At 35.7% G+C, this 138512-nt stretch overlaps 1 protein-coding gene across 2 annotated transcripts; it reads right to left on the bottom strand.

Annotated features, from left to right (window-relative positions):
- Positions 1-18753: 18753 nt before the first annotated feature.
- SCN7A (sodium voltage-gated channel alpha subunit 7) lies at positions 18754-105388 on the bottom strand. Of its 2 annotated transcripts, none has more exons than XM_035007845.1 (25): positions 105060-105388; positions 86265-86500; positions 83369-83481; positions 82927-83016; positions 81495-81623; positions 79774-79865; positions 73699-73905; positions 70520-70589; positions 68657-68798; positions 58011-58217; positions 51321-51411; positions 50356-50594; positions 49088-49261; positions 47270-47626; positions 41740-42177; positions 38616-38721; positions 36467-36621; positions 33993-34166; positions 31636-31743; positions 28952-29230; positions 27914-27967; positions 26991-27128; positions 25331-25435; positions 24512-24782; positions 18754-21811 (listed from the first exon to the last, which is right to left on the bottom strand). In XM_035007845.1, the coding sequence occupies exons 1-25, from the start codon at positions 105067-105069 to the stop codon at positions 20745-20747; spliced, it is 5052 nt and encodes a 1683-aa protein (XP_034863736.1). In that variant the 5' UTR covers positions 105070-105388; the 3' UTR covers positions 18754-20744. The 2 variants fall into 2 exon arrangements, with proteins under 2 accessions (XP_034863736.1, XP_034863737.1); XM_035007846.1 differs by lacking the exon at positions 105060-105388 and adding an exon at positions 104830-104938.
- Positions 105389-138512: the final 33124 nt, after the last annotated feature.

Below are 138512 nucleotides of genomic sequence, written 5' to 3'. Positions count from 1 at the left end.
AGGAAGGAAGGAAGGAAGGAAGGAAGGAAGGAAGGAAGGAAGGAAGGAAGGAAGGAGAGAGGGAAGGAAGGAGGAAGAAAGGAAGCAAGGAAGAAAATTGTGCTATTTTTTATATCTGGAAATGTAATTGTCCCTTTTATTTGTTTGTTTATTATTCATAATTGTCTTTGTTATGTTTGGACAATTCCTCTTCCATGTGAATTTTAGGATCATCAGCTTGCCTGGTTCCAACAACAGCAACAATATTAAAAAGAACATTATTTGGAATTAATTTCAGGAGAATTTATATCTTTTTGATTTTGAGGCTTTTCATCAGCACACCTATCCATTTATTACTTTTTTAAAAAAATAACTTATTAGCTCTTAAATTTTTCTCCAAGATGATCTTGTTCATTTTTAAAAGTGACTATTTTAATTTTGTAAAAGTTCCTGTGCTCCTGGAAAAATTGTATATTCTTTATTTGTGGGGTGCAGGTTAAACCAAACTCAATAGTGTCCTTCATATATTCTAAATCTTACTAATATTTCTTTGCATAATGTTTATCAAAAAATATATGAAAATATTTTTCTATGAATATATTAAAATATTTCTTTATATGAATATATAACTTCTCATTACAATTCCATTGTTTTTTGTATCACCTATTTTAATGCTACCTTATTAGGTTATGTTTTTTCCTTTAATCGCTAGGTAGTGTCCTTCTTCACCTCTTTTTTTTTAAAATATTTTATTTATTTATTTATTTATTTATTTATTTATTTGAGAGAGAGTGTGTGTGTGAGCAGGCAGAGGGGCAGAGAGGCAGAGAGGCAGGGAGAGGGAGAGAATCTCAAGCAGACTCCCCACTGAATGTGGAGCCTAACATGGATCTCACTACCCTGAGATCATGACCTGAACTGAAACCTAGAGTGGACGCCTAACAGACTAAGCCACTTAGTCACCTCCCTTCTTCACCTCTTTTAATGCTTTTTATTATATATTTTATATTGTGTGAAGTTAATATTGCTTCACCCCATTTTTTAAATTACATTTATGTTTCTTTTTCTCTTCTTTCAATCTTACTCTATGATTTCCTTTTTTGTGTATATCTCTTGAGGAATATATATCGGGTACTTGTTTCTTTTATTTATATAGTCTTAAAGCTGCATTTTTTTAAGAACAAATTTTATGGAGTTATTTTTGTTCTTGTGTGTATTTTTGTGATTTTTATTATTTATTTTTAAAAAAGATTGTTTTTTTAAAGATTTTATTTATTTATTTGACAGAGAGAGACACAGTGAGAGAGGAACACAAGCAGGGGGAGTGGGAGAGGGAGAAGCAGGCTTCCCGCTGAGCAGGGAGCCTGATTTGGGACTCGATCCCAGGATCCTGGGATCATGACCTGGGCCAAAGGCAGACTCTTAACAACTGAGCCACCCAGGCGCCCCAAAAGAGATTTGTTTTTGTTTTGTTATTTAATTTTTGCCTTTTGAGTTAAATACAAAACATATTAATTTGTCACATAGACTCATAGAAGTACATATACAGATTTACAATACATTTTGAATTAGAAATTTTCTAAACAGTTTTAGATTTACAGAAAATGTAAGGTAGTACAGAGTTCCCCTATATCTCACACCTAATTTCCCTGATTATTAACATCTTAATTTAATATAGTACATTTGTTACAATTAAAATGAACTAATATTGATAATTATTATTATTATTATTTTAAAGATTTTATTTATTTATTTGAGAGAGAGAGAATGAGAGAGAGAGCGCATGAGAGTGGGGAGGGTCAGAGGGAGAAGCAGACTCCCTGCCGAACAGGGAGCGCGATGCGGCACTTGATCCAGGGACTCCAGGATCATGACCTGAGCCGAAGGCAGTCACTTAACCAACTGAGCCACCCAGGCGCCCTGATAGATAATTATTAACTAAATCCATAGTTTATTCAGATTTCCTTAGTTTTTACCTAATGTTCTGTTTCTGTTCCAAAATTCCATACAGGGTAGCACACAACATTTCCTTGTCCTGTCTCGTTAGGCTCCTCTTGACTGTGACAGTTTTTCAGGCTTTCCTTGTTTTGGATGACCTTGACAATTTTGAAGAGTACTAATCAGGGATTCTGCAGAATGCTACTCTTTTGGAATTTGTCTGATCTCTTCCCCATGATTAGACTGGGGTTATAGAATTTTTGGAAGAAAATCTCAGAGATAAAGTACTTTTTTGTAACATCAAATCAGGGCTATATACTATCGGCATGATTAATGACTGTTGATCATGACCATTATCCGGCTGAAGTAGTGCTTGTCTTGTTCTCCACTGTGGAGTCATCCTTTCTTCCCCTTCCCATACTGTATTCTGATAGCTGTATCTATTTTATTTACTGTAATTACTTATGTATTTGAATTTATTTCTGGCATCTTATTTTTTTCCTGGTTATTTTACTCTTGAATTTCTTCTTTTTATTCTCTTATTGCCTTCTACTTATTGATATGTTTTATTTCCTTTAATTTCTTATGATAGTTATTCTTAAATGTTGATAGCATTTTCTTACCCATGTATACATTTTTCTAAGAAAATATTTTATTCATTATATTTAACTTCTTGCCAGAAAAATAGGCTACCTGCAGATTACCATAATTAAAGCCTTAAGGTCTCTTTTCCCAGAATTTTCTTTGCATACATGTATGTCTATATAATTTAGCATAACAAATTATACATTTTTCAAATCAAGTTTATTGATACATAATTTATATCCAATTCTCTATCTTATATGTACAGTTCAATGAGTTTTGCTAAATGTATCGTTAGTTGTGTAACCACAACTGCAAGATACTGAATTGAATATTTCCATTGCCCAAAAGCTTCTCTTTGGTCCCTTCACCCCATATCCAGGCCCAGGCAACCACTGATGTGCTTTCTATCACTGTAGTTTTGCCTTTTCCAGAATTCGTTTTAAATGGAATCATAGAATATGTAATTTTTTATATCTTCTTTCTTTCACTTAGCACAATCATTTTGATTATCAGTAGTTCATCTCTCTTTTTTTCTTTTTCTGAATAATATTCCTTGTATGGATATATCACAGTTTATCCATTCACTAATCAATGGAGATTTAGATTGTTCTAGTTTGAGATTATCATGAAGATACCTGCTATGAACACCCAATAAGATTTTATACGGACATTTGTATTCATTTCACTTTGATACATACCCAGGAGTGGTTTTTCCGGGTAACAAATCTGTGTTTTAAGAAGTAGTCAAACTATTTCCCAAAGTGCTTATATCATTTTGCATTCTTACCTGTAATATATGACAGCACCAGCACCTGCCATTGTCATTCTTTAAAACTTTATCCATTCTAGTGGGTACACACTGGTGTCTCATTGTGGTTTTTATTTGCATTTTCCAATGTCCAACTATGTTGGGCTTATTTGTTACTTGTATCTCTTCTATGTGTCACTTACATCTTCCTTTTGTGAAGATGTGTATCCAAATTTTTTGCCATTTTTTAAATCTCGTTGTTTGTTTTCTTCATATCGATATGTAAGATTTCTTTATATATTATGAATAAAATTTCCTTGTCAAGTATATGTATTAAAGTATTTTTCCCAGACTATAATGGACTTATATTTTCTTTGCAGTGTTTTCAATTAGCAAATGGTTTTAAATTTTATGCAGTCCTACTAATACATTTTTTTCTGTAATAGTATTGTTTTTATTCTTGTTTAAGAAATCCTTCATTTACCAAATATTAGAATGATTTTCTCCTACCTTTTCCTATAGAATTTTAACAGATTTAGCCCTTATGTGTAGATCTAAGATTTATTTCAAGGTAATTTTTATTTAAATGGTGGGAAGTATAGCCAATAATTAATTAATTAAATTTTTTTAAAGATTTTATCTATTTATTTGACAGAGAGAGACACAGCTAGAGAGGGAACACAAGCAGGGGGAGTGGGAGAGGGAGAAGCAGGCTCCCCGTCGAGCAGGGAGCCTGATGCGGGGCTCGATCCCAGGACCCTGGGATCATGACCTGAGCCGAAGGCAGACGCTTAACGACTGAGCCACCCAGGCGCCCCTAATTATTTTTATGTGAATGTGATATCTTATTGCTTTAGCACAGTTGTTGAAAACATTTTCTTTCTCCATTTTGTTATCCTGGTAACTTTGTTGAAAATTAATTGATTGGATAGTTGTAGATTTATTTCTGGGCTTTATTCTGTTCCAAAGATATATGTATATGCTATACTTACCTTAATACACTATCTTGATATAGTAGCTTTTCAAATCAGAGGAGGCAACTCATCAAATTTTGTATTCTTTTTCAAAGTTGTTTTGGTTTTTCTATGATCTTTGCATTTGCATATAAATTTGATAATTGACTTGATGATTTCTACTGTGATGTTGATTGGGATTGTGTTGACTCTACAGATTGAGGAAAAATTGACATCTTAACAATACTAAATTTTCCAACTCATTAACAGAGTGTTTTTTCCATTCTCAGAAATGTTTTACAATATTCAGAGTATAGATTTTGCACATAGTTTGTTAAACTTATTCTTAAATACTTTACATTTTTATGATCTTGTATATAGTACAAGTATTGACTATTTAACATCAATATCTCAGTAATTAATTCATATTATAAACATTCTTTAATTTTGTTTAATGACCTTTCATCTTTCTAAATTCTTTGTATGTAATAGCTTTTAAAATTTTTATTAAAAAATCTGTGGGACTGGGCACAGTGTTCTTTGGATCAGTGTTTGCATGGTATATTTTATCCCATCTTTGACCTTGATCTATTTGTGTCTTCCCATTTAAAGAAGGTTTGGTATTTTTTAAATCTTATTTGACATCTTTGTCATTTAAGTAGAGTGTTGAGACTATTTATAATTTGCCTAATTACTGATATAGTTGAGCTGAAATTTACCATCTTGCTATCTTACTATTTGTTTTCTAATTGTCTTATCTTTCTTTTTTGTTTTTTGTTTTTAAGTTTTCTTCCTTTTTAAAAATTATTTTAGTTCTTTTTTTAAGATTTATGTATTTGTTTTTGAGAGAGAGAGTGTGCGAGCAGGGGGAGGGGTAGAGAGAGGAGGGGAGCAGACTCCCCGCTGAGTGTGGAGCATGAGACATGGGGTTGGATCACAGGACCCCAAGATCATGACCTGAGCCAAAACCAAGAGTCAGATGCTCAACTGACTGAGCCACCCAGGCGCCCCTATTTTAATGATTTTTAAGATGTCATTATCTCCCCTATATTAGCTTATTAACCTTCTCTTTGTGAGATATAATGTGCATTTATGTGCATATATCTGTGTGAGATATATATATATATATATATATAAATATTTTTAATTGCAATATAGTTAAATACAATCTTATATTAATTCCAGGTGTATTGTGTAATGATTTGACATTTATATCCATTACAAAATGCTCACCATGATAAATGTGGTTACCCTCTGTCACTATACAAAGTTGCCACAGTATTGTTAACTATTTCCCTATGCTACACTTTACATACCTGTGACTTATTTATTTTATAACTAGAAGTTTGTACCTCTTGATCCCCATTACCTATTTTGCTCATCCCTCCAGCCCTTTCCGCTCTGGCAACCACCAGTCTGTTCTCTGTATTTATGAGTCTCTTTCTGTTTTGTTTTGCTTTGTTTGTTTGCTTTGGTTTTTTAGCTTCCACATATAAGTGAAATCATATGTTATTTGTCTATGTCTGCTTATTTCACTTAGCATAATACCCTCTAGGTCTATCCATGTTGTCACAAATGACAAGATTTCATTTTTTATGGCCAAATAATATTCCCCATTGCATATCTTGTTCATGGGAATATAAATTAGTGCAGCCATGATGGAAAAAAGCATGGAGGTTCCTCAAAAAATTAAAAATAGAACTACCCTATGATCCAGTAATTGTACTTCTCCGTATTTGCCCAAAGAAAATAAACAAACAAACAAACAAAACTAATTTGAAAAGATATTTGCATCCCTATATTTATTGCAGCATTATTTACAGTAGCCAAAATATACAGGCAACCTATGTGTCCATTGATAAGTGTTTTATATTTTTAATGGTTATTCTACAATTTAGAATGTGCTTTTTTAGTATATCACAGTCTAACTTCAAATATTACACCATTTCATGAACACTGTACGAAACCTTATTTCAATAGACTTCCATTTCTTCAATATTTCCCTTCGTGTTGTAGTCTTATGAATTTTTCATATAATATGTAAACACATTATAAACAATATACATTGCTAGCTATTATCTTTGCATTATACAGTTAAATTTTGTAAAAGATATTAAAATGAGAAAACATGTATTTTATATTTATCCACGTTTACCATTTCCAGTGTTCATTATTCCATGGCTTAAATCCACATTTCAATTTGGTATCATTTGCCTTCTACTCAAAGAACTTCCTTTGACTTTTCTTGTAGTGCAACTTCTACTCAAAGAACTTCCTTTGACTTTTCTTGTACTGCAACACTACTGTTGATATATTTTCTATCCTAATTTTGGAAAGATTACTCACATGTAAAATTGGTAGACATTGGTCCACAGGTCACTGAGGCTCTCGTTTTTGTTTTTTGTGGTTTTTTTTCTCTGTTAAATTTGCAGTTTTTCATTCCTACGTATTCAAGTTCACAGATCTCTTCTGCAGTTTCTTATCTATAGTTAAACCCATCCGGTTTTTTTCTTCATTTTGGATGATTTTATTTTAATCTCTAGAACTCTACTTCCATTTGAATTTCTTTTATATTTCCAATTTTTCTCCTTATCAACTCATTTGTTCCTTTACATTCTTGTCCATAGTTATACTATTTGGAATAGCTATTTTAACATTATAGTCTGCTTATTTCATATTTTATATTATAACAATCTTTTTCTTATTTCTGCTTAAGAGTCATATTTGCCTGCCTCTTTCCTTGTCTGACAATGTTGACTGGATGCTGAAAATTGTGAATTTTACATTACTGAGTGCTGCATTTTCTTATATTCCTTAAAAAATGGCACATGTTTAAGTTACTTTCAGATTAGCTTAGAAATCTGAGGCTTGTATTGAAATGTATTTAAATCAGATCTGAAGGAGGCTTTAATACAGGGCAGGGATCCTGGAACTTCGTCGTCTCAGGACCCCTGCTGTCAGATTTCACAGTCCTGGGCTGCCTATTGCCCACTGTCTAAAAATATTTCGCTCATAGATTTTGTCAAGTTTTCTTGTGGTTTACAGTGAGATGACAATTCCCACAGCAGTTAATCTTTCATAAATGGAAGCATAAGATCTTGACTTTAAGTCATCTTAAGTAAATCCCTCTTTCCCAATGTTTGCACCTCACACTAATGACAGCTTAAAATTTTATTTTTTCTCTTCCATATCAACATATTTAATTTTCATGCATTAAACCAACAAAGATAAGCAGGAATAACTAAGATATGGAGAACATAGCTATAACAGAGCAATGATGTAAATAAAGCTTCCTATAGACAATCAGGAACATAGAATCTCCAGAAGACCTAAATAAATAGCTCTACTTTATAATCTCAGAGAGAAGTTATTCAGATACAGTTAATATTTTATAGGACTTATTGATAACATCATAGCCACTGAGCTGAAACAATATAAAATGAAACACAACATACAGAAATCATTGTAATGCTGTCTTACAAATGCCCATAAACGCTTACGATCATAATAATTCACCATACAGTTAGGAGAGTGTACCACATTTCAATCTTCTTGTGAAAGAAGATTTGTATAAGTCGAGAGGCTTATATCTGTCATCTGTAACTTGGCCATGGGGGCCATCCACCCGCTCCCCACCCACAACAGCAGCAATTCACTTTAGCCAATTGTGTTGATAATTCTGGCTGAGGTGGAATGCCCCCAAACTGCTATATTGTAGGTTTAACACGTAGTCTGTGACGGGGGGTGGGGGGGAAGGATGTGCCACCATTTTTTTTTTTTCATCTAAAATAATAAAACGGTGATGTGGTCATATTGGAGATTAATGGTGGCTGTTCCAGGAAGGTGTTTGGAGTCTCCTGACATTTCTTGTCACTGGTGGCAAGAAAATGGACGAGAGTGGATTCATGCTTTATCAGCTGTTCCTTGGGTAGCACATCAGCACTTGATGCTGCCTCACAGGCACTTAACCTAATTATAAGGTGGCCTCCTGATAAACTGCCTCTGCCTCTTACCTACTCTGCAGTGGAAGAACGGCTCTGTACTTTCATACTTGTGGCTTTAGAATATTTTATATTTCTCTTTAGCATTACGATTCTGGTTATCGCTACAATTTACGTGGGTTTTCAGTAGAAATAAATGCAAGTCAATGCAAGCTAATGCACATGCAGTCGATGCCTTGCAAAGCTTTTAATCACACTTTCTTCCTGTACAGATCAATTGCTAATGAAGGTATCCAATTACTTTCCTCAGAGTGTGTTTGGGAATAGCATCGAGTGAAGAGATCTTGATATGGTCACCTGTTTATAACTATGCATTATTCATGAGACCTTTCCCATGTGCCTCAAATGCTGTAGCAGCAGAGATGCCCAACAACCCGCGGCTGGTTTGGCTTGGGTCACACTGCAGTAGAGAATCTTTGTGTCCAACGGAAGAATACAGTGTCTTCTGCAAAAAGCAATGTGAGGACATAGCAATATATTTAATAATATAAGGTCCAGGAGAAAAGCAGACATTTAGAGATAATTCTTAGTAACTTTCTGTGATCTGAAAGAAAATATATCAACACGTCTACTTTAATCAAACTGATTACACCATTGCCGAGTCTCACTTGACCTAAATGTGTCCGTGCTTCACCTTGATCTAAGAAATTTCATTTAGTTGAGAGAACAGATACTTTTCTTCACCAGAACTATTAAGCATGATTGATGGAGCAATTAAACAGAAATACGTATTTAGCCAACAAAGATAGCTCTTTCACAAGCTGAAACAGCATGACGCACCCAATGATCAAAAAGGCACTCCTACTTCACTGTGCACTATTTTATGAATTTATAATAGTTTCCTTCCAATTCAGTTGTTGTTTAAGATCTTGGAGAGATTTGTACTGAGCACAAGTGAAAGTCAATGCAGAGTTGGAAACTACTGGTCACGATACCCATACAACTAACAAAGGCCAATCATAATGGGATGTCATATTAGAGTGCTCTTTTCTCGACTGCACTGCAGCCTAACTATTTTTCTAGGTCTAAATGCTAGAGAATGTGATCTTGCTATAATGATGTGGATTTTTTTTTTTTTTTTTTTTAAGATTTGGACCTTTGCCTAGAAATGTAAGGAAGAAGTTTGGGACATCACTTCAGTGTGACACATAGGTTCTTTTTTTTTTTTCATAAAGGAAACAAAATGTGATCTAACTGCTACTACTTTATGCTTATCTGAACCAGGCACTTCTATCTTGTTGCTTATCATTCATTGATTATTGGCCTTACTTGTTTCGTTACAGATGGCCCATATCTTCACCCAGATTCCAATCGGTGGAAAGAAATTTAAAAGAATAGAATTTAGGGGCGCCTGGGTGGCTCAGTCATTAAGCGTCTGCCTTCGGCTAGTTCGTGATCCCAGGGTCCTGGGATCGAGTCTGGCATCAGGCTCCCTGCTTGGCGGGAAGCCTGCTTCTCCCTCTCCCACTCCCCCTGCTTGTGTTCCCTCTCTCGCTGTGTCTCTCTCTGTCAAGTAAATAAATAAAATCTTAAAAAAAAAAAAAAGAATAGAATTTAGTTACATGGCCAGCTTTCACTGGAAAAAGAGGTTGTAAAAGGTAGTATTTATTCCAGAAGGCTGTGTTTAGCTAATAATTAAGGATGCTATTACCATAGAAGAAGGTGAGAGTAAATTTGGAGGGACTGTCATTTTTTTACATACTTACAGTCCTCTTAACAGTGAGAAAAGAAACCTTTATCTCATCTAAAGCTTACACTTAGAAGTGGTTTATTGAACAGTTTTAATTGTGATGCCTTGAGCTGTCTGCAGTTTGGGGAGGTCACTATCTCTTTTTCGGCTGGATAGACTGGAAGCTTTGAGAGCAGTAAGATTCAAAATTCTTGGTGATGGATTTCCAAGTGCTCAGGCTGGGTTGTGGCAGCAAAAAGTGATTTTCTGAGCAGGGGATTCAAACAATTGGGACTTGAAGCAAGAGAGGAAGAACTGGGCTGCAACTAGTGAAAGTGTTTGTTCTAATAATGCACAGACCATTAGTGTGTGGTGAAAGGCTAGACCAAGTCTCGTGATCGTATCACATTAGTATCTGTGGTACCTTTACCTACTAATAATTTGAGTTGTAGCATATAATACTTTTAATTATTTTATGTCTTTTTTCAGGTCTCTTGGGCTAGATTATAACTTTTAGAGGCAAGAGAGTCTATTTTATTTTGTTTTTCTACCTAAGCACACAACCTGGTAACCTGGCTTTTGGCATATATAAGACAGGCTATGATATAAGAATTTTAACACAAAAAGAAAATGAGACTCTATTTTGCATATTTTAAGATATTATTTGATATTAATTCAGATTTTTTACCCTGTATTTCACCCTTTTCCTGAAACTAATAAAACACTGTATGTTAATTATACTTGAACATAAATAAATAAATAATAATAAAACACAAGTATAGCATGTAATAAGATTTCTTTCTCTTCCTTCCTTCCTTCTTTCTTTCCTTCCTTCCTTCCTTCCTTCTTTCTTTCCTTCCTTCCTTCCTCCCTCCCTCCTTCCTTCCTTCTCTCGCTCTCTTTTCTCTTTTTCTCTTGGCTTAATGAAGAGAAATGAGATGTAAGCTTTCTCTGGCAGAAATTATTATAGGAGATAGGATTTGAATTCTTTTGGTCTCAAAAACTACAAAAGGCCAAAAGTTTGGTTGGTATATGGATCAGGGATAAGCTCTTATTATGGAAAAAAGTCATAGTACAAGGAAATAATTTGTGGAGAGTTCAGCAAATGGGCTTATAAAAGGTGTGGGCAAGGTGTAAGGAGAAATCAAGGAATTCTGCTTCTAGGCCTGAAAGGGGCGGTACAGGCATCATAGTTACTGGAAATCTCTAGATAATAGATATCAACTGTAAGGAAGGGTCCTTCACAGAAGGTGTGGTCACAGGCAAAGAATGGAAACAAACCTAGTAATCTGGGAAGGAGAAAGCACTTTTTTCTGGTGCTTTTTATTGGCCAAACCCAACCAGAAGCCAGAGGGCAAGAGAACCCACTGAAGCAGCTGTTGTGAGTGAGTCTTTAAGAGGAGAGCAAGGAGAGAGAAGGAGAATGGTTTTGGTGGAACACAGGGTAGATATCCAGGACAGCTGATGGTTCATGGTTACAAATACATGACTTTTTTAAAAGATATATTTATTTGTTTGAGCAGGGGAGGGGCAGAGGGAGAGACAGAGAGAGAGAGAGAGAATCTTAAGCAGGCTCCACGCCTAGTGTGAGCTCCATCTCACAAACCCAAGATCATGACCTGAGCCTAAATCAAGAGTCAGACGCTTAACTGACTGAGCCACCCAGGCACCTCCGAGGAACACATTTTGAGAACCACTGTTCTAAATGAAGATTTATCCATGCAAAAATTGATCATAATTTTTGATGGCCTAATTACATTTTTATTACTATTATTCTTTGTGTTAAATAGTGATGCTTGTTAATAATGATAATTCTAAGCAGCCCGATTACTGGCAGTATAATTTTACACTACTTCTAATAGTTAGTATTTAGTACTTTCATAGTATTTTAGTTATTTTTAGTATTTAGACTAATACTATATTTATATAATTGTCCAATTAAAGTGATGCCTCATTTATGTGATATTGGAAAATGAAATATTCTACATTAATTAACTTTTCCTTTAACAGTTTTGTTGTTTTTTTTTTTTTGACAGAGAGAGACACAGCGAGAGAGGGAACACAAGCAGGGGGAGTGGGAGAGGGAGAAGCAGGCTTCCCGCTGAGCAGAGAGCCTGATGCGGGGCTCGATCCCAGGACCCTGGGATCATGACCTGAGCCGAAGGCAGAGGCTTAATGACTGAGTCACCCAGGCGCCCCTCCTTTAACAGTTTTAACAGACCTTTAAAAAATATGTTATGAGACTTTTGGTTGAGACAAGATGTCATATACCATATTTTCTCTGGTCTTTTCTGCTAAATACAACAGTGCACAAAACACCACCAAAGAAGGACCCTGAAGGTGGTAAAAAGAAGGCAAGCTGATTTGAGACCCCACAAGTGGAGACATAGCGCAGTGAAAGGCATCTTGCATCCCAACACCCAACAGCAGAAGTCCACCCACCCTTGATCTAAAAACAGAAGGTAGTCCAAGTAGGCTTATTCTTCCCCCGAATCTAAAGAGAGTCCCTCTGGCAACTTTAGACAAGCCTACACTACTGACAAGAATTTCTTGAGGGCCCTACCAAAAATAAGGTGACTGGGGAAGAATTCTCCTTTTCGGCTGTGCCTGAGATGTCCCTTTTCTAGCGAAGCAGGTGGATGGAACTGGCCAAAAGAGACCAATCTGCAAAAGGTGGTCTGATCCAGAAAGGCTTTTTGATCCAGAAAGTCTCTCTTTGATCCAGGGGCCTGCATAAGACTCTCCTTCCTTGTCCAGAGACACTATAATGGGTGGGTGAGCCAGCAAGGAGGATGTAGCCACAAGTAGCTTACTTCAGAGAGCTTCCTTTTCTCATGAGCTACAAGTAGAGGGATTCTCCTCTTTTCCCCCACCATCACTGAGAAAAACCAGATTGCCTGACCTTTGGAAACTTCTTCCAGTCCCTTAGGCAGCACCAACAGAAACCAGTGGGAGTCCAAGCTGCACCAGATAAACCAAGAAGACCAAAATAGCACCACAAAGCCTCTGAAAAATTAAGCCACCAGAGAACCACAGCTCACAAAAACAGATCAAGACCTATGTGCTAAGCCTAAATAGTGTGACTACCTGCTAAAATGAAAGACTTAAATAGGATCCAGTATTTCCCACCATGGTAGAAAAATTCCCTGAGTATGATGGAAAAAAAAAAAATCATTCAGCATACTAAAAACTAAGAAAATCACACCTTGAAGGAGAAAAGACAATTAGCTGACACAATACTGAGATGAATCAGATGTCAGACTTACCTGAAAAGTATTTTAAGGCATCCATTATAACAATGCTTCAACAATCAATTATAAATTCTCTTGAAACAAATTAAAAAAACAGAAAATCTCTGAAGAAATAGATTTTAGAAGAGAAAAACAAATGGATTACTGAACTGGAAATACAATAACAAATAAAAAACTGAATAGATGGCTTAATAGAATAGACCGAAGATGACAAGAGAAAATCAGTGAACTTGAATATAGAACAATAGAATTCACCCAATCTGAACAATAGAGAGGGAAAAAAAATTGACTGGAAAAAAAATGAACAGAGCCTCAGGGACCTATGAGACAATAACAAAAGAGCCATCATTCATGCAACACAATCCCAGAAGGAAAGTAGAAAAGAATAGAAAAGTTGTTTGAAGAAGTATTGGCTGAAAAATATCCTAAATTTGGTAAAAGACACAAGCTTGTAATTCCAAGAAGCTGAGTAAGTACTAAGCAAGATAAACACAAAGAAATCCATGCCAAAGATACACCGCAGTTAAAATTTTGAAAAGTAAACACAAAAAAAAAGTCTTGAACGCAACTAGAGAGAAATGAGTATTACCTGCAGGGGAATACCAATTCAAATGATAATGGATTTCAAATCTGAAGTCATAGAAACCAGAAGAAAATGGTACCATATTTTTCAAGTGCTGAAATAAAAGAACTGTCAGCCACATATTCTCTATTCTGTGAATCCATACTTGAGGAATGAAAGAGATTTAAAAATATGTTCAGAAAAAGAAAAGCTAAAAGAATGTATTACTAGCAGACATATTCTTTTTTAAAGTTTAGTAATATATTTTGTTTAACCCAAAAATGTATATCAAAAATGTTATCATTTCAACACATAAGTACAAAAATATTAAAGAGGAATAAAATATCTTATTCTTAAAGATTGGCTAAACAAAATTCTTCAAACAGAAAGGAGTTGATAAAAGAAAGAATGCTGGAGCATCAGGAAGGAAGAAGGAATAGGCAAAGAGCAGAAATACGGGTAGATTCAAAGAACCATTCATTTACTCATGAGTTTTAAAACCATATTTGATGATTGGAACAAAAATTATAGCATCATGGTCATCTAGGTGGTTAAGCATCCGACTCTTGATTTCAGCTCAGGTCGTGATCTAAGGGTCATGAGATCGATCGAGCCCCATGACAGGCTCCATGCTCAGCATGGAGTCTGCTTGAGATTCTCTCTCTCTCCTTCCGCCACTCCCTCAACTAGTGCATGCTCTCTCTAAATAAATAAATAAATAAATAAATAAATAAATAAATAAATAAATAAATAAAATCTTTATAAAAAAATTATAGCATCATCTGATTCCCATGACAATGATACTTAAAAATAAGGAAGACAAAGGGATATAAATAAGAATGAGGTTTCCACACTTCACTCAAAGTGGTAAAATGTTGACGTTAGTGAACGGTATAATTCATACATAGATAGAGGGACAGATTAGTAATACTCAGAATGACTACTATATATATACATATATATATGTATATATATATGTATATATACATATATATACACATACATATATATACCAAAGATATACAAGAGATACATTCAAAAACAAAATCAAGATGGAATCCTAAAACATATTTAAGCTTTGTGTGGGCAGGCCAGAAAAGAGAAACAGAGAAATCATAAATAGAGAAATGAGACCAGAAGAAACAAATAGAAAACAAAAAATAAACAGAAACCTTAAGTGCTAACATATTAATAATTACCTTGAATGTGAATGGTCTAAATACATCAATAAAACATGGATTAAAAAATGTGACCCAGCTATATATTGCTTACAAGAAACTAATTTCAACTCCAATGACATCTGTCTGTTAAAAGTAAGAGGATGAAAAAAAAAGAAGACTGCCCTTACCAATGTGGGCAAGCATCATCCGATTCACTGGGGGCCTGAATGGAACAAAAAGATGGAGGGAAAGGTAAGTTCTCTCTCTCTGTACTTGAGCTAGGACATTCATCTTCTCCTGCCCTTGGACATTGGAGTTCCTGGTTCTTGGGTCTTAAGATTAATTCCAGGTCTTGTGCCCCTCCCCACATTCTTTGGTCTCTGCCTTGGACTAAGAACTATACCATGACTCCCTTGTTCTCAGGCCTTAGGATCTGGGTTGAATTATACCACCGACTTTCCTGATTCTCCAGCTTGCACATTGTATATTGCCACATATCTCAGCTTCTTTAATCCTGTGAAACATTTCCCATAATAATAAAGATCCTCTTATAAATCTATATACAGGTATCCCTCGCTTTTCGAAAACTTGAGTCGCACCACTTTGCTTTTACAAAAGAGCTACATTAGTACCCGTTATCGCTAACCAAAAGAAATCCAAAGAAGATTTTCACTTTTATGAAAAGAAAAAAAGAAAAGAAAAAATTAAAGGAAAAGTGAAAATAGCATTGTTGTTTTTTGTTTTGTTGTTTTTTGCCATAAGCTGTTATCCAGGCAGTGAGAGCGGCCCCACCAAGCTCCTTGCCTGGACCTACACTCAGCATCTCAGCATCAAACTGCCACACCTTTTTTTTTTTTAATTTTATTATGTTATGTTAATCACCATACATTACCTTATTAGTTTTTGATGTAGTGTTCCATGATTCATTGTTTGCATATAACACCCAGTGCTCCATTCAATACATGCCCTCTTTAATGCCCATCACCAGGCTAACCCATCCCCTCACTCTCTTCCCGTCTAGAACCCTCAGTTTGTTTCTCAGAGTCCATAGTCTCTCATGGTTCGTCTCCCCTTCCAATTCCCACCCCCCTTCATTTTCCCCTTCCTACTATCTTCTTCTTTTATTTTTTTAACATAAAATGTATTATTTGTTTTGGAGGTACAGGTCTGTGATTCAACAGTCTTACACAATTCACAGTGCTCACCATAGCACATACCCTCCCCAATGTCTATCACCCAGCCACCCCATGCCTCCCACCCCCCACCACTCCAGCAACCCTCTCTTTGTTTCCTGAGATTAAGAATTCCTCATATCAGTGAGGTCATATGATACATGTCTTTCTCTGATTGACTCATTTCGCTCAGCATAATACTCTCCAGTTCCATCCATGTTGTTGCAAATGGCAAGATTTCATTTCTTTTGATGGCTGCATAATATTCCATTGTGTATATATATATATACACCACATCTTCTTTATCCATTCATCTGTCGATGGACATCTTGGCTCTTTCCGCAGTTTGGCTATTGTGGACATTGCTGCTATAAACATCAGGGTGCACGTATCTCTTCAGATCCCAACATTTGTATCTTTGGGGTAAATACCCAGTAGTTTTACAAATGACATATCAGATAAAGGACTAGTATCCAAAATCTATAAAGAACTTATCAAACTCAACTCCCAAAGAACAAATAATCCAATCAAGAAATGGGCAGAAGACATGAACAGACATTTTTCCAAAAAAGACATCTGAATGGCCAATAGACACATGAAAAAGTGCTCAAACTGCCACAGCTTTGAACTGTGTTTGTGAGCATCCATACTTCATCTTGATATATTTTGTGTATTTATTAGCAAGTTGTGTCCTAAGGTATCAGAAAAGCCTAAGAGGTTTTTTTGGGTTTAGGAATGATAAAATTTTTTTTCACATAATTAGTGGTAATTACTTCTTTACTTTACGTCATTTCAGCTTATAAAAGGTTTTATAGGAACACTCTACTATTGGATAGTGGGGGAAACCTGTGTGTTCTATTAGTTTTGTTTCTCTGGAAAATCCTGACTACTACCTTTTTAAGGATAAAGACAACCTTATTTATCTCTAAATTGTTGTGTCTAATAGGTAGGAGGTGTTGAACAGAATCTTATGAAAACAAAAATGGGAGAGAGAAAGGGAAGATTGATGATGAGATTTTATATGATTGGGAACTCTGAACTTATGGATCATTTTAAGAAGTTACTCTTATGTGATGTAGTCACAGAATCTAGGACTAGGGGTGTTGTGCCTTCTGGATGGTTCATAAACTAACTAGCTGGAATTGAGAGAAAAATCCTTTGAGCTCACATGTGTTTTTGAAGTCAAAGAAGATAAGAGGTTCACTTACAGATGAGGAGATGAGTAAGTGTCTGACCCTGACAGTGTTAGGTTCTCTAACATAAAAGATGAAAGTCCCCACCTGGAGAGTGAAGACCCCATCACTCACTGGAGTTCTATATTGACTGTTAGAATTGAGAATGTGGACCTGGAATCTCTGGAAAGAACAATTAAAGAAGGAGAGGGTTCAAGAACAAAAGGACAAAATAAAGCATATCTGGGAAGGGATCAGGGTGCTCAGAGTAATTCTGCTCTAATTTTCCATCCAATCTCTGGAGTACACGTTTTTATCTTGTCTTTAATTCCCCTTTCTCTTTATAGTCTAGCCGGAAGAACCAAAAGCTCAGAACCTTAGGTATCATCTCTGTATGGACTCCTTTTCTTAAAAATGTCTCTGTGTTGATTACAGTTACCTTCTTCTCTAATTGATAAAATCTTTCTTTTTCTTCTAGGGTCCACTTTACTAACTTTACCTATAATTTTCAATGTAGAACCCATCATTCTTTCCTGAATACATATTGGGATTTACACCAATAGTATAAAAATTACCATATATTATAATTAGCTGTTTTCCCTCAGTAGTCAGCAAGTTCTCTAGTCTCAGATTTATCTTTGTATTTATGTATTATGTATGAGTATCTATACAGGCTCTGGGTTTATATCTAGTACCTAGCATACAATGAATATTGAATGAAAAAACTTCTACAGTTTTATTCCTTGTGTCTTTCCTTTTTCCAGGGGTTGTCTCTACTTTTAAAATTCCCTCCACCAAAGGAGAGATTGAGAAAGAGAAAGGGGGAGGGAGAGAGAGAGAGAAAGAGAGGGAACTTATCTCTCTTCAACAACTTAATTCATCTTAAACTTCTGCCTCTAGCTAGGTCATTTATTACTAGACAGTTATCGTAGATAGGGGTTAGATATTAAGTCTCTAAAACTAGACCTGGTTTGAGGTTCTGGCCTTGTTGTTTACAAGTTCTGTGCCATATAGAAGCTCTTATAACCCTTCTATTTTGTTCATCTATAAAATGAAAATTATCATTGTTTCATGAGTTGTTGTGAATGCCTTGTTCATGCATGACAAATACTTAGAACAAGGCTGGGCATAATAGTCTGTTCAATAAACGGTAGCTATTTCCAGTATCTTTAAAATGATTTTAAAGTATATTCATTATATTTATTAAAGGAGCAGACAGAAAATTTTTAAAGAAGCAGACTGACAAATCATAGCACACCAATCAGTTTAATTTTAGCATTATCCTCCATAAAGCAAATTCTAATTAATACTGAGATATACATAATAAACTTATGACTTTGATAGGAGGAGTACTTTGTAAATTTTGTCAATGTGTAAGCGTCTCTGTTAAGCTTACTAAAATTTATTTTACAATTTTTTTTAACCCAAAGGAAGCACAGTTTTGCCAGTTTTGAATTTTGAGCCTGAATGAATAAGCTTTAATGTAATTAGGCTCATTTGAAAAAATTTTTATCATACAAAGTAGGCGACCTTACTTATCAAAGAAAAAAACCCAAAGCTTACTGTGGTTAACAGGTTGTATTTATTATTTTCTATAGTTTCTAAAAAGTAGAATATATTGTACGACTTTGTTAAAAATAATTCTTTACACAGTTTTTGGAAGGTTAGTGGCAAACATGGTTTACAAGTAAAAGATATAATTTTCAAACTAAAATCAGTTAATGGTCTTGATTTTACAGAAGCAAGTTAAGGTTAAGTTTAAATATCTGAAGCGGTTTCTACATTAAAGCATTTCCAAGAAATAGAAAACCAAGAAATTTAGATAAAGCACCAGCTGTCACCATGTCACCAAGTTAACACTAGTTCCTCACTGGTCCCCATCACATGATGACAAATGGGAGGAGAAAGGGAAGGAACACTTATAGAAAGAAACAGAATCCTGAAATTACATTTACTTAAGGGTTTCCCCCAAAGGCATCTTGGTCAAGTTAATACATTTCTGAGGAGCAGAAATAGGTTATAATAGTTAAGGCTCAAGATCATGCATTCATAATAAAATATAATTACTGACATTTTAGTGATATTGAATGTCATACAACATATTTAAAGTTTGCCATTTAAGTCAACAGTATACATATTTTCTTTCTGAATCCTTTAGGATTTTGTAGGCACATTGAAATCAATCTTCATACAAAGGGAACAAATATCAGAATCTTGTATTACATGGATGCAAGTGGCTGCATTTATGATTATGTCAAAAAACAACTATTTGTACCTATCAAAGATAGGTACCTTTTAAAGATAATTTTAATAGTGAAAATTAATGTTTAGGATTTTCAAGTTTTCCAAACACAAAAAATTTTACAGAGTGTGTGTGTGATTAGAATAAAAACAGCAAAAACAAATTTAGAAAGATAAATAAGTGAAAACTAATTTGTATACACTAATATTACATAACATTACCAACAACAAACTTGTATTTTGATCTCCTACTCGGTGTCCTCACAGTTTCAGTGGTCATTTTCTTCCTCTAAGTTACAGAGAATCGTAAAGAATAGTGAAAAGTATTTCAAAGTGGACCCAGTTTCCCAAGTAAGGATCAAGACTCTGAAAATGCCTGGACATAATGGCAACCCTTGACTCTTCTAATTCATATTATGACTTTCATTTGCCAGACCTCAGATGTTCCATTATGGATAAATGGTATAATATATATCAGTCTTATGATAAGATAATACATGAGTCTACTAACAGTTTCTATATCATTTTAGTAAACGTATACTTTAAAAAAGTATAAATGAGGAAAATATAGGCCATAATTCTAGGTCTCTTTGTGCTTCTTATTCTCTGAATCCATTCTGTTGAAGAGCTAGAGCTTAGGTAGAACTAGCCAAAGAGATGAAAAACCAGGAATCCAAAACCAATCAAATAATATTAATCCTCTGTAAAAAAATAAAAGAAAACCAAAACCAAAACCAAGGCTCCAGTCAAACAAACATGGTTTGGATCAGCCCAAGAGGATCTGTGGTTGATCTCAAAGGAACTTTCTAAGAACTGCCTTTTTTTTCTTCCCCCAGTTGGCATCTGTCTAGGCAAGTTAATGATTTAATGGCCTGTAGCACTGTATTTTTTAACACTATCCCACCTTAAGAAAGTACTTATTGTACTTGCTTATTTGTAACTAAGTCCTTGAATCCCATAAAGTAGACATAAAATATACGAGGAAGCCCCTTTTGCTACTAGTCTCTACTATCACCTCCCCGATCCTCTAGGAGAAGCACACCCCATAAAAGCCAGATAGAGAAAACAAGCCATTTGGATTATCAAATGGCAATTTTAAGGCATTTTAACTCACGAAAGTGATTTTAAGGGGTTGTCTTGGTTAGACTGAATATACAACGGTAAAAAGTAAACTTGACATGGAGTCTTGTGAACACAAGCTTAACTTCCATGGATTGTAGACAACTGGTAAGTAAAATCTTTACTTCTTTGATCTTTTTGTTTCTGATTCAAACTTCTAACATTTTTAGAAGGTGAAAAGGTGGTAAGTGGGATTAGATTTGGCCTTGAATAATTAACTTTTCCTCAGCTTTGTCAAAATAGGCATTTCCTGCAGTAGCTTGAACTTCCTTGTCATCATCTATCATACGAATATCTGATGCATTTTTGTCGTTTTGCCTCAAGCGGTAACTTTTATAAGCACGTTGAATTATGGTTGCTGAGATTGCCTCTTGTTTTCGTTTCAGGGTAGTTGTAATTGGCTCATATGTGATCCTAAAAGGGTTGGCTGATACAAACCCTGATTCCATCTCTGAAATCATTTTCTCCATCCTCAAATCTTTACCCATAACTCTCTTTGTTAAAGCAAGTAAGATGTCAAGGCAATGAATTCTGTCTCCAGCAGCCATGGGAAGATCCATGGCAATGAGCTGGCCCTTGTTTGGTTTTGCCATAAACAGAGGAGGGTCAAGAGCAGCTGCAAAATCTGAAAGCTTGCTAGAGTCTATATACTGTGTCCTATCAGGATCAAACCGCTTCCATACCTGAAAAAATCTCCTAAAATCATCTTCACTTAATGTCTTGCCATTTTTTTTAGAAGCAATATTTAAAAATTCCATGACAACAACAATGTACATGTTTACTATGATCAGCCATGATATGAGTATGTAACTGACAAAATAAATAATCCCAACAACGGGGTTACCACAATCTCCTCTAACCTGAGTCCCAGGGTTAATTTTATCAGGATCACAGTCAGACCATTTACTGTTGAAAATTGCATTGAGCATCCCATCCCAGCCAGCAAATATTGTAACTTGGAAAAGACAGAGCATACTGCTGCCAAAGGTTTCAAAGTTGGACACATCATTAATTCCAGCTTCCTTTTTAACATAGGCAAAATTGTACATTCCAAAGATGGCATAGACAAACATGACCAGGAAGATGAGAAGACTGATGTTCAATAATGCTGGGAGAGACAACATCAAAGGGAGCAGTAGATCACGGAATACCTTTGGTCCTTTCCCAGGACGCAGGATGTGGATAATCCGTGAGAGTCGTATCAGTTCCATAATGGAAGGAGGCACAAGGTAGTATCCTATCGTCATAGGTAGAAATAGTTCTTGGTGTGGGAGAAGATAAAACAGGCAATAAAATCATTTAAATATGATTGTATTTAGAGGAATATAAATTATTTTATTTCATTTATTATTTCAATTACTTATTTATTTCAACTATTTATTTATTGTTTCAAGTATTATTATATCATTTTTTCTATATGTTAAGATCATTTTATTAATCCTTCCCATACAACAGAACATATTGAAAGTGGGAATTAGCCAAATATTAATTGTGGCAATTTTCAGGGTCTCTAGCAAAATTTGGGAGAGAATTACATGTATCATCATCTTAAGAGTACTATTGGTCAAGTACTTGTGGAATCACAGATGGTATAGTTGTATAAAGAAATTTAGTTCAATCCAGTCTTTATTGGATATCTAATAAAGGTGTCATGCAAATATGCAAAAGTGAATGACCTGACTTTTGTTCCCAAAGACCTTATAATCTAGAGAGTAAAGGTAGATATTTAAAGTAATTATAATGCAAGGTAGGAAGACCTAGTTGATAAATATAATTACAAAAATGTCTGACATTCAGTGATTCACAGATTATAATTTAATTTATTTATTTCATAAATAGTATTTGGGCCCTTAGCAGCTTTAAATCGAATTAAGTAAATGAGCCTTGGCCTAGAACTTTTTTTTTGTGGCAGTTGTGGGTAGATGAGGGGACTATGGGAGTGAGAGACATAACAATAAAACAAGGTAAAATTACAGTTACCCTAAAAGTATAGGGGATGTTCTCTGGAAATACTGGAGAGAGTGAGGTTCATTTTGAGTTGAGAAGGTGGGGAGGAAAGAATCCCATGAAGCTTCTAAATGAGATGGTATATTTGTTGAATCGGGAAGGATCATGTCTCATATTTCCATTCAATTTGGTCATTGTCGGTGATGACATTCTCTCTGACATTCTATCTTACCTATATCTTCATCTCCACATTGTTTTAGTGAATCTTCTGCTCTGACTCAAATTTTCATTTGTCCTCACAATCTTCCAAATTCTTCCATTATGCCAGAGGTATACCTATTTAATTGTAGACAATTTTTTCTACATCCTCTTCACTACATTTTCTTCACCTCCTTTCTTAAGTAAAATCTGACTTTATCTTGAGGACACTATCTCCCTTGGGACATTGTCAAACGCAGACAGCTCTTTCTTCCTGCTCCATATTTCTCGGGGTAGAAAAATGGAACAATCAAGCATCTTTCATTCTTTACAATGTGATTTCCAGACACTTTAAGTCAATTTTAGAAAGAAAAAAAAGAATTTTCTGTCCTGACACATTGTGGATCATGCCACTGAACTGTACTATCGCCTACCATTTCTTGGCTCTATGATCTATTTATTCCTCCTCATTTACACTCATTGGAGACTTAGTACTTGGCTCACTGTGGCTCTTTCCACCCCAATACCTACCATCAACAGCTCATTGAAAGGCCAGTCTTTTTTTCTTTGACTTTCTTAACTGTAATAATTTCCATCATCTAACTTTAGTCATATGCAGCTATGGCCACATTCTGGACCCAGGATTCTTCACCTTCTGAGATTTCAAATTCAAACAGCTTTCTGTCTGACCGTGATTTGCTCTCCTTCAAGATCTCTGATTCAGTAACTCTCACTTTCATCCCAAAGGGCTTTTTAATTCCATATTCCTCTATTTTCTTCCTATCAGCCCCTTCCTGCCTTTATGTACTTTTCTTTCAAGCTTCTTGTGCTTGTCTATCAATAGTTGGACTGCTTCTACTACCAAATGAATAGGTTGAATTTTCTGGAAGCACAAGTGGGCAGATAGTTTGTCCACATTTTCACTACTAACTATATAAAATAGTGTCTGACACAATAAACATTTAAATATTGTCTCTCATGGAGCTTACATTCTAGTATGTGTCTTATGTGGAGGCAGTCAATAAACAAACTTTTCCCTGCCTAAAACATTTTTATTCTAGATTCTTTACTTGGTTATCCCCTTATCTCTATTTAGATTTTCCCCTTGTCTCTATTTAGATTTTCTTCATCCATGCAGTTTCCTCTGACCTCTACTTACTGTTAGGTTCCCCTCACTCTTTTGTGCCACTGTAATACCCTGTGCTTCTTCCCTTATCACAATGTTAATAGCACATTAAATATGTACTATTTAATCATCTGTATCCCTTACTAGATTGTAAACTATGTGCATACAGGGATTATGCCTACCTTGTTTACTATTGGATTCTTTGCATATAGCATAATGTCTATTCACAAAGGGGATAATCAAATATATTTGTTAAATAAAAGATGGAGATTCCCGGGTAAGAGAAAACTGGTGATAAATTTATTAAAGCCTAACACTCTAGTGTTGTGAAAGTTGTAAACAGTTTTAGAGATTAGAGAAAAAAGAATAATAGGGACCGTGAAAGGTTATATCATGCTAAGACATAAAAAGCTCCTTCTAGGGCCATCCTAGAAAATACTGTATGTGATACACTGAAGGGGTGACCTCTGAAGTAAAGTGTATGTATTAATTCAACAAGTATTTTTGAATACCTATAGCTGCCAGGTAAGTGTACATGTATGAATGCAAAAATATAAGCCATTCCAATTGGAATAAGAAGGATCCCTTCTCTGTTTTGCCTTTTAAGAGACTATATCTCAGGACACTTTTAGTATAAGAACTTGCCTGAATTAGTATTACTATAAAAGAAAATCTGACTAAAAATCTTACCTGTAGCAGAGAAAATGACCACCATAAAATCAAAAATGTTCCATCCGATGGTGAAATAGTTGCAATGGAAAGCGATGAGCTTCAGTACACATTCTCCAGTGTATAGTATAATAAGAATTAAGTTAATCCAGCAGAGAGCAATGTCCATATTTTGACTCTGTTCATCACTTTGTATCATAATGGTTATTGCTTGAAAACAGATAAGAGCTATAATGATGGCATTAAAAACTTTATTTGTTACCAAGTCAAAGATGAATCCTTGGAATTTATTCTGTGGATGAAAAAAGGAAAGGTATAACAGCCTTATTAATAGGTTATATACACACACATATTGTCTGTATGTTTATAATTTCCCTCCTAGCATAAACAGGAAAATACATGAGGGCCTAAGTTTTTACCAAACTATAATTATATTGCATATAGTCAAAAAAACAAAAGACCATCCAAACTTTGTTAAGGAACATATTTTTAAATTTTGTCAAAAGCATTTGTGAAGAATTTCAAAAACACATTTCATTTTTATTTTTATTTTATTTTTTATTTTTTTTAAAGATTTTATTTATTTATTTGACAGAGAGGGACACAGCGAGAGAGGGAACACAAGCAGGGGGAGTGGGAGAAGGAGAAGCAGGCTTCCCGCCGAGCAGAAAGCCCGATGTGGGGCTTGATCCCAGGACCCCGGGATCGTGACCTGAGCCAAAGGCAGATGCTTAACGACTGAGCCACCCTGGTGCCCCAACACATTTTCATTTTTAAAAGAGAATATACAAAAGAATTTTTTTCCTGAAGCTTAAAAAACAAATCTAGAGGTTTTCTTACTCCTGGGCGACGGATTGTTTTTTGATAGTCCTCACACAACAGCCTCCTCAGTGCACGGGATTGTTTCTTCTGTTTGACTGTTATAAAGATATTTGAGCCTCCCTGGTAAAGAAATGAAAGAAAAAGATTTAAAATCACATTGAATCTAAATTTTACCTTACCATTAATAGACATTTTGGAAAGCTTGGTAATTACTGATTTGATATTTTACAAAGGGCATAAAGGCAATGATCTAAATCACATTTAACCACGTCTGACTTTCTGCACACAAATCCACACTAAACACACGTAGAATATATGGTAATGACTGATATCAATTATCTTTTGGTTCACTTTCTTGTGGGTAGTCAACTTTTTTATCTTTTCAGGCTCTTGAGGCCTACCTCATGTTAAACAGAGATAAAGGAGAAACAGTGGGGGATAAATGGAAAGGTTTACTAAGAAAAATTGAATTCAAAAGCCAAAGGTAAAATTGGTTTGTACCTTCTAATAAGCAGGAAAAAATAGAATTGGTCATTTATGTGTTTTTATAAGTTCATATATTACTTAATTTTCCAAATAATACTTACCAGAAGATATTTTTATACTATTACACTAAAGCACCTTGTGCTTACATCTTCATAGCACCTTCTAGAGCTTATGTATCTTTGTGTTCCTAGTGCTAATTTCAATATCTTATACAAAATATATAAAGTGAATAAGAGGTAAACAGTTAATGTTTTGTTAATCTAGAGATTAGGAATTATTACTGCCCCAAGTCAGAACTTAGTCACTTAAATTTGACAAGTCACCAATTTGAAGTCCAGAAGCAGATCCTAGGATGTTATCCCATTGGGTTGAAGTCCCAAGAAGCTGAAGCATCCAATCAAATGCATATTTGAACACTGTTCTCCTAATCCCATTTGATTAGCAGAGACTGAGAGCGGTTTGTTTACCAGATTCTGTACATGGCTGAACTTTGATGACATGGCTGAAGATAGAATTTCAAAACAGACTATTTTTTTCTTTGATTTTTTAGAAGGCTTTCCTACACCTCTAGAAAATAGGTCTCTGTGGTTAAAATAAGCAGGCTTAAAGGACTTTTGAGGCCTTTGCATTTGCAGAAGCCCTGAAGGAAATCTTTGGGTGGATATGGCGCCAAATGGGCTGTTTGGTCCTGTCCCTGAATTGTCTCCTACTTGTTTCAAGCACTCCTATTTAGGCCATATATTTAGGATTTAGGGTTCTCTCTACTTCTAGCTGGAAAAGCTACTGTGCTGACAAAGATGTCTATGTTGGTTATGACTCTAAAGCTTTGAACATACCAGAGAGTAAAAATGTGTAGCTTATTTTTCTTGAACTTCTTCACATATTTGTGCAGATGTACCACAATATTATTTGTTTGTCAGCATGTCATTTTTTACAAACATATATATAGAAACACTTGTGACTTTTAACCTTTAAACTTGCCCATTTACATTTGAATATAGAAAACAATGTAAAGATGAACATTTTATCAATATTTCCCAATATGTAGGAATATCAACCTGTTTTTTTCTAGCTAAGTACTAAATAAAAATGACATTAAGCTGAATCCCAAACCAATTATTTGAAGCAGGACATTTTTATAAATGTGCTTGATTTTCTCAGGCATTAGTGAACAAAGAATATTTGTACTTATCTTTATTTTGTACTTGTTGAAATTAGCAATAATAACACCGATCAGCATACTCAAAGGAAGAAATAATCCGATAATAATAAAGTTGATAAAGTAACAATACATGTAGATGTTGTCTTCGAAATTAGGTTGCCTATTTACCTAAAAGTTAAATTAAAAAATAAGCAAAATAAGATAGGGCATAGCAGATTTTCAGGGCAGTGAAAATATTCTGTATGATATTGTATTGATAGTTATATGTCATTACACATTTGTCCAAACCCATATAATGTACAACACCAAGTGAACCCTAAGGTAAACTATGGACTTTGGGTGATTATGATGTGTCAATGTAGGTTCATCCTTGGTAAAAATGTGCCCCATTCTAGTGAGTGGTGCTGATAATAGGCCATGGAGTGGGAACAGTAGGTATATGGGAAATCTCTATACCTCCCTCCCAATTTTGTTGTAAACCAAAACTGCTCTAAAAAGCAAAATCTTTAAAAATAAAAATAAATTAAAAAGTGAAAAAATAAGCAAAATATTGATACACCAACTTTTTAAAATATAAGATTTGTGAAACAATTTACAACAGGAAAAACTAACAGTTCTACGTGAGGTAATGTTTCCTCTTTGTTTTTGGTGAAGTGATATCATTGCTTTATGTGGATTTTAAAGTTTACTGCATTGGTTTAAACACTGTTATGAAGTCTGATAATCCTTCAAATGGGCCTACTGGGCTTCAACCACTGTACCTAATCCTGGAAGGATTTCATTTTCATTTCATTTGCGAAATATGCAATCTGAAATGTATTTAATTTCTGTCTAGCATAAGCATTTACTTTTATCATGTTATTTATCCTGTTATTGTTGGTACCCTGTTCTTGAATTGCGAAAATAACTTTGCTTGAACCTTAGCAATGGCTCTAAGATGATATTGTACTTACACCAATAGAATCAACTGCTGAATTCATAATAGTGATCCATCCATTAAATGTTGCCTGTAAAAATGGCATGTATTTAATTCTTATGGAAATCTTAAGCTTCATGGCAAATAAAATGTAAAACTCAATTTGTGATTAATATAGTAAAACATGATTAGTAAGGCTGACCACATTTCAATATGCCATGTAATTGAGATCTTTATCATTTTCATTACTGCATTTATATTGTCCATTAACAAGTATTGAAAACCACTTAGCTTCATTGTAGTAGCTTAATTGTAGTTGATAACAAAATATTGTAAGATAGTATAAATAGAAAGAGAGAGAGAGGTAGATAGATAAATGGTAAATAAATACATGCTGCCGAAATGTTATTTTTACTTTTAACTGCTATATATGTGCTTTTCTTTGGGGGAGGTAAGACGAGGATGAATGATTTATCTCCTCATTTCTTTCTTTTTTTTTTTAAAGATTTTATTTATTTATTTGAGAGAGAGAGAATGAGAGAGAGCACATGAGAGGGGGGAGGGTCAGAGGGAGAAGCAGACTCCCTGCTGAGCAGGGAGCCCGATGCGGGACTTGATCCAGGGACTCCAGGATCATGACCTGAGCCGAAGGCAGTCGCTTAACCAACTGAGCCACCCAGGCGCCCTATCTCCTCATTTCTGTTAGATGTTGGGTGACTGAGGAGCCAAAGCACTAAGTAGAAACAAAACAGTAGTACCCTGAGCTGGACCAAAAATTGTGACCCTATTACCTCATCAATGATGGCTGAAATAGGTTTCCAGTACCTGCCATCTCCCCTGTCAATCCTACCTTCATCTGTACTTAGAAACTTCTCCCAGCAGAGGAGGGTCTATGTTTCACTTTTGTCTTTCCAAACAAGCCTAGTGTAGCATGTCCCATAACATGTATCTACTAATAATTGCTAAAATATGTTACAACCAACTCTAGTAATCATCCACATTTTGTCCTTTATGTCCACCTATAATATGAATGAACATATAAAAACATTGATTAAAAAATCAGAAGTGAACTTACTACTTGAAGCAATGAAAGGAACCCATTTCCAACATTATCAAAGTTCAGTTTTGCATTCTCCCATGGCATGGATTCATTAAACATAAGGCTTTCACACTGACTCTTATTCATGACTTTGGATATAGGAAACCTTTCTCCACTTGTTGGGTCAATGCATTCATAGAACTTGCCAGCAAATAAGTGTACTCCCATGATGCTAAAAGCCAGCCAGATCATAAAGCAGACCAGAAACACATTCAAAGCAGGTAAAGTTGTTTTTATCAAAGCTCTCACAACCACCTGGCATTTAAAAAACAAACATGTAAACTTTAGGTAAGAAACGTGAATTCACTTTAATTAGAAATACTAAATGTAATGTCATATAGAAATAACGAAAAAAAAAAAAGGCCGTCAATAAAGATTTAATAGGTCACATGCCAGTATTTGAATAACATAAATAATAAATTTCAATGAAAAAATATACATTAAAAATCCAGACATTCTCAAAATTTTTGTACTAAAATAATCACTAAGAGGCAACAGAGTTGATTAGCAAAATAATTATTTCACTGATTTAACATGTGTATCAAACTTCCTGTATTGTGCCAAAAACGGGGAAGACATCTGAACATGTGTGAATATATGTGTACGTATTATTTAGAAAGTACATAAAATGAGAAAGAAATAGGCCTACATCTAAATCTTGGTGATTCTAACTTTTGGGAGGATTAGCCTACAAAGCAGACACTGAAGTGGCAGGGGAAATAAGAGGAAGACCAAAAGATCGTAGATCAATGAAGTCAAGGCAAGAGGCTATATCAGGAAACACTGAATGAACAGCTGGAGCCTGCAAAATCACAAACCTCCTCACTTCACCACTCTATGTCACAGGTGAGCCACTCCAGAGCGGGAAGTGTGGGAAGGAAATCTACAACCTCGACTTGAATAACAGTAATAGTCTAGAATCACTGTCTCCATTTCCTCAACTTAATAGTATAAATAGAAAGAGAGAGAGAGGTAGATAGATAAATGGTAAATAAATACATGCTGAAATATTATAATCAGAATTTCATTCTCATCCCTCCACTATAGCTGTTACAGCAAATGTAAACCAGTTCCTATAGCCAACAGAAATTTTCACTCTGCTATTTCTTTGTCTTTCCCTTAGCATTTACACTTTTGACTGCTTTCCCCCAACCTCATTTCTTTCTCTTTTTTTTGTGAGGCACCATCGATTCTCTTTGCTACCATTCTATCCTTCCTTCCCTCAGCCATTACTGGATACATATTCTTTTTGCTGTATTTCCTTGCTGATATTCCTAGTTTTCTGGCTTTGAATAAATGTTTTAACTCTTAGTTGTGCTTTCAGTAACACTTCATTTTATTTCTAAAACTAAGTCACAGATCCTTTGTTGGCACTTAAGGTATTTTGAGAGGCTCACTGATACCTCTAAAGAAAAAAATGCTATGATTATCAGAAAATATACTTATGGAAGAATAAAAGAAGTAGATACACTTGACACAAATATTTCAGTAATCAGAGCACCCAAGACTGGAGCTTATTAAATATATAAAACATTAATTTTGTAATCATGTGACTCCTTATATATTCAATGACATATTTTCAGAAATCATTCAACTACAGAACTTCCAGAGGTTGAGATGAAGCTTAAGATCTGAATCTGTAATAGAACAGAACAGAGAGCCCAGAAATAAACGCACACTTATATGGTCAATTAATCTATGACAAAGGAGGCAAGAATATACAATGTGAAAAGACAGTCTCTTCAATAATGGTGCTGGGAAAAATGAGCAGCCACATGCAGAAGAATGAAATTGGACACTTTTTTATACCATTAAACACAGATAATTTTCTTATTGGATCCTATCTATACTGACTATGTGGCATTCTGTAATATTAAGCAAATAGGCAGGTTAATGATAATCTATGTAAATGAAAAATGCAAGAAAACATTGATGTGTGATTATGAAATGAAAGGTAAAATTAGATTTTTTCTGCCATTTCTGCACATAGTTGAGCACTGTATATTACATAATTATACTGTGTTTGGTGGTCATCAACTCTGTTTTCTTAATTAGGTCAAGCCATAGGGAGCAGATTTCTATTTTAGGCCCAAAAGATTGAACATTAGTTGTTTTATGTGGCTCAACCTATTAGTTTTTCTCACATTGTTCAGAAGAGGTTTTAACATGTTGGTGAGGGAGAAAGGACAAGAATTCATAATTTGTGATGTGTGACTTAAAAAAAACTAATTTATTTTAAAATTCACTTTTATTCAGTATAATTACTTAGTGTGTACAATATTCCTATAATTTTAAACAACTAGGTGATCAAAGTTTCATTTTCTGTCAGTTGTATTTTTAACATTGAGATAATTTTATTAATACTCATAGATATCCATGTGGGCTAGAATGGTATTAGTTTTTGAAACTTTATATTTTCTCACAACTATTAGGGGCTTTCTTCTTATTTTTATGACTTTTCATATCTTTTGAGTAATAAAGACCTAATATTTTAGTAAGTATAACTAATATATCTTTCTTCTATATATTAAAATAGTAGAATATAAGTTTTTTGCATTAATATTAAGGATGCAAATGAGAAGACTATGAAGATTTAATTTGTAGAAGTTTAGAAATCTTAAATAAAAATCTACACATTAGCTTAGAAACTTTTTTCTTACCTTCATTCTTTCAAATTGAGATAGAACTCTGAGTGCCCGAATGAATTTAATGGAAATAAGTGGTTTTAATTCCTCCCGAGATTTGCCGATTAAGCTAAGACAAAACACCTAAATATATTTAAGGAAAAAAAGAGTTAATAGGGTTTAATTTTAACTTAATCAAAAAAATCTGCAAAATAAACTTTGTATTTATTACAAAAAAGATAAAAAGTCAAACCTTACCAAGAAATATGCAAAAGATTTAATGTATACTTCCATATATCTTAACAATGACATATAGAAATGTATAAGAAAATAACTGTGTTAAAATTACTTTAAAAAAGATAAAACAAATATTTTCTGGTAGTAGGAATATATATTATTGAGATAAACAAAAATTTGTATATTTGACATACTTTATATCAATTTTTAGTTTGACATACTTTATATCAATTTTTAGTTTGAAATTAGATTAAGAATCAGTTTCATGATTTTTTTGCAATCTAGTAATAGTATACTATGTATTCATAAAAGCAAAATTTGGAATATATTTACATATGAATTCAAACATAAATATGGTTAAGATAATAGAATAGGATTTCAGAGAAGAGGATCAAGGAGGATATGAATATTTTTAAGTCCAAGTACAAATTACAAAAATGTATACAATGATACTAAGGTGAATAAGAGACTCTTAATCTCAGGAAACAAACAGGGTTGCTGGAGTAGAGGGGGGTTGGAGGGTTGGGGTGGCTGAGTGATGGACATTGGGGAGAGTATGTGCTATGGTGAGCGCTGTAAATTGTGTAAGACTGATGAATCACAGACCTGTACCCCTGAAACAAACAATGCATTATATGTAAATTAAATAAATAAATAAAATAAAAATAAAAATAAAATACTAGAGACTTAAAAAAAAAGATGCTAAGGTGATTTTTTAAAGTAAGCATATGCATAAAAATCATTCGGGGTTGGGGTGCCTGGGTGGCTCAGTGGGTAAGCGCCTGGGTAGCTCAGTGGGTAAGCGTTCAACTCTTGGTTTCAGCTCATGTCATTATCTCGGGGTCATGAAGTTGAGCCCCATGTCTTGGGCTCCATGCTCAGTGCAGAATCTGACTGTGATTCTCTCTTTCCCTCTCCCTCTGCCCCTCCCCCTGCTCTCTTTCTCTCTATAAAATCAATCAATCAATCAATCAATCTTTTAAAAAACCAAACAGGATTAATAAATGTTAATAGAAATCAAGCAAGATGGTAGAGTTATGATTAACTTTTATAATATCTTCATATATTCTGTACTTTCATTGCTTATAGGATAGGAGCCATTTGTTCATTGAACAAAAATTACTGAGTACCTATTATGATACATGAATTGTTCTAGGCACTGGGGATAAGAAGAGAATCATATTGGGAAAACAATTCTTCCCTAAAGGAGCTAACCTTTCAGTGGGGGAAAACAAACAATCATAATGAATAAACAATGAATATCAATTAATATATAATATTAATAGGTGCTATGGAGATGAAGAAAGCAGAGAAAGGAAAAGGGAGCATTGTAGTGGATGCAGTTTTACATACAGTAGTGCAGAAAGACCTAACTTCAGCATTTTTATTTGAGCAGATGTAAGTAAGGTGAGCCATCCAAAGTTCCAGGTGGAAGGAAAAATAAGTGCAAAGGCACTAAGATGGAAGTCATCTTGGCATACCTGAAGAACTTCAGGAAGGTCAGTGTTGGTGGAGCAGTCTGTTGACTGGGATGGGGGAAATGGACAGTAGGAGGAGATAAGACTGGATCATGTAGAGACTTGTAGGCTTTGATTGCAGAGAATATAGCTTTTTACTCTGAGTGAAATGAGGTGTTTATTGGAGGGTTTCAAGAAGAAAAGAGACTTGAGCTGCTTCTATTTTACAACAGTAGAATGCATGTGGTTGCTCTGTGGAAAACAGAATGAAGGTGTACAGTGGTGGAAGCTGGGATCTCAGGCTGAAATCTGTTTCAGTGATCCAAATGAGAATTTTTGGCACTTGGATCAGTGTGGTGAGGGTGAAGGTTATGGTAAGTAATCTAATTTTGAACATATGATTTAAAAATTGAGTCAACAGAATTTAAATATTTGAGGATATTGATGTGCAATAAGCCTGTTCTGTTAGTAATGGGTTCACAGGTGATTGTTAGAATAATCCAGGAATGAAATGTTGAATTTTTAAAATATTAGGATGAGAAGAAAAGGACAATTGTTAAGCATTACATTACAGGGGATTTTGGTAACTGAAAATGTACAGAGAGAGGAGGATATAAGTAAATGCAAGACTTAAGTAAGAATCAGAGTAAAGAAGAAAATCAAATAATAAACTTTTAAATTTTTCTTTAAAATACATACAATAACAACCATGAAGTCTAGCCTGTACCAGCCATTAGTGAAATAGGCTTTAAAACCATATGCCATCCACTTTAGAAGCATTTCCAGAATGAAGATGTAAGTGAAGATCATGTCAGCATATTCTAATAAGATTTTAATAGTCTTTCTCTGGTCAATATATATATCCTCAAAAGCCTGTGGGTAAAAAATTTAAGGATTAGTATACATGCAATTTCTAAAAAATCTTCAGCATAGAAAGGAATGAAATACCCTCCCTAGTAAGCACTTGGTGAGCAAAGTCATAGGTTGTAGTTTAAAGGTTGGTTCAATTTATTTGGATTTATTCACATAATCCATAAGTATCATTTTCTGATCCCATGCCCATAGCAGACATTATTAATCGGTCCCAGAACTTCTTCTTATACAGACTGAACTTGGCACAGTGGTCCAAAAAACTCTCAAATCAGTTAATCACACTAAATATATGAGGTGAAACCTTTACTCACATCTGACTGGTTCTTATCTCTAATTCCATGTTGCCAACTCACAGATATATGCTAGTTGCTAATAGAGAAGTAGAGATTTTTTTCTAAAATGTGTCTTCAGATATCCACACTGCTGTTAAAAGAAAAGTCACAAGACTTGCTCTGCTGCAGAAATAATCAGGTAAACCAGTGGAAGCACATGAATATGAAATAAAACTATAATCATTTCTCCAAAGCTTCTCAGATTTAATAGGTTAATCTTAATTTTACTGTGGAGGATGCCAAGTCTGACAATGTCATTTAAAGCAATTTTGTGTTTTTATTTTGGCACTGAAAAAAGGCAATAAAGTACCAATAACGTCAGGCAGACCTGTATCAAAGTGCATTAAAGGTCAAAAAGTAATCAAGGATTAATATAAGTGTATGCAAATAATGGTGTGATTCTTATAAGTCTAATGTTAAATAAAAGAAAATATAACATGACCGTAGAGTTACTGACTTTCAGTTGAACCAATTACGGAGTAAAAGTGTCTGTATAACTAAATCATAAATATCTAAAATGATTATAAAGGACTTTATTACATGTATTTATTTATTAAATAGTATAGAATGCAAAATAATATAAAAAGATACACAAAAGTCTCCAATTTAAAAAAAACACAAAGAATGGGTAAAACTGATCTATGGCAGTTGAAGTCCACATACCAGCTACCCACGGGGAGTGTGGAAGTAATTTTAGGGGTCAGAGTGTGTGGTTCTGGAGTCCATGTAATGTTCTATTCCTCAAGCTAAGTGACAGTTCCACAGGTGCATTCACTTTGTGAAAATTCTTTAGCCTATACACTTAGAATTTCCATGGTTTTCAGTATGTGTGCTAAATATCAATATAAAGTTTATTTAAAAAATGTACGCAGTACAAAGTCTGGTTCCCAGCTGTGACTCCATTTTCTCTGTGCATTTCACAATTAACTATTTCTTGTGTATCCTTCTCTGATCTTCAGTCAAATATAAGAAAATAATATACATTTTATTTTTCTTTACTTCCTATGTAAAATGTAGCATGCCTCATTCAATATGAAATAAATAAAACAATTTCAAAATGCATGAGGGACCGTAGGAAACATGAATGTTAATAGATATCTAATAGATATACTTTATTCTAGATCTTCCTTTTTTCATTTATTACTATATCTTGAAATATCAGCATGCATACAGCTTTTGTATTTTTTTAAAGATCTATTTATTTATTTTAGAGAGAGAGAGTGAGAGAGAAGGGGGAGAGAATCCTGAAGCAGGGTCCCTGCTGAACATGGAGCCTGACCTCGGGCTGGATCTCAGGACCCTGAGATCATGATCTAAGCCAAAACCGAGCTGGTGGCTTAACCCATTGAGCCACCCAGGCACCCCAGCTTTTGTATTTTTAAAATAGCTGCACAGTATCCCATTGGGTGACTGCACCATAGTATATTTAAACAATCACTTATGGACTGTTTTTGCTTTTCAATCTTTTTCTATTACAAAGAATTCTTCAGTGAATAGCCTTGTAAATGCCTTTAATACATGCTCAGATATTTGTAGGATACTTTCCTAGAATTAGGGTTGTTGGGTCAATGAGTAAATACATTTTTGGTTCAAAGGTTGTTTGAAAGCATAGACAGTACTTCTCTTTCCTGATTGAATTGGTATCAAAGCACTAGCACAGTAGACAGTATGTATGTGCATATTATTAAACTTTGTCTCATACATAAAACTTTATTAAAGTAAGAATTAGATATCTAACATTCATTTTTCCCACTGTCATTCATATATTTCAAAATTGCTTTACTTATTTAATATTGGAAGAGGCATATACAGAATTTAAGAAACTGTAATGTATGTCTTCCAAAGGTAAAATCACAGAATATGAACTTTGCTGCTATAAAAAGTTTTCCAGGGAAAACTAGCATGATGACATTAAGTAACAGATTTCAGGTATATTTTTTCCCATAAAAGCCTCACATACTTACTTACCAGAGCACCTGTGCTGAGCAGAGTGACAAGGCCAATGAAACACTTAAAACAACTGTTTTCCACTATCTTGCAGCAGGTTTTCCTTATGTTCTGCCAAATTTTTCCTTTCTTGGATTCTCTACTAAGTTGGCCAGATGAAGATCTTTGTCTATAATCTGTCAAGAATGAAACTGCTAAGAAGAAGAATCTTAAAAATCATGAAAAAGTAAACATCTCGGGGCGCCTGGGTGGCTCAGTCGTTGAGCGTCTGCCTTCGGCTCAGGTCATGATCCCGGGGTCCTGGGATCGAGTCCCGCGTCGGGCTCCCTGCTCAGCGGGAAGCCTGCTTCTCCCTCTCCCACTCCCCCTGCTTGTGTTCCCTCTCTTGCTGTGTCTCTCTCTGTCAAATAAATAAATAAAATCTTTAAAAAAAAAAAAGTAAACATCTCAAACTTTCTCCCATATTTACGGAATCTAATAGAGGTGCTCTCTGACTTATAAACATTTGATTTTTACCCCTGCTGCTCTGACCACTGCAGTCATTGAGGAAAGAAAAGAAAAACTTAACTTGTGAGTAGTTTGGGAACAGTACAGGGAAAGAAATTGTGAAAGGCAGAGATGACTTAGAATATCCCCTAGCCTTGTGGGACAGAGTCTGAGAATAGACTTTATCCCCTACCCTTCAAAAACAAACAAACAAACAAACAAAAAACACATACAACATCTTTTACATACCACATTTTGGTATAATGTCTGGAAGTTCATTCTCTGAAGATTCACATGGCATAATAATCATTCTCATTTAAGTACATAGATATTTATGAAACATTAAGAAGTATAATGTTATTTAAGTCAGTTAAATTGATGTCAGGTCTTAGGTGGCATGAGAATGGGATTCTGATTGAGACTATCTGAGGAGCTCCCCTGGATTACAGAGTACTTTGTGGGTAGGATGCATGTGCAAGGGTTGAACTCTACCTTCTGGTTAAGAGAATTAGCTTATAAAACCCCAGACTTGAGAAGACAGTGCTTAACAGGTGAGAAAACAAAGAAACAGGGGTGGGTGGAGTTTAAAGTCAATGCATTTCATTTTAGAATTTTACCTACTGTCACTTTATACATATTTGGTCAAAATATATATATATAGGATATGTTTCCCCCTTTGTCTTGAATGATACAAGTCCTAGAAGTTGAGCTACTGAGAGCAAGTTCTTGTTTTGAATAGAGGAATTTGAGCATTTAGCAGTTATCATTCTGATTTCCAGTGATTTCCAATGTCCAGAACCTGTAATTATTTGTTAATCTTTCTAGGAAACTAATTTGAATTATAAGTCATCAAGACATGTATGTTACATATCTCGTAAGTCAAATGACTGAAGCCTTATACATTTCTTCATATTCATATGAGATATAAAAATAGATCACCATTACATGATTTGTTTTCCTATGAAAGATAAAGGATGTTTTCATATGAGTATTTTGAATATCGACTGTATCCCATGAAGCATAAAAATACACAACACATGCACACATGCATGCACACACATACACATACACTTATTTAATCTTTTTACCAATCCTGTGAGGTAAGTTTTATTATTATCCTCAGTTTACATATTAGGAAATGAGCCTGAGAGGGGTAAGTAAAAGCTAGTCGATGGTGGGCTGGGATTCGAACTCTGGCTATCTGATTCCAGAGCCAATGCTCTTAACTACTGTATTAAACTTCCTAGGAAATAGGCCCTCTCCCTCTTATCCAAATGTTGACTTTTTTATTTACATTCCCTATAAATTTTATCAGGATTCATATGGGCATGTGTGTATGCACCATATATTTGTGTGTGTGTTCCTTAACCAAATTAATAAACTCTCTAAAATTAAAATATATCCAATAGTATTAGGTTAAGAGAAATTTAGTCTAATTTCAATATAATGATCAAAGGAACTTATTTTTTTTTAAAGATTTTATTTATTTATTTGACAGAGAGAGACACAGTGAGAGAGGGAACACAAGCAGGGGGAGTGGGGGAGGGAGAAGCAGGCTTCCCGCGGAGCAGGGAGCCCGATGCGGGGCTCGATCCCAGGACCCTGGGATCATGACCTGAGCCCAAGGTAGACGCTTAACGACTGAGCCACCCAGGCGCCCCAAAGGAACTTATTTTTTTCTTACCGTTTTTCAGATGCTTTGGCTTCTCACATTCATAAGCCATTTCTTCTTCTTCAGAGATAGCAATGTCGACTGTACTGCATTCAGACGAGCTAGATTGCTTTACCTTCTGAAAAGTAAAGTCCCACCAAAAAAGCTGTGATTAAAGCTTCACTGGAGTTCATGTCATTTTCAGAAATAAGAAAAATTGTGTACAGAAAGACTTCTATCAGGTTTAAAGACTTTTCAGGCTAATTTCAGGATTGACATTAAAATGCATACATATCTCTGTGAGTTGAGGTTTTAAAAAATTAATTAAAAATTCATTTAAGCTAAAATATTTAACATTCAGTTCATAAAACCATTCTCCTTAAAGATGTATAGAATACTGTATCTCCAGTACCCAAAAGGATTTGAGTTTCAAAGCTCTCTTGAAGTTATTCACAAGGGTTCCATATATGCCCTTTCAGCTAGATGAGCAGTATCAGAATATTACCCCTTGATGCTCAAGATGGGTAGACAAGAGTGCACTTAGTTTGTATTGTACAATCTAGTCCAGATATGCTTGTGTTTACCATCACAGGATAGGACTGATGTGAAGTTATCCTGAGGTGAAATGAAGAAATGGCACAAGGAATAAGGGTCAGGAATAGACCTGGGAAAGTGGTACCAGCCCTATGGAGAGAGGCTATTTGCAGGGATTGACATTCTTTCTCACTCTGCTCTTGACTGAAGTTCAAGTCTGTATAGGATAAGATAGCCATGACTTTGTATATGTGGTAATAATACATGTGAAATGCATGGCTTTTATTTGAAATGATTATTTTCTCACAATGCTTTATTTTACTTCATTTTAAAATAAATATACAACGTATCATCCTTTAAAATGCCCAAGATCCTAAAGTTAATAAGGAAGATTATTTTATAATTAAAAAGTAAGATAAATGTATTAAAACATATGGGAAGAAACATTCTTATTTCTTAAAGATTAAGGAAAGATCTAAGTAAAGTATATCAAAAGGAAAATTATAAGTATTGTGTCCTACCGATTGGTCTTATCCACAATAAATGTCAAGGAAATCTAATTAGGAAGCTCTGTTTGCCTTAGACCTTACATGGTCAATTGCAGTAAGACATTTGGTGCTCAATTAAAAAAATATATCCATCAGGAGATTACTCTTAAACAAATTGCTTTTATTATTTCAATTCCTCATATTTTCTTTATTTCTGATGAAATAAAGGCTCTAGCAAGGTACTGATTTGAAAGTAAACAATAAATAAATGAATATTATATAGCACTTGAACATTCAATAATTGAAAATCATACACCTTATATTTATGTTATTTTAGAATTCTTACATCAACTATTTGATGTCATTTTTCCAAACGTTTTTTAGTATGTATTATTCTAAATTTAAAAATAAATCAATTGGGATTCGAAATTATAAATAATTTTATTAGAAGACTACTTAGTAGCATGAGAAAGCGACCATGCTATACTGTTACATTATCAAAAGTTATAAAATCCAATGTAAAGTTCGATGTTATTTTTATGACTATATAAATTTAGTTATGTTGCAACTAAAAAATGGCTGAAAGTTTAAATACCAAAGAAAGAAGAGAATGTATCTCAGAATTATCAAATCACATGTGATTTTATATTCTTTGTTTTTTGGTAGATCAGCATCCTAAAGCACTCATGAGTTGTATAATCTTTAAAGTGTTTAAATTAAAAATGTAACTAAATATACAGATAACTGAATAAACCTATGAGTAGCTAATCAATCAACAGGAGCATTGATTTTTTTGCTGCAAATTATGCAGCATAAATTACAACTCCTGAAACCTCACCATTTACAATTATGTTTAGTGTCATCCTTCCTATATATGTTCATATCCCAGACTTTCTAATGAGATTGGCAAGAAGTTTCCTGGAGCATCTCAACATGATGTGCTGTGATAAATAGCAATTTTACCCAGAAATAGATGGTAGTCAAAGTTGTAAGTGAAGATATGTAAGTGTAGCTGGAGGAGAGTTTTCCCTGTTTTCTAGAACTGGTATTAATTAAGGGAAAATGAACCTAAAAATATTGGGCATGCTAAGGAGTGAAAGTGTTTCTCTAACACAAAGATAGATGCCTTGACTAGGAGCTGGAAGGATTTTGAATAATTGCAATTCAACTCCTGTTAGGCCAATTTGAGAAGTTATTGCAGAGCAGCTGCCAAGCTGGAAGAGATCTGGGCAACAAGATGGTGCCAGAGACTTTTCTGGGGATGTGGAAAGAGACATTGTCTTCCCCCACTCAGTGCCTGTGAATGATCTGAGATGGTTCCCTACTGAGGTACAATGCAAGAAGCTCACAGAGCAGATGTGATCTCTGTAGATGTAGCTTTCTATTAAATTACACCTCCTACTGATGTTGATTCCAGTAGGGTGTACATTTTAGAAGCTAAGTTAACAGCAATATCTATACTTCTTTGAATGTGTTGGGTTTTTTGTTGTTGTTGCTGCTTTGTTTTGTTTTGCTTTGTTTTGTCCTGGAGTTGATAAAGCTACACACTGCTCACAATTCAAGCTGGTGGGTTTTCTTTATTCTTTTAGGCCAACTCAATTATATATGTTATAGTAAATGTTGCAGAAATAAAGTGACAAGAATCCTATAATTTTAGCAAGTAAGAAAGTATTTTAGCTTTCCTGTAGTCCAGTTTCACATTTCAAAAATGATAACGCCCAGGAGAGTTTAATGATTTCTCTCATAATACACATTGATTTTGAAAACTTAGTTTTCTTCAATATGTTTTCATCATCCCATACTGCCTGCTTATTAATTTACCAAATTTTGCAATTATATTATCTAATTTTACTAAGTGTTAACTATAGACTGGACATTGTTCTATGCACCATTGAACTATTTTTCTCAGTCCTATCCTCCCTAAGAAATAGATTCAATTTTACCTGAATTTATAGAGAAGGAACCTGAAGCTTAGACAGGTAAATTAACTTGATCAGGAGCATACAATCAGGAGCAAGGAGTGCTATAGCTAGGATCGAATGGGTTCTCTAACTCTGCAACTTCAACACTAATTCACTTTCTTACCAATAATGCCTCAAATCAACAATAGCAATCAGAATATTCAAACATCTTACCTCTTTACTGCTCCCATCACCTGACTTGCTTTGAACCTCCTTATTATCCAGATTTTCTATATCAGATTCTCCTGAAGCAATTGGTACAGTTTCTGAGGCACTAGGACTGGGGATAAGTGATTGACTCTCATTTTCAGTCATTGTGTTTTTCTCTGTGCCACTGCTTTTTTCCTTATCCTTGAGGAAATCTTGAGTGTTGCTTAATTCAGAAAGGGTATGGTCAGAAATAGTCTCTTTAACATATACAGCATTTACATTGTCCATTGTGTCCTTTGAAACATTTTGGTTTTTGCATAACATTTTAGAAAGCACATAGTTTATTCCTTTCTGAATCTTTGCCACTGCACGCTGGAGATTTTTTGCTTCATCGTCCTCTTCAGTTGTTGTAGCCTTGTATGAACTAAATGAGCTCACCAATGCCAGGAACAGGTAAATTATCTAAGTGAGGAAGTAAATGAGGTTAAGTTTATCTCACTTTTTGTTTCCTTCTAAACAATAAAACATCTTTTTAAAAAAGCTAACCTGAGATTTGCAAACAGAATACGAACTACAATGCTATGTAAACTCTACTGTTCTTACAGTGGGTCAAGTGCTGTGCTAAGAGTTTGTACAGCCAGAACTCATTTTAGGGTCACAACATTCTATCATTTGTTTCTCTTTTATATATGAAAAAGGCAAGGCTTACAGGTGTCAAATATCAAAGGTCATATAGATTGGACTCAAGTCTGTCTCATTCCAAAGCTTGTTTTCCTTCACTGAGCCAGGCTACCTCTTCAAAGATGATAAAACAAACTGCCTCTTCAGGTGGCTGTCCACTTCAGCACTATCCCAGGAATACATACAATGACATCTTCACGAGTTCTGCAAACCCACAAGGAATATCACGGGGAGAAAGCTATTCCTGGCTCTGAAGCCTGCATCTAAATTTTCTTGCAACATGCTAGCACAGGGACTGGGTAGGTTAATTGATTCTCTGTAGTAATAAATTTGGTTAGATAAGAAAGAGATGAGTGAGGGAAGAATCATTCCTAATAGTTGTAAATTATTTGAACTCAAGGACAGTGTATATTTTGACCTTTATTATCACTGAAAGATATGATCAAGCCACGTTTAGTTTCCAGAGAATCATATTTTTATCTTGTTTGTAATTGTAAGACATAGATAATATTTTTGGAGTTTAGAGTTGGAGATTCATATTGATAATTCTCTTAGACTTAAAAAAATAATTTGAGCATCTTGCTTGTTATGGAAGTTTTTCTGCCTTTCTTTGGATATCTGAGCTTTTTATGATTTAATTTCTTTTATGTTTTACATATTGTTTTTAATGGGCAAAGTTCAAATGACATGAATTATGTTTAAGAATATATATATAAATAATATGTATATATGCTAAGATAAAATTTACTTACAGATAATATGGGCAGAGGCTCTATGGCCCTTGTACGAATTACATTATTAGCATTTCTATCATTCTTAAAAGACAGTGAGTTCAGGATGTTAGGAGGGCAACACCAAATATAATTTTAGGTTATTGGTTGTTTCTTTTCCTTCCTTTGGTTATTAAGCATGGTGAGAAATAAGGAAAGGAGGTTAGGTAAGAATTTCATAACTATAAGCTTCATGTGAGCAGGAACCAAGTTTTCTCTTAAGTAGACAACTAACACAGTGCTAGGCACAAAATAAGTGATAAATACATATTTGTTGACAAAATTAATTATAGAATGAATGAAAGAATAGATTTTGTGATAGGATTTGGACAAGGAAAATTTTGTTACTATGGTTGTATTTTTAAGAGCTTACAATCTAAGATTTCTTATATCTTAGATACACATACCCCACACACAATACCTGCAGATTTACATATACAGTAAAAATGTTAAAAGGCTGAAAATGAAATTCAAAATGCTCTGAACTATGGCATAAAGAAAAATCTTGCAATACTACAAGATGCTACTGTATTGTTCAAGTGTGCACTGAATTAAAAGTAGTCTCTTAAAGGAATAAAAAGGAAAAAGAGAATGTGTAAATGAACAAAACTATAGAGGACTGACTACTTATTTGAGCATTAATAAAGAAGGAAGGGGGAAACAAAGATTATATTACATAAGTTTAGAGTAAATTTGTTCTAGTCATAGTGTTTTTATAAAGAGATTCAAAACATTTTTTTGTTTTTGTGTTAAAAGATAAAAGATAAAATAATGTTTATAAAACAAAACATTTAAATGTCTCCCCTGAAATTTGCCCTCCCCTTTACCTCAAGGATATCTATCTGTTGGGTGAGAATTGAGCAACTCTTATCAAAATAAAGTAGTAGGGAAGAGAAAGAAGATTTAAGACTTATTTAAGTAGTTATTTTTCAAGTATTTTTAAAGTACAAGTAATAATTTGATTAGTAATCAAGGAATTTAACATACGTGAAGATTCTATTTTAATATTGTCAAATTATATCTTAACATACATTTAATTTGGGAATATGTAAACATGTTGAGTAACATACATATTTATCATCATTTTTTTATTTTTAAAAAGCTACTGCATTTTATATTGTTTTCTATTTCTTTTCTTTTTGTGTTTCTATCCCTCAACCAGAGACCACAATTCACTTGGTGGCAACTACTTAAATTGCAGGTAAAAACACTTGGAGGGTTTGCATGACTGAAACTTCTAAATAATGTTTAATTAACAAAATTCTATAAATGTAGGAGTTATAATTTTCTAGAGTTTAAAGAAAGTGAAACAAACATTTTTGAATATCTATAGAGTGCTAGCTAATATTACTTAAGTTACAATAACTGTATAAAGCATATATTATTGTTATGTTCATTCTCCTATTAGAGATTGTCAGGCTTAAAGACGCTGAGTAATATGCACAAAGCCATTTAATTAGTAAATGATAGAACTGGAATTTGAACCTATGTTTTCTTGGATCTGAACTCTGTTATTTTCTACAACTTAACACTGCATATAACTATTTTAAAAACCACTTAAATACTTGCTTTTGTATATGATAATGTTTTAAGGTTTCCACTTAAGGTTGAATCATTGTTGGAATTTTGTTGGGCAGATAAGATAAAGTTAAATCTAAAAAATGCAAAATACCTTCTTTTTACACCAATATTGAGTTTTAGTGTGAAATTACAATGCTATAATGAAATGAGTTGGAAGTACAGGGGAAAAGATCTACAGCCTTACAGATTCTCTCCTTGCATTTTTTCCCCTTGTATTTACTCTAGTGTTATTATCATGATGTCCCATACGTGGATGACTGTTGAGGGGAATAAAGTTTAAAAGATTCAGTAAGCCAAGCAATATAATGACCAATCAATTGGAAATGGAGGCTCGTGTAACTCCATTTTACCCTGAAATCCCTCTATTGACTTCAAGTTTCTGATCAGTAGGAAAGAGAAAAATAAGAAACAGAGTGGAGTTCAAAAACAAAGAAACAGAAGTACAATTATATAACTGCCTCAGCATTTTTGTTTCTTTGTGAAGTGTGTGTGTTATTTATGCCAATAGCCATCAACAATGGCCCTTCCTTTTGGGAACAGAAACTTATATTTCATTTGGGAAATCACCTTTATCTCATTATTAGTTGTATGATTGGAATGATACCAACTCCAGCTCCAGGACAGGGTTCTGAGTAGCTTAACATAATAATATATTAATATATTCTACACTCTGCACAATAAATAATAAATGTATTCCACACCTTGAGCAATAGAGATTGGTTTACAAATAGACATGTGACTCAGAGCTAATAAGATAAGAGGAGAAATTTGCTGTGACTTCTAGGAAAGAAACAAGAATTTCTCTTTTATTAGACTTGACATGATATGAACACATGAAGCTTTACACTGCAGCAGCCATCTTGATAAAACAGAGGCCACTAGGGGCGCCTGGGTGGCTCAGTCGTTAAGCGTCTGCCTTCGGCTCAGGTCATGATCTCAGGGTCCTGGGATGGAGCCCCACAAAGGGCTCCCTGCTCTGTGGGAAGCCTGCTTCTCTCTCCCCCACTCCCCCTACTTGTGTTCCCTCTCTGGCTGTCTCTCTCTGTCAAATAAATAAAATCTTAAAAAAAAAAAACAACACACCAAAAAAACCAGAGGCCACTAGCCAGCAAGGGGCATACAGAAGACAAATCTGAGATATGCAAAGATCTGTCTCTAATGACCTTGTTTGAACATATGTGTCATACCACAACTGAAGTGAAATCTATCTCTGACATTTTGAGTTATGCATGCTGATACATATGTTGATTTTTGTTTCAGCCAGTAAGAATAGGGTTATGTCAGTGGGATCTGAAAGTGTACTGATAGCTACAGAGACAGAGGGCATTGAAATATTTATACATGTTGGACCCTGTTCTAGGCTTGGATGATATAGAGAATGGTCTTGATCCTTTCCTTTGTGGAGCTTGGTTTAATAAGGAAGGTTGAGATAAGTACATCAATAATTAAACATAATGTCAGCAGTGCTAAGTGGACAGGGTTATAACCAAGGTGAAACAGAAGCCACGAGGAAGGTCACCAATAGATACAATGGAGTCTAACCTGTGATTTTTTTTTTCAGTCTTTTGGAAACTGTATTTTATCTCTATGACTTTATGAATAAAAACCAAATGTTGAATCCTCTTTTTTCCTGTAAGAGCAGTTTTCTTTTATAAGCCATTCCCTTTTCTTGGAAGTGAAAGCTACTTACTCAATCCATGTAACACCAGTTCAATTACTGGGAATTTAAAAGTGATAGCTTCCTCTCTTAGTTAATGCACAATAGTTGTATAAACCAATGATTTTCAAACTTTGCTGCACAATTTAATCAAATGAAAACTTTTTAAAAATCCTGATGACCACACTATGTCCACAAAACAATAAAATCAGAATCTCTGGGAATGGATCCAGAGCATTACTATAGTTTTATTAATTCCCCAGGTTATTCCAATGTGCAGCCAAGTTTGACAACCAGTGTTACATTTAAGTGCTTCTTAAAATTTTAATGTGCATACAAATAACCTGGGGTTATTGTTAAAATGTGGTTTCTACTTCTGTAGGTCTGGGATGGGGTCTAAGGGTCTGCATCGTTAACTATTTCCCACATGATGTCAATGCTATTTGAGTAGCAAGGTTATAAAACAGTGTTATCCAACAGAAATATGATGCATGTCACATATGCAACTTTCTAGTAGCCACATTAAGAGCATAAATAAAAACAGGTGAAATTAATTTTACTAACATATTTTATTTAACTAAATATATCAAAAATGTCATCATTTTAAAATTCATTCAATATAAAGATTACTAATAAAATAATTTATACTCTTTTAGACTTCAAATCCAGTGGGTATTTCCACTGGTAGCACATCTCAAATTGAACCACTCATATTTCAAGTGACCGACAGCCACATGGGGCTAGAGGCCACCATGTTGGACAACACAGTTAATAGACCCCTGGATCCCATAAATCCATATCATGAAAATACCAGACTACATTGCATCAGTTTTTCAAGGAAAATTTAAAAGCATGGATTACTTACCAATAAGTTTCCAATTAAAATGACCATCATGTAAAAAGGAATACAACCAAACTGGCCTGCTACCTTAAAGCAATCCCACAAAGTCTCTATCCACTCTCCACAGAGAATCCGGAACACATTCAGGTAGGAGTGGAAGAAGTCATGCATGTGCCAGCGTGGGAGTCGACAGTCTTTGTCTATGTTGCAGACACATACTTCATAACTCATACCAAACAGCGTCAGGCCAACAACAGCAGAAAAGAATGTGAACATGAACAACAGCAGGACCAAGTCTTTCAGGGCCACCAAGGAGTTATTAAGAATCTGCATCAGAATCTTAAATGTCAGCCAGTATTTTGCCAACTTGAAAATTCTCAACTAATACAGCAATGCCAGAAACAACAAAAATAAGAAACAAACAACAAAAAACATGGTCACTATTTATTATGATGTACATTTAAAATTTTTATCAGCATTATACACATACACATACAGTCTTTAGTGTAATACTCAGTTTTAAGTATTATTAATACTAACCACTGAAAATTAATTTTTATACAATTCTTAATACATCATACATATTCTGTATTTTTTACATTAGATCCCATACATATCTTCTTCTGTTGATCTGTCAATTTCCATTCAATATTATATGATTATAACTACTCTAGTTTTATGTTTTAATATCTGGTAGGGCAACTATCCATTCTTCATTTTGCTTTTCACAACACATAGGAAATTCTCCCACATTCTGACATATAGATGATATTGAAAAGAGTCTGTTAGGTCCCATTAAATTCCGTTGAAGTTTCTATTATGTATTTTCCTTTAAAGTAACATATCAGAAACCAAACTCAGCAGTCTAGGTTTAGTCTGAATATTTCTCTTCTTTTCACTAGAATTTTTATTTCTAATGATACAGGATAGGATTACCTTAAAATTTTGTCACCATATTACAGTGAACTTAATCATCTAAAACTGAAACATCATTTTTATATATGTTATACCTTCCCCAACTTTTCTAGTATATGTTGGCTTTCTGGACTCAAGAGTAGGGCTTCACTTTTATCCATGTAAAACTGAATCATTTCTATTCAGTCCATATTAGCCTTTCAGATACTTTGATACTATCTTTTATCATATTTTTTTTGTTTCATCCATAAATATGATAGGTACATCTCATATATGTTTATCTTACTGATTAGATAGGTCTACGGGTGAGGACGTAAGACAGTGTTCTGAAGAATTATTTGGATGAGATCAAATCTACTTAATTGTATTGACTCCTGCTACATTCCTTCACTTCTTACCAGAATATATTACTTATCAAGTACGTAACATTTCCATACATACTCTTCTAATAACATTATTTCCTTGGCTAGTTTTCTAACTCTTACTACCACCCTACATTACAGACATATACTCATTCTTAATAATTTTCATAATAACATTTCCCTGGTCTGACTGGTCTTTTATAAAGTTTTCTAACTCTACAGTTAGAAATACCCGATTCCAGTTCCTTAGTCATACTCTGGCATTCAGCTTCTGGGACTCCACATCATCCTGTTCCAGGGGTACAGCAACCCTGGTCCTGCTTTCTAAAACTAGACCTTAAACTTGCTACATATGTGGATTATTTCCCTTGAGGCTTTGGCCAAATGACAGCATTGGAAAATGCTTATTCTTCCTGGCACTTTCTAAGCTCTTTACATAAAAATTAATTCATTTATTACTCCAAATGTCCCAATGGGACAGGTATTACTATTTTTCCCATGTTGTGCCTGAGGAAGCTGAGATAAATTTTCATAAAATAAAATTTAGATCTTGGATTCTACTTACCACCCTGAATGTTCGAAAAAGAGCCATCCCGTGAATATTTGCTAGATAAAGCTCTGCTAAACCATGGAACACAATCAGGCTATCAAAAATGTTCCAACCTACTTGAAAATACCCATATGGATGCATTGCAGTTATTTTCAAAATCGTTTCTGCTGTGAAAATTCCAATAAAAATCTAAACAAAAACAAAACACATAGATGAGAATATGCTTCCAATTACACTATCAGAACCCTCATACACAAAAGCTATAACTTTTCACTGACACATTCTTCACAGTTCCTCTGTCAAGATCTGATTAGTTTTGGAGTCTGTATTAAAAGGATAGACTCAAACATTTTTAATTTAACAGTCTAACATCAAACATTGTATACAAAATCTTCAATTATTAAATAAAAACCATCCTGAAAAACAACAAAAGAATATTTAAAGATGAAAATCTTTTCATTTTGAATGGTTCCTTTTGGGATATGGAATACATGATAAGATATTTAATTTTTTAAACTGCAGAAGAATTTAAAAAGTACATATATGAACCAGGACAAAAAAACAAAAACAAAAAACAAAGTAAGCCTATGAACACTGTCTCTTGAAAACTATACTGGCAGAAATGACTAAATTGTTGTATTGTTACCAAGTAAATGTATAATTCAAAATGGGTAACAGTTTGGCAATTTATACTAATACCCAGCAATAAGCAACAACCACCATAAAAACAAAGAAAATTAAACATTGTATATTTTCTTGAATGTGACTTGTTTTTAAACTCACAGAAATCTGTTTTGCTTTTTGCATTGTATTGATAAAAAAAGGATAAGTTCCCATCTAAGGCAAAGATAGGTGGCTAGAGCAGACAGGGCAGGTATGGTTACAGTCAGGATTCAGAATTCAGGTGTCAGTGAGGAACTTGTATTTGTTATTTCACCTCTGCCCTGCTCTGATCTATGGAGCTATGGTACCAAGAAAGGATATGTTTGGGAAGGGAGAGGAAATAAATAATATTTCCACTTAACCTAACTGTCAAGCAACTGACTAGAATCTCAGACTTAAATGGCAGAATTTTAAACTTTAGCTACAAACCTATTCGATGATAAGAACACCTACAAAGCAGAGCTGGGGGTGGTTGGTTGTGGAAGTATGAACATAATACTTCATCTGATAGGCATATAATGCATTTGTAACATATTGGAGTTATAAAATATAATAATGGGGATTATGATGACTGAAGAAAAGTTGAAATCGCAAATGAAAATGATGTACAAGAGCCTTACCAGGTTTCCAATGCTGAGAATATTGTTGGTTTCTTCACTCATTGGATAACATTCCAAGGCCAAAAAACATATGTTTAGAATTATGCATACAGTAAGGACAAGATCGGTAAATGGGTCCATTATAATCATATGGATAAACTCTTTCAATTTTAACCAACAGGGAGAACAATTCCAGATCAAGAAAGTTTTAGCAAATCTATACCAACACAATGGGCATCTCTTCCTGGATTTTTTAGGTTCTGAAATGAAGGAATAAAAAAGTTAAACATTAGCAAATTGTTTAAGTTCTAACTAATAAAATATTTGACTTTTGCATGCAAAGAGATGTTTAAAACTAGACTTCTGATTTGGAATTAGCAAATAGAAATATTTTGTACTAATAAAAATCAGAGCAAAGCAAATTTCCTCTATTTTGTTCATGCTTTCTGAGTTAGACAAATGAAATAAGACAAACCGTGTATTAGAAGCAAAACATAGGAGTTTCTCTCAAGAAAATAAATATGGAATAAAGCTGAGAGTATTATGATTTGTAATTTCTAGATTTTTATGCTTTACAAAATAATACCTTTTAATATTGTCCATGATAATGAGTTACTGGTTATATATAAAAAAGCAGATAGTACAGAAAGGATCTTAATATATTACTGTTATATTATCCAACCTCTACTTTTAGTTATAAGTTAATACTTCTTTGTTGCTTTCAATGTTAAAGAAAATTTCTTAGCACTATTTGGTGAGTGCTAACAATGTCTAAAATACCAATGTCTAAAATATCATATGTATGGACTTGCTCATTTTAATATTCCTTTCTTTCCTTTCCAATGTCTAAAATATCATGTGTATGGAATTGCTTATTTTAATATTCTTATGTTATTCCTTAAATATTAGTTATCATCTAAAATTCTAAAGAAATTGCAGGATTCCTTTAAAAGTGAGTCATAGTGTCTAAATATTTTTTACTTTACCTTCCTCATGTCTGATAGCAGTCAACATATTCAAAGAAGAGATCATAGAAGTTGGTGGTCTTTTCTTCATTTCTATTTGTGTGGTCTTGGTCTAAAAAGAAATTAGATGAGTCTAGTGCTGGCTTCTTCCCTTTGTAGCTACAAGACTGTAACTATAAGGTTTATAACCTTCTTTAAAATGCTGATTCTTACCTCCAGAAACCGTTTTCGGTTTCATCTTTTGCTACTCTTTACACTATAGGCAGTATTAAACTGATACAGGATCATTTGTGTAATGGATGTTTATAACTTGCAACTCAACAAAATCATTTCATACTATGAGGTCAACTATAAAAGGAGGAAATCAGAAAATACTGGTTTTATTACTCATATTTGACAAACCATTCAATGTATACTTTAGGATTACTGCAAAATATCCAGCTGGCAATCATGCTACTGAATAATAGTATTTCTCAAACACCTTAAATTTTTCCTTGAGGGTATTTTATAACTTCGAAAAAAACTCTCTTGATAAAATCAAAATTATTTGGTTTTGTGATAATGAAATAATCTCGAATAGTATGAGGTAAAAGAATGGATTTAAAAGAGTTGTTTTGGCTAGAACATGTAAGATAATTCCATAAAGGAATCAACTCTTTCTGTCATGTCTCTTGAGTAATGGTTTTAAGATATTCTGTTTTGCCGATACGGTTACACAGAGTTCCAAAGAAGTCCTGCATTAGAAACACATTCTTAGGGTTTGATGTAGATATTACAACATCTATACCATCATAGTTACACAAATAGAGCTCAGATGTTTCTAGTGACCAAGTATAAAACTTATATTTGAATTTAAACTCTAAGAAACTGACAATAGTGGGACACCTGGGTGGCTCAGTCAGTTAAGTGTCCAACTCTTGATTTTGGCTCAAGTCATGATCTCAGGGTCATTAGATCGAGCCCTGTACTGGGCTCTGCACTGGGTGTGGAGCCTGCTTAAGATTCTCTCTCTCCCTCTCCCTCTGCCCCTCCCCCCTCCACATGTGTGTATGTGTGAGTGTGTGTGCACATGCAAAAGAAAAAAAACTGACAATGGGTAGATAATATTACACCACAGGGTTCCCAACAGATTTTTCATTTGGCATACAAGAGAATGATATTTGTATGTTTGTTAACTTGGTAAATAGGTGTGGCTAAATAGGTGAAATAAATAGTAAATAGATTTGAATAGGCAAGGCTGCTCTGGAACAGAGGTAAATGGCATGGGGGTGCTGCTTCACCAACACTGAAGGGATTAGTGATCGAGGCTCAAGATAACAGATACCCAGCACACCCTGGTTGGCAGGTTCTGTTGTGGTCTTTCTGAAGTGGCATAATAGATATCAAGGAATCATCATATTTATCTCATTCAGTATCAGTCAAGTTCCCTCTAATTTCATAAATACTAGAGTCAGAGGAGGTAAAAAACCAACTCTATTCTATACTGATTCCATCATGAAAATGACAGATTCTTCAGGTCTACAGATCTCTGTTCTCTCATTATTATTTTTTTTATTGAAAAAGTAAGCTAAAAACTCAGGATGTGAGGCTAATTTATTTACCTTAACTAAACTTACTCCAGAAAATATTTTTTAACTGACTTACAAGGTTACATAAGATACAAGTTATAATTTATACAATTTCAAATTTCCATGAGTCAAAAACCAACAGAAGCATAATTGTTCTGTTATTAAGGTCTAACAGGGATTTCCCAGGTGTTTCTTCATAAAGATGATACTTGGTGATATACTGAATAATACCCTCTACTAGTCCTAATATAAAGGAATTGCCTCTCCTAGAGATGTTTCTAATAATGACAATGTCTGATGGAATCACCCCAAGAAGCAATTTAGTAAAGATGATCATCTGTGTGGAGTGGGTAGAGTGAGGAGAGTAACAATGTTATTGTTGATGTAGTCACATTTAATTCTCTACTTACTTGGCTTGAACTGTGGATATATTTTAGAATATAAAATGAATAAACTCCATATCAGTCTAGTAATATAGTTACCTAAACAGAGTTCTTAAAAATATTGAATGAATGCCCACAAGTTGGCCAACTACTAAGGAAAGGACCATTTTATAATGCAAATTAAGAAGACAGTGACTCAGTAATCTCCTGTTTGGAAATTTAAGAGCTAATAGGGCATATCCAAAGTTAAAATTAGACTGAAAAAGGACCTGGGATTCTTGTTCTCACAACTGGTTTAAATTTTCTCTAGAGAGGAGATACGAATAAGAAAGAATCCAGTCGTATTTCTAGCATTTAGCAATGAATACCTGAAGTATTCATCTTGGACTCAGATTTGTTCTCTCTACTGCAGCTACACTGGCCTTTTTAATCCTGACTTACTCTGTTCCGTCCCCCTACTTGGCATGGACTCATTCTTTAGATCTCAGTTCAAGCGTCAGTTTCTCAGAAAACCCTTTTATTACTCAGGGAAATCCTTTATTATAGGCTCTCAAAACATCATGTTTCTTACTTTTATAGCACTTGCCATGGTTTCATTTATTTTTTTTAGTAGAGAATAATACAGTGAATCACCAGGTACCCAATATCCAGGCTTAAAAATTAGTAACATTATACCCTTCATTTCTCGTGTATTATTCACCCTACTTTATTTAAAATATTTCAGGAAAAATATTTCAGATATCATATAATTCTCAGAATAAACTTTGTAAGACACATAATCACAACATTAGGATCACAATCAGAAAATTAGTAATTCCTTAATATTATCCAATACTCAGACCATGCTCCATTTTCTTTCATTGCTCAGAAACTTTCTATTATATTTTATTTGTTCCAATCAAATAAAAAAAAGATCCCCATATTGTATTTTGTTCACAGGTCTACTGATTATCTTGTGACTTTATTTCTTCTATATGATTTATTTGTTGATGATAATGGATCACTTATAACTGTAGAATTTTTCACATTCTTGATTTGGCAGATTGTGTCCTTTTAGCATAAATTAATGTGTTCTTCTCTTTCTTATAGTCTCTAGAAAAAGACAGATCTAGAGGCTTACTAGACTTAGCTCAGATTATGGCAAGAATACATTGTATGTGGTGTTTTATGTCTCCTGTTTCATAACATCAGGAAACACACAATGTCTGGTAGTCTGAGAGGTAAAATTTTGTGTTTATGATAATTTTATGGTCTATCTCTACATTAGGCCATTAGCTTCATGAAGATAGATACTATATTTGTATTTATTAACATTTTAAAATCTCCAATGCTTAGTAAAGTGCCTAGCATAGAGTAGATTGTCAATAATGTCTTATTTAATTAGGTAGATGAGCTATAAGGATGCCATTTTAGATGGGCCAATATTTTAAAAAATACTTATATTCCTACAGTTGTATATCTGATTCTCTTCTCGAGGTTTGGAAAGCGACTGGCAATTTTTAAGAAAGTTTCATCTGCCACCTGTGTATTTGATGGAATAAAATAGTGAAAAATGAAGTAAAGTGTTGAGAAATCAGATACCAATAAATACAAGTCAAACTTTGCAACTGGAACTCCTCAATTAAGATAAAATTTGAGGATTCATGAAGATGCTTATCATATGTATGGAACATACTCGACACTCAATAAATATTATATACTATTATTACTATTATCATTATTATTATTGTAATTGCCCCTAAAAGGGGGATATAGTCAAAGACTTAAGAGTTTTATGTTGATGGAGTATTCTCCATTATGTACTGCTGTGCCTTCTTGTGTTTCCTATGATTAGCCATTTACATTTTTTTTCAGTTGCTCAGTATACTCTAAGCACTGCCAAGTGTTTTACAAGAATTTATTTCATTTGGGGCGCCTGGGTGGCTCAGTCGTTAAGCGTCTGCCTTCGGCTCAGGTCATGATCCCAGGGTCCTGGGATCGAGCCCCACATCGGGCTCCCTGCTCCGTGGGAAGGCTGCTTCTCCCTCTCCCACTCCCCCTGCTTGTGTTCCCTCTCTAACTGTGTCTCTCTCTGTCAAATAAATAAATAAAAAATCTTTAAAAAAAAAAGAATTTATTTCATTTGAATCTCACATCAACCTCTGAGACAGATTCTACAATTATATACATCTTGCAGATAAAGAAGATGAAGTTCAGAAAGGTTAACAGACTTGGCAAATATCATACATCTATTAAGTGGCTAAAATAGACTGAAATCTATTTTTATCTGACTGCAAAACTGTGCTTTTAGCCAATATGATCTACTGCTTTGCTACAATGTGAGAATATGAAGCATCTAAGTAATCTCTCAGTAATTCCAGCATCAAAATTAGAACCTGATTAGTCTTAAATCAGATAAGTCACCTCAAGGGTCCTCAATATGTGCCATTTTAAATTCTTCTCTTTCTAGTATTTTCTTAAGTATAAATAAAAAAGGAAAAGAAAGTAAATCTTGTGAAAATGACCTTCACTCTTACTTCCCCAAAAAAGTTTTTCATGACAAAATGTTCTAGTGCTCTTCCATGAAAAAAAATCCTTTACAATTGAAAGATTTTAATTAAAACCAGAAAGTCTTCATGTGATCCAAATGAATGGAGATATTAAGAAATTGGGAAATAATTCAAGTTCTTCCTAAGCAGAGTTAATAGGGCATCTCATCTTGGGATAAGAGAAGTATTGTGCTCTCGGATACATTTGTGTGTAGCCCTTGACATTTGAAATACCACTTCAAAATAAATTACACATTCAACATATCATTCAGACCATAATCATTCAATCAGAAGGACCCCACACTCATTTCTAGAGACAGAAATCTTTTGTAATTTTTTTTGTGACTTCCTCATGGGTGGTATAATGGCTGTACTCAATAGCCTTTTTTAATACATGTTTTCTTCATACTGTCTATAATTGCTTCTTGTTTCAGTGGTATGCATGTTATGAACCATGCAGACACAGCATCTATCAATAGATACTAGATAATTGGTGTGATCCTACATTATGTTGTTCAGTTCCCACGTTTTTAGTAGAATTACTTTTCTAGAGCTTCTTCATTGATGATGACAATAAAGAGTTTTATATGTAGGAAAGTTAACATTTTCCCCCTTTTGACCCAGAAGTTACCTTTGATATTAATGAACGTCTTAGCCAGCCTTACTACGCATTCCACTTAATGCCTGAGTGTATCTTGGCTCTTTACTTTTCCCCATCTCTTTTTATCCTCTTCCATATGACAGGGTCTCAGTATAGCTTCTTTCTATCCTTTGTCTGCTCCTTTAGTCTGTGATTTTACCATCGAGTTTGCTTCTTTTTTCCAGTGTAAACAATCTTTATGAGCAGGTATTGAGAGTGCAAAATGTAACAAATCTAGAGTGGAATGGAAAAGGAGGCAGGGCATGGCTCCCTCTCCCAAGTGAAGTCCTGTAACTAGGCCACTCCAGTCAAGGAACACTCAACTTGACTGTGGCCACTTTGGGCCCAGCACCCTCCAAAGACCTAGCTCCTAGGCAAGAGGGTTCTTTACAACACAGGGGAAGGGACCAACACCTGGAACAGGCAGGGGCTGTAACCTACCCTAGGCCACTTGGCTCCTGCCTACCATACACCTCTACAGCTCCAGGTAGGGGTATTAGGAGACTGGGCTAAACCTATTCCTCCCCCAGGTGAGAAAGAAGTATGAGATTGCCAGGTCCTACTGAATATAAGAAAGCTACTTCTGGTTGCTCTCCTGGGTCCTCTTCTTTAATACACTTATGGCACAACTTTGATTTTTTAAAGATAATTTCTACAACTTCTTTAATGTTACTTCTGTCAATATTTTTAGATTCATAGATTGAATCTTTCGTTATGAAGCTAAAATCTGAAAATAAACTCAAAAAACAACACTAAAATAATTGAAAATTAGAGTAAAACTTTACTAAGTTTTACTAATCATGGATTTAATTATTCCATGGATAAATAATTCCTTATATCAAGATACATAGTGCATTTCTTCTCGGAAGAGCTAGAAAGACAGTAAGTGTATTTGTTTGCTCTTTTTACAACTTTAGTACTATACTTTAAATCCATCTTTTCAGTACTTCATGATTTCTAAATTATGGAAGGCATTATCACTTTTGAGTTGAATACTGAAATTTTTCAGTTAATTCTGATGTACTATCTGAAGCAAGTTGAATTAATAAACTAAACCTGCATTAAGAGAAGTCAAGTTTGAAAACTAATATATCCATCATTTATCAGCAGTAGTAATACACGCTTTGGAACAAAAACTGTCTTAAAGAAATATTTAAAGATGTTGATCACTCTTAACACAGTGCACTGAAGAAATAATGTTGAATAGCAAAAGTGAGCCCACTTATCAAGATCCCCGTTGAGGGCACCTGGGTGGCTCAGTCGTTAAGCATCTGCCTTCGGCTCAGGTCATGATCCCAGGGTCCTGGGGTCGAGTCCCACATTGGGCTCCCTGCTCGGCAAAAAGCCTGCTTCTCCCTCTCCCATTCCCCCTGCTTGTGTTCCTGCTCTCGCTCTCTCTCTCTCTCTCTCTGTCAAATAAATAAAATCTTTAAAAACAAAAACAAAAACAAAAATAAAACAAAAGATCCCCGTTGATCTTCTTACCATGTACGACACACAGATACTGAGCACCAAGTAGAAAGCAATACACTCCGAAGAGAGAAAATAACTCAAATTCTGTGATTCTGTGAAGTACTAAGAAAAATTTATACCTCGGCTGCTTCGTCTCCTTCTTGAAGTGCTTTCAAAGTCTGCTGAAATTTTAGCTCAATCTTCTTAGCTTTTTCAGCAGCTTTCTGCTTTTCTTCTTCATAGGACATAGCAAGTATGCCCAAGAACAAACTTGCTATGTAAAAAGCAAACCAAAAGCTTATCACAACAAAAAATATCATGTAGACCTTCCCAGAAGCATAAAGGATCTAAGGAGAGTTGGAAAACAAGACAAAAGAGGAAAATATTATTTGTCTTCCTGTAATCTCCTATTTTAAATGAAAAAAATGAACTTTTATTATTAAAATAATTTAGTTGTAAGTGGAATGTAATCACAGGACAGTTTTACTGGCTCTACCTGGAGAAATAAGAGAAAAGCTCTTCAATTTTAGATATATATGTAAGATATAAAAATGCATGATACAAAACCAAAGAAAGAATTCAGTTGAGGGGGGAAAAATGGCAGAGGAGGAGGGGGGAAAGATGGCGGAGGAGTAGGGGACCCTATTTCAACTGGTCCCCGGAATTGAGCTGGATATCTACCAGACCACTCTGAGCACCCACGAAACCAGCCTGAGATGTAAGAAGATCTGGATCTCTACAAACAGAATATCGCAGGTGGTTGGTTGTGAGGTACGAAGCGGAGAGCCGTGATTCTGCGGGCAGATATCGGAGGATAAACGGCAGCGGGAGGGAGCCTGGCTGTGGGGATCCTACACCGCCGGTGAGTGACAGCCTCGCGCGCTGCGGACGGGCACAGACTGGTAGACCAGTAGCATCGGGAAAGGACTTTAGGGCAGCCCCCGGAGTGGAGGACCAGACCGGCGGGGTTGCACGCACGCGAACCGCAGCCACCCGGACAGAAACCCGGAGTGACGGTCGCGCGCACGCAAACTGCAGCCTCTGAGACAGAAACCCGGTGCGCTGGGGTCCCGCCGGTGAACTGCAACCTCCGGGGTGGAAACCCCGAGCGGCGGAGTCCTGCGCACGGGAACTGCAGTCCCCGGGACAGGACCCCTAGTGGTGGAGAGCTGGTGGTTTTAGAAGCACAAAGGGCAGAGAGGTGCCCCGACCTGGAGGCAGGACTGGGAGCGCTGCGGAGGGGCGCACAACCCAGGACGCTGCAGTTTATAGCAGCACGGACAGAAACGGAGACGGTGTGGCCTGGAGAGCTCACTGAAGAACAGACTGCGGTCTCTCTGCTCTGAGGCAGAGGGTTGGAAACGGTCTCTTCTGCTCTGACTCGCTGAAGAGAAGCGGAAAGCCGCCAGGGAAAGGCGCCAGAGAACAAAAGCCCCAAAAACTGATTCCCACTGAGCCCATCCCCCACCACAGGGGCGCAGGGCAACTCCGCCCAAACAGGGTTGCCTGAATAACAGCGCGGCAGGCCCCTCCGGCAGAAGACAGGCTGGGAAAACAAGAGGCCAGCAACCCTAAGGTCCCAAGAAAACAGGTGCATCTTGCTTGGGTTCTGGCCAATAATTTGGACTCTATACATTCCCTCAAACACCCATCAACAGAATGACTAGGAGGAGGAGCCCCCAAAATGGAAAAGACTCAGAGATTATGACTTATGCTGCAGATTTACAAATGGATGCAGATATAACCAAGATGTCGGAGATGGAATTCAGGCTAGCAATTGTGAAGACAATGGCTAGAATGGAGAAATCAATTAATGGCAACATAGAGTCTCTAAGGGCAGAAATAAAAGGGGAATTGGCAGAACTTAAAAATGCTATCAATGAGATCCAATCCAATCTAGATAATCTAACAGCTAGGGTAACTGAGACAGAAGAGAGAATAAGCGATCTGGAAGACAGTATAATAGATAAAAAGGGAAAAGAGGAGGCCAGGGAAAAACAACTCAGAATCCATGAAAATAGAATCAGAGAAATAAGTGACACCATGTCAGAATTCCATGTCCAATGTTCCAATGTCAGAATCATTGGAATCCTGGAGGGAGTGGAGAGAGAGAGAGGGCTAGAAGATGTATTTGAGCAAATTGTAGCTGAGAACTTCCCTAATCTGGGGAATGAAACAAACATTAGAGTCCTAGAGGCAGAGAGGACACCTCCCAAGATCAAGGAAAACAGGCCAACACCCCGGCAGGTAATAGTAAAACTTGCAAATCTTAGAACCAAGAAAACCATCTTAAAGGCAGTTAGGGGGAAGAGATTCCTTACGTACAGAGGGAGGAACATCGGAATAATGTCAGACCTATCCACAGAGACATGGCAAGCCAGAAAGGCCTGGCAAGACATATTCAGGGTACTAAATGAGAAGAACATGCAGCCAAGAATACTTTATCCGGCAAGGCTGTCATTTAGAAAGGATGGAGAGATGCAGAGCTCTCACGACCAGCAGAAACTGAAAGAATTTGTGACCACTAAGCCGGCCCTGCAAGAAGTATTAAGGGGGGTTCTATAAAAGGAGAAAGACCCCAAGAGTGATCTACAACAGAAACTTACAGGGACAATCTATAAAAACAACGTCTTCACGGGCAACATGATGACAATTAATTCATATCTTTCAATAATCACTCTCAACGTGAATGGCCTAAACGCTCCCATAAAGCGGCACAGGGTTGCAGATTGGATAAAAAGACAGGACCCATCCATATGCTGTCTACAAGAGACTCATTTTGAACCTAAAGAGACATCCAGACTGAAAATGAAGGGATGGAGATCTATCTTCCATGCGAGCAGACCTCAAAAGAAAGCTGGGGTAGCAATTCTTATATCAAACAAATTAGATTTTAAACTAAAGTCTGTAATAAGAGACACAGAAGGACACTATATCATTCTTAAAGGGTCTATCCAACAAGAAGATCTAACAATTGTAAATATCTATGCCCCCAACATGGGAGCAGCCATCTACATAAGCCAACTGTTAACCAAAATAAAGAGTCATATTGATAACAATACGTTAATTGTAGGAGACCTCAATACTCCACTCTCAGCAATGGACAGATGATCGAAGCAGAAAATCAACAAGGAAACAAGAGCTTTGAATGACACATTGGACCAGATGGACCTCATAGATATTTACAGAACATTCTACCCTAAAACAACACAATACTCATTCTTCTTGAGCGCACATGGAACTTTCTCCAGAATAGACCATATACTGGGTCACAGATCAGGTCTCAACCAATACCAAAAGATTGAGATTATTCCCTGCATATTCTCAGACCACAGTGCTCTAAAACTGGAACTCAATCACAAGAAAAAATTTGGCAGAAATTCAAACACTTGGAAGCTAAAGACCACTCTGCTCAAGAATGTTTGGGTCAACCAAGAAATCAAGGAAGAACTTAATTCATGGAAATCAATGAGAATGAAAACACATCGGTCCAAAACCTATGGGATACTGCAAAGGCGGTCCTAAGGGGGAAATACATAGCCATCCAAGCCTCACTCAAAAAAAAAGAAAAATCCCGAATTCACCAACTAACTCTACACCTTAAAGAACTAGAGAGAAAGCAACAAACAATGCCTAAGCCATGCATTAAAGAGAAATAATTAAAATTAGAGCAGAAATCAATGAATTAGAAACCAGAAACACAGTAGATCAGATCAACGAAACTAGAAGTTGGTTCTTTGAAAGAATTAATAAGATCGATAAACCACTGGCCAGACTTATCCAAAAGAAGAGAGAAAGGACCCAAATTAATAAAATTATGAATGAAAGGGGAGAGATCACATCCAACACCAAGGAAATAGAAACAATTATTAGAAATTATTATCAACAACTATATGCCAATAAACTGAGCAATCTGGATGAAATGGAGGCCTTCCTGGAAATGTATAAGCTGCCAAGAGTGAAACAGGAAGAAACTGACAACCTGAATAGGCCAATAACCAGTAACGAGATTGAAGCAGTGATCAAAAACCTCCCCAAAAACAAGAGTCCAGGGCCTGATGGATTCCCTGGGGAATTCTACCAAACATTCAAAGAAGAAATAATACCTATTCTACTGAAGCTGTTTCAAAAAACAGAAACAGAAGGAAAACTTCCAAACTCATTCTATGAAGCCAGCATTACCTTAATCCCCAAACCAGGCAAAGACCCCATCAAAAAGGAGAATTTCAGACCGATATCCCTGATGAATATGGATTCCAAAATCCTCAACAAAATCCTAGCTAATAGGATCCAACAATACATTAAAAGGATCATCCACCACGACCAAGTGGGATTTATCCCCAGGATGCAAGTGTGGTTCAACATTCGCAAATCAATCAATGTGATACAACACATTAATAAGAGGAGGGAGAAGAACCATATGGTCCTCTCAACTGATGCAGAAAAAGCATTTGACAAAATACAACATCCTTTCCTGATTAAAACTCTCCAGAGTATAGGGATAGAGGGAACATTCCTCAAGCTCATAAAATCCATCAATGAAAAACCCACAGCGAATATCATTCTCAATGAGGAAAAGCTGAGAACCTTTCCCTTAAGATCAGGAACACGTCAAGGGTGCCCACTCTCACCACTGTTGTTCAACATAGTACCAGAAGTCCTAGCAACAGCAATCAGACAACAAAAAGAAATAAAATGTATTCAAATTGGCAAAGAAGAAGTCAAACTCTCTCTTTTCGCAGACGACATGATACTTTATGTGGAAGACCCAAAAGACTCCACCCCCAAATTACTTGAACTCATCCAGCAATTCAGTAATGTGGCAGGATACAAAATCAATGCACAGAAATCAGTTGCTTTCTTATACACTAACAACGCAACTGTTGAAAGAGAAATTAGAGAAACGATTCCATTTACAATAGCACCAAAAACCATAAGATACCTAGGAATAAACCTAACCAAAGAGGTAAAGGATCTATACTCTAGGAACTACAGAAAACTCATGAAAGAAATTGAAGAAGACATAAAAAAATGGAAAAATATTCCATGCTCATGGATCGGAAGAATAAACATTGCTAAAATGTCTGTGCTACCCAGAGCAGTCTATACCTTTAATGCCATCCCGATCAAAATTCCAATGACATTTTTCAAAGTGCTGGAACAAACAATCCTAAAATATGTATGGAATCAGAAAAGACCCCGAATCGCCAAGGAAATGTTGAAAAAGAAAAACAAAGCTGGGGGCATCACGTTGTCCGATTTCAAGCTGTATTACAAAGCAGTGATCACCAAGACAGCATGGTACTGGCACAAAAACAGACATACACACCAATGGAACAGAATAGAGAACCCAGATATGGACCCTCAACTCTATGGTCAACTAATCTTTGACAAAGCAGGAAAAAACATGCAATGGAAAAAAGACAGTCTCTTCAATAAATGGTGCTGGGAAAATTGGACAACCACATGCAGAAGAATGAAACTCGACCATTCTCTAACACCATTCACAAAGATAAACTCAAAGTGGATGAAAGACCTCAATGTGAGACAGGAATCCATCAAAATCCTAGAGAACATAGGCAGTAACCTGTTTGACATCGCCCACAGCAACTTCTTTCAAGATACATCTCCAAAAGGTAGTGAAACAAAAGCAAAAATGAACTTTTGGGACTTCATCAAGATAAAAAGCTTCTGCACAGCAAAGGAAACAGTCAACAAAACAAAGAGGCAACCCACAGAATGGGAGAAGATATTTGCAAAGGACACTACAGATAAAGGGCTGGTATCCAAAATCTATAAAGAACTTTCAAACTCAACACCCAAAAAACAAATAATCAAGTTAAAAAGTGGGCAGAAGAAATGAACAGACACTTCTCTGAAGAAGACATACAAATGGCTAACAGACACATGAAAAAATGTTCATCATCATTAGCCATCAGGGAAATCCAAATCAAAACCACACTGAGATACCACCTTACACCAGTTAGAATGGCAAAAATGGACAGGGAAAGAAACAACAAATGTTGGAGAGGTTGTGGTGAAAGGGGAACCCTCTTACACTGTTGGTGGGAATGCAAGTTGGTACAGCCACTTTGGAAACTAGTGTGGAGGTTCCTCAAAAATTTAAAAATAGAGCTACCCTATGACCCAACAATTGCACTCCTGGGTATTTACCCCCAAAACACAGATACAGTGAAAAGAAGGGCCATATGCACCCCAATGTTCATAGCAGCAATGTCCGCAATAGCCAAACTGTGGAAAGAGCCGGGATGCCCTTCAACAGATGAATGGATAAAGAAGATGTGGTCCATATATACAATGGAATATTACTCAGCCAATAGAAAAGATGAATACCCAACTTTTACATCAACATGGATGGGACTGGAGGAGATTATGCTAAGTGAAATAAGTCAAGCAGAGAAAGTCAATTATCATATGGTTTCACTTATTTGTGGAACATAAGGAATAACATGGAGGACATTAAGAGAAGGAAGGGAAAAATGGGTGGGAGGAATTGGAGGGAGAGATGAACCATGAGAGACTATGGACCTGAGAAACAAACAGGGTTTTAGAGGGGAGGGGGGAGGGGGGGTTGGTTAGCCCGGTGATGGGTATTAAGGAGGGCACGTACTGCATGGAGCACTGGGTGTTACACGAAAACGATGGATCGTGGATCACTACATCAAAAACTAATGATGTATTGTATGGTGACTAACATAACATAATAAGATTAAAAAAAAATATTTGATCAAACGATTGTTGAATGAATAAAAGATGCACTCTGAAGCTTGAAAAAAAAAAGAATTCAGTTAGGCATCTGGCTTTTAGGTCTTCACTAACAGAGAAAACATATTGAAAGGAAAACATTGTCATTTCTCAATTAAGAAAGCTGGACAGTCTAAAGTAAAGACTATTTCCTTTAGGGGTGCTTGGGTGGCTCAGTCATTAAGCATCTGCCTTCGGCTCAGGTTTTGGTCCCAGGATCCTGGGATCGAGCCCCACGTTGGGCTCCCTGCTCTGCGGGAAGCCTGCTTCTCCCTCTCCCACTCCCCCTGCTTGTGTTCCCTCTCTTGCTGTGTCTCTCTCTGTCAAATAAATAAAATCTTAAAAAAAATTAAAAAAGACTATTTCCTTTACAGTAAAATCTTTAAATATATGAAGCTTAGTAAAAGAGAACGAATATTTAGAGATTAGTTTCTTATCATTACTTTATGAAAACATCATAACAAGGCATAAACTTAGGTCTATTCAAAGAGGTTTGAAACAGGAAAATTTTTCCATGTCAGAATACATGCTTTGGTGAAGGATATTTAGACAAATCACATGGGAAAGTCATATAATTCACTTATTGCAGTCATTTATGGATAGAAAAAAACCAAGATTTTAGATTTCAAAACTGAGCATTGACTAGCTTTTATTTCATAATAATTACCTAAGATAGATGAGAGAATTTAAAACTTTGAAAAATTCTAAGTAATTTATACAGCCCACTATATAAGTAATATAGGTCACTGATTTATCGTCATTGATTAAAAGTATACAAACAAAATCTAAAAAATTCAAATGAGACTAGTGTTAATTTTTAAGTATCCACTTGAATCAATAGATAAGTATTATTTACAGAAAATATTATATTGACACAACAAAGTTAAAAATGTTTACAGATTAGTAAGTTCTAACATTCAATCAAAAATAATTTCTTATTAATATATAGTATATTTATCTTGAAAGGTATTTTTAATAAACCTATTTCCCCAAAGAGTCACCTATTTAAGATTTGGTTAAATATTTTTCCCACTGAACTAGCTATCATCTACAGTAGTACATTCAAGAGTCAGTAATAGATATTATGGGATATACTGCCCACCACGCACATTAATACATGCTTTGCTTATTATTTCATTAATTCTGTGCAGCACATTTATGTGGTATTTACTATTATTTCTTATATGCAGAAGGAAGATGAAAATTAGGCAAGATGACAAGTCAAAGATCTGACAGCTATGGAGAAAGACCTGAATCCAAAACTTTTGCTTTTCCTATTATATGAAGCTGGTGGAGGATAAAAGAATACACTTTTATGATGATGGAAAAGTATACACGTTCTGGTTCTAGTATATTTTAGTTTAAAATTGGGGTAATTATGGCATCAAAGCCTAGGTTTGTGATGAAAATCAAGTGAAGCAGTGCATGTGAAGATGCAGTCTAAGGCAAATGCAGTAAAGGTCAACTATTGTTAAATATAACATTATGTTTATGTCCATGAGGACTGGCACTTTGTTTTGTTCATTTCTGTACCCATGGTGTATCAAAGAATATTTGGATCAAATAAATATTTTTTTAAAAGATTTTATTTATTTATTTGAGAGAGAGAATGAGATAGAGAGCATGAGAGGAGGGAGGTTCAGAGAGAGAAGCAGACTCCCTGCCGAGCAGGGAGCCCGATGCGGGACTCGATCCCGGGACTCCAGGATCATGACCCGAGCCGAAGGCAGTCGCTTAACCGACTAAGCCACCCAGGCGCCCTCAAATAAATATTTGATGAATGAATAGAGAATTGTATTCTCTAAAACATAAGCTACATTCTTTGGGAATAATTGCTGAATTTCCCTAGCCATAGTCAGTTCAGTGTGGGGCAATGCTGAGAGCACAAATCCAATCCAAATCAAAGCAAATCTTCTCTACACTGGTCAATAACAAGAGTACAATATTGATGAAAGTCCTATGTGGACTCCACCAGGGTACTCCCACACTGATTTTTCATTTCACTACTAGTGGGAAAGGATTTCCTTTAGACCAATTCTAACAAGAAAATTAGCTAACATACTTAGAGGGCTGTAACCAAAAAACAAAACATTACATAAAGTGATACAATTTATAAATATTCACTTATATTTTGTTTATTAAAATTTCATTAACAATTTCTATGTGTTTGATGCTGAGAACTCAAAAATTAAAATGAGATAAAAAAACTTCTTCTCAGGTAGCGTATCTCCAGTGTGAGAAATTACTGAACAAGAAATTAAAATAACCACACTTAGGGACGCCTGGGTGGCTCAGTCGGTTAGGCGTCTGACTCTTGATTTCAGCTCAGGTCATGACCTCAGTCTTGTGGGTTCAAGCCTTGTGGGGGCCTCCATGCTGGGCATGGAGCCTCCTTAGGATTCTCTCTCTCACTGTCCCTCCCCTTCTCCTCCTGTGTGCGTGCGTGCGTGCATGCTCTCACTCTCTCTCTCTTTCAAAAATAAATAAATAAAATAAAATAACTACAATTAGAGGCAATTATACAGTGCCATGGTATTCTGCTGTAGGACTTGCCTAGCTGTGAAAGGAGAGTTTGGGGAAAAGCTCAAGATTTCTTCTGGGTTTGAGGTATGAATTTGAGGTATGAGACTGAAGATAGAAACTTGAATTTAGGCTGAGGGTACAACATACATTGAAACAAGAAATTATGGGAAAAAGCTCACTTAGGAAACAGCAAGCCTTTTCTATGCTTAAATAAAGCAGAGAGTGAGTATATATTGGGATATCATTAGAAAATACATCTGGAGAACTATGCAGAAACTAGATCTTAAAGGGCACTACAGAACATGCATTTGGACTTTGAACTTCATCCCATAGGAATGCAGAAACCTCTGAAGGATTTTTAGAAGTAAGATAACATGATAAGATTATTTTAGAAATAAGTCCCTAGTGTTGTGGAGGAGGCATTGATACTTGTCAGTTTGGAAAATAACAATATAAATAAATACTCATCTTATAAAATTAGAAAAATATAGTTTGCATTTTAAAAAGTCATTTTAATATTTTCATGTATTTCTTTTATTAGAAATATAATTGTATTGCATGTCTGTTTAGTTACTTGATTTTCATTTAATAACATACCACGCACCTTTGTGCTAAAAGTCCTATCATTGTTAATCGCCTGTACAGGTCATTACACACACACGAACACCATAATTTATCTATCCAATCACAAAAAGTATAGAGTGTATGTACATGTTTAAAAAAAAGAGTGTTCTCCTTCAACTGTACATACTTTGGAAACTTAAAGTAATTTATTTTATTTAATATACTTTGATATTAACTATGCTGCTAAACTAACATTGCATATTCCACTGTGATGAAACTTCTCTTAGAAAAACCAAATCACCATTCTAATGTGTATTATATCTTTCTGAGAAACTATGGCAAATAAATCATCAGTTATGAAGAGAGACTCTCAGAATTTGATTTCAAGTCTCATAACGGCAAACTTTCTGTTGTAATCAGAGCGTGGTTAAATATTACAGGGATGTGAGAAGAAATAGAAGAGTTGAAGTGAAATACACATTGTAGGCATTAAATAAACAATTTCTTAATACATGGTAATCTCACAGGTTCAAATTTTTTGACTGAAGAATTAGTACTTACCAATGCTCTTTCCTTAGTTAATATCAAATGTGTGATAGCATAGAGCAGAGCAGTGATCTCTAGAAGATACGCGTGTTGTAACTTGGGAAAGGTTACCCAACCGCTCTGATCTCAGTGTCTTCACATAAAAAGCATATATAGTTTGGTCTTACAGGATTGTTTCAAAGATTAAATGAGATATACATAAGGGCACAGACTTGGGCACAGTGTTAGCGCACAGTTTGACATTCAGTAATTCTGATTCTCTTTTCTTCTGTCCTCAAATTCTTCTCCCCACAGAAATTTAATAAACCACATTACATTCGACCATTATTTTAAAAGGGAGGAGCATGGCACCATTTTTATGTGCACTGCAGATTCTCTCTGTTCTTACCTGATGATAAAGTGCTTCAGGGTAATCCTGTGTCATTAACCGAAACAGGGCAAGTAAGGCCCAGCCAAAAGTGTCAAAATTTGTGAAGCCATAATCAGGATTTGTGCCAGCTTTCACACACACATATCCTTCGGGACACTGACTAAAGACAAAGAAAAGAAAAACTGCTTACTCTTAAGTAACTTTCAGATTATGGCCAAATCATAAATACAGAATACCCACCCATGAATATTAAAGAGCTCTTGCTTCCACAGGAATTAGTCTAAACAAAGCCCAGTGAAAAAGCAGCCAATGAGGTAGATTTTAAGTTAATATAAGTGAACTAGTAATCTACAAGGAAAAAGGGCCTCACAAATGTTTTTTTGCCAAGCCTTGTTAAAGATTTCTTTGGTACAGAGTACCAAAGTGAAAGCATATGTGATGGGAAATAACAGTCATAAAACAAAGCTACAGTCGTTGAGGGTTTAATTTTTAAATGCTCTCACCTCAAGCCCTTGGATCCCATTATTTAAGGGTGGGAAAACACTTATCACATTGATAATTTATAAGCAGCACTTGCATGTTTGTAGAAAGATCAGATTAAAGATTTATCTCATTTCCTTTCATGGACTTTTCATACTTTTATCTTCTGGGGCTTGAGTATTGTGATTGGTTATTACAGGCGTGGCCAAATAAATCATGCTTCCCTCTATCCACACTCTTGTGTAGTTTCTGCCAATGTTATTCTGGCCATGTGACTTGTTTTGGACTTTTGTTAATAGTTAACAAATGGGATGCAAAGAGAGGTTTCAAATATACTTGTGCATCCAAGCTTGTGAAATTGCTGACCCACAGAATCTGAACAAATACATTTTCTTCTTGTCTTAAGGCACTAACTTTTGGGATTGTTTACCATGCAGCAAGGTATGATGGCTACAGACGAAACATTGCATGACTTTCTCTTCTGATCTTGAAATACATCCTTGTGATTCTGATTATCCACGATCAGATAATTTCAACAAGCATTTCAGGTCATATTTGATTTTGGGATGTCCATGAAAAGGGTTAGCTGGAGTGTGATGTGGCAGACACAATGAGATGGGTTCACAATACTGACTTGAGAATAGAATGGAAGCCCACTGCTGGGCAGCGTTGAACAAGAGACAAAATGTCTAAATCACATGAATATATAAACTACATTAACTCATGCTCCTCTACCCCCATATGACTTTTGTTAATCTGGGCCCCAGAGCCTAAGAAAGAGCAGAGTCTACAGTGGGCATCAAATCATTGCCATCTGAGGAAAGTCACATAAGGCATTACGGGAATGCTAGTACTGCTAAGAACTGTATTTCTACTTTCTTTTATCTTCATTTGAAATTATAGGACAGTAAGACTTGAGAGTTTTGTCATATCACTGAAGAATTATTTATAAGTATAATTTTTAAGAGCAATAAGAATTTTATTAATGTAAATTATAGTCATAAAAGATCTACAAGCTATAAAATAAGTGAAATAACAGCATATCTTTCCTATCTCTTCTCTTCAAAGGCTTCTGGCCCAAGAAAAGATTATATCATCTTTCTTGATAATTCCCACTAGCTCTGGAGTACACAGAAAACAAAAAATCAGATCTTTATTAAGTCCCAGCCTTGCCATTTGCTAACTTCATGACCTTGAATAAATCATGTAAGTAGTCAGTTTATTGCTTTTTCCTATAAAATCAGGGTAATAGTATTCCATGTTGTATACTTCTCAGCATGGTTTTAATGATAAAATGAGATAATGTAATCAAATGAGAAACATCAGCCAAAGCAATAATCTTTCAATAAATACTATGGATCCATGATACTGGCTTGATACAAGAACATTAACACCACTTACCCAGCATCTGTTCTGTTACCACAAAGAAGAGCATATCTTTCTCCTTCCAAATAATAAAAGTTTTCTGTTTCTGAAAAATAGGACAGAAATTATATTCTATTATCTAATTTTGAGTGAAGAGCATATCTGATACCCATTTAGATCTGCATAGAAGATGAACATCTCTCTCGATAGTGAAAAGGAAGGAACATATAGCCCACCCTTTTTTTTTTTTTAATCTACAAGATTATCCCAGCATGTGATGCACAAGCCAAAAGATGTCTGGCAATCCACCTACTTCACTGCCCCAAAAGTGATAAACCCCAGCATAAAAAGAGGAGAATCACTTTCAAAATTAGAGTTCTGGGAAATGAATACTAACCAGCCAGGTATGACCAGAACCCTGAAGGAAAAATTCCCAAGACTAAAGTGTTTGAAAGCTGAGGATCTTTTCTCTTTATTTTTTTTTTTTTTTTAAGATTATTTATTTATTTATTTGACAGAGAGAGAGAGAGCACAAGCAGGCAGAGCAGCAGGCAGAGGGAGAGGGAGAAGCAGGCTCACTGAGCAGGGAGCCCGATGCGGGGCTTGATCCCAGGACCCTGGGATCATGACTTGAGCTGAAGGCAGACAATTAACTGACTTAGCCACCCAGGCGCCCCGAGGACCTTTTCTTCCAAGGGCTAATGATCTTCCTTAACAGAAGACCATATTTCTGTCTCTAGGTTTAAATGCCATTCTCTTCCTATTTCGAAGCTTATTTTTCTGCATTGAGCATCCAGTGCCAGTTACTCACCCTGATGTCACCTAATTTCCACCACAATCCCAACTAATCTGAATCATAGCCCATAGAATTTATTTAGGTATCCTTATCTGCTGTCATTCAAAATGTAAATTGTGTATTTACAGATATGAGCTACCAGGGTTGGGAACATGCATGCTTAGGAGCATTGATTTTAGGTTCTGAATTCAAATCAGAGATCCAATACATGAGATCAGTCCTGAATGTATGTGTGTATGTATAAAATTGTATACATATACATATGTACATACACACACACACAACTGAATTACTCCAATCTCAAATAATGTCACTTTAACTTGTTACCTAAAATAATTTTAGAAGTTTTAAATCATAGTTAGGAACAATTGATCAGATCTTTTAAGTGGCAGTCAAAAACCAAATGAAATTTGACATTACTAGAAAAAGGTACTCCCAAATATTCTTCTAAATTTAAGGACTTTGACGTGGCAATTAGGTTAAATAATATTTTACAAATGTAATATTTTCAGCAAGTCCTAACACGTTTTAAGAGGAAATGGAATGACTAGAATTGGACAAATTTTAAAGTGGTAATCTTTAAAAAGTGATGTCTTTATAATATAAATTACACTTTAACTAAGATGAAAAGAACCTGGACTTTGTTTAGTAATACAATGAAGTAGTAAAAATTGTTTATTTTTTTTATAATTTGTATATTTTTGTTATAACCAAAGAAACCAAAGAGTATTTCAATTGGAATCGAAGATTTAACATCTATTTCCTGTTGCCCTCACCACTAGAATCAAGAACATGAAATAGACACATATAATAAGGAAACATTTCACATACTCACATACCAATAAATTTGTATTATTTGCATCATAATGATATTATGGGGTAAACTAAAGAGTAAAATTCATTAAGATTTGTTTTGGAACTTATTATATCCAAATACAAATAAAATAAATGTAAGGGGACTACATAAGGTTTATCAACAATTTATTTTTATTAGTTTAAAAATATACTTTTATATTTTTCTAAATACTGTCAGAAGGACCTAATAGTAGTATGCTAGAACATTCACTGAATTTCTCTGAACATCCATTTTTCTGTTTGTAACAGGGGTCATTCACTTCTCTGCAGGATTATGGTGAAGATATATGATCAGGCATGTGTATTACTTATATATAGATTACTTATATATAGGAGCTAAGCAATATTTATTCTGGCATTATTACTATTTGCCTAAAGTATGTTTATTATTTACCAAAGGATAACTCAAAACATTTAAAATGAGCAGCAGTAACTGAACTCCAACAACAGTACGAATTTCTATAATGTAGTCTATTTTTTATTTATAAGGTCATTTTAAAATTTCTAATGAGTGAACTTAAATTTATATTTTAAATAAACAACTTTATTGAAGAAAGGTAGTATGAGGATTCTACTTTGATGCAACTGCAAATAAGACTTTGGTCGTATTTTAAAGGATAAAATTTGCAAAATTTAGCAATTTCAAACTTAGGTTTCCCTTACTGAACTGTCTGAAGATTGGAATTTTGCAATTCTGATAAATGAAACTGATCCAAATCAGCACAGCTTTCCCCCACTATCAGAAAGTAGAGCCTTCCTAATGAAACCTTTTGTGAACGGAAATGGCCTAAAGCAAAGAAGCAATTACCATTAGTTTATAGGGAAAAATTTGTGTGCATCCCTAGGCCCCAAACATAACCTCTCTTCAGCTTTTTTGATACGTTAGGACACATCTTGCTAACAGATGCACAAAATAAATTGAGATAAAGCATACGTGATCACAGACACAATTCAGAGCTATGGCAGCTTGACACTGGGAGGCTGGGTGTGGTTCCAGGGGAAGGAGCTTTGGTCCTGCCACTCTCCCTAAAAGGATGCATGCTACCTTAATAATGGCTTGCTGCAAAACAAAAGCTGAATGCTATTTTTACTTTTAGCATCTATCATAAAAGTGAAAATCATCTTCAGATTTCCTTTGGTTAGAGAAAACAGGTACTCCTGTAGGTCTTTAGTAAAAGCTAAGTGGCAACATGTGAAATTTCAAAAAGCAGGGGATATGTGTATTTGAGTATAGGTACAGCATTTACAAGAAGTTCATTCTGAAGTTGAGTTTGGTTCAACACTTCTGTGAAGGTTGCTTGTTCGCTAAGAAAAATTTTAACTTTTTTTTTTTTTTAAGATTTTATTTATTTATTTGAGACAGAGAGAATGAGAGACAGAGAGCATGAGAGGGAGGAGGGTCAGAGGGAGAAGCAGACTCCCTGCCGAGCAGGGAGCCCGATGCGGGACTCGATCCCGGGACTCCAGGATCATGACCTGAGCCGAAGGCAGTCGCTTAACCAACTGAGCCACCCAGGTGCCCCAAATTTTACCTTTTTTAACATAGATGGCAAGTGAGTCTTACCTCGGATATAATATGGATTTTCAGTTCTGTTGTGCAGGGTTGCAGTTTCATTTTCCTGGGGCCATCGCAAGCACTTATGCTTCAGGTTGCCCATGAAGAGCCCCATCCCAATTAGAGAAAATACACTCAGAAAAAACAGAGTTAGGGAAATGACACCAGTAAGTTTCTTCAAGCAGTGGATGAGGATCCTTACAAGAGACTTCAGACCTAAAAAGAGAAAGGTTTGTTTTTGATAAAGTAAAATACCGTAGGTAAGCAGCTGTTAGCACAATTCCTCCATGGCAAGTGCATACTCCATTGAGATCAACAGCTTTGTGTTTCATAATCTACATCATCCATTATCTAGATCTAATAAGTAAAATGAGTAGAAAATAAAATAAATAAAAATCTGAACTTTAAGGTTTCTATATTATTGCTAGCTTATTACATCTGTTAAAATAATTCAGGCACAAATTTTAAAATTAATTATTTGTGGGGCACCTGGGTGGCTCAGTTGGTTAAGCGACTGCCTTCAGCTCAGGTCATGATCCCAGGGTTCTGGGATCGAGCCCCACATCGGGCTCTCTGCTCAGCCAGAAGCCTGCTTCTTCCTCTCCCACTCCCCCTGCTTGTGTTCCCTCTCACGCTGTCTCTCTCTCTCTCTCTCTCCCTGTCAATTAAATAAATAAATAAAATCTTAAAATTAATTATTTGTTTTTCTTTACTATAAAGAATAAGACTTTTAGGTGGTTACTGCTTTTCATACCAACCACCACTGTTTATAAACATAAGTGTAGAGTTATAAATCAAAATAGGTTGCAAATGTTGTTGAAACAAGAAATAGTTTGAAATAACAGTATTCTATACTATTCTTTCATTAACTTTTTAAGAATTCAACTTTTGGAGCTAATTAAATAAAACATGAACAAATTTGAATTAAGAATGAGAATAACACACCATTGTGATATCTGTAGACTGTATTTACATCAGAACACTTACTAATTGAGAATTCAGCCTTAAAACTGGCTTTATTTAAGGAACTCATTTTTCTATTTATTAAATAAAACCTGTTCAAGAAACCCTTATGTACTGCTGGTGGGAATGTAAATTGGTGCAGCCATTGTAGAAAACAGGATGGAGGTTCCTCAAAAAATTAAAAATAGAACTACTATAAAATCCAGTAATTACACTGCTGGGTATTTATCCAAAGAAAACACGAATCCAAAAATATATATGCACCCCTGTGTTAGTTGCAGCATGATTTACAACAGCCAAGATATGGAAGCAACTTAAGTGTCCACTCATAGCTGAATGGATAAAGAGATGGCATTTACATATATAATGGGATATAATTCAGCCATAAAAAAGAATAAGATCTTGCCATTTGTGACAATGTGGATGGATCTAGAGTATATTGTGCTAAGTGAAATAAGTCAGACAGAGAAAGAAAATGCCATATAATTTCACTTTATATGTGGAATCTAAAAAATAAACCAAATGAACAAATAAAAAGAGCATAAACGGAGTCATATATACAAAGAACAGACTGGTGGTTGCCAGAGGGGAGGCGGTGGGGGACATGGACAAAATGAGTGAAGGGGAGTGGGAGGTACAGACTTCCAGTTATGGAATGACTAAGTCACAGGATGAAAGGCATGGGGATATATAGTCAGTGTGTTGTAAGAGCCTTTTATGGTGAGAGTGGTAGCTACACTTGAGGTGAGCATGGCATAACAGACTGGTAGAATCACCACAATGTACACCTAAAATTAATGTAACATTGTGTGTCAACTGCACTTCAATTTTTTTAAAAAACTCAATTCTGTAAACAAAAAAAAAAGAAACAAAAACAAAAATAATGTAATTGTACTTCATAGATAAAACCAGTATTAACCTTCCTTCCTCCCTCCCTCCCTCCCTCCGTTCCTTACTTTCTCCCTTCCTTTCTTCTCTTGTTTCCCTTGCTCTCTTGTTATTTGTTGGTCTGTTTATATTTGGGATCCTAATAACTGTTCAGCTTAACAATGGATAAGAATGTACTAGCTCGGTGATATTATCAATATTACTATGCTTCTGTTTTATCTTTAAAATGTGGCTAATAATACCTGTTTCATATATTATTGTGAAAATTGGAAATCTATTATTTTTTTTTTTGAGTTTTTAACTTTGTGGGGCCCAAACTCACAACCATGAGATCAAGACCTGTGGTGAGATCAAGAGTCAGATGTTTAACTGACTGAGCCACCCAGGTGCCCTGAAAATCTATTTTTTAGTGACCTCTTCAGATGATTGGATTTCTTGAGTGTATTAGGATAAGGTTGAAATAAAGTTATTCCTGTGGTTAAAGAAATGTGATATCTAGATTAAATATAAAATTTTAATTGCTACCATATGGAAATACTTGTTTGTAGCTTATTTTTGCCACTTGGAGTTGTACTATTAATTTTATTTTGCTATATGCAAGCCTTTTTTTAAAGTGTTATATTAGAAATAGAATTTCTGTATCATAATATATGTAAGTATTAATACATTTATGTTCAATTTGTTTTAAGAGATGTTGAACCAATGTATAAACCAAATATATAAATACATAGTCAAGCTTTCACTAAAACTGGGGTGTTTAAAAAAATCTTTGCCAATTTATTAAAAGAAAAATGAGATCACTTTGCTTTAATGTAATTTCTGTGATTACTATAATGAACTTTCCAAAATATGTATTTTTTAAATTTTTTTATTTTATTATGTTAATCACCATACATTACATCATTAGTTTTTGATGTAGTGTTCCATGATTCATTGTTTGCGTATAACACCCAGTGCTCCATTCAGTACGTGCCCTCTTTAATACCCATCAAAATATGTATATTTTATATACATATTTTCATTTGGCAACTCTCAAATGAGTTCTTTGGCAACTGTCATGAGTTCTTTGTATATTTTCTTTTTTTAATTGAATTAACATACAGCGTTTATATTAGTTTATTATAATTGTTCAATTTGTGTATTTTGCATTACATATTATTTTTCATGATTTACAGGAAAGGTAACATTCAAATCCTTATAATGGCTTGTCAGGAAACATAAATTCATGCAAAAGGGGAGCAGAGGTGACTTGGATGAATATGCCTGATTTATTTTCATTTTATTTTTAAAGATTTTATTTATTTATTTGACAGAGAGAGAGACAGCAAGAGAGGGAACACAAGCATGGAGAGCTGGAGAGGGAGAAGCAGGTTCCCCACTGAGCAGGGAGCCCGATGTGGGGCTTGATCCCAGGTCGCTGGGATCATGACCTGAGCTGAAGGCAGATGCTGAATTCATCCAAATTAATTTAGGTTTTAATGTTAAAAATCACTAGATTTTTATAATTTTGGCATCTATTTCAAAGTTTTCTGAAACACAAATGAAATATGTTTCTAATTTAGGCATGTCTGTTATTACTTTGGATTTATAATATTTGTATCTTGTTTTACATATCACTAACAACAGTTAATTTGAAATTCATTCTGTGTTGAAATGATTTCAGAGTTCACTGTGATTACTTCTGGTATTAAATCTTCCCATTGTTGAATGTTTTGTTTTCATACCAGTTATTCAGGAAAGATACATATATAAAATTTCAGAACTCTTGCATGACTGAGAATATCTTCCTCTCAGCTTCACATATGGATGACAGACAGGTATAGAATACTTGTCTCATAACCTTCCTGTTTACACTTCCTCCAAGCTCTGAAACTACACTGCCTACTAATGTTCAATATTATCAAGAGGTCTAAAAATAACCTTTCCATAGGCAATTTTTCATTGCTTTTTTGCTTGTAGGATTTTTATAATACTTTTATTTTTTAGAAGTTTAAATTTAAAAACTGTTATAATGTCTAAGTATATCTTTTAGTTTTTTTATCTACTATAAAAATGAACCTTTTCCATTTGTGAGAAAAATCTCAAGTTAAAATTTTTTAAAAATTTTCTAGTGTATTTTTGAATAATTTGTCTTTTACATTTATTCTGGTCTCATTTTTAGGGTCACCAACTATCCATAAGATGGAACTTAGTTTCCTCTTTTTCATTAACCCATCCATTTTTGGTTCTATTGTATTGATATAGAATTTCCCTCATTTTTCTTCACACAAGCAGTTTTGTTTTACCATACCATAATACTGTACAGACAATACCATATTTTAATGCTTCTATTACCATCAAATATTCACCAAAAAATTCTAATTTTTTAAAAGATTTATGTATTTCTTTTAGAGAGAGAAAGAGAGAGCAGGAGTGGGAGGGGCAGAGGGAGAGAGAGAATCTCAAATAGACTCCCCGCTGAGTACAGAAACCATGACCTACAGATCACAACCTGAGCCGAAGCCAAGAGTCGGACTCTTAACTGACTGCGCCACCGAGGCACCCTGGGTATTATAATTTTTATCACTCTTTTGTCTGATAGGTGTTTTTGTCTATTTTATTATAGCATTTTCATCTTTCGCTTGAGTCTAGGTTTTCTTCTGAACGCACTACAAAAGGGTGCCTGAGTGGCTCAATCAGTTAAGCATGGACTCTTGGTTTCTGCTCAGGTCATGATCTCATGGTCATGATCTCAGGGTCATGGGATCAAGCCCCGTGTGGAGCTCAGTGCAGAGTCTGCATGAGATTCTTTCCCCCTCTGCTCCTCCCCGCTTGTGCCGTCTCTTAAATAAATAAGTAAATAAATAAATAAATACAATCTTGAAGGCACTACAAGAAAGATGACTTCTTATGCTTGCCCCTATTCCTTAGGGCATAGTTTTTAAAGAAAAAAGAGGATTATTTTTAATTTTCTTAAATAGCATGTTTCCCTTTTGGTACTGCAAAATAGTTTCATATGCTCTATATTGCTGGTATGTCCATTGATTATTTTCTCCCTTGAAAAAATAGCAATTTCTATCAGGCTGTTTGTTTCCAACTCCACTAAGACATGTTCTTCTTGTATTGACTTGGATTCACCTGATTCGTTCTATAATCTTCACATCTGAGCCTAAGCTGAAGACACAGGTGATACAATTTTATGTTCTAGTAATTTGTGGAGAGTAGTAAGGGAGGTAGAACGGTGGGAATTCCTATCACCGCAACTCTTCTCGCTGGCGCTTTCTTCACTGGGTTTGGTGAAGCTGCCATGCACAGACCATTGTTGTTAAACAGCTTTATTGAGCTATAATTCATAAATCATACAATTCACACATTCAATGTGTATAATTCAGTGTTTTAATATATCCACAGGGCTATGTACCATCCATCATCCAATCTTTTCACTGTTTTGCCTAGGCTAGACTCCAAGTACATGGTATGCATATATCTGGCCTTCTTCACGGTGTTGCAGTGGACAAAAATTGCCTGTAGATCTCATTTCTGGTATTATCACACTTGCCTCTGGGTTTATTGGCCCACCTATTTCATGCTTCTGACTCAGTAGCCAAAACACTGAGTGTAGTTCTTTCGTATCGGATTGTTTTTAATCCATTCTTAACACAAATTAGAAGGTGTTGGTGGCTTCTCTAGGATATCTTCAGGAATGGGAACTGTAAATTAGTCCTCAGCATCTTCTATCAGTGTGGTCACAGCTCTACCTTATTTAGCAGAACCTCCTTTAACTCTGTGGCATGTGGAATGCACCCTATCCAAGCACTCAGAGCAAAATGGAATTTATCTTATTTTATATTACTTTGCTCATTTCAACTGGTTTTTAGAAGCAGTGAAGAAAAGAAGGCATATTAGGTATCTGTCCAGATTGCTATCTCTCTCAGAAGTCTAAGAACAATTTTATAAGTTCATATTTAAGATGGAAGGATAAATAAGAAAAAATAGAATATATTTTGATTAATCTCTATATTTTATCATTAAGTATTGAACCCATCTCAAATAAATAACAGTCAAATGTGATTTTTTTTTTTTTTTGCTCTCCTGGAGTGACTGAAATAAACTTATAGATCAGATAATTCGCTGACTTCAAAGATGAAACATTGTTCAATTTAGTATTTCTCCAAGCAATTACAGGGGAGTTCCAAAGAATACAGGGTAGTACATAAATCAAAATGAAGACAAGAACTAAATGCCATTTCTTACCTTGGTTTAGGGGAATAATTTTCAAAATTCTCAAATTTCTTGAAATTCTAAATATTGTAATGGAGTTGAGAGCTAAGTATCTTGTTATGTGCCTGTGGAATTAAATTAGAGTTATTTAAAAGTCATACTGAGTCTATGCTGCTTATCATTGACTTTTTATACTATTTAAACTTATTTTTAAAACCACATATCCAAACGTTTCCCTTGCTCTCATTGTTCCATTTTGCAAATACTTGCCTTATTGATTGGAAGACAAAGATTTTTACAGTGCAAGGTAGCCAGGTAAATATTAATCCACAAATTATGATAGTTTATAAAAGCTTGACACTGTGATTAGTCATAATTCTGTACCAGGCACCCTATATTATGTTCATAAATATTTTGTTATTTAATCACTGAAGAGGTAGTTAAAATAGGAAAAATCTATAGTTTTTTTAAGTAATGAGATTTAAGTACTTAAGCTTCTGATGATGATCATGATGAGGATGATCTTGATGGTAATGACGACGGTGATGATAGCCAAAGGCAGGGTGTATAGCGGTTAAGGGCACAGCCTGTAGCCAGAGTGCTTATGTAGAAATCCAGGCTCCCAAGTTACTAGCTGTGTGACATGCAAAAATTACTGATTCCTTCTTGCCTCAGCTTCTTCAAAATTAAAGTGGGGATAATAATTCCTAATGCTGAGGCTTTTTGTCGGGATTAAACAAGCTCATACATGTAAAGTGCATAGCTTAGCACCTGGCACACGGGGCTAAGTAGTAGCTGTGTTAGCTAAGTATAATCTATCAGTCCTGGCAACAGCAAAATAATGGTAGTAATCAAAGTAGTAATGATAATAATTTCAATGATATTAGCTACTATTTTTTATTGCTTACAACATGGCAGACACTGATTATGCGCTTTATGAAGTCTATTTCTTGTTTTAAAAAATCAACCCCAGGGCGCCTGGGTGGCTCAGTTGGTTAAGCGACTGCCTTCGGCTCAGGTCATGATCCTGGAGTCCCGGGATCGAGTCCCGCATCGGGCTCCCTGCTCGGCGGGGAGTCTGCTTCTCCCTCTGACCCTCCTCCCTCTCGTGCTCTCTGTCTCTCATTCTCTCTCTCAAATAAATAAAAAAAATAAAATAAAATCTTTAAAAAATCAACCCCAAACTTAAAAATGATTATCATTTCATTTTAAATTATATTTAACAGGAGTTTGGTGCCAGTGATCATTTCCTTAGCCATAAAACAGAGCACACTAAATAGAAATCATTGAAAAAATACTCATGTAAATCATTAGAATTTGTGTAACACTCTCGAAAATGTGTGTGAGTGTGTTTAAGATATTTTATTCTGATATCTAGTGTTTACTGGTCTTAAGCAATGTAGCTAAATAAAATGTAGGTTGGAGATGAAATCAAACATGTTAGGATCTTCTTGTAAGTCTCCAAGAGATTTTCTATGCACTGAAAATAATCACTTAAAATCCTAAAATTCAACCTCTGTTGTTTTGCTTCAGATAGAAAACAGATAATACCCCATTCCTTTCATTTTTATTGCGTATTCTGAGAGCTAGTTCAGTTGGAGCTGCCTGAGAGTCACTATGGCTATGATTTATGAAATATTTTTTTGTTCACAGAATTTTTGCAAGCAGAAAACTTTGTAAATCTTAATGTTTCTTTACGAAAAGTATTTACTTAGCAAGGTATTAAACTGTTTGTAATTTGAAGAAATACTCACTCAAACAAAGTTACACTGAAATCGAGCCAGTTCCATGGGTCACCAAAGAAATAAAAAGGTTCTACCCAGATGCCTCTTGCAATGAGTTTTATAAGTATTTCAAATGTGTAAATTCCAAGCAAAGTATTCCTGCAGAAAATTTTTCATATAAATGTTAAAAGTGAGAATAATGCATTGTCAGAAATAACAGGTCTATGGTAACTGTTTGGCAACCAACCAAACAACCAATCAACCAATCCACCAACCAACTAGACAACAAAAAGTCTATGCTCCTTGAACCATATGCTAGGGCTTTTAGGGTGGGCTATATCTTACAGCATTAACCATGAAATTTGACTATCAATTTTTTTCAACAAGCCCTAGCTAGAGTTATAATCTTTACATATATTTTGGTAAATAATGAAAATACAAAATGTCAAATTTATTCCACATTGGAAATCACACAATAATTAACTGAATTACAAGAGTATGAAAGAACTAATTTTATTATATGCATATATAAGAATTTTGCGGTGAATCAGTTTTATATTTACCTTCCAAAATTAACTAGTTTTAAGAATTGAATAAAAGCTTAAGATGTAGCATCAAGAAAGGCTTCTTCTTGGGGCACCTGGGTGGCTCAGTCAGTTAAGGATCTGTCTTTGGCTCAGGTCAAGATCCCAGTGTCCTGGAATGGAGCCCCACATTGGGCTCCCTGCTCAGCAGGAGAGTCTACTTCTCCACTTCTCCACTTATCTGCCCCTAACCCCCACTCATGCTCACCCTCTCTCTCAAATAAAAAAATTAAATTAAAAAAAAAAAAAAGAAAGGCTTCTTCTCTAGAACTTTTAATGGACCTTTCCATCATTGCGGTCTAATGCAAGTCAAACTATTCACATCACTCAAGAAAGAGAAGAGAAATAGAACAGAAAGGAAGAAATAGAAATAACTTTCTTAGAATGGAAAGGAATAAATGTTATTTGAGTTTAAAGCAAATCAGGTGTGGAATGTCAATAGTAAAGAAAATCTGAGGCACTGAAATAAAATATTAATCATTACTAGTTAACTTTACAATAAAACCTCATTTGTATGATAGATAGACATAAACATATAGCTAAGTGTTCAAACATTTATATCATGTTGACTTAACATGTTGGGAAATAGAAGCATTTAAAGTCCAACTAAGAATAATGAAAGGGCAGAAAAACATTAAAATTTATTAACTGATATATGTGTGTATTTGGTTTTACTTGGAAAATTCATTAGTTGTGCTATATATATAAAGATTATATTATGCACAATGAGTTTATATTACAATGAACATTATACATTAAATATAAATAGTAAATTGTAAAATGTTAAATATATAGTATATAATGTACTATAATGCAGTATGTTAAATATAAGATATAATCATATATTAGATAATGTATAATAAAATTATTTGACTTACTGTAATATTGGGCCCCATTTTGGCATCTCAGTCACGGACATAAATATGCAGTCAGTCAGGACACTAATTAAAATGAATAGTCGGAAAAAGGTAGGTTACAGTCAAGGAATAATGGATAAAAATAATATTGGAAATATGTGTTTCTATAACATGCTCATATGTATATACATGAGATAAAATAGCTTTTTAAATGTCAAAAAGAATACTATTCATATTGAAAATCAAGGAGGATTAAGATTTGTTAATATTTACTACTGCTGTGTGTACTTGAAAATAATTTTTAAATGTATGGAAATATGGAACACTTGGTGCAGTTATAATCCAGTTTCCAATATGACCTAAAATGAGATATCAATTCAAAAAAGAAAAAGACTGCAGCAATATTTGAATAGAATAGTTGCATTTGTTATTAGTACAGTCTAAAGCCAATAGAAAAGGATATGGATGTACCAAAATCTTAATAGCTATTCTTCTAGTTGAACTGAAAGGAGAAAATGTACACCACGTGGCATTGAATCTGAAGATTGTTCTACTTTTATTTAATACCATGAAAGTCTGTAAAATGAAAAAAGAACATCAAGTAAAATTACAAGTAGGAACTATAATCTCATCCATTATGCAACATATTGCCAATGATCATTTCAGTTGTGAATTCTAACAGTTACACTTTTCTTATATTTTGATATTCTTTTACAGACTAAATCAAATGGAAAGATTTCTTCTTTTAAACATTTTCACTGATATTTAGGATTATCTACCACTTTTTTTTTTTTTTGCCAGTGTTCTAACAAAGCCATTTGCCACACTCCAGTCCTCAAGTCTTCCTGCAGAACTAATGTAATAGGAAGAAATCATTATCCTAAAGGCTCATGAAGATGCATTTAAAGAAACTCAAATTTAGGGCGCCTGGGTGGCTCAGTTGGTTAAGCGACTGCCTTCGGCTCAGGTCATGATCCCAGGGTCCTGGGATTGAGTCCCACATCGGGCTCCCAGCTCAGCGGGGAGCCTGCCTCTCCCTCTGACCCTCTCCTCTCTCATGCTGTTTCTCTCTCGCTCACTCTCCAATAAATAAATAAATAAAATCTTTAAAAAAAAAAGAAACTCAAATTTAATGAATATAAAAAAAGGTTAATTTTACTTCAAAGCAAATAAGGCATGCAATTACAATAGTAAAAATCACCGAATTCACTAAGATATTTTATTAATCACTAGTAAGTATCTATGGTATAAAACCCCACTTGTATGTTATCATTGACATAAACATACCTAAAGCAGAAAGTTACATCATGTAAAAGTAATATACTGGGATATAGAAGCGTTAAATCCAGAAATAATGAAAGATCAGAAATATCCTAAAACTGAGTTATATGTGTATATGTGTGCGTATATATGTGTGTATCTATTATAGATACATGTGAAAGTGTCTACCTGTGTGTGTATGTCTTTGTGTGTGTGCATATATATCAGATATACACTTTTACTGTATATGCATATCCACTTGGAAAATTCATTTATGATGGAGTAAAAATACATTATATATAATATTATACCCATTATAATATAATATAGTATATAATATATAGTATACAATGTAATATGATACAATATAATATACCAAATGATATATATAAATATAATCTATTACATACATAAGTATATTGTATGTTATATATAATTATATATTAGAGGTATCTATGGTGAATGTATATTGGCATTTATATTTGTGTCTATATATATAAATATATTAGTGAAGACAAATATATATGCATTGATATTTTATGAATACATGTTCTAAATGGAAACCAACTGTGTTATAATTCTCCTTAATAAAACACTTTTCCAATATACAGTCTGTGGACATTTTGGCATGTATTGTAGTTATTTTCCCTCTTTCCATTTCAAAAGCAAAGACAAAATAAAAGGGCCCCCCAAAATCTGATTATTTAAAATGTGCTTTCTGTTATTTTCCAGAACAATCTCAAAATTCATACAAGAGGTAATATATGTGTGGGGCACTGGGGTGGTGCAGTTGGTTAGGCATCTGACTCTTGATTTTGGCTCAGGTCCTGATCTCAGGGTTGTGAGATCAAGCCCAGGGTCAGGCTCTGCACTCAGCATGGAGTCTGCTTAAGACTCTCTGTGCTCCTCTTCCCCACGCTCTTGGCATTATTAGTCTGTCTTCAAATCCTGTTGTTTCTTCTCAGGTTTGTTAATTTTTCCCTCCTCTGAAACCTTCCTATAATCCAGGCCTCTTGACTTCAGGCCTGGATTACCCTCTTTCCTATATCATCTTTCTGACTCTATCTCTTTTATGCAATAGTAATTTAGAGGTCTTCAGATTTAAACTTACTTAAACATTGCATTCATCACATCAGTTCTTTGGCCATCACATTAAATCCATGTTGACATCTTCATTTCCTCATTCCTTTATTTCCCACAACTTGCAATAGGGGTTGAGTTCTACCATCACCCTGTTTCTTCCTATTCCAATTAATATCAAGATCTTCCCTTTGTACTGTTAAAATGTGATGTGCTCTCCAAGCTATAATTCAAATTCTTTTTCTTAAGGAAGACTCTTCCAGCTTTGTCAGCCCACACAGATCTTTGCCTTTACTAAGCATGATTGTTCTTATTTTTATCATTTTTGTGCTTGTTTTTGGATTGTTCAAATATTTAGTTGGCTCCTCAAGCCATTGCAGGGATAAGACAGGATGTGAATGTATGAATTAATAAAAATGGTAAATAAAATATAGATTGGTTTTATTTTCCCATCTACTGAACAAGCTTATTCAGTTGAACATTTAAAATTATTGTACATATTATAAAAATTTTATATTATAGTTATTTTAAAATCAATAACCTTAAGTAGCCAATCATCATGCTCCCATAAAACAAGTCATTTACATTAGGCCATAACAGTATAACCTATTAAAAGTAGAGTAACTCCCAGGCACCTGGGTGGCTCAGATGGTTAAGCGTCTGCCTTCAGCTCAGGTCATGATCCCAGAGTCCTGGGATCAAGTCCCGTATCGGGCTCCCTTCTCCTTGGGAGCCTGCTTCTCCCTCTGCCTCTCTCTCTCTCTGTCTCTCATGAATAAATAAAATCTTTAAAAAAAAAAAAAAGTAGAGTAACTCCCAACAAACTAACCTACCAGGCAAGCAATCAGTTTTGATAAAAATCCCAAATATTTGTGAAATTTCTTATCCAGTTTTTTATAACTTAAAATAACTCTTTGACGTATTCTTCATTCTTTTTAAATCCTATACCAATTAGACTTTTTGCACATCTGAAAAAAAATAATGAAAATGTAGTCACAATTAGTTCAATTAATCCTTACATTTTTATTCTTATAGTATGGGTCTGCATCTTCCAAGGGCTCCAACAGCATTCCTCGAGGGAGATTCCCATAAACAAATGGAAGCTCTTTTCCAACTTCCAAGTCAGCGTTTGGCTTTAAATCTCTTTGTTTCTCACTGTGCTTTTTAGCAGTATGCTGTTTCATAAGTTCAAGAGACTCTCTGGTGAAGGGGACAAGGCCCTTTGGTTCTGGGGAAGCCATTTCCAATTTTGTACCTGCAAGAAATGTATTTTCTTCAGTTCTATATAAAATTTGGGTATATAAAGAAAAATTTTAAATTACAAATGGTTAGGATATGATTAAAAGAGAACAGCAAACTGAATACATGTATTCAAAGAAAATTCCTCAGTTTCATAGATATAGGAGTTGTTAAACTAGGTTTTGTTGTACTTGATATTATACTTGTTTGTAAGTTCATGAGTGACCAGTCCTACTTCATTTACTCATCCACTGAATTCTCTTTGTTTTATTGAAATCTTCTTATCAGTTTCTCCCTCATAATAAAAGAGTTCTAAAGCTCTAGAGATTTGGGGGGACCAAACCTAATTTTTTGTCTCTCAGCTATATTTAACCATTAACTAAACTTTTCTTCTTTAAACTCATTTTCATTGGCTTTAGGCCCCATTCTTCTGTGTCTCCTCTTATTGCTCTGATTACTTCCTTCACTCAGTTCTTTCTCCCAAATTTTAATTTTGATATCCTTTAAAATTCTGCCTTTCTTTTCTGTTATATCCATGTTTTTGGTGAATACATAGGCAAACACTGAATTTCAGTTACTGTACATGGATATTTACCAAGTCCATTTCCCAAAACACTCTCTTCCCCTCAATTATCCATGTGACAATTACACCAATAATAACAATTTAACAAGTAAAAACAAAATTCATTGTTTTCCTGAATGACTAGAATTGTTCTTTAACCTTTTAGCCATAGTAAAAACAAACACACATACAAATACACAAACTTAATACCTTGAAAATTATTCATGACATTTTTGTTTGTCATCAATTCCTCTGCACAAAATAATTTTCTTACAATTATTTTCAATTATGTATTTAAATATTATCCATTGTTTACATATCTATGTCAAGGTAGACATCTTTATAATTCTATATCTGGATTGTGCTAGTAGTCTCTACAGGTTTCTCTCAGTTCTAAGTCTTTGCCTATTTCAAGTCATCCTACAGGCCACTGAAGTTAGTTTTCATTAAATATAATTTCATGCATCAATTCCCCATTCATAATTTCATTTTATTCTCTCACATAAACATATGTTCTTTTGCTGATTCTCTCCGTCCTATTTCCTGTTGAACACACCTCACATATCATACTTTATTGAGGGAAGTCAAAACGCTTTGAATCAGTACAATTTATAAATACAAGCTACAGATAACTGATGTTTGCTCTTACATATAAAATCTTCCTTTAGAATATTTAATAAGCTTTCAAAATTGTATCCCTTACATGGAATTCCTTAAATACATATTAAATAGTTTCTTAATGACTCATGGTTATAGACTAATATAAATAAAAAAAAATTCATGAACCTTGGAATTAAATAGACCTACATTCAAATCCTAAATTCTGTCATTAATGTTCTTAGTGGTCTCAGTAAAATTACTTAACGTTCTTGAACCCGTCAGTCATAAAATTGGGATTCCTTCTCAGGTTAAAGAAGGATAAAACAGAATAATATGGGTGAAAATGCCACGTACAGTGATTGGCACACAATAGGTGGGAAGTAAATGTGAATTTTCAATTGTGATAAGATTTTATATCTTAGAATAATGGGCCAAATCTAATAGGATAAGATATAGCAGGAATACATGTAAGGTTTTGAAATTTGAACCAAAACAACCTATCTGTACATGTTCAATAGATATGTTTTTGCAGAGAAAACTGCCAAGGGATTTTACTTAATAATAATCGCAATATAAATCAATACCGGTTTGTTTCTGTCAAAAAAACCTAATGTAACTTTTGTCTGTTTTGAAGGAAGATGGAGGAGGCAATCTTTATTTTGCTGCGTTCCATAACCACACCCGAGAGGCCTGTATGTAAACTGAAGGGTCTTCAAACGGGATCAGAATGTTGATTAGACTCAAATCACACCATCTATAGACCGGTTAAAAGAATGAAGGCTATGTTAGTTGAAAGCAGAAAAGACTCAAGTGGAACATTATCAATTCCAAGTATCTCAATGATTCTCACATAGAAGAGAAATTAGATTCAAGTATTATTAAAAAAAAAAGAAAAGATGAACTAGGATCATTGAGCTGAAGCAGAATACATTTGGCTTAAAATAATAAAGTATTTTTTAAATAGCTGTTAAGACATAGAATAGGACGATTTGGACATTAATCCTTCTTTATAACTAGCAATATGAAAGCATGCACTTCTTGACAGTTGGGTAGAATAACTTAAATAGGTCCAAATATTGATTGGTTGCAACCTTATAATTTTAGAACTTTCCAACCTTAAAATCTTTGGATTGAATTTTCAGAGTATCACATGACCTAAAAGTCTGGGCTAACTATTAGCTAAACTGAACCTATGCAGCATTGAATTAACAAAATCAAAAGCATCTTTTTTCTTTTCAGATTACAATAAAAGTACTTCTTATATTTTATATTTTTAGGATCCACTGTTACTGCTAACAAATATTATTAAGCTTATATATGTAAAGAATATTGTCCCTAAAAGTAGATACAAAGGGAGGTTCAAACTTATTGCAAAGACACTGTTATTAATGAAAATATTTTTGAACACTTTCCACTGAAACCTCAAAATTAAATTTGCAAGCCAGCCTTTTTTTTAAGCTTATTTATTAAAGTAATCTCTATGCCCAACGTTGGGCTTGAACTCACAACCCCAAAATCAAGAGCTGCACGCTCCACTGACTGAGCCAGCCAGGTGCCTCTGCAAGCCAGTCTTCTTATTCCATTGTACAAATATAATCTTTTTTTTTCCTGTTATCACCTCATACATAGCAAAACAATCTTTGGTTCCTTATTCTGTCACCTACTAGCTATGAGACCTTGATAACGTAGCCTGTCATACTTTCTTCATATGTAAACTTTGGGATCCCTTTTGTATCTCACAAGGTCATAAATATTAAACCAGACCGTATACAGAAAACCTGGGCCACAGTACTGACTTTGCCAATGTTTCTCTCTCCCAACTCAGTCAGTTATCCCAGAAGCCATCTCTAGTAATGATTTTAAGGTTGAATGAAACCACTCTGGGTTGTTGACTAAGTGAATGAATAGACAGTGGGCATTCTCTTAGACGGTATGACAAAGAAAGGCAAGCATTTATCAAATGGAACTGGCTTGCATCCTACTTTTAGATGGCTAAGTGCAGACTTTAAATTATTGATCATTACATCATAATTCAGTGAAAGCATTTCTGTGGGGAATTTATAAAGCATACTGCTTTCCAGTGAGTGATCTTAATATAATGCTAAAGCCTGAAAAATATAGAAAGATTAGTAGTTAATCTGTCCATTAGAATGTCTTTCTAAAAAACTGAATAGCTAAAGTAAGCTTTTGGCAAAAATTGTATCAAAGTCAACTCAGACTTGGCTTCTAACAAGTTCCAGTTGTACTGATATTTTATATTGTTGATTAAAAAACAAGCCAATTCTCTTGGACATCAGTTGAAAGGAGCATAGCTGGCATCAGTATGGGGAAAAGAGATGCATTCTTTTGAAAAATATTCTCCTTAAAACAAATTTCAAACATATGAAGTAAGTCAATATTTGTCATAATAATAATGGCAATTTTACTTATAGTTACAATTACTGAGTGACTACCATTTGAGAAGCACTGAACTAGATGTTTTTAGTTCTATGATCTCATAGTCTCACATACCCTTGTGGTCACCATTCTACCAGTGAGGGAGCAGAGATTGATGAGTTTCATGATTTCTCCATCACTGTATAGCTAGTTAGGTGGTGAAGGGAGATGCTAACTCAGGTATGTCTAAATCTAAATTTGGGTATCTTTAAACTACACCACAAAAAAGCTAAAAATTTTCAGACAAGTGTAAACAATCGACACCTCTGTATAGCTACCTTAGACATATCCAAAAACCAATGGGCTTACTGGGATAATTTGTTTCACTGAGTAACTGACCAGTTGATGTCATGTGAGATGTCTGGAAATTTTCTTTTTTGTAAATGTCAAAGTCAAATATTTTGGAAAATTTTGGAAAATTGAAGGTGAGCTAGCATAGTGGACATTAATTTGGAAGGGAGGAGGTGCTGCCTAGCATGTGATCTTCTACATAGATTTAGAAAATTTGTTATTGTATGAATCATGGTGGGAGACCTCCTACAACAGAAGTGGAAAGGACCAGATAATGTAGATAATGACTTTTCCAGGGTCTCACGGATCTAAGGAATGACAACATGACCTTGCCAAGCCAATCAAATGCATCAGCTCAAGATTTCTAATTTTGATTTAATGACACAAAATAAAAGAGGCAGTGAAGAATCCCTTTTTTGCAAGAGAGGCAGAAATTTCAGCAGAAACTTTCAGCAGTTTTGGGGTTGATAGTAGCAAAAGAGGCAGTATCATTGACCAGTGCTGTCTTTTTGGTTGTCTGAGCAGAGGTATTCCGATGCCCACTGGCCTGGTTCTGCCTTATGATGTTGGCTGTGATCTTGGCTCTGACTTAGTATACTCTGCTTATGCCCCCTCCCCCTATTTTCTTTTGTAGATACCCAGATTTAGTATTACTGAGGTTAAGTTTTAATCTATCACGTGAATTTATTTTCCCCAGACTAATTTTGTTGTTGTCATTAAACATAATTTGAAATATTAGTATAATATAGAATCTACATAAAAACTAAATAGTTTGCTTCAAACAAGAATGGAAAAATAGAGGTTATTAAATAACTGATACAGGGAACTTCATGGAAAATGTTTTTTCCCCCCATTATTTTCACAATTAGGGTGAGCATTCTCTTTCTGTTAGTCATTTTAAATCAAATTTAAAACTTACTTTCCATAAAGCTTTTGGAGCATGAAAGAGTGTGCAAATGAATTTGGTTTTCATTATAGGCATTTTGAAGTTCAGGCATTCTCTGCCTTCTGGTTACGCTGATGGTGTGGGTTTTGTGTAGTTTTGTTTTTCTTTTATCCTGTATTATTTGGGGAGTATATATGTGGAAATTCAGAATTGGGCAATGTCCATTATCCTTGTTCCATATACTTCTTATAGCCAAATAAAACTTGGATGGTTCAGTGATTTAAATGAAAAATAAGTTTAAAAAAATCTAAACAATGAGGGGTGCCTGGGTGTCTTAAGGGTCTGCCTTTGGCTCAGGTCATGGTCCCGGGGTCCTGGGATCAAGCCCCACATTGGGCTCCCTGCTCGGCAGGAAGCCTGCTTCTCCCTCTCCCACTCCCCCTGCTTGTGTTCCCTCTTTCGCTGTGTCTCTATCTGTCAAATAAATAAATAAAATCTTTTTTAAAAATCTAAACAATGAAAGTTATAAAAAGAAAACTTAAGTGAACATATTTATAATAATTTAAAAAAGGAAGTCCTAATTTACTGAAGCAAACTACTGGCTAAGATTTGGGGAAATAAGCACTCTAATAAACTTTTTTTGGTAGTGTTAATAGTACAACTTTTCTAGAAGGAAATCTGGAGCTAGTTATCTAAATTAAAATGTATATACCTTATCCTAGCAATTTGAGTAATAGAAATTTATTTCATTGGGGCATGGCTGGGTGGCTTAGTCAGTTAAGTATCTGCCTTCAGCTCAGGTCATGATCCCAGGGTCCTGGGAAGGAGTCCTGTATCAGGCTCCTTGCTCAGTGGGGAGCCTGCTTCTCTCTCTGCCTGCCATTCCCCCTGCTTGTGCTCTCTCTCTCTCTGACAAATAAATAAATAAAATCTTTAAAAATAAATAAATAAAGCAGTATTTTCTAGAGAACATATTTTAAAAAAAGGAATTTACTTCATTGGTAGACCTCAAACCAATTTCTATGAATAAGATTGCTCAGAGTAGTATTTTGATAGCTAAGAATAAAGCAGTCAACATGATCTCAGATGCAGCTACTAAAATATATTTATACACACACACACACACACATATATATATCTGGATCATATGACTTACTGTCATACCATATAAGGTATATGGAATATGGAAGAAGTACCAGTTTAGATTAGGGATAAGAGAGGTAATGTTTTGTATTTTTGGGGTTTGAGGTGTATCTGAAATATCCAAAATCAAGAATTCAGATATTAACTAGAAATTTGGATCTGGAGCTTAATAAAGACAAAATGTATATGTGTGTGTATATATTTTATGTACACACATAAATATATGTGTATATATTAGTATACATATACATATATATACCAAATATGGTCATATGGTTATATAGATATATAAATAGTTGAAATCAAAAAAGTATAATAGATTATGTATACTTGCAAATGTGAAATTCTTTATAGAATGATATTAAGAACAGCCCATTGAAAAGCATCTACCTATCATTTAACATTTGTGATTTAAAAAAGTTTATAAAGCAAGTGAGTATATGTATCACTACTAATAAGTGTTTTAAATCAAATGGATAAGAAATAAGAGATATCAGTCGAAATATTGAAAGCACTTAAAGAAAAGTGGCATACATTGGGAAACAATAATAAGATGATTACTGGCTTCTCATCAGAAAAATACAGAAACTAGAAGACTGTGTAATAATGTTTTTAAAGTGTTGAAAGAAAAAAAAGTCAATCTAGAATTCCACATAAAGCAAAAGTATCTTCCAATAATGAAGACAAAGATATTCTTAGATGTTTCAGATGGAAATTTAGATCTTCAAGAAGAAATGAAGAGCAAGAGAATTGGTAAACATGTGGGAAACTATAAAAAATATAAAGCATAATTATATTCAAGAGAATAGACAGAAAAATAAAAACTGTGGCATATTATATAATAGAACACAACCCCAGCAATAAAAACAAATGAAGTAATGATAGACATACAGATGAGTAAGTGCCAAACATTACACTGAGTGAAAGAAGCCTTCCAGCAAGTATCACAAACTACATGATCCACTTTATATGAGGTGCTAGAACAGACAAAACTAATCTCTAGGTGTGGAACAGGAATTGAGTGGGAGGGATGATATACTTTCTGGGGTGATAATAACGTTCAACAGCCTATTAGGAGGTCAGAGCACACAGGTGTACATGTTTGTGAACACTGACCAAATGATACCCTTAAAGTTTGTACATTTTCCTTTGTTTTACCTTTAAAAAGCCCATAAACAGGGGTGCCTGGATGGCTCAGTCAGTTAAGCATCCAACTCTTGATTTCAACTCAGGTTGTGATCTCAGGGTTGTGAGAGGGAGCCCTGCATCGGGCTCTGGGATGGGCCTGGAGCCTGCTTACGATTCTCTCTCTTTGTTTCCCCCTGCCCTCTTCCAAATAAATAAATAAGTAAAGATAAGAAAACAAAAGGCTTGTAAACAAATACTGAATTCTAGTTAAATGTATGAATTATGAAGTGTTTATGGTGAGGTCTGCTGGTATTTGCAACCTATTTTGAAAAGCAATATGGAAATATGAAGAACTGACAGGAGGCTTGAGGAATGCATAGATAGATAAATGATAAACTAAATATTATAAAATGACAATTGAAGACTCTAGGTTCTGAGTGTATGGGCGTTCGTTACACAGTTCCGTCAATTTTTCTGTATGTTTAAAATATTTTTAGAATAAAAATTTGGAAAAAATGTTTGGTTCTGGAGCTAGATTATCTGGATTCAAACCTGGGCTTTAGCATTTTCTAACTATGACCTTGAGCAAAGTACTTAACCCTTAACCTCTCCACCCCTCAGTTTCCTAAACCATCAATGTGAATAGGAAGTGCTTACTTCACAGGGGAATGTGAGCATTGAGAGAGTTAATAAGTAAGTATAAAGTACTTAGAACAGTGTCTGCTGGTTACCTCACAATAAATACTAGCTATTACTATTTTTAATCCTTTAAAGCATGGTAATTTTATTTTTTAGCCATCTTTTTAATTGAAATTATGATATTATTTCATGGAATTTATAAAAAGAATGCGCAGAATGTTATTTAATTTCTTTTTTTTTAAAGATTTAATTATCTCAGCAGGTAAGGCAGAGAGAGTCTCAAATTGACTCCACGCTGAGTGTGGAGCCTAATGCAGGGCTCGATCTCACGACCCTGAGATCATGACCTGAGCTAAAACCAAGAGTTGCTTAACTGTGCCACTCAGGTGCCCGTTATTTAATTTCTTATTGATAAATCAAAGTAATAATAATATTCAATTATAATAATTGCAATACTATGACATCCTTAAATAATTTTTAAAACTCAAAGAGTTCTGCTTTTTACATTTTCTTCTGCTTTACTTATTTGTATCTCTTTTATCATCAGACTTCTAGATTTTATTCCTGCTGCTTACAAGTTACTTGCTTCTATCTGCTTCCCCTTCCAACGATTGCCTCCAGCTTATTAGGTGTAAACATCATTATAATAAGCTAGAGATGACAACCAACCAAACTTTACAGTTCTGGTTCTTCATAAAACTTCTCCCTCCTCCCTATCCCTAAGTGTCATTATTTTCTTATCCTGAGATATAGCTGGAAGGGTTGAGATTGATGAAGATTGACTCTTGGATAAATAAGGCAGAACACACATCTCTTAAGATTCCTAGATTCCACTCAGCTTTAGGAGAAGCTGATGCTATTTCTTTTTATCATAAGTATAATCTAAATCATGTCACAACTATTACCCAATGACTTAATGTCCCAAGGGTATAACTATTTCTATGTAAGTGGACAGATTGGAAGGCAGCTGGCCGGACAGACTTAACATAACATAAATAGCCTTCTAGTCCTGTAAGCAGACAAGCTCCAGTCTCCAAAACTGGCTCAGGCTTCATTCTATTTATTGCATAGCTAATTTATATTTCTGGATTCTTTGTGTATTTGCATCTCTTCACTCCAGTTGGTGATCACTTTGTTTCATTCCAACTATTTTTCTCGCCCCTGGAATTTACTCTTTCCTGACTTAGATGACTTTTGATTTATAGCTCTGACCTTTACATTCTCCGTAATTGTGTTCTGCCCAGAGTTTAGTCAGTTCCGGCTAAGGCTCCTCAATATGTGTGTCTGACCTAGTACTGACCTACTTTGGGTCCCAGTTCTGGGCTTTTGGTGGTTTCAGATTTCACGATTGCTCACTTCTATCCCTCCTTAGTTCCCCTGTCCTAACCCCTCTCAGACCCCTTGGAGCACATTATTGGAATATGTAATCTTGCAGGAAGAACTATGTTCTTATTTTCATTTATAATTCTATATTTTACCATTTTAATTTCAGATATATTTAAAAATTGAGCTTCAATTTTTCTTTAAAACCTGTTTTTGCATTTTGATATGTCATTTATGGCAGTAAGTTTAACCATGGTGTTTGCTCTTGACATAATTTATTTAGCAATCATTTGTGGAATATATACTCATTAGGTGCCAAGCACTGTGCCAGACAGCAGCGCTGGAGATATTAATAAAATATAGTCACTGAATTTAAGGACAATGGGAGACAGACTTGTAAACAAATAAGAACCAAGTCATCTTGGGCATATCTGAAAACTAAGCTTTGGGGGCGCCTGGGTGGCTCAGTCGTTAAGCGTCTGCCTTTGGCTCAGGTCATGATCCCAGGGTCCTGGGATGGAGCCCCGTGTTGGGCTCCCTGCTCGGCAGGAAGCCTGCTTCTCCCTCTCCCACTCCCCCTGTTTGTGTTCCCTCTCTCACTGTGTCTCTGTCAAATGAATAAATAAAATCTTAAAAAAAAAAAAAAAGAAGAAAACTAAGCTTCAAGAGCAACAAAGACTGAAATTAAAATCATCTCCAACATGTCAAAATTTCCAATAATCTCAGAAAAATTAATGTCTCTCTTCTTGAGAGAGGAGCAGTCAGACTGCTTCAGAATGACACAGTCAATATACACAATAGAATTAGAAGTTCATAACCAGGGTCAGATAACAAAGTCTCTCTTTTTGCATCTGATTGCAAACTTAGGAAGAACAATGAACAGAAGGAAAACTTAGTGGCAGTTGAAACACCAAGAATGGATGCAGCTGACTGGGAATAGGATCTCAGTGAGGGTCTCCTGCCTCACTAAGGAATGCCACTATATATAAAAGTGATAAAGACAATAGAAAGTGAGGTTGCCAGGAACACAAAAGTAAAGTTGATTCTGCCTTAAATATTCCTACTCGAATCTCCTAAGACAACAAAGGTTTTGATCCCTACCAATCAGTCTGTGAAAGGGGTCTAACCCAACATTCCAAACCCCTCAACACCCCAAATTTCTCCAGATGTTCTCAAAACTTCTACTGCTTTGAGAAATTGACCTCTAGAATTTCTGAATTATCCCTTGTTACTCCAACAAAATGAGAAAGTTGTAAAGGAGCCAGGATCTTCCTAGAATTGTATTCATAGTGAACCCAATCTGTCAGATCCTTGACCAAAAATTTCTGACCAGAGGCCATGTTAGGGCTCAACAATTGAGAGAAAAGTACCCTTTGTTACTTCCCAGAGGAATGCAAAGGGGCTCTCTCATGCAACCAGATTCTATAACTTGCCTTCAATCCTCAAGTACTTGATGCAACCGGCTCCAAGACTTGACCCTGGTTTCTGTTTAAAAAAATCCAAACTGGCACTCTCCCTGGAGCTTTTGGGGACATTCACAACTAGCTGACCTCCATGAGCATCCTCTTAACCTGCAGTGAAACTGTTAGATTTCCTTGAACCTTCATTGTTGCCCACCTTTTGAGCAGTAGAACTAAGCTCAGAGATCCACGAACTCTGCCCAAAATCTGTGACCAGATGGAAGAGTTCAAAACCAGTTGTCATGGAAGGCCAACCACAGACCTCTGGCACCTAGTTTGGCTCTGGGTTAGCTTGAGATGGGCACAGGACCTTGAACAATGTACCAGACCGTGGGCAGCTGACTAGATGTGAATCCTGGGGCCTCTGAGAGGACAGAGAAGGTGAGAGGTGAGAGTTGTATGGAAAGAAAATCCTCTTAATGCAGCTGATTTGAATTATACCAGCTCTTGACTGCATATTAGAAATCTCCTGGTGCTAATATTGAAAATCTAGGAAGCAGTAGCCCAACCCAGACAGACAATATCAGAATATCTTGAGCTTGGGCCCCTTGAGATGAATCTAATGCAGCTTGCCAGACAGAAAGAGTCTTTTGGCTGATATCCAGGCTTCATCCACCCACCTTTATAAAGCAAGCCGAGACATCATTACATTTTGGGGGATTGTTTTTTTCTTGTCTGAGCTCCTAACTATGAGAGATGAAGGTATACCAGAATTGCTAAGGCAAATACCTGCTTTAGAACATAACTTCTCCAGAAGATCCATATGTTTTTCACCTCTTTGGGTAGTTTTTTTTCCCTCAGCTCTAAAAGAGTCATTCTCTGTGTTTATTTGGCAATGATCTTACCAGATGTGGCCGTTTTGCCACAGAGGTCCTGGGGCAAAACAGCTCTAATGTTTGAAATCAAAGAAATGCAACTGGGACATCCACCTTATCCTATTGCTTCCAGTTCCATCCAAGATAATGAATCTATCTTTTTCTTCTACTCTTCCTCTTGTTTCCAATACATCTAATTTCATATTTAAGTAGCATGGCCAAAAGTCACAGTTTTGGAGGACAGTTTGGATTTATGCCTATTGTTGAGAACTAATTATTAATAACATCCTTTTTCCTTTTCAAAATCATCTTTAGCGGGATGATGAATGACGCCGCCATCCAAGCAGTGAGCCAACGTTCAGCCTCTTTAGCTGAGTTCCCAGGGAAGAGGCTACGTGGATAGAATTCTGTATCGGCAACTGCAGCTGCATCTTCTCAGAGATAATGAAGGACAGGGAAGAAAGAGGATTCCAGAAGTCAATGTTTTTCCTCTCTCCTATGTCATTCCCTCTTGCTTCCCCATCCCTTAGTTTGATTCCCAAAGTAGAGCCTGCCAATAATGCAGTCAGGCTGGGGAGACAGATTCCACACATGTAGGAAATGATTGCCCAGGACAGGCACAGCTCCCTTACTTTTCTCCCACCTTAGGGAATGGGAAACACTGCATCTAAATGATCAACCTTTATGCTTTCTGGGAAGCTGGAGTTGATCCTAGGATGAGCTAGAGTAGCTTTGCCAAAGAGAATTATGAGATGTTCTACTGTATACCAGATAATATATATTTGTTCTCCTAATGTATTTTCTAAAAAGATTTATAGTAGCTTACAAGGGTGTAGATCAGATAGCAAGATAATATAAATTAAGAAAAATGAAGCAAAAATAAAAATAAGACAGTGGATCCACAGAATAAGGATAATATCCCAAATGCCAATTTCACTCTGACATAGAATAGGAGATAAGAGTAAAAAGACTTCTCACTTAGTTTCCAAAGTATTTTCTCTATCAGACATGGACAATGCATCAAGTCTATTGCACCAATGACATTCAGATAACTTTAAAAAAAAAGTAATGATAGTAATGACAAGGCTGATAAACAAATTAACTAGACCTTGAGAGCTTGTTTGGAGGTTCTAGCAGGGGAGCGCAGCTACTCGTATACCCTTGACCGAAGAACAGTCCTCCTCTATCGGGGAAGGTCGTCCTCTTCGACTGAGCGCGCAGCTTCGGGAGGGATGCACATGGAGCGGTGAGGGAGGAAGGGGACACCCGCCTAGCCAGCCAGATCAGCCAAATCAACCCTGGCGATCAATGGGGTGACAGATGTCGCAGCCAGATCGCCCTCACATCCAACAAATTAACTAGAGACTGGAAGGTACTACATGCATAAGTGAAGGAGACAAAGTTAATGTGATCATTAAACTGAATCTATAGTGTTGAGAGTGTAGGAAACATACCAGCTTCAGTGAAGTGACCAATTTAGATTGACATTTTTGTTCACTCAGACCACTTAAATGCACTTCCCATATATATTATGGTTTATATTTCATCTTTCCCACATTCTGGGATGGCTAAATTCTCTGGTATAGAGCCTTTTCCCTTAGAGCTCTCTCTCCCCTTTTTTTCTCCAGGGTTTACAGCTTAAATGATATGAGAGGCACTGATTTTTTCTTATGGAGGGTACAAAAATAATATGATTGTCTTTTAGGAAGCAGAAAGCTATGAGGAAAGATGACTGAAGCTCATGAAATTCTGACAGATATGGATAAGATTAAAACAGTCAATCATTTTTATAGTAAAGGTCTAGAAGACAACATTGAAACTCTTCTCAATGGATGCAATCTTGATATGGAAGCAACAGGCATCATCCTTACACAGTTCATCTAGGAGTGTAAATAAGCACATTATTTTTTCTGTTTGGCAATTTTGCATGGGCCCAGCAATTAACTTGTCCTATGAATATTCTTGTTGAAGTTTGAAGAAAGTATGTTTGCAAAGATGTTAATCACACTATACTTTTAGTTTCAAAGACTAGAAACAACCAAATAGTCTAACCTAAGAAATCGATACCATAAATTTCAAAATGTTGCTATAATGGAATGCTATTTAGTAATAATGAAAAATGAGATACATATGTCTGTGCTCAGATGGAAAGATTCCCAAAATAAATTAGTGAAAAACCTAATGTTGAAATTGGCTTGCATTGTTCACCTTTGACTGAAGTATTTTATAAGAATTACATACATAGTGTTATATATGCTAGTGAATGCTTAATGATCCCCCTCTGGAAGGAAGGAAGTTGCTACATTTATGGAGAGGGGTTGTAAAAGTGTCAGGGGATTTTGTCACCTTCTGGTTAATATTTCTATACTACTTGAACTTAATTTACCATGTATATGTACTACCAAAATCCAGAAATGGAGAGTTTACACACTGAAGGCTTGGGAAAAAAGAACAGATTGACCAGAGTGGCACCAATCCACCTGGAATTTGGTAGCTGTCTCTCCTCTGGACTTGAACTGACTTGGTGTTCTGCTTTTTGATTATTTTTCCACTTCAGCTGCTTACTTCTTATTTAGTTTTGATGATCTTGTTCCTACTTTTACCTCTCCTGAGCATACAGTCTATCTTGCCTGACTTTCTCCTTTGTCTTTGGACCTGGATTCTTCCTGTAGCCCTGCTCTGATCCCAGGTCAGTGTATTTTGGCTTCAATATACCCACTTAATTCTGACTCAACTCCCTCTGACAATTTCAGCCAAGTATTCCTAGAATATATCATCCTGCAGAGGAAAAGGGTAAATAAGTAACTTTCAGAAACATACGTATGCATTGCCATTTTGTTTTGATTATAGTCCCTAAGAATTATAATCCAGGAATTCCTCTGGATTCAAAAACTAGGAAAACACCCTTGTAAATAAATGAGTACCACCAAAAATCCCAACAGACAGGTCCCAACTGTTCCTCAAATAAAAAGATCTCTTTTGAGGACTGAATTCCCCCCCAAAACTTAGTAATCTTGGATTCTAGTAATGGTTCATTAAAATAATCAGGAGCTGAGGTCTTCACAAGTATTTTCTTGCCAGGGTGGAGGAGTGCAGGTCATATACATTCAGAGTGGTACAATTTATACTGAAGAGAAGAAATATGGACAAAGGTATCATGTGACAAAATCTTAGTGTCTGGTCTCAAATTCACTTACCAGAATTAGCCCAAAGAAAGCTCAGTGGACATTTGAAAGCCCTGAGTGGGTGCAAGACAGTAAGTCACTGTGTAAAATGGAGTCTCACCAGGGTGAGCCATTATGACTAGTCATGGAGGCAGGGAAGGCTTCCAGGAACATGAAGGAAAGCTCCCTCAGTTTTAACTAAGCCCACTTGAACTTCTCTATGGCAGCCTTATGGTTCACTAGCATGTTTCACTTATTTCTATGGATACAATAACAACTTCCAAGCTGTGCCTGTCCAGCCCACCAAAACAAGAATATTGGGGAAATGCCAGAATCTTTACAGAACTAACTGTTCTTGTGACCCTAGTCAGTCAGACCCCTGACCAGAAGAAACTGGCCAGAGTCCATTTAAGAGCTCAGGAAGGAGGAATGAATTCTTGCCCCTGCTAGAGTAATACAAAGGAGAGATTGTTATATATGTAACTTCTATACCCATCAGCAATCCTGAGGCCTTTTCGCCTATGGTTTTAGATGCAATTAGATCTATGGAACACAAAATTTAAAAAAAAATTCCCAAACTGTCACATTTACTGGAACCCTGGAGGTCTCTTACAACTGGCTACTTACCTCTACTTCTGATCATTCTGAAAGAGTTGGTCTGCTTTTCCAGGATCTACTCCCACCTCAAAACTACTCTAGCTTTTCAAATGAAGAACCAAACACATAGATATTCAACTCCTTCTCATATTGAAGAGCAACTTTGAAACATTAGGGTGAGACTGGATATGGACCAGAGCCAAAGTTAGAGCCTATAATCAGGTGCTTGGACCCTGCAACCTCTGGGACAACTCAGAGAATTAAAGACTGGTGGATCAATTGCCTCACTCTGGCATTTGAAATAGAAGGGAAGAAATATTCCACTCAGCACCATATATTCAACCAGGTACTGTGGCTCCTAAATCAGCATCCTTTGGTTCTAGTTTAAAACCAAATGCTCTGTCCTACTAATCTCGGACTTTTAAAGTCATAATTTCTCTGGCCCGGGTTGGGGGGGTGTTGGTGAGGGGTGCTAGCTTCAGCATTTTGACCAACCTTTTGTTTGATGTTGATATAGTCAGTGTGGCACCTGCCTGCCACCACAATGATTGTGGTGTCCACAGCTGTCCACAGAGTGGTTACCTTCAGCTAGCAATAGGCTGAGTCAATCCAGTCAGGAATACTCTGTATATAACAGGGATAACTCTTTGCAAGGCAAAGGAGGGATCTCCCACTGGCATGGAGTACAACTAGAATAAGCCTGTTATAAATAGCAATGAATGAACAAATCCATGGAAATTATAATCCCAGATGGGCTAAGAGATACAGACCAGCTGAAAAACATCCCTAGAAGCCCTCAGGTGAAAACTTACTCTTCAGCCTTAAAGGTTTCCTCCTTCAGCATTGCAGAGGTGATGACTTACTTACCTGGCCTTGGTCAACCCACACTAATAGAAGAGAAAGGGGCCAACTCAAGGAAAAATGAGATCTGTACAAGTTCATATGATGGTGGATGGCTACATTGTTAATAGCTAGTCAGTGTGGGCGGGACTTACAGATATCGTCTCACAGCTGACCAAACTGATACTGGTTAGTAAAAATAGTGTAAAAATTTAAAATAGTAAATATTTTAATATTTTAATATTTACTATAGTAAAAATAGTAAAAATTTCTCGTCCCAGAAATCAAGAACATCACTTTTATACTAATGCCCCCACCATAAGCTTTTAAGAGAGGGTCTATAATGCTAGCCATAGGGTTGTCAGTCAATCTTTGAGTAGCCGCATTGTGGTACAGATCCTATCCTAACGAGATCTAGGACTGAGATGTATTAGGATACTTCTTCCCTAAGTAAGGTATTGAGCAAAATATTGCTGTTTCATTCCCAGGGTGCTTTAAAGCTGTATTCATCCTACCTGGGCAAAATTAGTCGGAGTGTATATCAACTACCCTACCAGAGCCTCTTCCACAGGAGGCTGTGAGACAGAATGCCAGGATGTTTGGCTCTCCCTTCTGCTCCTTAGTGGAGACTGATAAACTGCAGCAGGTCGTGGGGCCTGCCTATGTCATAGGGGGTCTATACGTCCCTTTTCTTGAGCCTACATCCAATTTCAGGTTTTTCTCCTCTTGTTTTCAAACACATCGACTGGAAAGAAGGGGCTCACAGTACCTCTTCCCTGAGTCCAGGATTACAGTGAATCCCAGCAGTTAAGAGTAGAATATTGTATACCTAAACTTTCTTTTCTCCTACATTAATTAATGGGCCAAATAAATTTAGCAATATCCAATCTACTTACATCCCAAGAAGTATGACCACATACCTAAAATAAAATTTAAAGCTAAAAAGAGGAAGAGGGTAGAGCTTATTTTGAGAATATTCAAAAGTATTTAAATATGAATTATTAACCATGGCACACAATTTTGTGAAGATGGAGTCTCACAGGTTAGAATATACTTTAAACTATAGAGGTGCCAAGAGATCAGAACCTGGATTTGAATTTCTTTTCCTTTAGGGCACTGTAGTGAGGCTGTCAAAGCCCCTTTCATTTTTATATAAACATAAAATGAGAGCTAGAATAAGGAAGTGGATAAAAACACAAAACAATTCCTTATACAAGCAACAGTTACACACGATATTACATTTACAAAACCCTTCATGTAATCTGTGTTGTTCAGTCCTTATCAGGATATGTAAGCTTTTGATGTGTCATTTACAAATAAGAAGAATAAAACTTAATCAAAAGTTAAATAACTCATTTCATTTTTGAAAAATGAAAATCAATTTTTATAATTCTAAATTTCAAAGTCTTTATTGGACTTCAGCTTAGTATTGATTAGCCAACCAACCTCAGCAGATTACCTATGGGTCTTATCTTCTTGATTTGTAAAACTAGTGGCTGGATTTTAGAAACTTTAATTAGAGCTGGAAAATAGCAGGTATGGTGCACAAGACTCTGTTTACTACATGGCCCAGATTCTTTCTATTTTGCCAAAAACTACTCTCTTGAACAATAGCCAGGAAGAAAAGTATCCACAAAAATACCACCCAAACTGGGCGCCTGGGTGGCTCAGTCGTTAAGCGTCTGCCTTCAGCTCGGGTCATGATCCCAGGGTCCTGGGATCGAGTCCCACATCAGGCTCCCTGCTCCACGGGAGGCCTGCTTCTCCCTCTCCCACTCCCCCTGCTTGTGTTCCTGCTCTCACTATGTCTCTCTCTGTCAAATAAATAAATAAAATCTTTAAAAAAAAAAAAAATACCACCCAAACTTCTCATTTCAAGAGAATTTTCTGGCCAATATCCAAATTTGACTCCATCATTTCCATTAATAAAAGGAGCATATCAGTGTGTCATTCCACATATTTTTATCATTTGTCCTGCTTTGACCAATATCCTAAGTATTGGAGGCAACATATAACAAGAGTCACAATGAATACATTATCACTTCTAGAAGAAAACTTCCAGAAGGTATTCAGTTTACAGGCTAACCAAGACAAAATCAGAAACAAACCTGTTGATCCAAACAATACCAAAATGCCCAGCCATTTAAACTGGGCACACCATTTCCCATCACATCTATGGCTCTGTTTTTTGTTTTTGTTTTTTTTTAATTTTTTAATCCATGCCTCTAATTTTATACTGTTGATTCACATATGAAAAGCACCAATTTTAAAATCACTAAGTTATTTAAAATAAGAGACAAGATTCCTTCAAAGTATACTCCATCCTGAGTAAGCTTTTATTCCCTCTATTCTATCATTGTGTCATGTAACCTAGAAGTCATTGCCATATAGGGTTTCTAGAAATTAGAAACTCTTAATTTCTGCTCTGTTAGTGTAAAGCATCTTGGCTTCAGAAGCTTACCGGGTGGGATGAGAAAACTGACCGGGGACACAGTGCAGAGTAAACATCCACACACCAATGCTGCCTTTGAAGTAGCTCTCTTAATTCAGGTCCAGAATCTTAAATCTACTGCTCAAGACTCTAAGGGTGTGTATGGGGTGGGGCTGGCTGGGGGTGGGCGGGAAAGGGTGGCAGCAGATGGCGGCTCTCACCATCCTGGGGCTGGGCACACAGCAAGAAAAGGCACTTACTTGCTACCATGTGACGGGTCTCCAGCAGCACCTGAGGGAACTCTGAGAAGCAGAACTCCCTGGAGCCCTTTTCTCCTCCTGGGCTTCTTTTTCTTCCCGGATCTCTCTGGCTTTCCCAGTTCTGGTTGCTTAGGAGGTGCTGCTAGGCTGGCGTCTCTCCTCACCAGCTGATGCTACAGGTCACGACGGCTCGGCGGTGAATGGGCCCCACTGGATTCCCAGCTAGAAACCGGGTCCCTGGGGTGGCTGCCCAGCCACTGGCCCAGAGAGCCCTCCTGGCCAGATGCGCAGTGGAGCCGCGCCTGCCGCCTTGATGCTGTGTTTATGTCTTTCCCACTCCTCCCTCCCATCTCCCGGCCACGCCACCGTCTCCCCCGCCCTCATCCCCAGGCCGGTGCGCGACTTGGCCATGCAGACCGGGCGTGGGCGGGGTGATGGAGACAGAGACCCGCAGCCGCCACCGCTTAGGCCTGACCGGCAGCTGCTCCGCTCGGGTCTCCTCCACAGCTGCTGGAGAAGGGAGGGGGCGAGAGGAGGGGATCCGTGAGGAGGGGGAGCTGATGCAAGAGCATGAAAAGATGGAGAGGATAGGAAGAGGGGGTATGCAGCTAAGGGTTTTGGAGGGGTGGGAATAAGAGAGAGAGGAGGGGAGAGGAAGAGAGGAAGGCGGCAAACTCAGATCTTCACCTCCAGTTGCTTTCTCTCTCCCCTTACCTAGCTGTCCCAGTAGAGCTTGTCAGGGGCAATTGTCAGCCTGCAGCATTCAGATCTGAACATTGCTTAGGAGTGTGGGGGTCGGGGATGGGTGTGAATGGGTTGGAGCTATTACAACCTCACTCTGGATTTCTTTCCCACTCTGGTAACTTGAGATACAAAGGGCAGAGGAAAAATCATGCATATTTGGAAAAACTGGGTGCAACAATCAAGTTTGGGGGTGAAAAGAAGAGCTGTTGGACCTTCTTTCCCAAAGGGAGTTTGGAAACTTGGCTACACCACAGAACACTCATTTTATAACCCTATCTTGTTTGAAAATGGTGAACTAATGAATCGTTGAACATTACATCAAAAACTAATGATGTACTATATGCTGGCTAACTGAATATAGTAATAAAAAAAAAGAAAAAAATTTTTACAACACACCAAGAAAAAATAACAAAAATGAGGAAAAGGGAAAAGAAATCGTGTATATTTGTAAGAAGCTCTAATTGTATATTCCAAGGCATGAGACAGAAGGGTAAAGAGGAACGAAACTAACACTGGTTCTATGCAAACCATGTCAGGGACTGCATGTTTCCTCCATGACTCACAGAAAAGGCCTTGTTACATGTATTTTGTTTGTTTAAATTACACACTTGTTATGAAAGATTTCAAACATATACGAAAATACAAAGAAAGTATAACAAACTCCTTTGTACTCATCACTCCACCTCAATCACACTGCCTCAACTATTATCAACACGTAGCCAATCTTGTTCTATCTATACTTGCCCCCTCACTTTGGATTAGCTTAAAAGTAGTCCAGACATCATAATATTTTATCCAAAATTATATTAACTTAAGACTCTGAATAAGATCTTTAAAAATACAACCCCTTCAATACAACCCAGTACGATTATCGTAACTAAAAATTAACAATTACTTCATAGTGTCAAACATCCACTTGATTTCTTTTTAACAAACTATACAGTGGCTAACTGAACATAATAAAAAAAATGTATAGATTATCGTCTTCTCTTTCCCACAGTTTGTGATGCAGTACAAGTGAATGTTCTAGTGCATAGAACTTTCTTTTGGGGCAATCCAACTTATGCATCCCTTTTCACCCAGGAAAATCTAAGCATCTTGCAGTCATTAAAACATAAGAAACATTTAACAAATTTAATATTAAATGTTTTAAAGCTTAAATAATATACTTGACATAAACTGCTTTGTATAATGTGTAATGAACACAAGATGCTGTGCAAACCAAAAATAGAAACAAGAGACACATAGAAGGGAAACCAATGATGTTGGATTGATCTTCTGAGCTGGGCAATCATTTTTTGTTTTTCTGGAGTAAATATGTTGCTAATGTGGGAAAAAAGGCTGAAGAAAATTATTAAATTTCCTTACTACTTGCAGCCAACTGACAAGTCCTTGAAACAGGCAGAGTGACATTCCTCTAGGAACTCAGCTGCCTCAATATTAATACTTTGCTATGGGCAAAAGAAAACCCTAGCCTGACTCCCAGGATCCTGTAACTTTAACATATAAATATTCCTTTGGAAACTTCCTTTATCTTATGTTGGCAATCATCCCCCAAGCATATGACCCTCCAGTATATATCTGAAGGGTCTCATGACTCAAGTTTTATTAGACAGTAATAAATGACTTTTCCCCAACAACAGGTAGCCCCCTCAAGGTCCTAGAAACCTTGTTTCCAAAATTCCTTAGAGATTTATGCTCTCCCTAATCCCCTCCCAACTTGAAAGTATATCATGGGCCACTCCTCATGACCCCAGTGCAGCTCTTCCTGCACACGGGTCCTGTCCCCGTGCTTTCATAAAACCACCTTTTTGTACCAAAGACGTCTCAAGAATTCTTTCTTGGCCATCGGCTTTGAACACTAACATTTTTCCTACATCATTGCCACCATTGTTAGATAATATTACTAAATTAATCTGACAAATTTTGGCGATCATTATGCTCCTAATACTGAGTTGATGAGATTCTTTTGAATTGCTCAGTAGAGGGAAGCTCTTTGTTTTCCACACTTCTGCCTTAGGAACCTTATAATCAAACAGGGTTTTAGAGGGGAAGGGGGAGGGGGGATTGGTTAGCCTGGTGATGGGTATTAAAGAGGGCACGTACGGCATGGAGCACTGGGTGTTATACGAAAGCAATGGATCATGGATCACCACATCAAAAACCAATGATGTATTGTATGGTGACTAACATAACATAATAAAATTAAAAAAAAAGAAGAAGAACCTTATAATCATGTTTTCTAAGCTGTGTTTCTTGAGTACATATTCAGAAGGTGGAAACTCTAGACCTGCATGTCCTACCTCATCAAGAAAAAACTGATTTTGGTGAGGATATGGAGAAAGGGGAGCCCTTTTACACTGCTGGTGGGAATGCAAGCTGGTGCAGCCACTCTGGAAAACAGTATGGAGGTTCCTCAAAAAGTTAAAAATAGAGCCACCCTACGACCCAGCAATTGCACTACTAGGTATTTACTCCAAAGTTATAAATGTAGTGATCTGAAGGGGCACCTGCACCCCAACATTTAGAGCAGCAATGTCCACAATGGCAAAACTATGGAAAGAGCCCAGATGTCCATCGACAGATGAATGGGTAAAGAAGATGTGGTGTATGTGTATACACATACACACACACACACAGGAATATTACACAGCCATCAAAAAATGAAATCTTGCCATTTGCAATGACGTGGATGGAAGTAGAGGGTATTATGCTAAGTGAAACAAGTCAGTCCGAGAAAGACAATTATATGATCTCACTCATATGTGGAATTTAAGAAACAAAACAGAATCATAGGGGATGGGAGGGAAAAATAAAATAAGATGAAATCAGAGAGGGAGAAAAACCATAAGAAACTCTTAACTATAAGAAACAAAGGGTTGTTGGAGGGGATGAGAGGTGGGGGATGGGGTAATTGGATGATGGGCATAAAGGAGGAGGGCATGTAATGTAATGAGCGCTGGGTATTATATGCAACTGATGAATCACTGAACTCTACCTCTGAGACTAATAATATATTATATGTTAACTAATTGAATTTAAATAAAATAAAATAAATTTTAAAAAAAGAAAAGAAAAACCTGCTTCATCACACTACACTCAAACCTGATAGGCGCCTAGGGGAATTATTTTCCTTGCAGCCTGCTTAAGTGGGGGTTGTTTATTCTAACCTCAAAGATGTCAGCGTCAGGAGTGTGGATGGGACTCTTGTTTTTATTCTCACTCCATTTCACCACGTCCAGGTTTGGTAAAACCTTAAACAATTCTCCCAAAATGCAAACAAATCAAAACTCCTTTTTTGAAGTTATGTGTGTCTAGCTGTGTCATCTTTTTCTTCTCCTAGCCCAGCATTCATCTTTTAACTTTATGGGCATTCTTATTTATTAAGGATTTACTTTCTGGTTGACAGTCTTGTCCTCTACCCAGACTCTTTCTATTATTAATAACTTTCCCATCCATTTGTATACCAACAACATTTGGATGAAACATCTAATAGCCTAGCTTCTGATTTCCTCCCTAATAGAGGATCTCTTTCTCCACTCCACCTCAGCTATAATTCCCACACTTTGAATCTTGTCATAGCTAGCAACTGCTTTGTTTTTCCCCATAACACTTATCTAACATGCTAAATATCAATTGCTTATTTGTTTATTTTATGTTTTGTTCTACCAGAATGAAGGCTGCATGACAATTCTTGTTTATCCCCTGCTACGAGGTAGCACTTAGAACACGGGTTGTAATGTAGCAAATCCAGTAAATTTGCTAAAGGAATGAACACCAAGCATGCCCCTAACCCACTATGTGCTTCCCAGAAAAATGTAGTGATTCACCATAGAAATAGATCATAGAACACACGTAATATGAAGAACATGAGAATTGTTGATCTGCTTTCATTCTGCCTAATCTCTGGTACTTATACACTTTAATGCTTTTGTAATATATAGGTAGGAAAATTTCCCCTGGTTGCAGAATCTTGATATAAAGCACAGGTCTCTCTGAAAAGAAAGGGTAAAAACAAGAAAATCCAATGATATCTATAGGGAATGCCAAGGCACTCAAGGAACTAAAGCCCTCAGCATCCAAGAGGAACTTCCCCTACCCTTATTCTAGTGTAATAAGGAATAGACGTTGGCTTGGGTTTGTTGTCAAAATCCAGGCTTAGATATCGTTCAGAGTGAATATAATATAAATCATATTGCAGAAAGTCATTTGAATGATTTGAATCATTTGAATTTTAAAGTTCTTAAGACTTCATATTTTTTTCTTTTTAGCTAATGTTAGTTAGCTTTCCATATGTCATGTGCAATATCATAGGAAAATACCTAGAATCCATTTTGTCTTAGTCAATTAGGGATGCTATAACAAAATACTACAAACTTGGTGGTTTCTAAACAATAGAAATTGATTTCTCACAGTTTGGGAGGTTGGAAGTCTGAGATGAGAGATCCAGCATAGTCAGGTTCCAGTGAGAACCCTCTTCTAGGGTGCAGACTATTGGTTTCTACTTGTATCGTCACATGGTGAAGAGCTGAGAGAAGAAGCAAGTTCTCTCATGATTCTTATAAGGCCACTAAACCCATTCATGAGGGCTCCACTCTTTGATCTGGTCTAATCCTAATCACTTCCCAAAGGCCCCATCTCCTATTACCATCACACCGAGGAGTAGAGTTTCAACATATTAATTTGGGTGCATGTGGGGGAAAGGGCTACAAACAGTCCATCCATAATACTTGCTTGTTTTCTTAAGACTTTATTTTTTAAAATAATCTCTACATCCAACATAGGACTCAAACTTACAACACCAACATGGGACTCAAACTTACAACCCTTACAAGACTCACATGCTCTACTGACTGAAACAGCCAGGCACTCCTATTGTTTCACTTTTTGTCATCCTCACATACCTACAGAAAGACAGTACTGCAAAGCCAGAATCAGTTCCTTTACCACTATTTTTAAATGTATAACATTCTATTTATATGTTTGAGTTCTTTAAAAGTATTCTAAGAAAATCTCGCCATAGTCTTCCACGCTATCCCAGGTTCCAGAACTGTAAGAATCTGGACAATGAATAAAACTATAGAGAGTTATTTAACAGTGTCAGAGGAACACAATAAATGGCTTGCTTATTAGGGATTCTCAGAAATGAAAGAATAGACCATTGATGGTTAAAGCTATTTGTCCTCCTCTACAAAAGGGTGGAGAATAACATTTTATCAGTTGATACTTTCTAAACTGATTTCAATTTCAATTTCTTAGCTTCCTGGATGTATATACATACACACCTGGATAACATATGTTTATATATATAAAGACATACATACATACATATATATGTAATACACATACATATATGTGTAATATGCATACATATATACATACATATATATATATACACACACATATATATATAAACTCATAGCCCCAATTTGACTCCTTCCAAAAATCTTCCAAAGATAGGCACAGTCAATAAAAAATATCGGGGCACCTGGGTAGCTCAGTCAATAAGCGTCTGCCTTCGGCTCAGGTCCTAATCCCAGGGTCCTGCGATCGAGCCCCACATTGGGCTCCCTGCTCAGCGGGAAGCCTGCTTCTCCCTCCCTTGTAACCCCCTGCTTTTGTTCCCTCTCTTGCTGTCTCTCTCTGTCAAATAAATAAAATCTTAAAAAAAAAAAAAGAAAGAATATCAGCAAAAAGCCATATTAATATTGAAATCAGGGGCTCCTGGGTGGCTCAGTGGGTTAAGCTTCTGCCTTCAGCTCAGGTCATGATCTCAGGGTACTGGAATTGAGCCCCTCCTCCACGGAGCCTGCTTCTCCCTCTCCATCTGCCCCTCCCCCCCATTTGTGCGCTCTCTCTCTCTCTGTCAAATAAATAAATAAAATCTTTAAAAGTAAACAAATAAATAAATATTGGAAATCAGCAGAGAAAACTGTCAAATATCTCATATGGAAAACACACACTCATATAGTATATGGTGGGTCATTTTGTACCTATACTTTATAGTTTGTCTCGGTCCTAAGAATCAGATTACAAAGATCACAGATATATCTGATGTTTCTGTTCAAAATGTTCCTGATCACAATGCATTCCATTTTGCAATTTTGTATCCAATAATCATGTATCAACTAATTCCTAACCAGGCTTGGCAGAAGCCCAGAATATTTTCAAATGAAAAAATAAAATAGAAAATAAAGATAATTACAAATTTGCAATTTGTTGTCATTTATCTAGAAATCCCATTATAATTTACGTGCATATATGTGAAATAGTTGAGTATATACATGTCACATGTAAAAGTCAGATTTGACTGCTGTAACGGAAACTTAAAATAACTGTGACTTTCTTTCTCTCAAACCTAATAATCCAGGTATAAGCAGTCCAAAATATCCCCGAATGAGGCTCTTTCAATTTTGTTGATTTGCTATCTCTAGTGTATTAAACCCTCATTCACATAATTCAGATGGCTCACCAATACATTTTTATTCCAGGCAGTAGAAAAAGGGAATAGAAGAAATGGAATTCATGCCCATTCCACTAAATATTACAATCTAGAAGTTTTATTTTACACATTCTTGCTTTCATATAATTTTAGCCAGAACTTAACCCCATAGACACAATTGGTAGCAAGGAAGGTTAAGAAATGTGATATTCATTCTGGTTTCTATTCAGTTGGGAGTGAAAAGTTGAGGTTTCTACTAATACAGAGAAAGGTAAGAATAAATATTGTGGGATGACCAGCAACTTCTTCCATGCCGTGTCTGTATCTACAATTGGCATTCTATTCAAACTTCATGCCCCTGCCAAACAGCAAATTAGAAAAAAATGTTATGACTTCTAAAGATTAAAGAACTTACAAATGCATAGCCAAAATCATCAATAAACATTTCTCCCCACCTAAACTACAATTGTCAGGCAAGAAATTCAGATTGAAGGACTAATCGAACAGTTATAGAGTCTAGTTTGTTTCCTCCAATGCATTAGGTTTCATAGTTTTTTTACATTATTTATTTCTAACACTTTTTGGTTTGATAAAATGCCAGCTCAAAAACTCTTCTTACAACTTTTCCTTTCCCAAATATTTCAAAACAGGGAGTACAAAAACCAGAAATTGCTAACAGAATCTTCAGTGAAACAATGAAACATTTATAACATCAAAATAAATATATGAAGAGAAATGCAGATGGGAAAATTAAAATAAATGATTTAGTAAAGTGAAACAAAGAAAGTCTAATCTAGTTGCCTATAAAGACTGATCCTGGTGAGAGAAACTAATCCTTTCTGCAGACAACTAGAAAATCTCAGGAATTGAAGAGACCTGGTTATCATACAAATGGGCAAGATTGGGTGCTATAAACAGGAAGTTATTTGAAAATCTTTAGGCCACCAGAGGTCCAACTCTAGCCCACTCTGCTAACTGCCCTCTTCCTCAATCATGGTAGGAGATATGTTCTCAAGGAAATTTGGATTGCAGTGGCTTGAAATCTGGGATACTAAACACAGAGGAGAATGAAGAGAGGTGCTGGATTGAAAAGAGGAACATTAATAAAAATTTATATTCTCAATGATAAGACTCTCCCCTCTGCTCCAGGTTCTTTCTCTTAACCAATACCCAGAATTCTAGTAGTTACATTTTATATTTCAGAAGAGAGATTCTAGGATCTTCCACTAGAAAACCTGATTTTTCCCACAGGATAGACCCATGGATTCTGGCATTTTGGTGTCCTCAAGAAAAAAGTTGGCTGATTACTGAATCATCCTAGAATAAAGCCTTCTATTCCACAGGATTTATTCCCTTAACCCTCAGACACATACATAAATGTATAGAGTATCCATTTGGTTACTTAGGGATCACTAAACAAGAATCATTGAACATTTGAGGAATGTCTTTAGCATGGCAGAGAGGAACTGAAACAAATCTATTGAAAGAAGTAATTCTGTGGACTTAAGAGACAGAGCAAAGCATAGAAGAAAATTCAAAGACAATATAATTAACATGAGAAATAAGAGTGATGTATCCATGGAACAAGACTAGGATGCAAAAAAAAAAAAAAAAAAAAAGAATAGGATGCCCTACTTTAAAGGAACAATATATAAATGACCTCCTGGAATCTATATCTATGACAGATGATGATGGTGATGATGATGATGATGATGATGGTAATGTAGAAAGAGCTTGAATAATAAAATTGTGGAAACCACCAAAAATGTACAAAGAGATGGAGAGCAGTATATTAAAGATAAAATTAGAGAATAAATTCCAAAGGTTCAACCTTCAGCTGAAAGGAATTCCAGAAGAGAGCAGAGAGAATAAGTGAGAGCAAATTGTTAAATAAATAATACAAACCAATTTCTTTGAATGGAAGGGCCTAAGTCTCCCAAGTGAATGGACCAACAGAAAGCCAATCAGTTTAAATGAAAATAATCCCTCAATGAAAGAAAATTATCATAAAATATTATAGTCTTTGGATAAAGAAACGATTTTAAAACTCCTAGACAGAAAAAAGTGAGTTAAGAGCAAGGGATGCTCAGTATATCTACTGCCCAAATCCTGAGTGCCATATCATTGTCCAATAAAATTAACCAGGACTCCTTTGAGAAATGGCTGTTTCTAGGACTAGGGCAGGAAATATACATGATGAATCTGGTGCATCTTGTAGCACCAGAAAATAAAGAAATGTTAAAAAAAATAAATAAAACAAACAAAAAACCCACCTCACATTAATGGGGGTGTGTCAAAGCAAAGGGACTTGGAAGCCAACCAAAAGAGCTACTAATGACCAAAGCTAGAACAATTTGAGCAACAAAATAAAAAAGTAGTGTTCAATTATAACTCAAAGTATAAAATATCCGTGAGTCCATACTGATATAAATAAATGATTGAATAAATTAATAAATGTGGGAGAAGAAACAAATTTCCCATGCAAAAGAATTCTAAATAATTTATGTAGATAAACCACATTAAAGGAGAGAGAGAATAACTCCTCACCCCTGAAGCGTGGGCTGGGCATAGTGACTTCCTTCCAAAGTGTAAAGTACGAAAACAGGGGAAAAGAGTAACTTTAAAGTGTAGAAACTTAACAAACATTACCTCGGCCAGGTGATCAAGGTCAACATCAACAGTCATAAATCATGTTGACAGTAGGCACTCTTGATATGACTTGATGAAAATGGCACTTCACATCTGTCATCTTCCTCCCAAAACACATATCCCCAGACTAAGAGAAAAACATCAGGTAAAGTCCAATAGAGGAACAACCTACAATATACCTGACCAATACTACTTAAAACTGTTAAGAATATCAAAAGAAGGAAGTCTCTGAAATTGCTACATCCAAAAGAAGATTAGGATATGACAACTACATGTAAATATGGTAAGCTGGATGGGATATCAAAACAGAAAAAAATGACATTATGTTAAAAAACAAAAGAAATCTGAATTATGAACTTTAGTTAATAATTATGTATCAATATTAGTTCATTAATTATAACAAATATATCATGCTAATTTAAGATGCAAATAAGAGGGGAAACTGTGTGAAGAGTAGGGGCAGTGGTAAGTGGGGACTCTGCATTTTCTTCTCAAAAATGTTCCTTGGTAAATCTAAAACTGCTGTAAATAACAAAGTATTATTTAGGATGAAAGTATGATGAGCAATGGTATTCCCATAATCTCAAAGAACCTAGTCAGAGAATAGGTATTAGTTACAAAGGGAAAAATAGCAACTTTACGGTGGAGTATCCTGACAGAGGCCAACATAATGAAATGATCAAAATTAACATCACCAGTTATAAGACATGCTAACATCATGTTCGTTCTGATAAAATGCACTGAGAAGACATCAATACCACTTCTGTGGTATTTTGTCAAATATGCATAAACTCAATTTAATCAGGAGAACACACAAGACAAACCCAAACTGAGGGATGGTCTTACAAAATAACTGGTCAGTACTCTTCAAAGGTGTCAAAGTCACTAAAGGCAAAGAAAGACCAAGGAAATGTCATAGATTATAGGGACTAAGGAGACACAACAAGTAGATATAATGTGGAATTCTGGATTACATCCTGTAGCAGTAGAATAACATTGGTGGGAAAACTAGAGAAGTTCTAATAGATTCTGTAGATTAAGAACAACAGTGAGGGATTGGGCTATAAATAAGTTTATTAGTAGCAGCTTTGGAATCTAGAAGGCAATGGAGTGGTAAATTCAAATTTCTAGAGTAAAATGATCTCCATTCTAGTATTTTACACACAAACCATCAGTTAATAATATAAGAGAAGAATGTAAATGGTTTTCAGGCATTGGACTTCTCAAAATTTATTTTCCATGCATTTTTTCATCTATGCATTCTTCCTTAAGAAATTATGAGAAATGTGATCTCTCCAAGAAGGAAACAATACAAAAATGCTCCTGGGACCCAATAAACAGGTTTCAAAACAAAGGGGCATTTCCCAATGATGAGAAGGAATGTGCCAGGGTGAGAGATGCACTGCACGTCCCAGGAGCACCCAGTCCAGATTAGATGAAAAGGTACATTGAAGTACATGGAGGCATTTTACAGAGATTTTGAAGGGTGTGAAAAACTTAACCAATGGCTAAAATTTTTTTAAAAGTTATTCAAATATTAACTCTGCAAAAAACAAAAGTGCATATATGTAAGGACATACAATTACAGTACTCTCCTTGACCTAGCAGAATCATATTATGAAAGCAACCAATGTGGGTTTAATCAGTGTGATACAGCCACATTGGCAGGATGTTTGCATGGAAAGGGGATGAAAGAGAGGGAAAATGCTAATTTTTCCATAGTAGAAATGTGATACATAATATTTAAAATTGATTAAATAAAAGAGAGCAGGATCTATATAGTATGTATAAATTCGGTAGAAGATTATATATGAAAATAGCATCAGGGTGCCTCAGTCAGTTAAGCATCCAACTCTTGATTTCAGCTCAGGTCATGATCTCATGGATGGTGAGATGGAACCCTGCAGTAGGCTCCACGCTCAGCAGGGAGTTTACTTGAAGATTCTCTCCCTCTGCCCTTCCTCCCCTCTCTCAAAAGTAAATAAATAAATAAATCTTAAAAAAAAAAAAAAACAGCTAAAATGATTTAAAGGGTTGCCTACTGGGAAGAAAAGTTAAGAAGATGGGTGGGTTTTGTTTTGGGCCTTTTAAGACTGTTTAACTTTTTACACTATGTTTATGTTTTACATTAATAAAACAAAATTAACTGAAAATAAGTTGATACATAATTTCCCAGGAAGTTATGATACTATCATGAAGATATAAACAATGTCCTTTCTCTCTGCCCATTGCTGTTTTACCTCTTTACCCTATAAACAAACAGACTTGAAATGAGAGATTTCACAAAACAACTATTCATGAGATGAATTTCCAAAAAGATGGCACCTCCATCTTCTCATCTGGGAAAATGAGAGGAACTTCCAAAAAACTACCAAATCTTAATTTGGCTCTTCTCTTGATATATGAATATTGCATTTAAAGCCATATCCTGAGAAATTCACCTATACTTCTGTTCAAACTCCACCCCCACATTCAGTGGAGCCTGTCTGCAGACTCCGTGTTCTAACCTCCCCTCTGTTGGCAACTCTCTTCCAGAAGTAATTGCATCCCTTGCAGAAACAGAATGCAATTGTCTTTCGGGATCCCTGCTCCCCACCCCTGCCCCCAAAATCACAGCTGATGGATAGAAAAAATCTTGAATGAACCAACAGTCAACTTGCAATGAAACATTTTAGGAAGGTTCATATCCTGCCAACACTGTCTCAATTTGTGCAACAAACATCAGCTAAGGTAAAGAGATGAACCATCCGAATCCAGCATTCTGAAATGTTTATAAATGGTGACGAAATCAGTTTTTTTCCCCTCAGCATGTTATTCAAAACAGAAAGAATTAACTATCATTTCATTCTGAGTCAGCTTCTGCCCCAACAGTATCTCAAACCATTTTGCCTCTTGCTTTATTTTCCCTTCAGCTGTTTATTCTTCAGTTTTTAAATCTTTAAGGATAGAGATAGCTACCCCAGCTATAGGCTTTCATACTACTTACTGTAATTAGGTTATTAGTTGTGTCACTATTTGTTCAATTGTATCTTCTTCCTAGATATATCTACATGTATGTATCTACATTTCCAGAATGTAACACCCAAGGAATCAGAGAACATACTGTGCTTTCCACTGTGGCTCAGTAGGACTTTGGAGATTTAAGAATTGTTGCATGTGTTACTGTAAAACAAGATAATAATATATCTATGTCTAAAGTCATTAGGACGATTAAACAATGCAACGAATATAAGGCTCTTGACATAGTAATTGCTTAATAAATGTTATATTTTATTGTTATTCAACTTTGTACTACAGATTATTAAGGAACAATTAGAACAATAGCAGAACAACAATGCAATTTCCAAACATCTCCTTTAGAGTAAAATAAATATAGACAGGTTAAAGGAATAGCATCATATTGCAATCAGACAGCATTCTTAGTAATTGTGACTACTTAATGCAAAGTGCAATGAGGATTTGGACAGGTTGGCAGAAAACAAATTGTGCATGATTAGTAGGAAAGAAAAGATTCCCAAATGTACTAAATGTATTAAAATTATTTGCCATTACCAGTGATATTTACACTACCTTTTTGTGGGTTTATTTTTTAAAAGATTTTGTTTACTTATTTGAGAGGGTAGGAGGGGCAGAGGGAGAGGGAGAAGCAAACTCCCCACTGAGCAGGGAGCCTGAGGAGGGGCTTGATCCCAAAACCCTGAGATCATGACCTGAGCCAAAAGCAGACGCCCAACTGACTGAGCCACCCAGGTGCCCCTACCTTTTTATGCTTTTATTACATTAATTGGCATTCTTTTACTTCCACTCAAAGAACTCCCTTTAACATTTCTTGTGAGGCAAGTATGGGGTGATTAATTCTCTCAGCTTTTCTTTGTTTGGAAAAATCTCTATCCCTCCTTTATTTCTGAAGGACAGCTTTGATGGTTGTAGAAGTCTCATTTGACAGTTATTTTCTTTCAACATTTTGAATACGTTATCCTATTCTCTTCTGGCCTAAAAAGCTTCTGTTGAAAAATCTATCAGTAGTCTTATGGGGGTTCCCTTGTATGTAAGTTGTCTTTTCTCTCGCTGTTCTTAAAATTTTTTCTTTACTTTTTACTTTTGACAATTTAATTATAATGTGTTTTGGTGTTACCCTATTTGGGTTTAGCCTATTTGGGTTTTGGGGGGCCTAATGGATATGGATGCCCATCTCTCTCCCCAAATTTAAGAAGTTCTCAGTCACAGTTGCTTTAAATATGCTTTCTGCCCCATCTCTTTCTTTTGTCATTCTGGAATTCCCATAATGTGAATATTGTTTCTTTCCATTATATGCCATAATGCCTGTAGACTTTCTTCACTCTTTCTCATTCTTTTTTCTTTTTGTTCCTCTAACTGGGTAAGTTCCAGTGCCCTGTCCTGCAGGTAACTAGTTCTTCTGCATGGTTGATTCCACTTTTAAAACTCTCTATTGAATTCTTCAGTTTAGCTATTGCATTTTTAACCTGAGGATTTCTTTTCTTTTCTTTCTTTTTTTTTGTGGTTGCTATTTCCTTGTCAAACTTTTCATTTGTTCATGCATTGCTTTCCTAATTTCATTTAGTTGTCTGTCTGTGTTTTCTTGTAGTTTACTAAATTTCCTTAAGAGGATTAATCTGAATTCTTTGATACTTCATAGATCTCTGTTTCTTTAGGGTTGATTATAGCAGCCTCATTAGTTTGGTGGTGCTATGTTTACCTGATTTTCTGTGATTCTTAATTCCTTACGTTGGTATCTGCACTCCTCTTCTAAAATTATTAAAGATACACTTATTAAAGTTTTATACCTATAAAGTTAGGTCTTTCTTTGCATATTTCTGGTCTTGGTACGAGTAGATATTATGTAAGAATATTAAAACATAGTACTGAGCATAATTGGCTTATGTTAACTGCTTAATTAATACTTGTTGCTAAATTAGTTTATAATCACTGTTCTTATACATTTTCCATAAAATGTAATATATTGTATAACAGAAAAATTTTTCCACATAGAAGTTGTATTTAGCAAAAGTATTTGGGAAAAGCCTGGGTGAAACCAAGAAGTTTTTTTGTTGTTGTTTTTTTGGTTTTTTTTAAAGATTTTATTTATTTTTTGACAGAGAGAGAGACAGCGAGAGAGGGAACACAAGCAGGGGGAGTGGGAGAGGGAGAAGCAGGCCTCCCACAGAGCAGGGAGCCCGACGCGGGACTCGATCCCAGGACCCTGGGATCATGACCTGAGCTGAAGGCAGACGCTTAACGACTGAGCCACCCAGGTGCCCCGAAACCAAGAAGTTTGAAGCAGTATTACATCACTTTTTAATACGACTATTCAAGACTGTCTCTCTCTCTACCCAGGCTTTCTTCTCTATTATGACCAAAATTGAGGTCTTTACTCCTTCCTAAGATGTACTTCTCTCCTTTCTTCCTGATTCTTTTTCTTACCTGCTTATTGGGACCTTGATCAATCACTTTTTATCTTTTTCTCCATCTTCAAATTCTCTCATTAGACTAACCTATAGATATGCTACACATTTCATCTACAGAAAAAGACACAAATGCACAAACCTAACAAGTTTTGCAATTAGGGGTGTCTGGCTGGCTTGGTCAATAGAGCATGAGGCTCTTCATCCCAGGGTCATGAATTTGAGCCCAATGTTGGGCATAGAGATTACTTAAATAAATAAACTTAAGGGGCACCTGGGTGTCCAGTTCTTGAAATCATCTCAGGTCAAGATCTTGGGGTCATAGAATTGAGTCCTGCATCAGGCTCCACACTGAGCATGGAGACTATTTGTGATTCTCTCTCTCCTTCTCCCTCTGCTCCTCCTTGCTCATGCTATCTCTTTCTCTCTAAATAAATAAATAAACTAAAAAAAAAAGTTTTACAGTTAGTTTCATAAGATTTGTGAACCAGTTTGAAGCTCCTTTATTAATTGAAAGTAAGCAAACTCCTGGTCGACTATAGGCTACCATTCTCTTTCCTCTGCCACCTTCTCAAAAGAACAGTTTATACTTGATGTTTTTGCTTCCTCTCCACTCATTCTTTCATTCTACTCTGGAATTTGGTTTTAGGCTCTTTCTCCCACTTGCTCTTGCCATGGTCACCAATAAGAGCCTCTTATATGAATAAAATACCTTGCAGAAGACACACAGGTAGCGGTTAGTGTCTCCATAAATTGCCATATTAGTTTATCTTTCCTTTAATTTATATTTTCACAAATATTTTTCAAAGTTTACACTACAAAAGTTAAAATTGTACATGTTTTAATGCCAATTAACTGATATTGTATATTATCATGTCTTATAATTCAGTAATTTCATTTTGTTGCAATTTTTTCCCTCTCTGGAAAATCATGGTGTCATATTAGGTACTGGAAGTGGGAAAGTACTGTAAACAATTATAAGAAAAATCACTAAATGCCAGAATCAGTGGACACTTTTCAGTTTCTATTTGGCTAACGCCTCTTTTGTATTATTTCCTTCTTGAAACTGTAATTTTCCTTGTGCTTGCTGACACCACACTTTTCTGGTTCAATTTCTCTCACACATCATCTCAAGAGATCTGTTTTTATTCCAGCTCTTCTTCTAGTCCAGTGCTATCCAAAGGAAACTTGCTGCAGTGATGAAAATGTTTTACATCTGCCTGTCTAATAAAAATTGTCATTGGCCATACGCAGCTAGTATTTGAAATACAGCTAGTGAAATTGAGAAACCACATTGTAAAATTTTATTTTATTGCAAGAGATTTTTTTTGTTTTTCTCAGATTTATTTATTTATTTATTTATTTTTATTTTTATTTTTATTTTTGTTTTATTCTTATGTTAATCCCCATACATTACATCATTAGTTCTAGATGAAGTGTTCCATGATTCATTGTTTGTGCATAACACCCAGTGCTCCATGCAGAATGTGCCCTCCTCAATACCCACCACCAGGCTAACCCATCCTCCCACCCCCCTCCCCTCTAGAACCCTGTTTGTTTTTCAGAGTCCATCGTCTCTCATGGTTCGTCTACCCCTCCGATTTCCCCCCCTTCATTCCTCCCCTCCCGCTACCTTCTTCTTCTTTTTTTTTTCTTAACATATATTGCATTATTTGTTTCAGAGGTACAGATCTGAGATTCAACAGTCTTACACAATTCACAGCACTCACCATAGCACATACCCTCCCCAATGTCTATCACTAGCCACCCCATCCCTCCCACCCCCCACCACTCCAGCAACCCTCAGTTTGTTTCCTGAGATTAAGAATTCCTCATATCAGTGAGGCCATATGATACATGTCTTTCTCTGTTTGACTTATTTCACTCAACATAATACCCTCCAGTTCCATCCACATCGTTGCAAATGGCAAGATCTCATTCCTTTTGATGGCTCATTGCCATAGATTTAAATTCAAATAGTGACATGTGGCCAGTGGCTACCATAGTGGACAGTGTAGCGCTAGCAAACAGTGTGATCTTCGAGAAGATATTTTTTTCTCAGTCTCTTCATTTGCAAAAGTAAAGGGGTCAGAACAATTGGTCTCAATGATACTTTCTACCTCTAAATCTTTTCTTGTGTTTTTTTCTCATAGAAAATGATTTCCTAAAAACATCAGTCCCAAAGATTTTCCTTTTCATGCCTTGAAGCAGCTTAAATACTCAGTTATTGGCATTTATTCAGACAGCATTTGCACAAAGGAAATGGAAAGCCACAAATTGTAATTTAGTTGCTAAGAGAGATTTTAAAAGTTCTCATCAAGAAAACAAATTGTAACTGTGTGGGGATGGATGTTAACTAGATTTATTGTAATTGTTTCTCAATGTATACATATATTGAATAATTATGTTATACACCTAAAACAAGTATGTTACATGTCAATTGTATCTCAATTAAAAGAAGAACTTATAGAAATTATAGTTTGCTATTATAAGAGGCATATATATTAGCTGTCTGTTTTAATTGAACTAGTAAGCATTGACTTAAATAAGATAACACAGGAATGATGTTTAATTTAATAATTATTCCATTTGAAATAGTTATGAACTAGTACATTATTTCTTAAGGAATTTTCCTCAATATATTTTTCAAAGATCTGCATACGGTGGGCATTTGAGTAAATGTGACTGATTAAAAAAGTTTCAAATTAAGTTTTTCCTTTAGATACATTATATTTTAAATAAGAAAATGCCCTAGTGCCCCCTGCTGTTCAAATTAAGCCTTATATGCTACACAGTCGATGTCCCTCCACCCTATATCCCCATGGTTTTATTAAGCTTTTTCTTATAGGAGGTACGGTGTTGTGCAAAATTTTGGTTCAGATAGATCTATTTTATTGCAACTGTGACTTTGGTGAAATTAATAATTATACATGATATGTTTGAGTTGATTCAATTGGTATATCTGAAATAATTCCTATCTAAAATCAAATTTCAGAGTCTGTGTTGGCTCTCTTTATCTCACTATTTTTCTCCTTCTTTCCCTTACTCCTTTTCTACTCTCTCCCTCTCATTACTCAGTTTATATATACATTTCCACACATTTGCTGTGATGCCCACCTTCATTTAGCTTTCCTTTTTTCTTGTTCAGATTAATTGTAAAGAACAGCAAAAATCAGATGTTATTAGATATTCAGAGCTGACAATGATCTCTAGATAGCATCTAGTTCAACTCTCTCATTGTAGAATTTAAGATATATTTCATAAAGGACATTGAAGATAACAGATGTCAATGATAGAGTGCTAGATGTCCTGCCCACTCAGGCCTTTTCATTCTTAATTCCTCAAAGGCAGATATTTGTAGGATACCTATTATGTGCCAGATACTGTGTTAGCCACAAGGCAGACCCCTTTTTTCCCTCATGAAAAACATAGTTTTATAGAGGATACAGACAAATAAATAGGACTTACAGTACAATGTGCTAAGTGCATTAAAAGAACAAATAGAAGGTATTATATGGGGGATCAAAAAAAGCTGTTCCAGCTCTAGATGACAAAGATCAAAAACACTTCTCGTCAAAAGTGACAGCTAAGCTTTGACCAGTGCAGCAGTTTTGACAACCCCTTAAGTCAGTTTGGTTGAAACTACAAGAAATTTGGCCATGAGGTATAAGAGCAAAGAATTTATATTTCTGCAGACCATATTTGTTTAGAAGTAGGGATTGATGTGTAAAGAGAAAAGAAAAACAAAGAATCCACTGATTAAATAACTGAGGCTCTCCTAAACCCAAGCACAGGAAAAAGCTAGGAAAGAAGAGAAACAGGTAAGGTGGCAGAAAGGACATTAGAAGGTTTTTAAATCACTTCAGTAAAAAAAAATAGCACTAAAGTGCTTCAGAGAAAGAATCACATTTGAAATTCCAGACAGAGAATAAGGAATTTATATAAAATCAGTGCTCAAACTTTATTTTAATAAAATAAAGAATACAAGGAAACTTTTAATATATTTTGGCGAAGGGTAATTGCAAAAAAGTGACCATTTATATTGGGATCTAGAAAAAGAACATTGTAGGGCAGAATTAGTTACAAGATCAAGATCTTGTTTAAGAGAAAAACACTTGTTTTAGAAAATTATATTTTGTATTTTAATGATAATTGAGAATTTGTCTTCTGAGACATCTACAACTGCAGATTTTGAAATTTATACAAATGCTGTAATTGTGACTAAAAGAATTTTCTGCAGATAATCAATAGCAATTGCTTTTTGGCTTCCCCCTTATAGTCATTAGGAATCAGTATTTGTAATGGCACAAAAATTAGTCTTGCTGCATTTGTAATGATTTTCAATAGTCCAAGAGCAAGGAAGAAAAACTAAAAATGCATTTAGAGAGTGAAGATAATGTAAGAAATATATTACTGCTTAGGTAATTCTGTGAGTTTTGGGGACTTTGAGACTAAGAAGATTATGATTATCTGAGAACTCACAATTACATCTGAAACATAATATCTTCATTTTACTTAAAACGAGTTATTTAAATATATATATAGTTGAAAATTTTATTGATAATATTATATATAATACATTCTTAGCTCAATCTCAAACTTACAATATTCATTTCATGGGGGGTTAATTATTTATTGAAGTCAGAGGCATAATGGAGTATGTGAATAATGCAGTGTATTGTACTTTCCAACAATTTGTTTGTTTGAAAATAGCCTAGATTCTCTTTTTAGTGGGGCTCCTCACTCCTCACCCAGTTCCTTCATTCCCTGTCCAACTAAGATCTGGTTATACTTTACTCATTTTGAAACTTCAAAGAATCCTAAATTTCTTACTTGGGTCTCAGTTATTTGGGGGGCAATTCAGCCTACGTTCTTCTGACATTTAACATGGTTGAACGATAATGCCTGTACTTAGGTAACTCTAGGCTTTCCTGTGTGTAGGCAAGTAACTAGACCATAAATAAATAGGCCCCTGACTCCAGAAGAATGCAGAATACCATTTTTTAAAATTAAAAACATTCCCAATTCTGCAGATTTGAAGTCCAGTTAAAATGATCATTTAGAGTATTCTTAAAGGTGAAATGAATTTATTAAAAGGCAGCACAAAAGGAACAAAGGCACTGAAAATACGGAGCTTTGCCCTGATGACTGTTAGTACAGCCAAGATTCATGGAGCCCAAATTATATGCTGAGCTAAAGGCTCTTAAGGGAAGTAAGATTATCATCTGAACATAAGTAGTGAGTCCAGGTAGACTTATACCAGGGTCCATGTTCTTTTTTTTTTTAAATTTTATTTATTTATTTGTTTATTTATTTATTGACAGAGAGAGCAAGAGAGGGAACACAAAAAGGGGGAGTGGGAGAGAGAGAAGCAGGCTCCCCATTGAGCAGGGAGCCCGATGTGATGTGGGGCTTTATCCCAGGACCCTGGGACCTTGACCTGAGCCGAAGGCAGATGCTTAACGACTGAGCCACCCAGGCGCCCCTACCATGGTCCATGTTCTCAATCCCTAGTGGATAACCTCTTAACCCTTAGATTCTAAGCCAATTTATAGTTCTCCAACTTCTATTTGCATAAAAAATAGCTTAAAAAGAACTTACTGCAAAACTAGAAGATGTGGATGGAGTCCAGGGATTTACATTTTAACTGCAGCCCAGATCACAGGATTTGATATACTAAAGTACTGTGCTATACTGACTTGGCAGTGATAGTGAATATAATAATGGAATCATTTGGTACACATGAGCATCAGTCATTTGTTTCCTTTTTTTACTCTATTTCTTTTATTTTATTATTTTTTTATTATGTTATGTTAATCACCATACATTACATCATTAGTTTTTGATGTAGTGTTCCATGATTCATTGTTTGCGTATAACACCCAGTGCTCCATGCAGTCCGTGTCCTCTTTAATACCCATCAGCGGGCTAACCCATCCACCCACCCCCTTCTCTCTAGAACCCTCAGTTTGTTTCTCACAGTCCATAGTCTCTCATGGTTCGTCTCCCCCATTGATTTCCCTCCCTTCATTTTCCCTTCCTGCTATCTTCTTCTTCTTTTTTTTTTTTTTTTTAACATATAATGTATTATTTGTTTCAGAGGTACAGGTCTGTGATTCAACAGTCTTACACAATTCACAGCACTCAGACATTGAGGAGGGTATGTGCTATGGTGAGTCATTTGTTTTCTACCAGTTGGAGGAGCTATCTTCTCCACTCAGTACCCTTCCTCTCCTAAGAGCTGCCTCCACACATTACTGCCCAGCACCAGCCAAACTCCTTCCTAGGGATGCTCTGTTTTCTCCCAATATTCACTTTTCCTAATGTAACTGCTTTGACTAAGCATTGGCATCTTCTTAGAATATTATGCCAAGAGTTGGAAGAACATAATACTCCTCACAGGCCCACTGGGACTGCTGAGGAGAAAGTGTTGAAAAGCAACTCTTTCCAAGCTTTTTACTAAAAGCCATAAGTGACAAGTTAAATTCTAATCCATCTTCTAAACATGATTAAATGGAGATGCTAAAAGGAATGGAAAGAAGGGAGCAGTCATCTCTTATGGTAATAACATCATTTCCAGTTTCATCATAACTTGGATATAAAAGAAATGTTAGGGTACCTGGGTGGCTCAGTCATTGGGCGTCTGCCTTCGGCTCAGGTCATGATTCCAGGGTCCTGGGATTAAGTCTCGCATCGGGCTCCCTGCTCTGTGGGAAGCCTGCTTCTCCCTCTCCCACTCCCCCTGCTTGTGTTCCTGCTCTCGCTGTCTCTGTCTCTGTCAAATAAATAAATAAAATCTTTTAAAAAAATAAATAAAAGAGAAATGTTAAACAACTTGTAAAACTAATGAGCATATTGGTCATTTTTATTCCTTACTTCTAATCACCCGTTCTCTACTTTCATTCTTTTCTAAATGTATTTCTTTTATTTTTTTTAAAGATTTTATTTATTTATTTGACAGAGAGAGAGACAGCAAGAGCAGGAACACAAGCAGGGGGAGTGGGAGAGAGAGAAGCAGGCTTCCTGCCGAGGAGAAAGCCCGATGCAGGGCTCCATCCCAGGACCCTGGGATCATGACCTGAGCCAAAGGCAGATGCTTAACGACTGAGCCACCCAGGTGCCCCATTTAAAGGTACTTCTAAATTTGTTTTACAGTGAATATTACTTATAACCATATAAACAGGATCCATTTTTAGTCATCACACCAAGTTTTATAATGTCTGACAAATACAGAGTGGATGCAGGAGATGTTAACACAACTAATGAAATGCTCTAAGAAGTGTTATGAAAATATGAGACAAAAATATACCTGGGTAAAATTATTGGTATTGTTAAAGCTTGCTAGTAACACTGGTCTTATTAATATATTCTGAATTTCAATGTACAGTTTATTTTCCTAATGATAAATTACTTGGGGGATATTAACCTGGTATGCTCTGGTAGGATGTGTGTCCCACGTCTTGAAAATGTGGTAGCTCGGAATTTGCAAAAGCTCAGAGATTCAATCTCACAGTGTTCTTGAGTATCAAACTGAAAACTAGCAAATAATTTTTTTATTAAAAAGGCAACCCTTGGGGCGCCTGGGTGGCTCAGTTGGTTGGGCGACTGCCTTCGGCTCAGGTCATGATCCTGGAGTCCCAGGATCGAGTCCCGCATCGGGCTCCCTGCTCGGTGGGGAGTCTGCTTCTCCCTCTGACCCTCTTCCCTCTCATGCTCTCTCTCATTCTCTCTCAAATAAATAAATAAAATCTTAAAAAAAAAAAAGGCAACCCTTGAAGTATGGAATATATTTCTGAGTTCAACAGGCAAACTCAGGGAATAGGGGTGTGTCTGGCACTATTCACTTATTTCTACCACAGCTTCTCAAACTCATTTATGTTCCCTAGACCAGTTCTTTGGTCCCAGTTGCTGGAGAGCTAATAACTTTATGGGGACTTTGTCCCAACTGTTGCAGTACAACCTAATGCTAAATTTTGTGGGGCTTGCTCCTCCTTCCCCTTCTGACACAAAGACATTTCCATGCAGCAGGTGGAGGGATTTACCTTCCTGATGGGAGCTGACCCAGCCAGGTGAAACACCTGGAAGTGAAGGCAAAGTAATACTCCATGAGGAAAACTTTGATGAGGGATAGAGGTCCAGAGAGAACCAGAATAAATTCCCTCTGAACTTCCTCCTGGCTTGGACTATTTGAGATGCGGTAGTTCCAATCTGCTTCTCTGAAAACATCCAGCGAGACACAGCAAGAGCTCATCCCTGTTACAGAGCTGTGCCTGCCTCAGTTAAGCACTCCTGTATATCTGTTCTCCCTTTCATAGAAATCAGAACCTGAAGCAAAAGCTATTGTCTTATGCCCTGTTGGTGACTGTAGTACCTCAGAAGTCAGCTCCCATGGTACTTCAATCACCAATAAAAATCAGGTAAACAAGATTTTACTTCACATTCTATTTTTATGTAATCCTATCTAAGACAATGTGGCTGGCTGAGCAATATTTAATAACACAGTTTTAGTCCTAATGCAAGTTTCAATGGGTAAAGGAGTTTATTCAGCTCCCATTGGAGGAAGGTATGGAAAGTCAGATGAAATCTACTTCACCAGGGAAGCCTGAGTTAGGGAATCCAGAAATTCTCCAATATGGAGAGTTGTATCCCCAACACTGTATGCCCAACTCAAGGCTGCCTGAATATTTCTAGAAGGAGATTTGGAATTGTGGTTGACAGGCACCCCAGTTTAAGACTACAAAGACTTCTGAAAGGCAAGGGAAAGGAAAATATAATATAAAAAACTGAAGTTGGGAAGATTAAGAAGCAAAGAGGCAAATGGTTCAGAATTCAGCTAAGAGAAGGAACCCTGGCTTGGAAAAGAGAGTTTGGAATAAACTGCTTTACTAATGTCATACTACCTTTACATCCTTGCAGATATAATTTGATAACAGCATATTATCCTTTTCATGTATTATTAGATTTGATTTGCTAATATTTTATTTAGAGATTTTGCATCTATGACTTTGAGAGACATTGGCATATAATTTATCTTTCTTATAATAACCTCATCAGATATTAGATTTGTGGTTATTTTGACCTCATAAAAGGATTCAAGTAGCTTTTCTATTTTCTGAAGGAGTTTATGTATATGTCTAAAAAAGTTCACATGTGAAACAATGGCTTTAATGCCATAATCAAGTTCTCAAATAGGTACTGAACTATTCACATTTTCCATTTCTTCCCATGCCAAATTTGGAAAATTACTAATTTTTAAGAAATTAGTCCACTTCATTTATTTTTTTATTTTATTTTTTTTAAAGATTTTATTTATTTGACAGAGACAGAGATAGCAAGAGCAGGAACACAAGCAGCAGGAGTGGGAGAGGGAGACGAAGGCTTCCCGCCGAGCAGGGAGCCCGATGTGGGACTCGATCCCAGGACACTGGGATCGTGACCTGAGCCGAAGGCAGACGCTTAACGGCTAAGCCACCCAGGCGCCCCAGTCCATTTCATTTAAATGTTTAACTTATTGGAATAGAGGTGTCCATCATACTCTCTCTTACCTTTGTATACCTGCAGGGTATGTAACAATATCTCGTTTTTAAATTCTTTATTTGATAATTTCCTTTGTTCTTAATTAGTCTTGTTATTTATTTTTTTTCTAATTTTTAAGTCTTTAAAAAACTATATTTGGTTTTATTGACTTCTCTCATTCATTTATTTTCTATTGCTTGTGCACATTATTATTTATTTTCTTCTCTTTTATTTTAGTTTGATTTGTTGATATTTTCCTAGCTTCTTTAGATGGATTCTCCAACGATTCATATTTAAGGTTTCTTCTTTTCCACAATATGCATTTAAGTCTATACATTTTACTTAGCACTGCTTTAGCTGCATCCTATAAGTTTCTGTTTCCTTTTTTCATTTTCATTTAGCTCAAAATATTACTGATAATTTGTTCAATGGACTATTTAGAAGTACATTATTTAATTGCTAAAGAGTTTGAGATTTCCTTTTTGTTTGTTTTGCTATTTGCCACTAGCTTAATTCCACTGTGGTCAGATAAATATTCTGTATGATTTTTAAACCTTGAGCTTTATGGTCCAAGACCCTGAGCTATTTTCTTAAATGTTCCATGTGCTCTTGGGGGGGAAAGTGTATTCTGTTGTTAATGGGTAGAATGTTTTATATGTCAGTTACTTTTGTTAATAATGCTGTTCAAATATTTTATATGTTTCCTGATTTTTTGTTGCCTTCTTTTATGAGTCACTGAAAGAGGTTTGGAAAAATATCCTACGATGAGTGTGGATGTGTGTATTTTTCATATAATTTTCTCAGTATTTGCTAATTTTAAAGATTTTGTTTATTTATTTGGGAGAGAGAGCACATGCTCACAAGCAGGGGGAGGGCCAGAGGCCAGGGAGAAGCAGGTTTCCCACTGAGCAGGGATGATGTGGAGTTCCTTCAATCCCAGGACCCTGGGATCATGACCCGAGCTGAAGGAAGACGCTCAACTGACTGAGACACCCAGGTGCCTCTGCTCTCTAATTTTAAAGCTAGATTTTGGATATACAAAGATATAGTATTTTGATATCTTCCCAGTAGGTTCAACCTTTTCTCATCATGAAATACCATTTTATTTCTACTGAGGTTTCTTGTTTTAAAGTATTTTTGGTTGATTTTAGAAAAGTTACACATTCTTTCTTTTGGTGAATATTGCATGGTATATCCTTTTGTATCCTTTTACTTTCAATGTTTCTTTTCTTTTTAAGATTTAATTAATTTATTTATTTGAGAGAGAGAGAGAGCATAAGCTGGGGGAGGAGCAGAGGGAGGAGCAGAGGAGAGGGACAAGCAGACTCCAAGCTGAGTGTGGAGCCCCACATGGGGCTCAATCCTAGGACACTGAGATCATGACCTGAGCCAAAATCAAGAGGCAGACACTTAACTGACTGAGCCATCCAGGCACCCCTTTCTATTTTACTTATATTTAAGGTATGTTTATTGTAATTAGAAAATAGTTAAGTCTATTTTTATCCAGACTGAAAATCTTCATCTCTTAATGTTATCACTGGCATATTTGAATCTCCATCTATTAGCTTATGCTTTTTTCCCAGTTTTCCCTTCTGTTCATTTCCTTTTTCTTCTTTCTTGACTTAATAAGAATTAATCAAATACATATTTTAATATTTCTATTTTCCCTTATATTAACTTCCCTATAGATTGTGTTACTCTTTTGGGAGGAGGAGGGATGAATTTTCCAGAGATTACACAATGGATCCTTGATTTATTGAGTCTATCTTAAATTAATATTTTACTCTTTTGGGATAGTACCAATGGATATATAAATTATGGTATATCCAAATTAGTGCTACATAACAATAATCTGGATGAACCTCAAAATCATAATATTCAGCCAAAGAAGATATATAGAAAAGAGCACGTTTCAGAATTCTATTTCTATAAAGTACTATTCCAATCAGAAAAAGTAATTTGTGGTGATAAAAATCAGGATAGTGGCACACAATCAGGCAAATGCTCCCGGAGTAGGAGCCCAGAAAGCAGCAGGGCTGAGGTGACACCCCCTCCCCGCCCACCTCCGCTGGGAGGATTGGTGCAGGTGTGCACCACAGAAGTCTGCAGAGTTTGGTGCACACAAAAGTGCTTGACTGCTGTTCCCTGAGGGTGCACTGAAGAGTGGGGGCCCTGATCTTTCAGGTCCGGGATGGAGATCTGGGCGCTGCTATTTTTGTTTTTTTTTCACCCTCTAAAGTGGCGCGAAAAGCCTTCAGGGAACAAAAGCCACAAAGAGCAACCTGAATCAGTTTACACTGAGCCCAGCCCCCTGACAAGGGGCAGTGTGAGACTCCGCCCAGAGTCTGTGTAACAGGCCCCTCCCCCAGAAGACCCGCAGGAACATCAGTCAAATACCAAGTTTATGGATCACTCAGAAATGAAAAACTCCTGCACTAGGGGAAAATACTAGATAGAATTTGAGGTTTTTTCCTCAAGAGTCTTTAGTCTTTCAGTTTAAAATTTTCTTTTGGTTTTTCCTTTTTTCCCCCTTTTCAACTAGTTTCTCATTTTATCAACTCATTGTTTTTAAGTCTTTTTTAAATTTTCATTTTTACATTTACATTTTATAGATACACAATATGGATGCCAAAATTCTCACCAAGATACTAGCCAATAGGACCCAGCAGTACATTAAAAAGATAATTCACCATGACCAGTGGGATTTATTCCTGGGTGCAAGGGTGTTTCAACATTCACAAATGAATCAATATGATACATCACATTAATAAAAGAAGGACAAGAACCACATGATCCTCTCAATTGATGCAGAAAAAGCATTTGACAAAATACAGCATCCTTTCTTGATTAAAACTCTTCAAAGTGTAGGAACAGAGGGAACATACCTCAGTATAATAAAAGCCATATGCGAAAAGCCCACAGCGAATACAATTCTCAATGGGGAAAAAAAGAGAGCTTTTCCCTTAAGATCAGGAACATGACAGGGATGCCTACTCTCCTCACTGTTGTTCAACATAGTACTAGAAGTCCTAGCCTCAGCAATCAGACAACAAAAAAAACCTAAAATTTGTATGAAACTAGAAAAGACCCCAAATAGCCAGAAGAATGTTAAAAAGAAATCCAAAGCTGTTGGCATCACAATTCTGGACTTCAAGCTCTATTACAAAGCTGTCATCATCAAGACAACATGGTACTGGCACAAAAACAGACACATAGATCAGTGGAACAGAATAGAGAGCCCAGAAATGGACCCTCAACTCTATGGTCAACTAATCTTTGACAAAGCAGGAAAGAATATCCAATAGAAAAAGGACAGTCTCTTCAACAAATGGTGCTGGGAAAATTGGACAGCCATGCAAAAGAATGAAACTGGACCATTTTCTTATACCATACACAAAGATAAACTCAAAATGGATGAAAGACCTAAATGTGAGACAGGAATCCATCAAAATCCTAGAGAAGAACACAGGTAGCAACCTCTTTGATCTTGGTCACAACAACTTCTTGCTAGACATGTTTCCAAAGGCAAGGGAAACAAAAGCAAAAATGAATTATTGGGACTTCATCAAGTTAAAAAGCCTCTGCACAGCAAAGAAAATAGTCAACAAAACTAAAAGACAACCTTTGGAATGGGAGAAGACATTTGCAAATGACATATCAGATAAAGGGCTAATATCCAAGATCTATAAAGAACTTGTCAAACTCAACACCCAAAGAACAAATGATCCAGTCAAGAAATGGGCAGAAGACATGAACAGACATTTCTCCAAAAAAGACATCCAAAAGGCCAACAGACACATGAAAAAGTGTTCAACATCACCCAGCATCAGGGAAATCCAAATCAAAACCTCTATAAGATACGACCTCACACCAGTCAGAATGGCTAAAATTAACAAGTCCCGAAACGACAGATGTTGGCGAGGATGCAGAGAAAGGGGAACCCTCCTACACTGTTGGTGGGAATGCAGGCTGGTGCAGCCACTCTGGAAAACAGTATGGAAGTTCCTCAAAAAGTTGAAAATAGAGCTACTGTATGACCCAGCAATTGCACTACTGGGTATTTACCCCAAGGATACAAATGTAGTGATCTGAAGGGGTACGTGTACCCCAATGTTTATAGCAGCAATGTCCACAATAGACAAACTATGGAAAGAGCCAAGATGTCCATCAACAGATGAATGGATACAGAAGAAGTGGTATATATATACAATGGAATATTATGCAGCCATCAAAAAAACCCTGAAATCTTGCCATTTGCAATGACGTGGGTGAAACTAGAGGGTATTATGCTGAGCAAAGTAAGTCAATCAGAGAAAGACATGTATCATATGATCTCACTGATATGAGGAATTCTTAATCTCAGGAAACAAACTGAGGGTTGCTGGAGTGGTGGGGGTTGGGAGGGATGGGGGGGCTGGGTGATAGACACTGGGGAGGATATGTGCTACGGTGAGCACTGTGAATTGTGTAAGACTGATAAATCACAGACCTGTACAACTGAAACAAATAATACATTATATGTTAAAAAAAAAAAAAAAGAAGATAGTAGGAAGGGACAAATGAAGGGGGGGAAATCGGAGGGGGAGAAGAACCATAAGAGACTATGGACTGTGAGAAACAAACTGAGGGTTCTAGAGGGGAGGAAAGTGGGGGGATGGGTTAGCCTGGTGATGGGTATTAAAGAGGGCATGTATTGAATGGAGCACTGGGTGTTATATGCAAACAATGAATCATGGATCACTACATCAAAAACTAATGATGTAATGTATGGTGATTAACATAACATAATAAAATAAAATTAAAAAAAAATAGTCCAGATAGGAAAACAACCAGAGTGTCCATTTATTGATGAATGCATAAAGATGTGAGATATAAATACATACACACACTGAAATATTACTCAGCCATAAAAAAAGAATGAAATCTTGCCATTTGCAACAACATGGATGTATCTAGAGGGTACAATGCTGAGTGAAATAAATCAGTAAGAGAAAGACAAATACCATATCATTTCACTCACATGTGGAATTTAAGAAAAAAACAAGTGAATAAAGAAAAAAGAGACAAACAAAAAAACAGATTCTTAAATACAGAGAAAAAAACTGGTGGTTGCCAGAGGGGAGGTGGTTGGAGTGATGGGTGAAATAGACAAAGGAAATTAATAGTACACTTATTCTGATGAGCACTGAGAAATGTACATAATTGTTAAATTATTATATTATATGCCTGAAACTAAAATAACACTATAAAACCAAACATTAAACAGAATATTTTATATATTCTGCCTTGATTAATACCTTTTCCTCCAAATTAAAATTCAAGTCTGGTCATTTTGCATATCTTTTTTTTTTTTTTAAAGATTTTATTTATTTGACAGAGAGAGACACAGTGAGAGAGGTAACACAAGCAGGGGGTGTGGGAGAGGGAGAAGCAGGCTTCCCGCGGAGCAGGGAGCCCGATGCGGGGCTCGATGTGGGGCTCGATCCCAGGACCCTGGGACCATGACCTGAGCCGAAGGCAGATGCTTAATGACTGAGCCACCCAAGTGCCCCATTTTGCGTATCTTTTAACAGTAAATTTCAAAATCACACATTCATAGTTCATCAGTATTCTTGGCTCATCTCTAGGGTGATGATTTTAATTCTAGATAAACCCTGTTTTCACTTTGGGGAAAGATTTTTCAGAGTCAAAAATAAATCCAACACAATTTCTAGTCTCTTCCAGTCTTCCCAGGAATGCAGCTGCTATCTATCCAACTAGTTAGTCAAGCCAGAAAATTACAAGTCATCTGTCACACCTTCTCCTTGAACCTCACACCTATTCTGTCATTATTAGTGGAACTTGTTCACTCTTAAACAGCTTTTAAATCCATAAACTCATCCACCTGTATGCTATCACTACCCTATCCTAGCCACTCTCAGTTCTCCTCAGTATGAATGCAATTCCACTGGTCTGTCCATATATCTTTTATTCCAAGCAGTCTCTGAAGAAAAATCCTTTCACAATATAAAACTGATTACATCAGCCCATTTCTCCTAAAGACAAAAACCAAAATCTTTATTAAGCCTCACATGGAAACTCACACACACATAGAAAGATTCACATGGCCCTATATGGTCTGACATCTTTCTATCCCTTGTCCCCTTTCACTTCAAGCACTCACTGTGCCACACCCCTTCCTTCCCTTCGTAAAACAGGCCAAGCTCCCTCCCTTAATCATCCTTCAGATACCAACAAAAGCTTTGTTGACCATCCTGAGTGGATCAAACTCCCCTACTTTTACAATTACAGCAATTGCAACATTAATAATTTAACATTTCTATGTCTCATTATTCAATCAATGTTTGTCATCTCCCTGAACAAAAGCTAAATGTAGACAGAACCCTAGTTTGTTTTTTTCTTCATGACTATCACAGGCACCTAGCACAAGATAGAACATATAGTTCTAGCTCCATTAATAATTTGCTGAATGAATTAATGAATGAAAAAATGATCTGGCAACCTTAAAAAAAAAACAGAAACAATTTTAGTTTCTATTGAATCTTCTTAAAATTTCTAAAAGCTTAGTATCTTACTAAGGCATGTTCTTAAAAATCATTTCCCTACTTTATTTCACTTTCAATATTTCTTATATCTCTTGGCCATCTGTTTCTTTTCCATCTTTCCTCTATTTCCTCCCAAGAGAAATCCTGTGCTCCAGCCAAAGCAAATCTTATCACCTTCTCTTCTCCAGCTTTTCCTTTTACTCACTATTAGAACAAGCATGGGGCTCCTTGGTTAGGAGATATTCCTTATAGAAATAAGTAAGGAAAGTAGATGGCTAACATCTATTGAGGGCTTTGTAATGTGTCAGGCACTGGTTTCAGCACTTTACATAGATTGGCTTATTTAAACTTCAAAAAACCCAGTAGATAAGGGCTAAAAGAATTCTATTTTAATGAGGAAAAATGTGAGGCACAAAGGAGTTAGTAATTTGTCCAGATCAGAAGGATGAGAATGGTTGAGCCCCTGTCTGAACCTAGAAACTCTGAGTCTACTGTCTATGATCTTCATCATTAACCAGTATGCTATGGTCTCCCTAAAGCCACAAAATAATTCACAGCGGTGGTGAGCCTGGAAAAGGCAGTGAAAATGCTTGCACTTCCTTTTTTTTTTTTTTTTTTTTTTGCTTGTCACACACTCCCTCATGCACCCAGTTTCACATACTCTAGAAAATAGCCAATAAAAATCAGTAGAATAAATTAATGAATGAAGGAATTGATTAACGAATCACTCCATCAGGTGGTAAGTGATTTAAGGTGTTGAAGAAACAGTGATTCCCTAAGCAGTATGTGTTAAAGAGAATATTTAGGATAGGCTGTAGGGGGCAGCTTTGAAAAAAACACTACTAACTAGATGCATAATAATTTACATGTGAAGTGTTGGGGCTTGGACTAGAGTATAATCATGAAGCTGGTCATATAGATACCTTTTACAAAATTTTTAAATGTGATGTTCTTTTTCAACTCCTTCTCTGACTGCCATTTACATAACTGTAGAAGGACAGTTAAAGCAGATAATAGAAAAGGGAAGGCAATTTACATCTACAAATTGTTTAACTATCTCATAAAACAGATTAAAATAATTACATAATTACTGTCGAAAAAAGGCCAGCTTCTGCCTTAACAGAACTTATTTCCCATTTAATATCCCATAGAAATTACATTGACCTCTTTCATTGTAGTTTTAGTGATAAGGAAGGAAGTTAAACTGTTTCGAAAAAGGCTTTTCTCTTTTTCATCTCTATTATTTTCTCTTTTCTAGACCACATTAAATTTAGACTCAAGTTTCTAAATGCTACTCTAGTAGACAGAATGACATCCTCCTCCGTCACCAAAGATGTTCATGTCCCAATCCTCAACACCTGTCAGTATGTTACCTTACCTGGCAAAAGGGATTTTGTTGATGTGATTAAATTAAAGATCTTGTGGTGGGGAGACTACCCCTCCATCTGAGTGGATCCAATGTAATCACAAGAGTCCTTATAAGAAGGAGACAAGATGTCAGAATCAGAGATAGTTTCGAAGATAGAAGAAAGGGCCATGAACCCAAGAATGCAGGAGGACTCCAGATGCTGGAAAAGATGAGGAAACAGATTTTTCTCTAGAGTCTCCAAAAAGAATGCAGTCCCCGGACACCTTGATTTTAGGACTTCTGACCTCCATACCAGAAGATAATGAATTTGTATTATTTTAAGCCACTGTGTTTGTGATGTTTGCTACAACAGCAATAGGAATTTAATACCCCTATGGTATGACCATAACTCTGGTTTTTGTTTGTTTGTTTGTTTTGTTTTAAGGTTGGCAAAGGAAAAAAGAACTAGTATTGATTCACCTAAAAGAGTCGATTATTTTGCTATTGCTGAGGACAGAGAATTAAAGCAATTCTTGGAATATTCTAAAGAAATCCAATTTTGTTTTGTTTTGTTTTCCGAGATGGTTTAAGTGGCTTCAGTGTATCTTAGTTTTTCAAAACTGAATTACCCCTGGAGGAGTAAGAGATTGATAGTGGGAGAAGGCGAAGAGGCAATGTAAATGTAAATACCTGTAGACATTGATTTAGATATGTGCTTTATTCATGAAGTACCACATATTTTATGCCATTGTTTTGATTATTGGAGGAAAAAAAACAATAGCTCCT

This window comes from Mirounga leonina, unplaced genomic scaffold (assembly GCF_011800145.1).
Source record: "Mirounga leonina isolate KUSES-001 unplaced genomic scaffold, KU_Mleo_1.0 Mir_151, whole genome shotgun sequence".
Classification (NCBI taxonomy): Eukaryota; Metazoa; Chordata; class Mammalia; order Carnivora; family Phocidae; genus Mirounga; species Mirounga leonina.
This window is presented reverse-complemented; position numbering and strand designations above follow the sequence as displayed.

Bases quoted from the DNA above. Each gene is read 5' to 3' on its own strand.
- SCN7A (XM_035007845.1), bottom strand. The intron at 58,218-68,656 runs GTAAGAACAGAG...AACTCTCCTTAG, and splicing joins CTGAAGCACTTTATCATCAG to ATCCTTTATGCTTCTGGGAA. The intron at 50,595-51,320 runs GTAAAGTAAAAA...CCTTCATTTCAG, and splicing joins TGCTATCAGACATGAGGAAG to AACCTAAAAAATCCAGGAAG.